At 44.6% G+C, this 144,179-nt stretch overlaps 1 protein-coding gene across 2 annotated transcripts; it reads right to left on the bottom strand.

Annotated features, from left to right (window-relative positions):
- Positions 1–26,480: 26,480 nt before the first annotated feature.
- Positions 26,481–77,525, bottom strand: LOC144500421 (factor VII-activating protease-like). 2 transcript variants are annotated; one of them, XM_078223280.1, is made up of 13 exons: positions 77,389–77,525; positions 64,362–64,502; positions 63,849–63,989; positions 62,156–62,263; positions 57,393–57,509; positions 54,904–55,023; positions 53,219–53,390; positions 52,228–52,322; positions 39,618–39,846; positions 35,824–35,960; positions 32,858–32,983; positions 28,097–28,242; positions 26,481–26,774 (listed from the first exon to the last, which is right to left on the bottom strand). In XM_078223280.1, exons 2-13 carry the CDS (start codon positions 64,429–64,431, stop codon positions 26,619–26,621), a joined length of 1,617 nt encoding a protein of 538 aa, XP_078079406.1. In that variant the 5' UTR covers positions 64,432–64,502; positions 77,389–77,525; the 3' UTR covers positions 26,481–26,618. The 2 variants fall into 2 exon arrangements, with proteins under 2 accessions (XP_078079406.1, XP_078079407.1); XM_078223281.1 differs by lacking the exon at positions 63,849–63,989.
- Positions 77,526–144,179: the final 66,654 nt, after the last annotated feature.

Here is a 144,179-nt window from a genome sequence, read left to right on the forward strand (position 1 = left end):
CAGGAGGACTGGAGAATCCCACTGGTGTAATTGGCCTGAGAACCCTGCCCTAAGTGATTTATTGAACATTTTTTCTTTTGACTTTGCTTCATTTTTCTTCCATTATCTTTCCATTATCGGGACTCACCTGATGAAGGAACAGCGCTCCAAAAGCTCGTGCTACCAAATAAACCTGTTGGACTTTATGGCCTGGTGTTGAGAGACTACTTTCTGTGCCCACCCCAGTCCAACGTCGGCATCTCCACATCATTATCTTCCTGCAGTGATTACATTGACTCATATATAATACCATGGCTGAGAGTGACTCACCAGGATCTCTTCCAATTATCTACTCCAGAGGGTCATTGTAAGGCTGGGTCATGATGTAAAATGAGCCATATTAAATTGGCTGTCTGTTATGCTCCCCGGCTGAGCAATGTTAAGGTTACTCCTTTAGCTGTGTTGTAGAGTCACAGTCATAGCGGGGCAATCTTGAGCCCACGCTCTCCATCCGTGGGAATGGTGTTAGGGGCTCAAGATCCAGCGAAACTCAGAAGTTGCGAATCTCATCAGCAAGATTGCGATATCTGATTTTCGCCACCCCTCACCGACGATGTAATCAGGTTTAGGCTCACAACAGATGTGAGCCTGATTTTAGTACATCTAAATACATTTAAGTATTATTAACCAACCCCCTCGCCATATGTTGACCCCCTCGTATTTTCAAAACTTGCCGATGTGCCGTCACTTTGGTGCGGTTTACAACAAGTTCACCCAGACGTGAATCTGTCATGGGGATCCCCCTGAGAGCGTACGGTGAGTATAGTCCCCAGGGGAGAGGGACATGGCCAGGCAGTGGCCTTGCAATGCCCCTTGGCACTTCTTCCTGACACAGGTTGGCACTTCAGGTTGGCATGCTGCCAACCTGTGCCAGGGCGCAGTGCCAGGGGCAGACCCTTGTGGGAGCCCTGAGGCTTTGTGGGAATCATTCATTTGTGGTGGTGGCGGGGGGAGCAGACCTGGGAGCGGTGATGCCAGCGATGGCTGTTTGGGTGGGGTGTTGGGAGTTGGGGGGAATGTGTCCAATGCCAGGATTGTTCATTAGGAAGGGCGGGTGGCATGGCATTGACTATTGGATGGGGGGGGGGGGGATGCTGGCATTGACCATTTGGGGTGGGGGGGATTGCTAGCTTTTTGGGGGGGGTGGAGCCCCGAGACCTCTGTGGTGGTGTGGGGATAGGTTAATTTTTCCTCTGATTGGGGCACCCTTTAAAAACGGAGTCCCAATCTCGGTGCCACCGGGCGTTGCTGCCATGTTTAAGCACCGTCCCTCTACATGGCGACATGAAACATGCCCACCTGTTTCTTTGTGACTAAGTGTCATATGATCAGGAGCGAAACACACCAGTTTTCAGTCAGACCCTGACACTTTGCAATTTTTTGGTAAGATTTCGCCCATTGAGTTTTACAACACAGAAAGAGGCCCTTCGGTCCATCCTGTCTGTGCTGACTTTCAAATACCAATCTAGTCTAATCCCATTTTCCACCACTTGGTCCGTAACCTTGTATGCTATCTGCTCATGTGGATGCTTCTTAAATGTTGTGAGGGTCCCCGCCTCTGCCACCCTTTCATGCAGTGAACTCGAGATTCCCACCACCCTCTGGGTAAAAAGCTTTTTCTTGGTTTTTCTTCAAATCCCCTCTATATCTCCGACTCCTTACCTTAAATGTATGTCCCTGTTTATTGACCCCTCAACTATCTATGTTCCTCATAATTTTGTACACCTCGATGAGGTTCCCCCTCAGCCTTCTCTGCTCTAAGGAAAACAACCCCAGCCTATCCTGCCTCTCTTCATGCTTCAGCCCAGGTAACATCCTGGTGAATCTCCTCTGTACCCTTTCTAGTGCAGTCACATCTATCCTATACCGTGGTGAACAGTACTCTAGATGTGGCCTAACAAGCCTTTTATACAGTTCCATCATAACCTCCCTGCTCATACATTCTACATGGTGGCACAGTGGTTAGTACTGTTGCCTCACAGCGACAGGGACGCTGGTTCGATTCCCGGCTTGGGTCACTGTCTGTGCGGAGTCTGCACATTCTTCCCGTATCTGCGTGGGTTTCCTCCCACAATCCGAAAGGTTAGGTGGATTCACCAGCCCCATTTGCTGATGGCGGGAATGCCAATTGCCCGCTGAATCGGGTGTCAGGGCTAGAATCGGGATTTCCGTTGGGCATGAGGGCTATTCACCCGATTCACGCACCCCACCCTGCCAGCCCTGATCGGGATTCCTGCCCAATATGCAAACCCACCAATTGCAATCCAATAAGCGGGCTTGACAGCCCATTCACAGGCCCTCTGCCATTCACCCGCCTTTCCAGTGGGAAATGGACTGGGCGGGGTTTGGTTATGACCAGCTGGCATGCTGGACCCTGAGGGTCCAGTAGAGCACCACCAACACCTCCCCCCCCACCACTCAAATAACAGGCTCCCCCCCCCCCCCCCCGCCCCCCGCAACACACCACACAGGCATGAGGGTGACCTGATCCCTGAATGCCTCCCTAGTCCCCTCCCCCTAGGCCCCCCTCAGCCTCTCCCCCCTCAGATGCCTTCACCCCTCAGCGGCCAGAAGATCTGCTCATGACCTCCATCAAAATTTAAAGGGGCTCTTTGATGAGGGAAACTGGGCTCCACGACAAATTTTCTTTCCAGCATTTCCCAACCGCACAAATATCAGGACAGTTCTGATCCTTGTGTTGATGACATTGGTGCCCTGGGATCAGAATTGTGTGAAGAATGACCTTCAGAGTTTAGAATCACTGAGCATAAGGAAGCACCCATACTTTCCTGGCATCTAATATTGTTCAAAATGTGGAAAGGGGATTTTGATTTTAAAAGCATGTGCAATCCATCAGCACCATGTTTTGTTTTAAAGCCACTAAGATAGGGTCAATCATTTAGGACTGAGATGAGGAGAAACGTCTTCACTCGAAGGGTTGTAAGTCTTTGGAATTCGCTACCCCAGAGGGTCGTGGATGCTCCATCATTGAATATATTTATGACCGAGACAGGAAAATTTTGATCTCTGTGTGAATCAAGGGATATGTGGATCAGACAGTGTTGTAAGGCGTCAGGTTTAGTTTGGTAGGCCCAATTAAGGTATTCAAAGCCTTAGGTGGTTCAACAGTAAGTATTTATTTTATATGTAGAATCATAGAATCATCCAGTGCAGAAGAGGCCCTTCGGCCCATCGAGTCTGGACCAACATGTGAGAAACACCTGACCTCCCATCTAATCCCATTTACCAGCACTCAGATCTTAAGATTTTTTAGAACAATGATAGGAAGTGTTTCTAGATACTTAAAGTACTGAGAATGTTTCAGTATTGCTAATTTTCTTGAGGGTGATCCCTCACTAAGAAAGCTGTTTTAGATTTTCTGACTGGAGCTTGCCGAAACTTACACAGTGACTTTAATTGGTTCCTTACTTGGAACTGTTTTGAAGACTGTTTTGATTCATTCCTGGGCTGGAGCCATCAGCAGCAAGATCAGCATTTATTGTCCATCCTTAATTGCCCTAGAGAAAGCAGTGGTGTGCCACCACAGACCATATGGTGTAGGTGCAACTACAGTGTTGTTAGTTGGGAAGTACCAAGATTTAGTTAGAATGCTGTGTGACTTGGAGAGAGGAACTGCAGTTGTAGTGTCCCATACCTGCTGCCATTATTCTTCTAGAGGTCCCAAGTTCAGAGGATGCTGTCCAAGCAGCCTTGGCAAGCTGCTCCAGTACATTGAATAGATAGTGCACACTGCTGCCACTGTGTGCTAGTATTGGAGCGACTGACTGTCTAATAGGATGTTAATCAAAATCAAATAGGATGTTAATCAAACCCGAAATCCAGGTCTGAAGCGTTCAAGTCAGGAAACACTGACCTATACAAGAAAGCCAGATACGATCTATGGAGATCCATCAAAGATGCCAAAAGACAGTACGGACCAAGCTAGAGTCCCAGGCTAGCCACACGGACCCCCGCCAACTATGGCATGGTCTGCAAGACATAACAGGCTACAAGATGAAGGCATGTAAAATCGCCGGCTCCAACGCACCCCTCCCTGACGAGCTCAATGCATTCTATGCCCGTTTTGAGCAAGAGGTCAGCGAGAGAATGCCCTCCACCCTGGAAGCCCTGGATGAACCTGTATCGTGGGTCACCATTGCAGATGTCAGAGCAGCTTTCTTGAAGGTCAACCCACGGAAAGCAACTGGCCCGGATGGGGTACCCGAACGTGCACTCAGATCCTGCACGGATCAGCTGGCAGAGGTATTCACAGACATCTTCAACTTCTCTTTACAACAATCTGAGGTCCCTATCTGCTTCAAGAAGACGACCATCATCCCGGTACCTAAGAAAAACCAAGCAGCGTGCCTTAATGACTATCGGCCGGTGGCTCTGACATCCATCATTATGAAGTGCTTCGAAAGATTAGTCATGGCACAAATCAATTCCAGCCTCCTGGACTACCTGGATCCACTACAGTTTGCCTCCTGCCGCAACAGGTCCACAGCAGACACCATTTCCCTGGCCCTGCACTCAACCCTGGAACACCTAGATAACAAGGACACCGATGTTAGACTCCTGTTTATTGACTACAGCTCAGCCTTCAACACTATTATTCCCATGAAACCCATCTCCAAACTCCATGGCCTGGGCCTCAGCACCTCCCTCTGCAACAGGATCCTGAGCTTCCTACTTTACAGACCACAATCAGTAAGGATAGGCCACAACACCTCCTCCACGATAATCCTCAACACCGGTGCCCCACAAGGCTGTGTTCTCAGCCCCCTACTATACTCCTTTTACACCTATGACTGTGCGGCCAAAGTCCCCTCCAATTCGATTTTCAAGTTTGCTGACGACACCACCATAGTGGGTCGGATCTCAAACAATGATGAGACAGAATACAGGAATGAGATAGAGAATCTGGTGTGCTGGTGCGGCAACAATAATCTCACCCTCAATGTCAACAAAATGAAGGAGATTGTCATCGACTTTCAGGAAGCATAAAGGAGAACATGCCCCTGTCTACATCAATAGGGACGAAGTAGAAAGGGTTGAGAGCTTCAAGTTTTTAGGTGTCCAGATCACCAACAACAAGTCCTGGACCCCCCATGCCGACACCACAGTTAAGAAAGCCCACCAACGCCTCTACTTTCTCAGAAGACGAAGGAAACTTTTACAGATGCACCATAGAAAGCATTCTTTCTGGTTGTATCACAGCTTGGTATGGCTCCTGCTCTGCCCAAGACTGCAAGAAACTACAAAACGTCGTGAATGTCGTCCAAACCATCACGCAAACCAGCCTCCCATCCATTGACTCTGTCTACACTTCCCGCTGCCTCGGCAAAGCAGCGAGCATAATTAAGGACCCCACGCACCCTGGACATTCTCTCTTCCACCTTCTTCCTTCGGGAAAAAGACACAAAAGTCTGAGGTCACGTACCAACCAACTCAAGAACAGCTTCTTCCTTGCTGCTGTCAGACTTTTGGATGGACTTTGTAAGTTTTTTGGGCAACACCAATGCATATAAGGACTGTAAAACGCACATTGGCCATTTAAATGGTAGAAGTGGCCACGTTTGGCTGCAGAAACTGGCTGTTTTCTCCCAGCAGGCTCAGCCCTGCCTGCCTCCAGTCGAATTCACAAACAGTCAGCGTCCAGACGGGCCGCTGATTAGATTAACTGAATCACAAAGGGAGCAGATGACGTCACCAGACCAGACCTGCTTCGAGATTGGAAGATCAATACCAGCCACAATGTACCTGGATAAGATACAATAGATACGATAATGGGGCTATCCAGCAGTAAGGAGAAACCCATCTCCATGATGGGAAAGCAATCTGTAAGCCCCGGTAAAGTGATTAGGAACATCGATGGGCCATTCATACTGGACAAGGCAGTCTCAGCCATTTGTGATTTCAATAGGCTGTGCTATCACTGGAGCTGATAGCGATCTGGGACCATTGTTCTTGCAATTGCCGGTGGGGGCGGAGCTCACGGGACTTTTGAAATCTGAACTTTAAAAAGTGTGGCTTCACAGCCATTCTCTCTTTTCTCTTCGGATCCGCATGGCAACTCTCTCACCCTCCTGAACTGTGTTGCAGAGAGCAGTTTTCCAGCACACAGCCAGCCCAGAAGGTCAAGGTCAGCTCAACTGAGTATTTCCTAATAATTTGTGAAGTTCCCGAGGGTAACATAGCAGTGGAGGCTTTTGTGGGAATGGTGGGTGCATGAACCTTTTCATTGTATAAGATATTGCTAACACTGTTTAAAGTTAGAATATACGTTGTGCCCATTTAGTTTGGTCTCCATAGTCATAGTTATAGAGTATAAGATACCTATATGTTGTTTTCTGGTGTTGATGAGGTTTCATTTTGGTGTTTAATAAAAGATATATGATTTGAACTCGATTGGAGCCCATCTTGCTCTTTCATTTGCTCATCAGCTATCTCTGGTCATGTCACATTTTAATATCCCTTACCATAATTCCGGAGTCGAGAACCGAGGGTACTCTGGGCGATTCGAACCCGCCCACTCAGGAAAGGCTGCCAGGTAGGGGATAGGCAGCAGTTTCCTTTTCTCTCTCTGGGGAGCGCTACTCTAGTGAAGTAGGCGCAAGGTGGCCATTGTTCCATCGGCGAGAGAGAGAATCACTCGGGCATTGGTGGGGTTTGGGTAACGGAGAACCAAACCTAAAATAAGCCCACGAGTGGAGTTAAAAAGAGGGAGCCCGCTACAACTTACATTGCATTACGTTGATCTTTCTCTACACCCTAGCTATGACTGTAAAACTACATTCTGCACTCTCTCATTTCCTTCTCTATGAATGGTATGTTTTGTCTGTATAGCGTGCAAGAAGCAATACTTTTCACTGTATGTTAATACATGTGACAATAATAAATCAAATCAAATCAAATCAAATGGGCTTGATTGCCCTGGATATTGTTGAGCTTCTTGAATGTTGTTCCAGTTTTACTCATCTCAACAAGTGAAGGGTATTCCGTGACACCCCAGATTTGTGAAATGAATTTCCCAATGTGAATCCCTCTATTCCTCTGTACTGGAGAGGCCGAGATAGAGGATGACTGAATAGAACAGGCTGCATAGGAATACCTTAGAGAGAGGCATCATGGATATTTTTTGATTTATAATTGTCACATGTATTATTATACAGTGAAAAGTATTGTTTCCTGCGCACTATACAGACAAAGCATACCGTTCATGGAGAAGTAAAGGAGAGAGTGCAAAATGTAGTGTTACAGTCATGGCTAGGGTGCAGAGAAAGATCAATTTAATATGAGGTAGGTCCATTCAAAAGTCTAATGGCAGCAGGGAAGAAACTGTTCTTGAGTCAGTTGGTACGTGACCTCAGACTTTTGTATCTTTTTCCTGACGGAAGAAGTTGGAAGAGAGAACGTCTGGATGCGTGGGTCTTTGATTACGCTGGCTGCTTTTCCGAGGCAGCGGGAAGTGTAGACAGAGTCAATAGATGGGAGGCTGGTTTACTTGATCATAGAAATCATAGAAATCATAGAAACCCTACAGTGCAGAAGGAGGCCATTCGGCCCATCGAGTCTGCACCGACCACAATCCCACCCAGGCCCTACCCCCACATATTTTACCCGCTAATCCCTCTAACCTACACATCCCAGGACTCTAAGGGGCAATTTTTTAACCTGGCCAATCAACCTAACCCGCACATCTTTGGACTGTGGGAGGAAACCGGAGCACCCGGAGGAAACCCACGCAGACACGAGGAGAATGTGCAAACTCCACACAGACAGTGACCCGAGCCGGGAATCAAACCCGGGACCCTGGAGCTGTGAAGCAGCAGTGCTAACCACTGTGCTACCGTGCTGCCCTTGATGGATTGGGCTTCATTCACAACTCTTTGTAGTTTATTGTGGTGTTGGTCAGAGCAGGAGCCATACCAAGCTGTGATACAACCAGAAAGGATGCTTTCTATGGTGCATCTGTAAAGGTTAGTGAGAGAAGTAGTGGGCATGCCAAATTTCCTTAGCCTCCTGAGAAAGTAGAGGCGTTGGTGTGCTTCTTTAACTATAGCTTCGGTGTGGAGGGACCAGGTAAGGTTGTTGGTGATCTGGACACCTAAAAACTTGAGGCTCTTGACCATTTTCACCTTATCCCTGTTGATATAGACAGGGGCATGTTCTCCTCTCCGCTTCCTGAAGTCAATGACTATTTCCTTAGTTCTACTGACATTGAGGGAGAGATTATTGTCGTCGCACCAGTTCACCATGTTCTCTATCTCTTTCCTGTACGCTGTCTCACCATTGATTTTCCTACATGTCAATCTCCAGGTCATGGAGATTACAGGCTTTTTCTTGGATTTCTGTGACTGCCTTTGCCTCGAGAGATTGCACTTTCCTCTTCAGAGGCAATTAGGAAGTTGTCAGCTTCATTCTGAAGACCGGCAGCACATTTCTAGCTTTCGTCTGTAGCATTGGAAGTGACCACTGCGTTGAAATGTTTGTGCCACTGGATTCTGCCAGGAAATTTCAACTGATCTTTATCACATTATCAGACAGCAGTCCACACAAAGGAGGTCATTAATGATTTATTCAGGCAGTCTTTGCAGCCGGAGACAAAGAGAGAAAATAGTTATTCTATAGCTGCTACAAGTGCAAGGAATATTCGATAGATTAGGTGTGACTTTGAATGTCCCACATAATAACCCCCACTCAATTTAATTAATAGGAATGGCTTTCACTCAACAGCCTAGTGTGCAATGTCAGCCACCTGATCACACATGTTAACGTCTCTGATCCAGGAAGCTGCCATGATTCGTTTTATTGTGATAATCTCACCACACCAGCCATGGTGACACAGATTCAAGTATCAAGATGATTGTTTAGTGATCAGAGATATTTCCTGCAGCCATGACTTCTGCTTCAAGTCGTAAGGAGAAGAGCAAACATAATGAGGCCCCCGGGATTGCCAGCATTCTAATAGAGCAGACCAGAGGCATTTTGAAGTCTGGTTTTAGGTGCCGTCCAGTCTAGCAGTCTCTGTAGATTGCTGCATCCTACATGACATAATGCAAAAGAGGCACAACTTCCTAAAGCTCAAGGGAACAATGGCGATAATGAAGGAATCTCTTCATTGCCACACAGAAAGGAGGAGGGTCCACAGGAAGGGAAGGAGGCTGAGCCAGAGAGCCAGCAGCCCGCAGCCAGAGAAAGAAAGCCGTGACTGGTAGCCGAGTGCTTTCAGTAAATAAAATCTGTGAAACAAAATTAAATTTCTCCCTGCACATCCTGCCAACCCAACTGCCACAAAGAAAGAGAGCTACTTTCCCAAAGGCTTCTGTACTTTGCCTAGATGACTCAGGAGTCACAATCTCACATGTAACCAGTTCAAGCTCACTACATAGTCACAGAAATGTCTATTTGAAATCTGTTTGACCAAACAATTTTCACTTTCCACAACAAAAGTTAATAAAAGCTTCCAATCACTTCACACACACTATCGTTTTAGTACTGCATTGGTCCTCTGTGCCAATTATCTTACTTGTTTAAGGATATCATCTCACGCTTCCACAAGTTGCTTCCTGCCTGATGTGAGGTTGAGTTTAGATGGAAAGATCCTTGTGGAGCTCCCAAAGACTGGAAATGTTGTTGCAGGGAAACTGCTGTTGTTGAGGGAACTGCTTTTGATCGCCAGTTTCTCACATCATCAGTGAGGGCCAGGCTTGGGTCTGAAACTCCCTCAGGTACGGCATTTCAGGGGGTTTTAACACTCAAAAATGTCACCCTCATGAAGGACAGTAACATGTCGTCTATATGGATTTCAGTAAGGCATTTGACAAAGTCCCACATGGCAGGTTGGTTAAGAAGGTTAAGGCTCATGGGATACAAGGAGAAGTGGCTTGATGGGTGGAGAACTGGCTTGGCCATAGGAGACAGAGGGTAGTGGTCGAAGGGTCTTTTCCGGCTGGAGGTCTGTGACCAGTGGTGTTCCGCAGGGCTCTGTACTGGGACCTCTGCTATTTGTGATATATATAAATGATTTGGAAGAAGGTGTAACTGGTGTAATCAGCAAGTTTGCGGATGACACGAAGATGGCTGGAATTGCGGATAGCGAAGAGCATTGTCGGGCAATACAGCAGGATATAGATAGGCTGGAAAACTGGGCGGAGAGGTGGCAGATGGAATTTAATCCGGATAAATGCGAAGTGATGCATTTTGGAAGAAATAATGTCGGGAGGAGTTATACAATAAATGGCAGAGTCATCAGGAGTATAGAAACACAGAGGGACCTAGGTGTGCAAGTCCACAAATCCTTGAAGGTGGCAACGCAGGTGGAGAAGGTGGTGAAGAAGGCATATGGTATGCTTGCCTTTATAGGACAGGGTATAGAGTATAAAAGCTGGAGTCTGATGATGCAGCTGTATAGAACGCTGGTTAGGCCACATTTGGAGTACTGCGTCCAGTTCTGGTCGCCGCACTACCAGAAGGACGTGGAGGCATTGGAGAGAGTGCAGAGAAGGTTTACCAGGATGTTGCCTGGTATGGAGGGTCTTAGCTATGAGGAGAGATTGGGTAGACTGGGGTTGTTCTCCTTGGAAAGACGGAGAATGAGGGGAGATCTAATAGAGGTATACAAGATTATGAAGGGTATAGATAGGGTGAACAGTGGGAAGCTTTTTCCCAGGTCGGAGGTGACGATCACGAGGGGTCACGGGCTCAAGCTGAGAGGGGCGAAGTATAACTCAGACATCAGAGGGACGTTTTTTACACAGAGGGTGGTGGGGGCCTGGAATGCGCTGCCAAGTAGGGTGGTGGAGGCAGGCACGCTGACATCGTTTAAGACTTACCTGGATAGTCACATGAGCAGCCTGGGAATGGAGGGATACAAACGATTGGTCTAGTTGGACCAAGGAGTGGCACAGGCTTGGAGGGCCGAAGGGCCTGTTTCCTGTGCTGTACTGTTCTTTGTTCTTTGTTCTTTGTCAGGATTCAGGTAGCTATCAGTGTAGAACTCCAAAGATGTGTGGGTTAGGTTATTCCCCTTTCCTCCTCAAATATTGCCATGAGGCATGGTGGCACAGTGGTCAGCACTGTTGCCTCACAGCACCAGGGACCCGGGTTCAATTCCGGCCTTGGGTCACTGTCTGTGTTGAGTTTTCATGTTCTCCCTGTGTCTGCATGGGTTTCCTCCGGGTGCTCCAGTTTCTTCCCACAGTCCAAAGATGTGCATGCTTGGTTGATTGGCTATGCTAAATTGCCCCTTAGTGTCAGAGGGACTAACAGTGTAAATACATGGGGTTATGAGCATAGGGCCTGGGTGGGATTGTTGTCAGTACAGGCTTGATGGCCGAAAGGCCTCCTTCTGCACTGTAGCGATTCTGTGATTCTGTGACTCAGATATGCTGCTGGTTGGTGTCAATACAGACTGAATAGTCTGGAAGCTCTCTGAAACTGTGCCCAGGTGATGGATCTCCCAGTGCACTGTGTACACTGCGCCTATGCAATGGCACCCCTACAGCTCAGCAGCAGGCTTCCCAGTGTGAATGGCCTCTGCGCACTCCCCCTACTGGCAGGAATCACATTTTGCCTCTTTTTTTCCTAAGTGCCATATGATTACAAATGGGAGCTCGCCCAAAGAATGGTTGCAATTGTCTCCTTTTTTCACATTCATTCGGCACTTAGAATATTTTTGCTAAGATCACTCCTTTGGGCAAATTTGACAAAGCAATCTTACGGCACTTAGTGCAAAAAAAGAGCCAGGATGCAACTCTCGCCAGCAGGGGGTAGTGTGGCCTGGAGCCTCAGTTTGCTTGTGAAGCCAGCTGCTGAGCACTAGGGCACCATTTCACAGGCACCCAATCTCCCAGTGTACTGGGAGATCTCCTGACGCACCCCCCCTCCAAACGCCACAACAGACATTGTGACCCTTCCCAATCATATCGCAACCCCCCCTCCCCCCCCCCCCCCCCGCCAGGACATCACCCCTACTGCAGAGTTCCCTCCCTCCCTTCGTGATCACGGATGGCCCCCCCATGCATAGTTCCCTCCCTCCCCGATTGCTGATTGCCTCCCATGCAGATCTCCCCTTTTGCTCCAATCGTCCCCCCCGGTAGAGATCCTCCCTAGCCCCCCTACCACAACTTGCACCACTGGGCAAGCCATCTCCTCCTCCCCCCGCCCCCCCCCCCCCCCCCCCCGCTCCCCCGCACCTCCAACCCTCTCCCCGCTGATCTGGGCAGCAAAGTTCGCCTCCGTTTTCATCCCTGCAGAATTCCCCATTTGTCTACTCCCCGATGTCATGGCTCCATCCTATGGCCCCATCTCAGTCTGGCTCTGCCTCCATAGTGGCTTTGCCCCCTTGGTGCCTGGTGGCTAGTGCCAGGGTTCCAGATGGGCACTGCCAGGCTGCCACTGCCTCATGGGTACTGCCGGCCCTACACCCAACCAATGACTTCACTGGCTACCTATCTCCCAGCGAGCCCATCGTGTCTGGTGCACGTTGATGGAGACCATACATGAGTCTTGGCAGGGAGAACCTCGGCCAGTGAGCAGGTAAAGATAAATGAGTCTAGACGATAGCATCTGACAGTTGTTAATGAAATGCTAAGCCGATTTCGTCATGAAACAGTGCTGGTAACACAGTGAGAGGCAGAAAACCGGGAACAACCCTGATTTTTTTGCTTCCCGCCAGATTTTACCACCTCGCCTCGCCAAGGGTCTGGCAGGACTAGGTCATAAGATTGTGGCCTACATGACAAATGAGTGGGAAAATGGAGAGAATGTTGGTGTTTTTTTGGTGAGCTACGAGTCGCAATCTTACGGCACTCAGTGCAAAAAAAAGCCTCGATGCGATACTCGGCAGTAGCGGGGCTGAAGCCTAAGCTTTCCAGTGAAGCCGGTCGCGGAGAGCTTGGGCCACCAGTGTGCAGTGAACTGGGAAACCTCCTACCACCCCCCCCTGCCCCACCCGCCACACGGTCATCGCCCCACTCCCTGCCTATTGCTCCCTGTGCCAATCCCTCCACCCACCCCACCACCACCCCAACGCCTTGCTGGCCACTCCTAGTGCCAATCCCCACCAGCCGATTGCTCCCTGTGCTGACCCCTCTCCTCCACCCCTACTGACCACTCCCAGTACTGGTCCCCGCCAGCCGATCGCTCCCTGTGTCCCCCCACTTCCCACACCCTTCCACTGACCACTCCTAGTGCTGCTCCCTCCCTCCTTTAAAATGCTACTTTAAATATGCTAATTGGCCTCACGTCCTTTCTGGGTGCGATCCAGTTTGCACCGTTAGAAAAGGACTGGGACGATTGGAAACTGACGTCAGCCGTGAAACCGATATTTAGGCCCGCATGCTATTTTCCGGGAGCAGCGTGATTTGCGCCATGCGCGGCGAGGGGGAAAATTGCCCCCGGCATGTTTCATCTCGGTCTCCTATACCCTCTCCTGTTTGTCTGTCTGTGACCTGACAAGCTTCCTTCTTTTATGCTGGGGAAATTTCTGTAGGGCCTTCTCCAACTGTAATTTCTCCTGGCCTCACACAAGACAGTAAAGAACTATCCGCCTTTCTCAGTTCCCTTTCAGAAATTGTTTTTACCTGGCGGAGAGCCCAAGCATTGTCCCCACTCAGTCCACAGATAAAATCGCTGTCAGGAGCCAATGACATAACTGGAGCTCAATTAGCAACCTGGAATTATGAGCCCATTGGTTTCCAGCGGATTGTTTAGAGACCAGTCCAGAGCCATCCATTAAAATCAAAAATGTCAGGCTTTGGGCAAGCAACCCAAGACATTTTAACTGCCCACCTGCATGGCTTCAAATCTACCTGGGCAAGTAGAATTAAAATCTGCTGGTCTTTCCACAATCGTAATGGAATTTTTGGACCACCATTTGAAATTATTCATTCAAAATTAGTGGCCCAAGCATCATTATTGTAGATGAGAGGGACACAATATGTATACTGTTGTATGTTGCACTTAGATAGTCCAGTAGATAATCCATTGTGAGGCTTAGGAAAAGAAACTGCAGTACAAATTCCCATTTCATTTGGAATCAAGTCATTTGGCCCACCTGTCCATGAATCAGCAGACTCTGCAATGACTGCATTGCATTTTAAAAATTCATTTACAAGATGTGGGCATCGCTGGTTAGGTCAGCATTTATTGCCCTTGAAAAGGTGGTGGTGAGCTGCCTTCTTGAATCGCTGCAGTCCATGTGATGAAGGTGCATCCTCAGTGCCGTTAGTGAGGGAATTCCAGGATTTTGACCCAGCAACGATGAAGGAACAACGATATATTTCCAAGTCAGGCAGATGAGTGACTTGGAGGGGGGACCTCCAGTTGTTGGTGTTCCCATGTATCTGCTTCTCTTGTCCTTCTAGATAGTCGTGGTTGTGGGCTTGTAAGGTGCTGCCAAAGGAACCTTGTTGAATGAGTTTAGGTCCCTGTGTTCTGTCAGTATAGTGTATTGCATTGTCATATCAACAATTATTTGGACAAAGTCCTTATCTTGTCAACTTTCTTCCAAACTACTAAACTTAGAAAAAACTATTTGTTCACCTGGATAATCAGAATTCAGGGCTATAATTGAAACAAAGTGAACTACCTTGTGCCAGAAAAACTGTAAAAGTTGTCTTTAAATGAGTACATAGTGTATGAAGCTGCAACTAGACTACAGCTTCTTGTCTCAGCCTCAGACCTGTGTAACGTTATGTATGGATAAGACTGACTGCATGTCAGTGAGGGTTACACTAAGTGACAAAAGAGTTATCTCTCAATTGGCGAAGGAATGGATCCTGGATTTGTTAACATTGGGAGATTGGAAGAATTGACTTTTTTTTAGAATGTTGTAAGTTGTTTTATTCAGAATGTTGTTGATTGTTTTAGGATACTGTGGATAGTCTCTACTGCTGAAACTATAGGTGGCACGGTGGCACAGTGGTTAGCACTGCTGCCTTACAACGCCAGGGACCCGGGTTCAATTTTGAGCTTGGATCACTGTCTGTGCAGAGTCTGCATGTTCTCCCCGTGTCTGCGTGGGTTTCCTCCATGTGCTCTGGTTTCCTTCCACAGTCCGAAAGACATGCTGGTTTAGACATGCCAAAATTCTCCCTCAGTCTACCCGAACAGGTGTCGGAGTGTGGCGACTCGGGGAGTTTCAAAGTAACTTTATTGCAGTGTGAATGCAAACCTATTTGTGATACTAATAAATAAATAAGTTGGATTTTGTCACAACTTTCAAAGTGTGAGCAGAATTTTCAGAGCAGGTTGTTGAATGTGAAATGACCTGAAGCTTCCTCAGTGAGGTGGAAGCTGATAAAATATTTATTCTTCAGCTTTGTACTTACAGAGCATCAACTAGGCAGGGAAAAGCCTCAAGAAGTTTCTGCATGTTTGCAATAAAGAAGCAACAGTTATTAACTCAATTCAATTGTTTTTTTGTTACCTCTCCCACTGAAGGTGGGTGGGCGTAATGGTTTCACCACTGTTATTCTGCAATAATATCTCAAAAACTAATGGATGGATTATAACGAAACTTGGTAAACAGGTGGGGCATGGCCCAAGGAAGAATCCCAGAATTTTTTAAAAGATATGTTAACATTTGGAGATAGGGCAAAATAACACTTTGATCAACAATTTATTGCAAAACAATGACAACAAATTGCCTGAAAAGTCACATGCATTTGCACTAGCAAATTTATTGATTTTATTGGTAAATGTTCCTGATTGAGATCGTTCTCTGGATCCTAAGATCATTTATATACATGTGGTTAATAACCCTTGAGTTAACACAGTGTGGCGGAGGTACTGGGCGTCCTCTCCACTTGTTAGAATCTGTTTTTCACCTCAATGAATTTTCTTCCCCTGTTAATTTTCCTGATTTGTAGATTCTGAAGACGTTTGTTTGCCTGCGTCCCAGGCGAAGACGTGTCTATCTCAACCTGACCCCTGTGATGTTCCATGTATTCTGTAACTCTATGCTGTAAATGGTAAAGGTTTGAGAATACAAACCTACTGGATGTTCCATCATTTTAGAACATAGAACATAGAAAAAAATACAGCACAAACAGGCCCTTCGGCCCACAAGTTGCGCCGGTCATGTCCCTACCTAGGCTTATATATAGGCTTACCTATAACCCTCAATCCTATTAAGTTCCATGTACTCATCCAGAAGTCTCTTAAAAGACCCTATTGAGTTTGCCTCCACCACCACTGACGGCAGCCGATTCCACTCACCCACCACCCTCTCAGTGAAAAACTTACCCCTGACATCTCCTCTGTACCTACTCCCCAGCACCTTAAACCTGTGTCCTCTCATAGCAGCCATTTCCACCCTGGGAAAAAGCCTCAGAAAATCCACCCCATCTATACCTTTCAACATCTTGTACACCTCTATCAGGCCACCTCTCATCCTTCGTCTCTCCAAGGAGAAAAGACCGAGCTCCCTCAAACTATCCTCATAAGGCATGCCAACCAATCCAGGCAACATCCTTGTAAATCTTCTCTGCACCCTTTCAATAATTTCCACATCCCTCCTGTAATGGGGCAACCAGAACTGAGCAAGTACTCTAAGTGGGGTCTGACGAGGGTCTTATAAAGCTGCATCATTATCTCCCGACTCCTCAACTCAATCCCTCGATTGATGAAGGCCAGCACACCATACGCCTTCTTAACCACCTCCTCTACCTGTGAGGCCGATTTAAGAGTCCTATGGACCCGGACCCCAAGGTCCTTCTGATCCTCTACACTGCTAAGAGTCTTACCCTTGATATTATACTCCTTCATCCCATTTGACCTGCCAAAATGGACCACTACACATTTATCCGGGTTGAAGTCCATCTGCCACTTCTCCGCCCAGTCTTGCATCCTATCTATGTCACGCTGCAGCTTCTGACATCTCTCCAAACTATCCACAACACCACCAACCTTCGTGTCGTCGGCAAACTTACCAACCCATCCCTCCACTTCCTCATCCAGGTCATTTATGAAAATGACAAACAGCAAGGGTCCCAGAACAGATCCCTGGGGCACTCCACTGGTGACCAACCTCCATTCAGAAAAAGACCCATCAACAACCAATTTCTGCCTTCTACAGGCAAGCCAGTTCTGAATCCACAAGGCAAAAGCCCCTTGGATCCCATGCCCTCTCACTTTCTCGAGAAGTCTTGCATGGGGGACCTTATCGAATGCCTTGCTGAAGTCCATGTAAAGCACATCTACCGCTTTTCCTTCGTCAATGTGTTTAGTCACATTTTCAAAGAACTCCACCAGGCTCGTAAGGCACGATCTGCCTTTGACAAAGCCGTGCTGACTATTTTTGAGCATACTAAACTTCTCTAAATGTTCATAAATCCTGTCCCTCAGGATCTTCTCCATCAACTTACCAACCACTGAGGTTAGACTCACCGGTCGGTAGTTTCCTGGGCTATCCCTATTCCCTTTCTTGAATATAGGAACCACATCTGCAATCCTCCAATCCTCCGGAAACTCTCCCGTCTCCATCGATGACGCAAAGATCATCGCCAGAGGCTCTGCAATCTCTTCCCTCGCCTCCCACAGTAACCTGGGGTACATCCCATCCGGTCCCGGTGACTTGTCTAACTTGATGCTATTCAAAATTTCCAACACATCCTCTTAATGTCCACATACTCAATCTTTTCAGTCCACCTCAATCCTGTAGTACAACCACCCAGGTCTTTTTCCACCGTGAATACCGAGGTAAAATATTCATTAAGCACCTCTGCTATTTCTTCCGGTTCTGTACAGACTTTCTCACCTTCACATTTTATAGGTCCTATTCCTTCACATCTCATCCTTTTACTCTTCACATATTTATAGAACACCTTAGGGTTCTCCTTAATCTTACATGCCAAGGCCTTCTCATGACCCCTTCTGGCTCTTCTAATTTCTTTCTTAAGTCCCTTCCTACAAGCTGTATACTCATCTAGATCCCTATCATCGCCTAGCTCTCTGAACCTTTTGTACGCTTTCCTTTTCTTTTTGACTAGGTTCAGCGCAGCTTTCGTGCACCACGGTTCCCGTAACCTACCAAAACCTCCCTGTCTCATCAGAGCATTGTCATGCAGAACTCCAGACAAACATTCCTTGAAAATCTGCCACCTTACTTTGGTACTTTTCCTCGAGAATACCTCCTTCCAATTTACGCCTCTAATCTCCTGCTTGATGGCTTCATATTTCCCCTTACTCCAGATAAACACTTTCCTAGCTTGCCTGATCCTATCTCTTTCCAATGCTAGCGTAAAGGAGATAGAGTTATGATCACTATCCCCAAGATGCTCCCCCACTGAGAGATCCGACATCTGTCCAGGCTCATTAGCCAGTACCAGATCGAGTACAGCCTCTCCTCTTGTAGGCTTATCCACATGCTGTGTCAGGAAACCCTCCTGAACACACCTAACAAACTCCTCCCCATCCAAACCCCTTACCCTAGGGATATTCCAATCGATGTTTGGGAAATTAAAGTCTCCCATCACGACAACCCTGTTATTACTACATCTCTCCAGGATCTGTTTCCCTATCTGCTCCTCAACATCCCTGTTACTATTAGGTGGCTTGTAGAAAACACCCAGCAAAGTTATCGAACCCTTCCCGCTCTGAACTTCCACCCACAGAGACTCCGTAAACAATCCCTCCATGGCTTCCACCTTCTCTACAGCTGTGACACTATCCCTGATCAGCAGTGCCACCCCCTCCCTCTTTTGCCTCCCTCTCTGTCCTTTCTGAAACATCTCAAACCCAGCACCTGAAGTATCCAGTCCTGTCCCTGTCCCCAAGTCTCCGTAATGGCCACCACATCACACTCGCAAGCATCGATCCACACTCTAAGCTCATCCACTTTATTCACTACACTCCTGGCGTTAAAATAGACACATCCCAAACCTTTGGTCTGAGCTCTCCCCTTCTCAATCACCCGTCTATTCTCCCTCTTACACTGTGTACAATCCTTCTCTATTTGCGGGCTAACCTCCTCGCTCTCAGTCACCTCATCACTATTCCCTCTCCCCAACCTTTCTAGTTTAAAGTCTCCCCAGTAGCCTTAGCCAACCTTCCTGCCAGGATATTAGTCCCCCTGGGATTCAAGTGCCACCCGTCTTTTTTGGACAGGTCACACCTGCCCCTAAAGAGGTCCCAATGATCCAGGAACCTGAATCCCTGCCCCCTGCTCCAGTCCCTCAGCCACGCATTCATCCTCCACCTCACTCCATTCCTGCTCTCACTTTCCCGTGGCACAGGCAGCAATCCTGAGATTACTACCTTTGCGTTCCTCCTTCCCAACTGTCTACCTCACTCCCTATATTCTCTTTTCATGACCCCTTCCCTCTTCCTACCTATGTCAGCGGTACCAATATGTACCACGACCTCTGGCTCCTCTCTCTCCCACCTCAGGATATCTGGGACGCGATCAGAGACATCCCGGATCCCGGCACCAGGGAGGCAGACCACCATCCGAGACTCCCGTATGTCTCCGCAAAAACGCCTGTCCGACCCCCTTACTGTTGAGTCCCCGATTAATACTGCCTTCCTCCTCCTATCCTTAGCCCTCTGAGTTGCGGGGCCGGACCCTGCTCCAGAGACACGGCCACTGCTGCTTCCCCCAGGTGGGCTGTCCCCCCCCAGCAGTACTCAGACAGGAGTACTTATTGTGAAGGGGCACATCCACCGGGGTGCTCTCTATCATAAAGTTATTCTATCATAACTTTATGAATGCTGTGCTTCTTTCAGCCACTATATAAATTGCTACATATGTGGCCCTGAGACATGTCTTTTCACCTTGTCACGTGCTAGGATGTGTCAATATTTGACTTTACTTGTGTCCTTTGCTCAGGATTAATTGCAGTTAATATTTCTACAGCATTTTAACTAGCATTAAATAAACAGCAGATCAATAAAGATTAAAGTACCACTCGACAAGGGCGGCACGGTAGCACAGTGGTTAGAGTGGCACGGTAGCACAGTGGTTAGAGTGGCACGGTAGCACAGTGGTTAGGGCGGCACGGTAGCACAGTGGTTAGCACTGCTGCTTCACAGCTCCAGGGTCCCGGGTTCGATTCCCGGCTCGGGTCACTGTCTGTGTGGAGTTTGCACATTCTCCTCGTGTCTGTGTGGGTTTCCTCCGGGTGCTCCGGTTTCCTCCCACAGTCCAAAGATGTGCGGGTTAGGTTGATTGGCCAGGTTAAAAATTGCCCCTGAGATGCATAGGTTAGAGGGATTAGTGGGTAAAAATATGGGTGGGATTGTGGCTGGTGCAGACTCGATGGGCCGAATGGCCTCCTTCTGCACTGTAGGGTTTCTATGACATAAATCATAGAATCCCTACAGTAGGAGGCCATTCGGCCCATCGAGTCTGTACTGACCACAATCGCACCCAGCCCCTATTCCCGCAACCCCGCACAGTTACCCTGCTAATCCCCCTGACGCTCAGGTCAATTTTAGCATGGCCAATCAACCTAACCCGCACATTTTCGGACTGTGGGAGGAAACCGGAGCACCCGGAGGAAACCCACACAGATACGGGGAGAAAGTGCAAACTCCACACAGACAGTGACCCAAGGTCGGAATTGAAACTAGGTCTCTGGTGCTGTGAGGCAGCAGTGCTCACCACTGTACCACCGTGTCATCCAAGAAATCTATCTAAAGAATTCCATTAACTGCTGTTCAGACACAGACCATAACAGCTGAGAAACCTGGAGGTGCTCTGCTTATTTTTTCAGGTGTAAACTTGCCACCCATGCATTCAGTAGGAGGCTGGAGTACACACACTCTTATGTAGGTGCGCTGCCCACCACATTATCAATGCAGTGAAAGTCAGCACCTGGAACATTGAGGGGAGGGTGTTTCCAGCCCTGCTTACTCCAAAACTGGAAAGCCTTGCCTGAGTCAATGGACCTTTGCATGGTCCGCACCACCCCCCCGCCACCCCCCCCCCCCCCACCCCCCCCACACCTGCTACGATTCCCATGGCGGGTGGGACGGGAAAATTTACCCCAGATTCTTTGCGAAACACGTTCAGGAAAACATGGTTCATGGCCGAACCTCAAGTCCTTCAAGGGGCCACTGGAGGCTGCCACCAAAAAGATAAATTAAAAAAAACTGAACTTCGAGGATAGCAAATGTGGTCCTGTTATTTAAGAAGGGTAGCAAGGATAACCCGGGTAATTATAGGCCAGTGAGCTTGACGTCCGTAGTAGGGAAATTGTTGGAGAAGATTCTTAGAGATAGGATCTATATACATTTAGAACTGAATAGTCTCATTAGCGATAGACAACATGGTTTTGTACGAGGGAGGTCATGCCTCACAAATTTGGTTGAGTTTTTTGAGGAGGTGACAAAAATGATTGATGAGGGAAGGACCGTGGATGTCATCTACATGGATTTTAGTAAAGCATTAGACAAGGTCCCTCATGGCAGGCTGGTGCAAAAGGTTAAATCTCACAGGATCAAAGGTGAACTAACTAGATGGGTACAGAACTGGCTTGGCCACAGAAGACAGAGGGTAGCAGTGGCGGGGTCTTTTTCTGATTGGAGGTCTGTGACTAGTGGTGTTCCGCAGGGCTCTGTACTGGGACCTCTGCTGTTTGTGATATATATAAATGATTTGGAAGAAGATGTAGCTGGTCTGATTAGTAAGTTTGCGGATGACACAAAGATTGCTGGAGTTGTGGATAGTGATGAACATTGTCAGAGAATACAGCAGGATATAGATAGGCTGGATAATTGGGCGGAGAAATGGCAGATGGAATTTAATCCAGATAAATGCGAAGTGATGCATTTTGGTAGATCTAATGCAGGGGGGAGCTATACAATAAATGGCAGAACCATCAGGAGTATAGACACACAGAGGGATCTGGGTGTGCAAGTCCACATATCCTTAAAGGTGGCAGTACAGGTGGAAAAGGTGGTGAAGAAGGCATATGGCATGCTTGCCTTTATTGGACGGGGCATAGAGTATAAAATTTGGCATATGATGTTGCAGTTATATAGAACGTTGGTTAGGCCACATTTGGAATACTGCGTCCAGTTCTGGTCGCCACACTACCAGAAGGATGTGGAGGCTTTGGAGAGAGTGCAGAAAAGGTTTACCAGGATGTTGCCTGGTATGGAGGGTATGAGCTATGAGGTGAGATTGAGTAAACTAGGGTTGTTCTCCCTGGAAAGACGGAAGTTGAGGGGCGACCTAGTAGAAGTTCATAAAATTATGAAGGGCATAGATAGGGTGGACAGTTGGAAGCTTTTTCCCAGGTCAGAAATGGCAAACACAAGGGGTCACAAGTTCAAGGTAAGGGGGGCAACGTTCAATACAGATATGCGGGGGACGTATTTTACACAGAGGGTGGTGGGGGCCTGGAATGCACTACCAAGCAAGGTGGTTGAGGCAGTCACGCTAGGATCATTTAAGACTTATCTAGATAGCCACATGAACAGACTGGGAATAGAGGGATACAAACGGATGGTCTAGTTAGGAAAACATGATCGGTGCAGGCTTGGAGGGCCGAAGGGCCTGTTCCTGTGCTGTATTGTTCTTTGTTTCTTTTTGTAACATGGAGCCAGGAATAACAGGAATGCTGTAGACCATTGCTGGCCACCACAAGGCCACATCCCTACTGCCCCTTTCATCTCTGATCATTTCCCCCATCTCCTGTTCATACCCACTTCCTCCCCATCAGTTCCCTATCTCTCCTCGGGCCTCCCCATCCCCCCTCCACCCCCACCCCACCGCCCCCGCCCCCCCCCCCCCTCCCCCGACCCCTACCCCCACCGCCCGAGGTTACTGCAGCTCAATGTTAAAATTCTCTTCATCGGCAAGCTCCTGGGGGCAGGGGAGGCGGGAGCAGGTGACAGGGAGGCTGGACTTCATGATAAAGCTGTTATTTCTTCAGCAGAGTGGGTTTGCACCATTCTTGCATTAGTTTTATCAAATGTTGTAGCAACCAAGTTGGCTGTGGTTTCCAGAGGTTGTGCAACATCTGCTGCAGTGCACAAAGCTAGCACGGCATTTAAGAATACCACATTGCCCTAATGAAAAGGAAGGGCCATGGAGCTACTACCCATGGATTGGCAAAAATCCCCGGGAGGAGCAGGGGTAATGTTAAACATCACTGCAAATGAGCCTTAGGACTTTACAGTGGGTCTCTACAGTGGAATTAGAGCAGTGGTTCCCAAACTTTTTTCACTGGGCCGCACTTTCGGAATAAAAATTAGCTCGCGCCGCACCGAATTTTTTATTGATAAGAAATACATTCAAAAACAAAAAAAAAACAACTCCTAGCAGTGCTTGATTCATAACATAGAACACAACTACTTTAATCTTCCCGCCACACTTGCCATCCTCTCTCACCGCACCAGTGTGGCGCGCGCACCCTTTGGGAACCACTGAATTAGAGTATTTAGTACCAAAGATGCAGGGAAGTCTAGAAAACAGTAAGATGGAAAAACTTACAATGATTAACATAAATAGAAAAAATGTATTGGATAAACTGAGGGGATTGTGAACAAGTGAATCGTCTGGGATTGAGAAAGAAATATATACACATTAAAACATGCATAGCCATTCCATGTTTCTGTTTACCATTCATGTGAACAAATGGTTCTAGTTCCATTAACCCATTCTGTTTCCATATTCTTTCAAATCTTTTTCCTTCACCCATAAATCTAATCTATGAACATTGAAATTCTTTCTGGTTTCTTTCTGGTTGTATCACAGCTTGGTATGTCTCCTGCTCTGCCCAAGATCGCAAGGAACTACAAAAGATCGTGAATGTAGCCCAATCCATGGTGCAAACCAGCCTCCCATCCATTGACTCTGTCTACACTTCCCGCTGCCTCGGAAAAGCAGCCAACATAATTAAGGACCCCACGCACCCCGGATATTCTCTTTTCCGTCGGGAAAAAGATACAAAAGTCTGAGGCCACGTACCAACCGACTCAAGAACAGCTTCTTCCCTGCTGTTGTCAGACTTTTGAATGGGCCTACCTCGCATTAAGTTGATCTTACTCTACACCCTAGCTATGACTGTAACACTACATTCTGCACTCTCTCGTTTCCTTCTCTATGAATGGTATGCTTTGTCTGTATAGCAAGAAACAATACTTTTCACTGTGTGTTAATACATGTGACAATAATAAATCAAATCAAATCAATAAGCCTTGATATTCACAAGAATGGAGTTTTGGGGCGGGGATGGGAGGAGTATGGTTGGCAAACTCAGAAGGTCAAACTTACCTGAAAGCCATTGATTTTTATGATTGGATTCCCACCCTGATTGACGGAATGTCTGTCTGTCTTCAAAAGCTCCAGAACAGGCTGCAGCTGAGAATTGCATGGTTGTTTGAATGGAGATTGTAGTTTGGGACTTTGGGGTGGGGGAGGGGAGGAGAGGGTGATTGAGGTCGGGGAAAGTGGTTCAGGCATAGCTGATGCAGCCAGCACTGATTCCAGCAGGGTCCAAAGCTGGGTGGGCTTGGAGAAGATTGTGAGGGGTCAAAGGGAGTTTGAAGGAGGTTTGGAGATGTCGGGTTTCTATGGGAGATCTTGGAGGTACTTGACTTTTCTACCCGGGGAAAGAGCACCTGACTATCTACTCTGTCCATGCCACTCAATCTTGTAGACCTCTATCAGGTCACCCCTCAATCTCCGTTGTTCCAGTGAGAACAAACCGAGTTTATCCAACCTCTCCTCATAGTTAATGGCCTCCAGACCAGGCAACATCCTGGTGAACCTCTTCTATACCCTCTCCAAAGCATCCACATCCTTCTGGTAGTGTGGCAACCAGAATTGTACACAATATTCTAAATGAGGCCTAACTAAGGTTCTGTACAGCTGGAGCATGACCCACCAATTTTTATATTCAATGCCCTGATCAATGAAGGTAAGAATGCAGTATGCTTTCTTGACTACCTTATCCACCCACGTTGCCACTTTCAGTGATCGGTGGACATGTACGCCCAGATCACTGTCATTATTTCTCAGGGTTCTACCATTTACTATATAATTCCTACAAGCATTGAACTTTCCAAAATGGATTATCTCACACTTGTCTGGATTAAACTCCATTTGCCATTTCTCCGCCCAAGTCTCCAACCGATCTATATCTTGCTGTATCCTCTGACAATCCTCTTCACTATCTGCAACTCCACCAATTTTTGTGTCGTCTGAGAACTTACTAATCAGACCAGCTACATTTTCCTCCAAATCATTTATATATACTATGAACAACAAAGGTCCTAGAACTGATCCCTGTTGAACACTGCTAGTCACAGCCTTCCATTCAGAAGAGCATCCCTCTACAGCTACCCTCTGTCTTCTATGGCCAAGCCAGTTCTTGGGTGCTCTGGCTTCCTCCCACAGTCTGAAAGATGTGTTGGTTAGGTGCATTGGCCGTGCTAAATTCTCCCTCAGTGTGCCGAAAGAGGCTCCGGACTGTGGCGACTAGAGGATTTTCACAGTAACTTCACTGCAGTGTTAATGTAAGTCTACTTGTGACACTAATAAATAAACTTAAACTATTATTCATCACTGATTCCTACTGACATCTTAGGAATAGCAATACACAGTTTGTCATGAGTCAATGGTCCTCATGTTCCTCATGTTGGACTCCACCAGTACATGTGCAGTGGAACGGATTTTGCCCATTTCTAATAATGCAGAATCCTGTGGGGATAGAGGAATCTGCATGGCAATGTGAACATATCACATCAGTAAGGTTATTTCAGTGACACCATCCAGATACTGTTAGTCAGAAAGCAGAATTGCTCCATGATGTTCTGGTAAGAAGATGCCCGCCTGTCTCCGTCAATAAACTTTTCTTAATCTTCTTTCTCCAATGAAGCAAGTACCTCTTTGGAAGGTAACCAGAGTGTTCTTGTGCTGGAAAGGTTTTGGGGCCTCTGTAAAGATGGAATGAAGAATTCACACCAATTTTTGTGCGTAAAATTGGTGAAACTTCTGCATACTCTCCCAATACTCCCTTGATATGGGATTGAGGGTGGCAGATTAGCTACGCATCCCCATAAATAATCAATGCAAATGGGGCAGATGCCCAGCAGAATGAAGCTCTGTTTCCACCTGTACAAAAACTATGGGTGCAATCTTACCGGCTGTTCACGCCCCACTTCTGCTGCAGCAAGGATGGAGAATTTGGCACCCAGCCAAATCTCCGTTTATTGCAGTGGGACCAGAAAATCGAGCCAGCCTGAACAGCTGTAAGATTCCGGCCTCTGTATTCTGCCTTCATGGAACCCAAGAGCTTTGGAGTCAAGATTTATAGAAATAGTCACAAGAGCTCAGAACGCATATGTACAATCCTTGTACATACTGATAAGTTGAGTTACTTCAACATGATCACTCATTTGGGAAAAGAGCTACTTTGAAGCAAGTCATAGACCAATATCAGATGTCGAATGAAGAAAACAAATTGAATCAGTGGTGTGCAATATTATTTTTATGTAAATTCCAAACAACTGTCTTTTATCCATGGAGGAAAATGAGGAAATCAAAGCAGAATCGATATAGTACAAGCTAAACTTTAAACAAAAGCATATAATTATGATTTTGGTTTACACCAGTGAATCTATTGAATATATGTTCTTATCCAGTCAAGGAATTTGGTAACATTAACATAAATGCCAGGTTTATTTTTCTTCCCACATCCGTGTCCCCAGCTGATGACTCCATAGAGATAGTGCTTTCCGTTTTTCATACAAGACAGTGGTCCTCCGGAATCACCCTGTTCACAAGAATTGTTATAACGTTAGTTCAACCGATTCAGCAGCTTGTTAATACTTTTCCCAAAGTCATATTTCCCTGAATTTATGGATTATAGGTTTAATTTTTAAGAGCCAAATTTCATGACCCTTGACCTGAAGGGACGTCCATTTTGCCAGGGACATGAAGGGGTAGAAATTGCCTGCGGAGGGCAGAGCTGGGCAGAAGGAAATGAACAATTGTTTGGTGTCCCAGTTAGGAGTACCGAGAAAACATTGTGCTCTGGTCTATCACTGGATTCCTACTAGCCAGATGGCACCTGTGGGTCATGAGTGCGAGTCAAAGGGGAATATGACAGCGCAGGAGGAGGCCATTCAGCCCATCGTACCTGCACCGGCTCTCCAAATGATCACTTTCTGCCCTCCTTCTGCCCATAATCCTGCACATTCTTCTTTTTTAGTCAACAGTCTAATTCCTGTTTGAACATTTCGATTGAACCTGCCTCTTAATATACTCTCAAGCAAAACAAAGGTCCAGCTTGGTAAAGGACTGCCTGAGAAATGTGGCAGTTTTACGAAGCTGTACCTTTGTTCTGCCATTCACATATTTTGATCACTTAATAGACCCTTCCAGCACCTTCTCAGCCTTCTGCATGCTCATTTACATTCCCTTTGTCCCATTCCACCTCCCCTCCCTACCCTCATAGTATAAATCTCTGCTGACTCTCCTTCCTCTCAGCTCTGACAAAGGGTCATCCAGACTCGAAACGTTGGCTCTGTTCTCTCTCCACAGATGCTGTCAGACCTGTTGAGATTTTCCAGCATTTTTCTATTTTTGTTTCAGATTTCAGCATCCACAGTAATTTGCGTTTACAATTATAAACACTTGGGTGAGGTACCAGGAGGTGGCAGGCAGATCCATGGTAGCATGCCCGAGGAGGAGGGTGTTCTTGTCAGAAGAGAAACAGATAGCAGAAAATGTTAAAGGAAGGAAATACATGGTTCTCATTCCCTATTATTTCTCTCAGAGTTCTGTCTATATTCATCTATCTACTATGGTGGCTGATCAGCGTGGAGACCAGATGATGTCTTCAGTGCACCAGGTTTCCTCACAAGTTGGTACCCTGACAGAAAAAACACTTTAGGAAGATACTTTTGATCAATGTCTATAATTCCTTGAAAAATGAGATGATGTTAAAAATAGGGAATATCCTGGTTTGCAAAGGGCACGATCGATGGGACATCTAGCTTACAAACACCTCATTGGCGATACAAGTTTTAAATGTTGCGGTAACTGAACTTGCAAGAATGCTGGTGAATTACAGATAAATGCACTCTGACAAACCTGGCATGCATCTGCCGAATCTTTTTCCAAATATCCGGCACACACCATGGTGTCGTCCAACAAATTTCCATAAACTTCTGGTTTCCTGCAGAGATTCTTGTTCAACAGTTTCACCTTGGCACCCTTCAACTGATTTTCAAACCGCCCTGAAATAGAATGCGAAAGGTTAAACGTAACTCTCTGTTACAGCAAAACAACAGAGGTCAGCTTTGGTGCCATCCTATTGGAGCGTCACTGAGAATCGTTTGACACCAAAATCTACAGGGTATCACATTTTGGGGCAATTTTAACTTCAGGCCACAGATGCTGGATCAATCGCTGATTGTACACTTGGCCTGAGTTACCTATCTGTTGAAAGAAAGTCAAGTGTGATATTTAATCAGTGGGTGACCCAGTGTATATACAATATTAGCAAAAGTTAACATGACCTCTTCAAATTTAATAGTATATTTTTAAAGCTTCAGTTATGGCAAAAATCCAACTGCTTTAAATACATATTTCACAAACCTTTTCAATCTGTCCAATTGTGCTGTAATTACTGAAACTCTCTTTTGGAGCTAAACATTAATCTGGGAGTGGAATCTTTTCAGTGTCTCCAACTGGTCCTAACTCCTGTTGGAAGCAAAAATGTGAAAATAGCGCGTTGATCATCTCCCCAAGCATTCCTGTCTCCAGGTGATATTCCCAGAGATATGGTCAATTTGGCAGCAGCAGCCTACCTCACAGTGGAGGGTAGTCAATTAAGGGACAAATTGGGAGTCAGTTCCTGATGCCAAGCTCTTTGAGGCATTGGATCAGTTCCCTACTGAGGCCGGAACCCGGCAAGTACCTGGAACCTGTTTCCCGGTGGTAAACCAGGGGAGTTACTTATGCCTGTTCCCAGTAATCTCATCAGCTGTGGCCATATGCACCCCACTTGCAGTGCTCCCATTCCACAATGGTGGTCTGACATCTGTCACCAGTCTTTATTTTTCAATTCTCAGAAGGTTTCAGAGGGTGCCTCGGCACTTCAGCAACCAGCCATCCAGAGTCTTGGACCCTCTTAATTAGCTGCCACCGGTAGGATTGTGACACCATGTGACCAGTCGGCACCAGCAGGGTCTAGACTCGCTTTTGATACTGACTGCAGAAAAATTTCAATGCTGGTAACATTCTGCCTGAGGTTTAGATTGTAAACTCTGGTGCATCTGAAAGGTTTCATCGAATCATAGAATCCCTACAGTTCAGAAGGAGGCCATTCGAGCCTGCACCAACAACAATCCCACCCAGGTCCTATCCCCCTAACCCCACATATTTACCCTGAAAACCCCCCTGACACGAAGGGGCAATTTAGCATGGCCAATCAACCTAACCTGCACATCTTTGGACTGTGAGAGGAAACCGGAGCACCCGGAGGAAACCCAGACAGATCCAGGGAGAATGTTCAAACTCTACACAGATAATTATCCGAGGACGGAATTGAACCCGGGTTTCTGGTACTGTGAGCACAGTAAGAAGTCTCACAACACCAGTTTAAAGTCCAACAGGTTTATTTGGAATCACGAGCTTTCGGAGCGCTGCCCCTTCATCAGGTGAGTGGAGGTTAATATTGTGAGGCAGCAGTGCTAATCACTGTGCCACCGTGACTCACAGCAACATTCGAGGAAGAAAAGGGAGTTCTTCAAGAGTTCTAGCCAAAGTTCTCCCTCAACAATACCATCAAATAGAGATCACAATTATTCATTAACTGCTTGTGCGGCCTTGTCTGGTGAAAATTGGTCTCCATGTCGACCTACATAGCAGCAGTAACTGGACTTAGAAATTAAACCATTAGTTATGTATTATATCAAAAATGTTTCCAATCAAATATGGGTTTAAACCACAGGATATGTTTTTAAAAAGCCTGACAACAGAATTTTTAAGTGGCCTAAACAGCATTTAGTAACATGGCTAAACATTTACACAACTTCACCTTCCAAATTACAGAGCTGTCAGAAAGGAGACAACTGCTTGGTATTGGTCACCAAGACAATCAGCTTCAATGACTGTGAATGGCCTGTCCCCTGAACTGACTGTGAATAGCCTGTCCCCTGAACCGACTGTGAATGGCCTATCCCCTGAACTGACTGTGAATGGCCTGTCCCCTGAACTGACTGTGAATGGCCTGTCCCCTGAATTGACTGTGAATGGCCTATCCCCTGAACTGACTGTGAATGGCCTGTCCCCTGAACTGACTGTGAATGGCCTATCCCCTGAACTGACTGTGAATGGCCTGTCCCCTGAACTGCTTGAACAGACATCATTTGTTTATTCAGGTGAGTGCAGACCAATCAACTAAACACTCAATAACTTTGGACAACTGATCCTGACTGAGCGGGGACTCCAACAGACCATTTATTCCAATCAATGGACCCTGGCTGAGTAGAATTCTCCCAGCGCAGCAGGCCAGGGAGACATCAGAGGAGGCCGTTTAGCAGACTCCCCGCTGGGCACCACGGCCTCTGCGCAGAGCTGATTTAAATGTTTAAATTCTAATTTTCCTACCATTAGTGGGCCTGGCACTGATGTTTCTGAGCCCGCTAGCCTCTTCCTCCTTGCCAGGAGTGGTTCACTCCAGCGGGGTTTACAACAGCTCTCCACGAACGGGGAGCTAACGACCCAACCTTGATGGAGTGAAGAGAGGCCATGGAGGGCCCCCAGGAAGTCGGGGTTAAATGGGGGTTGCCCCTTGGGCATTGCCAGCCTGGCCCATTGGCCCTGCCCAAGGGGTAAAGTGGCAATGCCCAGGAGGCACCTTGGCACTGCCCATCGGGCATCGGGCAGTGCCAAGGGGATGAGCCCCAGATAGGGTGGGGTCTATTGGGTGCAGGGCCTATGAGGGGAGATCATTGGGGGTGGGGGGGGGGGTCACGCTGCCACTCTGCAATTGGGATTGTGGTTAGAGGGAAGGAAGGGGCTGATCGGGGCTGGCCATCGAGGTGGGGTGGGACGGGGCCGGGGTCAGATCTGCCAGAGGGGTTGGGGGGGGGGGGGTCGGGGAGATCGGGGCTGACGAGGGGGGGGGAACATCTGGAGATGTATGGGAGGCCAGAGATTGGGGGGTGGTTGGGTCGCACGGCCAGCGATGTGAGGTCGCTGTGCTGGCCAGCGACCAGGAGGCCAGCAGTGCGGGACCACTGTGCATGCACCAATCTCAACGCTGACAGATCAGCGCCTGCACAGTGATCCGCTCAGTGCTATGCTGCTGGCCTCTCCAGCGGGAATAGGCCCTGCCCACTGATTTTTCAGCGTGAATCTCCCTGAGGCACTCTGCAGGGCTCAGAGTGTGGGAAATTCATTTTGAAAATCCCGCTAAAATAACCAATGGGAGTTACTCCAGTTTTTACGCAAACTCGGCGCTTAGAATTTTTTTGGAAGCATCCCAGCCATTGCTTTTCCAGAGACAAACAGATGATGAGCGGGTAACAGCAAGAAGAGAACTCAGTGCTCCCTCTCTCTCTGTCCCCAGTCATTCTGAAAGTGTGTGCCCTTCCTGTATCTGACCAGCTAAACACCACAGGTAGCATCTTCAATGTAAATCAAACAGCTGCTAGCTTCAGGGGGGAAAAACACAGATCATCCATCAATACTTCAAATTGTCTCGATGCAGAATCCAGGAAAAATCATCAAATGAGCCCTGAAGCTATCTGGCTTACAGGATCCGTACGTGATTGACTCTCCTTGAGGCTGCCAAGGCTGCTGCCCCTCTGCTTCCTTCATAGGAATGGCAGCCCTGGCAGATGCTGCCCTGGGTGCCGGTGACCACTGAAGTGGGTTCACCCCGGTGACCCCTGAAGCGGGTTCACCCCAGCGACCACTGGAGTGGGTTCATCCTGGTGACCCCTGAAGCGGGTTCACCCCAGCGACCACTGAAGTGGGTTCACCCCGGTGACCCCTGAAGCGGGTTCACCCCAGCGACCACTGAAGTGGGTTCACCCCGGTGACCCCTGAAGCGGGTTCACCCCAGCGACAACTGAAGTGGGTTCACCCCGGTGACCCCTGAAGCGGGTTCGCCCCGACGACCACTGAAGTGGGTTCACCCCGGTGACCCCTGAAGCGGGTTCGCCCTGGCGACCACTGGAGTGGGGTCATCCTGGTGACCCCTGAAGCAGGTTCACCCCGGTGACCCCTGAAGCGGGTTTATCCCGGTGACCCCTGAAGCGGGTTTGTCCCCAGCTCTCCATTTCCTGAGCTCCTGTCAGCAGCACGAAGTCCAGCCATTATCTTTCAGCTCGACAAGAGGATTGAGCTCCTGGAATTTAAAAAAAATGACCAAATCTCGAAAATTCTACCTGGGGCTCAGATCGAGCCAATTATGTTCTGACTCTGATTGGCACCGATGATTACTGTTAAATGTTGATACTGGGTGTAAATGGGAAATACAATCATCCGGTAGCACTGTTAAACTTGGCTAAAAAGATGGCACCGGACCGTGGCGACTTCTTGTGAGCTGTCCCCAGCGTACCCTTTAATTCCATCTTTCACTCCCGTTCTGTGCTTTTAAAACGGATTCCTATCATATATTAAGCTGCTCTTTCTCTTCACCCTATCTGTGATTGTAACATTATATTCCGCACCCTCTCCTTTCCTTCGCCCCTATGTACTCTATGAACGGTATGTTTTGACTGTTTCACGTGCAAGAAACAATATTTTTCACTGTGTACATGTGACAATAATAAATCAAATCAAAATATGAAAAGGTGACAGTTCTTGCTGGGAGATCAAAGGAAAGTAATACAATACCGAATTCATTCTTGCCCCATCCAGTTATTTTACACAGAGTACCAGGACGAAAGTCATTTTCTGCCAGACTTATTGTTTGAATATGATCGCTTTGTTGGGCACAGTGGTCTTTCAGTTTTAGTAAAGCTGGAAGGAATAAAGAATTCACTTAGTATCAGAGGTTAACAGAAATATTGGCCACAATTCACCCGAATTGGCTCGAAGTGCTGACACCGGCGGGTAACCTGGAGTGCTCCCCGTTGCCGTTAGCAATGCCTGTCAGGTGGGATCCACCCACCTGTTCGATGCAAATGTCTGCATTGCGGGAAACATGCCGGCCTGCTGGCATTTCAGAGATCGGGGTGCCATTTCTAAAGGGCGCCCTGATCTCAGCATTCACACATAGGCCCCATTCCGCAACACAAGGGAAAAGGTGACCCCCCCCCCCTCCCTCCTCGCTGACCAGGGGAGCACCCCCAGCCCCTCAGCATGCAGGAAATCCCCCCTCCCACCACCACCAAGAGGATGGGTCACTATTCTCCCCTACACCACGTAGAACATAGAACATAGAACATAGAACATTACAGCGCAGAACAGGCCCTTCGGCCCACGATGTTGCACCGACCAGTTAAAAAAAAAAACTGTGACCCTCCAACCTAAACCAATTTCTTTTCGTCCATGAACCTATCTACGGATCTCTTAAACGCCCCCAAACTAGGCGCATTTACTACTGATGCTGGCAGGGCATTCCAATCCCTCACCACCCTCTGGGTAAAGAACCTACCCCTGACATCGGTTCTATAACTACCCCCCCTCAATTTAAAGCCATGCCCCCTCGTGCTGGATTTCTCCATCAGAGGAAAAAGGCTATCACTATCCACCCTATCTAAACCTCTAATCATCTTATATGTTTCAATAAGATCCCCTCTTAGCCGCCGCCTTTCCAGCGAAAACAATCCCAAATCCCTCAGCCTCTCCTCATAGGATCTCCCCTCCATACCAGGCAACATCCTGGTAAACCTCCTCTGCACCCTCTCCAAAGCCTCCACATCCTTCCTGTAATGTGGGGACCAGAACTGCACACAGTACTCCAAGTGCGGCCGCACCAGAGTTGTGTACAGTTGCAACATAACGCTACGACTCCTAAATTCAATCCCCCTACCAATAAACGCCAAGACACCATATGCCTTCTTAACAACCTTATCTACTTGATTCCCAACTTTCAGGGATCTATGCACACATACACCTAGATCCCTCTGCTCCTCCACACTATTCAAAGTCCTCCCGTTAGCCCTATACTCAACACATCTGTTATTCCTACCAAAGTGAATTACCTCACACTTCTCCGCATTAAACTCCATCCGCCACCTCTCGGCCCAACTTTGCAACCTGTCTAAGTCTTCCTGCAAACTACGACACCCTTCCTCACTGTCTACCACACCACCGACTTTGGTGTCATCAGCAAATTTGCTAATCCACCCAACTATACCCTCATCCAGATCATTAATAAATATTACAAACAGCAGTGGCCCCAAAACAGATCCCTGAGGTACACCACTTGTAACCGCACTCCATGATGAATATTTACTATCAACCACCACCCTCTGTTTCCTATCCGCTAGCCAATTCCTGATCCAATTTCCTAGATCACCCCCAATCCCATACATCTGCATTTTCTGCAGAAGCCTACCATGGTGAACGTAGGTATGAGGGTGGCCCAAACATCCCCACAAGACAAAGACTCCTATTTAAGGCCACCTCATACCCTACTCCCTTCAGGACCCCCTCCAGTCCCCCAAGCCTAACTCCCAGGCCCCCCCTGCCCCTGGCACCCTTGCGCTGAAACCCTGCCAGTGATACTCTCCGATCTGGTGGACTCCCAGGGGGTCAAGAAGGGAAGTGGAGTGCCCATGTGCTCCCCCTGCTGCTGCCAAGCTGCAAAGAGAGGGTCCCCCAAGGGACCTGTGCATTGAGGGGGGGGGGGATTGGGCTGGGGGCAAGAGGTTGATCTTGGGACTCTCCCCCTGGATGGGGGTCTTGTGGCTGGACTGCCCCTTCTAGCCCTGGGAAACCTGAAGATCACTTTTGATTTCAGGCAGCTCTCTGATCAAAATCCTCGCTCATGTCTGTACTGTGAAAACTTTGAAGTGGCCTGCTCAATCTAATCTCCATACCCTCTGAACACCTGGGAGGTTTCCAAATCACAGCAACACTCTGTTGTGCAGAAGGGATTCCCCTTTCTCTCTCTAAGAAGCTTCAGGTGTGTGAAGACCCCTTTGAAGTCCTCTGACCCCTTTAACTGGGCAGGGGTGGGGGGTGGGGGGGGGGGGGAGGGGGGAGAGAGAGGTGGAATTCCCTTCCCCACAGCTCATTCAATTACTGGGTCCAGTACCTTGAACTGGCCTTTGATTGTCAACTTAATGGTTTTTATACAGCATGCTGGAGGTTTGTTTAGTGATTTTTCCCTTCACTGTTGACTGCATCTGAAGCAACCCCCCCCCCCCCCCCGCTGCCCTTGTTCTGCTTGACAGCTGCAGGCAACCGCAAAGCAGCTGAGTGCTTTTACTTCTTCGGTGACCCTCCCTCTGCAGCCTGGCAGCAGCAGAGGGGCACATGGGCACTGCACTTACCTCCTTGACCCCACCCAGGGATTCACCACGCTAGTTCCACAAATGTCAGGCCCATCACCAAAGTCCACCCCAGTGAATTGGGCTTCCAGCCCTCTGATGGATTACAAATCAGTGGATTTGCATCATTTTCAGCTTCCTGCGCCATCTGGGCAGGAATCTGATCACAGCTGGCGGTGCGAGCTGGGTGAACGGCAACGCATTTGCCACCTGGCGGGAATCCTGTTTTACCCCCGGCACCTGATTCAGCGAAATGTCGGGATTCCCGCCAGTGGCGAAGGAGGCCGGTGAATCCACCCAATATTTTTTATTCAGACAGAAATAAAGATTATTTCCTCAAATAAGTAACATGATACTTACCAATATCATTGTAAAGTGTATCATTCACTACTTTATAGGATTTATGGACAATAATCCTTTCAACTTCAAAGGTTACCCCTTCTTTCCTGCGGATATAAGTCCTACCAAGTGCAACCTTCAACATTGATTCTGTAATGCTTTAAAAAGAAGCACATTAATTCGAGAAAATGCCAGTTTATCATTTAATATAAATCCCATCCTACATCATTACATGGAAATAGACAACTCATAATATTTGGTTGGATAAACGTAGCTTTAATTCTATCACGTTTGCTGTGATCACATGTACTGACTGATGCTAAATATTCAAGAGAAGCCCTTATCACTCGTCAGTCGAAGAAAATATAGCCCAGTGCATTAGCTGGTAGTGTATGAAAAATATTCTCTGCTTTTTGAAAGCCAATGCCTCGAAATTGCGATATAAAAGTATCAGGAAATGGGTCTAACGCAGTTGCAGCATTTGGTGTTATTCCATTGTTGGGAGCTTTGCGCTGAAGCCAAACATCCAAAACTCGGATCTTGTCATCCTGACATGATTTGCATCCAAATTGAATGACTGCAAAGATAGCCCTTAATACTCTGAAGCTAACTGTACAATTCTGCATTGTCGGCAATTTTGAATCATCTATAAAAGCCCTTGATGCAGTTTTGGACTTGTGCTGATAGCTAACCTAATATGGAAACTTGGGAACAGCTCAAATTTAAAGCAATGTGCCAAATCACAGGGAACAAAAATATGCAGGTAGATTGTACATCCTGCAACATAAATGATTGGGGAATTTGTGTGTAAGGTAAGTGTGTTGGATGTGATTTTTTTCTTCTAGCAAAATTAAAATGCACTGTTTCACATTCTCAACTAACACTTGCAGAGTACTTCAGGGTCCGAAAGATGTGCAGGTTAGGTGCATTGGCCATGCTAAATTCTCCCTCAGTGTACCTGAACAGGCACCGGAGTGTGGCGACTAGGGAATTTTTACATTAACTTCATTGCAGTGTAAATGTAAGCCTACTTGTGACACTAATAAGTAAACTTTGGACTTTAAGAAATAACATGGAAACATAGAAGATAGGAGCAGGAAGAGGCCATTTGGCCCTTCAAGCTGGCTCCGCCAATCATCACGATCATGGCTGATCGTCCAACTCAATAACCTAATCCTGTTTTCTCCCCATAACCTTTGATTCCACTCGCCTCGAGTTATATCCAGCCGCCTCTTGAATACATTCAATGTTTTGGCATCAACTACTTCCTGTGGTAATGAATTCCACAGGCTCACCACTCTTTGGATGAAGAAATGTCTCTTCATCTCCATCCTAAATGGTCTATCTTGTATTATAATATGAAGGTATTGTAGTCATCAATCAATTCCTCTTTGAAGGCAGCCTGGGTAAGATACCAATCACTGGTCCATATACACTCCTTCTGTATAATTACCGAGTATCATCTGCAGAAATTTCAGCCAGTCCATTAAAATAGTTGCTCCCACACTGGTGCACAGAGGCTTCCAATAGCTTTGAACTCAAGAGATCCTGTTGGTAGTAACTGGACCAGGAACCCTACAGGTAATCTTGGGGCCAGACCTGAGTTTGAGCATCCAGTTTGTTGATCTGTGGGTATCAGAATCTTCAGTTGGGTGCTTCTGATTTGGATAAGGCTAAATTTCTTTGCGCTTTCCAAAAAATTGGCAGTGACAAATGTTTTGTATGTATTTAGTGAAGGACTGTGCAAGAAGACCCACAAAGTAGACCTCATAATTTAAACACTGGGAAACTCTTTATTACAGGTGTGCACTATTAATAGTCAAATCCTAGACTGCTTAACCAGGTTCCACTTTGGGAGGAGCCACTTTCGGCCCCCTCCCAGCACACATATATCACAACAAACTCCTGTCACCATTTACAGTGTTCATCAGAGAACCCTGTCCTACTTTTGGTCCCTCATTGGCTTGGGACTCACCTGCAGTTGGCTGTGAAGATGTTACTGCAGTGGAGTATATTTTTCTTCCAATGGTGTCAGAGGCACATTGCTGTGCATTATCCACCACTTGCTGCTCAAAGCAAACTCAGAAGGTATTGATTTTTATTACTGTATAAGTTCCAGCAGGACATCATTCCCTTGTCCATACCGAATGGCAAAGTGTGCCCATGCTGGCCCTTTGGTGGAGCCAGCCAATTAATCCTACTCTTCCTGAAATGAAGGTATGCTGCACCAAGTGGTCCATTGGAAGGTTATCTCCATTTATAGTGGACCAATGTCTTGTATGAAAAAGTGTATGTTTACCCAACACATCATCTGATGCCACTGATTGTTTTGCTCATGTGCCCTCAGATGCCAAAGAACAAGGAGGTTATGGTTTTAAAATTCAGCCACATAAGGGGCAGCCATTTTGGGGCCTTTAACTGGCCTACTAAGCTTTCAATATGGTGGGCAGGAAACAGGTGAACATTTCCTCCTGGACTTGAAGATGTGCCAACATCCATATTTGCAAAGGAAAAAACATTGGTATCAAAGGCCTCGACCTGCAACAGGCCTGAGGCATTCGTATATACAAATATGAGCCTAGAGTTTGTTTCAGTCTTCCATTTCAAAAAATTAGTTTGCCCAAAGGTGATACCTCCCTCTGCCAGTGAAATTCCAAAAGAACAAATGTTGGGATTACCCACAACAAAGATTGTATGTCTTTCGAAATTATTTACCCGACTGTGGAGCCAGAATCAGTATCAATCCTCAACCACTCCCCTTCAACACCCAAACTGATTGCCACTGCTTCCTCTGAACCTGTCTCAGATCAGTCCCCTCCCACCAAATTCCTATTTCTCAATACCCTCTTCTCCTGGTCTCTCAAAGTCCTGGATTCACTTACCAAAGGGTCACTGTGAAGTTACTGCAGTTAGTGTCCTCTTTCCAGGTGGGCGACCCCCGCCACATGGGCTGCATTAAAGTGAGCTCTGAGGCCTCTAATATCATGCCTCACCGCATGGCAGTGAACTCTGCACCCCTTCCTGCACTCAAAGACATTCAAATTTCAACTTTAATCCGTGTAGCTTGCATTTGGGTTTTAAAAGTGGAAGCTCTTCAGTGTAAACAGTAGCATCCTTCTTCAGTGCACTTTCCTCCACTTTGACACATTGGGCTATCACACCTCTTCTTTCACTTCTCCAATGTCACTCAGCTCACACTCCTCAACAACTAACCATCCTTTCATATATTCAATCCTCTCTCTGGAAAAAAATGGCACCGAATGTCCACCAAAGGTAGACAACCAGAGGAGGTAGCCCCACTTCAAAGGTCTCATGTCTTAAGAGGAGAAGGCGATGGAATTGATGGGGGGCTATGACGTTGTTGCTGTCGGTTAGGGAATATCTGCATTATCACCAGCATTCCAATGAAACAGTTCCACAATCCCTTACCCTCTACCCTATTTCTTTGACCCTATTTAGCTTCTACTCTCATTCCCTGCAGGACCAGGAAGAAGGTGAGGAGGAGCACGATTATGAAAAGGGTGAAACAAGGACCAATCATTTCCATTGACAGGATGGCTGTTAATCGTTTTCCATCCCCCGCCTGATAGCACGACCTGAGAAATATCGGAGGTCAGAGTGAAAGCTTAGGCCTTAGGCTTTATATAAGATTGTTGTTGAGGGATTATGAAAATAATACGATCACAACTTGACACTTTCCAGTCTTTCTCAGACAGGCATTTGGATAGTCTTCCCATTGCTGGGCTTTGAGTAAGCTGGTATGTGCCTTAGACCTTGGACCTTCTGCAACCAATTCAATAAAATGAAGGACATACCCATCAGAAACACAATGTGCTGCTGTTAGGATCCAACATGGATGGATTAAAGATCCTCCACACAGGTGTCTTCTCCTCATCTGGATGGATGCTTGCCAAGGGTTTTCTTCAATCATTGTCTTCTCACCTTGGTGTATTCTAAGCAGTGGTGGATCATTATTCCTGGCATTTACTTGAATTACGGCATCTTCACACTCAGACTCTTTATCAGAAACCTGGTCTTCAGAAACTGCAACAGATTAAAAAGTTCAAACTGGCATCCGTGCAAAAGCAACAAGACTGTGGAGTTGATTGGAATCAATGGGAGCAAACACACGTTAAATTAATTCTAATTATTCACCAGTCCAATTTTCAAGCACGTGTTTTCTGCATAATTCATATTATTCAATTAAAATCATCAGATGATTCAACGTTCTTTAGCAGAAACAAACCACATTAAATTAGCAGAAGGGAAGAATGGAAAAGATACAGCTGTAAGTTGTACAGCTCCGGATATCAGACACGGTGATCGCAATGCATGACTCCTATTAAAAGTGATACAGATAGGACGCAAATTTTGAGCCACCTTATAATCATAATGGTCACGGTGCGAAACTCAGCATTAAACATGTTGCACGGGGAGCCAGCTTGTGAACAGCTAGCACCACTTAAAGCTAGCCTGTGCTACTTAAAGCAGACTGCAACTCATAAACAGGTGACACTGTCCAGCTGGAGCAGAAGCTGAAACTTGTTAAAGATAATTTAATATTGGGGCTTGTTAGAATATAGAACAGTCCAGCACAGAACAGGCCCTTCGGCCCACGATGTTGTGCCGAGAATTGTCCCTTGTTATTCTTGTAAAAGAAGAATGGAAGACTGGGAAGAAGTTAGAAGGATGGCAGGACAGACCAGGCATGCTCCAAGGTTCTTAAATGACATTTTCTGTACACTACCCCATCTTAGACCTCAACTGTGTTCTCTGCAGAAAAATGCTATCACCCCCTCCAGAGAGCTGGTACACACACAATCTTTCCACATTCTGAGGAAAAAATGAAGCAAGATCTATTTCCTGCCAAAAGGGGGAGGGAGTGGGGCCTAAGCTTGCTAAAAGCCAGCAGCTTACAGCAGAGGGCTCTATTGCGCATGTGCAGATCTCTCTGTTCTGTAGAACAGAAAGATTTGTCACTACCTCCCCCCAGCTATCGCTGTGCTCCGTGGCCAAATTCCCTCTCTGCGCAAGGGCCTGCCGGTCCCCATCCCTTGCATGCATTGGCCGGTCACCCCCTGAACATGCCAGCTGAGCACCCCCACCTTCCGCATGGACTGGCCAATTGCCATTTGCAGATTGTGCAGCACCTCCCCCCCCAATCTTGGTTGCAATGTGTGCAGCACTCCCCTTAGCCCCCACCCCTCAGGCTCTGCCCCCTGCCAGTAGGCCCTGCCCCCTGGTCCCTTCCCCTTTGCACTGGTGGGCACTGCCAGTGTGCCAGGCTGGCACTGTCAGGGTGTCCAGTGGGCTGTGCCAGGCTGGCATTGCCAGAGTGCCAAGTTGGAACTACGCAAGGGGCACCCCCTTTGTCCGTGACCTCCCAAGGGGGCTTAATGGCCTCTGGTCCCAGTGGCAAGACCATTACGATAGGTCCCTATTGATGGGGACCATACATGATCCTCACCGGTGAGGACCTTCACTGGCGAGGCCACTATGGCAAGTGAGCCCTGATGGTTGCATCCTGGGCTCACCTATAATATTTCAGTTCAATTTTACATTGAATTTAGACATTCTCGCTAGATATACAGTGCTGATAAGATTGCAGGAGGCGAGAAATCGGGTACAAATCCCATTTTCCGTCTCTCTCGCGACATAACTGGCTCGTCCCACACATCAGTCAGCGGAGCGAGTTGGCGAGATCACCCCATTGTGTCCAGTCCTCCATGGAGGAGTCAAATGTGTCTATTCGCCCAAAGAGAAGCATTCTGGTGAACTTTTTCTTCAGGTTGCGATTAAAACAGGATACTCACAGGCGTCGGGCCAGAGGCAGTTTCAGGATAATCCCATCCGCATCGCCGGATGTAATGATCACCTTCACAGACTTTGTTAGTGAAGATGAAAGCTGGTTATTAATAAGAATTGCACAGCAGCCACCTGTGCTGCCGCCAGCTCTCAAAATGTCACTGACTAGGAGCCTTTCTCAGCATGGGGCGATTCCATGCTCTGAATCCTGATTGGTCACCCAGGCCAGATAACCTTTATTCTGCTGTGTTGCCAATCACCACATGCAGTTTTCCCCAGTGCACGTCAGCAGCCTTCCACTCACCATGGACAGTATTGCACTGGAACATTAGGACAAACAAAGGTAGTAAGGAAATACACAAGGTTGAATAAAGTATAGGATTTTTATGGGTTATTGAATGTTTTGTTGGTAAAAGTTGGCATGGAATGATGGTTTTGTGATTGTTTAAATTTCAGGATTGTGGGTCAAAGGATGTTGCACCAGTCAGTGAGAGAGGAATTGTAAGGTGTGTGATTGGTGAACAATGGGGAACTGGAATTTTATTCACAGGAAACTGGAGTCAAATGATATGCCCAGAATTTGGATGTGGTGGCTTCCTCCTCCTCTGGCCTTCTGGGATTATCCAATCCATGATGGCAAAAGTTGTGCCCTTACAACCTCCAGTTAGTGAAGCATCGCCAGGATACCTGCTCCGGCGAGTACTGGAGAGCTGCTCGAGAATGGCTGAGCCAAAGAACCATTGAACATTTTAAGTCTATCCTCTCTGGAATTTAGAAGAATGAGGGGAGATCAAATTGAGGTGTACAAGATGATAAAAAGTATGGATAAAGTAGACATGGAGTGGATGGTTCCTCTTGTGGGGCATTCTAGGATGAGAGGTCATAGTCTTAGGATAAGGGGTCGCAAATTTAAAACAGAGTTGAGGAGAAGCGACTTCTCCCAAAGGGTTGTGAATCTGTGGAATTCGCTACCCCAAAGTGCGGTGGATGCTGGGACAGTGAGTAAATTTAAGGAGGAGTTAGACAGATTCTTAATTAGTAATGGGTTGAAGGATTATGGGGAGAAGGCAGGAAAATGGGGATGAGGAGCATATTAACCATGATCGAATGGCGGAGTGGACTCGATGGACTGAATGGCTTAATTCTGCTCCTATATCTTATGAGCTTATGAACATTGCCTCAATATCCCAATCGACATCTCAGTGATGATCCTTGGTGGCAGCATGGTTCCCATTATGGGAATGCTGACCACATGTAATTGGTTTCTGGACGGAAGTCAGATGTAAGTTGGATAGGTCTTGTCACTAAGCAGCCATCTTCTAGTTTGATGCAGTGGTTAAAAAATTACGTGCGTGCGGATTGACATAGGATAACTGCCATCAGTATGGCAAGTGTTCGCAAGCATGGTGTGCTGTGCTTGGTCACACACCAGCTGTATATTAAGTGAATGGTAACTTTTGCATTTTTGTACATCTCAGCATTTACATGTGACACCCACAAAGCCACATATATGCAGTCAATGGAATCCTGATATCCTGAAAAAGCCACATGCATGCTCTTCCTAGCATTGGAAGCCTCTGTCATTTCCTATCTGCACCAATAGATGTTCAAGTATAAGAGGTAAACTGTATTGCTCATTCCATTCTGGAAGGATCTCCACATGTAGTCCTTGGAGACCACTGTCACTTCCATGGCCATTTGCAGGGCTGTTTTGGGACCAGTGACCATAATTCTATTAGTTTTAAGATAGCAATGGAGAATGATAGGTCTGGCCCAAAAGTTAAAATTCTAAATTGGAGCAAGGTCAATTTTGATGGTCTCAGGCAGGAACTTTCAACAGTTAATTGGGGGAGTCTGTGGGAAGGCAAAAGGACGTCTGGTAAGTGGGAGGCTTTCAAAAGTGTGTTAACCAGGGTTCAGAATAAGCACATTCCTCTTAGAGTGAAGGGCAAGGCTGGTAGAAGTAGGGAACCCTGGATGACTCAGGATATTGAAGCCCTGGTCAAGAAGAAGAAAGAGGCACATGACATGCATCGGCAGCTGGGATCAAGTGGATCCCTTGAAGAGTATAGGGGGTGTAGGAGTAGAGTTAAGAGAGAAATCAGGAGGGCAAAAAGTGGACACGGGATTGTTTTGGCAGATAAGGCAAAGGAGAATCCAAAGAGCTTCTAAAGGGCAAAAGATTAACAAGGGAGAGAATAGGGCCTCTTAAGGATCAACAAAGTTATCTATGTTCGGATCCACAAGAGAAGGGTGAGATCCTAAATGAATATTTCTCATCAGTATTTACTGTTGAGAAAAGCATGGATGTTAGGGAACTTGGGGAAATAAATAGCGAAATCTTGCTTGAGGAGTGTACATATAACAGAGAAGAAAGTGCTGGAAGTCTTAAAGCGCAGAAAGGTAGATAAATCCCCGGGACCTGATGAAGTGTATCCCCCGACGTTGTGGGAGGCTAGGGAGGAAATTGCGGGTCCCCTAGCAGAGGTATTTGAATCATCAATAGTCACAGGAAAGGTGCCTGAAGATTGGAGGGTGGCAAACGTTGTGCCTTTGTTTAAAAAAGGGCTGCAGAGAAAAGCCTGGGAATTATAGGCTGGTGAGCCTCACATCTGTAGTGGGTAAGTTGTTAGAAGGTATTTTGAGAGACAAGATCTACAGGTATTTAGAGACGCAAGGCCTGATTAGGGACAGTCAGCATGGTTTCTCATAAATCTGATTGATTTTTTTGAAGAGGTAACCAAGAAGGTAGATGAGGGCAGTGCAGTTGATGTTGTCTACATGGACTTTAGCAAAGCCTTTGACAAGGTACCGCATGGTATGTCATTGCACAAGGTTAAATCTCACGGGATCCAGAGTGAGATAGCCAATTGGAAACAAAATTGGCTTGATGACAGAAGCCAGAGGATGGTTGTAGAAGGTTGTTTTTCAAATCGAGGCCTGTGACCAATGGTGTGCCTCAGGGATCAGTGCTGGGTTCACTGTTATTTGTCATTTATATTAATGACGTGGATGAGAATATAGGAGGTATGGTCAGTAAGTTTGCAGATGACACCAAGATTGATGGCATAGTGGACAGTGAAGAAGGTTATCTAGGATTGCAACGGGATCTTGATCAATTGAGCCAGTGGGCTGATGAATGGCAGATGGAATTTAATTTAGATAAATGCGAGGTGATGCATTTGGGTAGATTGAACCAGGACTTACTTAGTTAATGGTAGTGCGTTGGGGGGAGTTACAGAACAAAGAGACCTAGGGGTACAGGTTCATAGCTCATTGAACGTGGAGTCACAGGTGGACAGAGTGGTGAAGAAAGCATTCAGCATGCTTGGTTTCATCGGTCAGAACATTGAATACAGGAGTTGGGACGTCTTGTTGAAGTTGTACAAGATATTGGTAAGGCCACACTGGAATACTGTGTACAGTTCTGGTCACCCTATTATAGAAAGAATATTATTAAACTAGAAAGAGTGCAGAAAAGATTTACTAGGATGCTACCAGGACTTGATGGTTTGAGATATAAGGAGAGGCTGGATAGACTGGGACTATTTTCTCTGGAACATAGGAGGCTGAGGGATGATCTTATAGAGGTCTATAAAATAATGAGGGGCATAGATAGTCAATATCTGTTCTTAAAGGCAGGGGAGTCTAAAACTAGAGGGCATAAGTTTAAGGTGAGAGGGGAGAGATACAAAAGTGTCCAGAGGGGCAATTTTTTCACACAGAGGGTGGTGAGTATCTGGAACAAGCTGCCAGAAGTAGCAGTAGAGGCGGGTACAATTTTGTCTTTTAAAAAGCATTTAGACAGTTACATGGGTAAGATGGGTATAGAGGGATATGGGCCAAACGTGGGCAATTGGGACTAGCTTAGGGGTTTAAAAAAAAAGGGTGGCATTGACAAGTTGGGCCAAAGGGCCTGTTTCCATGCTGTAAACCTCTATGACTCTATGTTCTTACAGCAGGTCTGGTTCCAGGAGATGGCATGTCCTTTGTGAACCTCAGCCATCAAAAACACTGCTTCTGGCAGAGATAGAGGTAGGAGGAGTGCTCCTGAAAGACTCTGTAAAGACCTCCTGCTCTTCCCCCTCCTCTTCCTCCCTCTGTGAACAATTTACCTTCTTTTCTGCCTCTGCACCATCTCCCTCTTTTGATTCTGCAGCCCATTGGAGGCAGTTAATTCTTGCATGACTGGGGGAAAGGGGTGTGCTCAGAGTCCTTACGTTCACACCAAAGCCTTCCCTGTCTATTGACTCACTCCCTGAAGACGTTCCCAAATGTTACCAATCCTTCAAACACCCAGCACTTCCAGAAACTCAAACATAGCTAGTTGAAAATAATAAGCAACAAATTGGAGAATTATGCCTTCAAATAGTGTTGGTGGGGAATCTCTCGTGCTGCTGAAAAGAGGGTATTAGCTGGACTGGAGAGATCCAAAATGGAAAGTGCAAATCAGTGTTAAGATCTGCCTACTTCCAGCACCCACATAACACCTGCATTAACATCCTCACCAAGACTACATGGGTGTGCCAGAAGTGGACCAAAGTGGCACTGACGAAATTTCTGTACTAACCCAGCGCCAGTAGCATTGAAACTGAGGAAACGATGGGGCTGAATATTGCAGCCGGTAGCTCTTAGCATATCTTGGTTCTTTCTCCCAGTTACACAAAGGTTTCAACAGGCTGTGGGAACAAGCTATCACAAAGTACAGCTGGACTGGTTTGAACTGGTCAAAGTCTGAGGAAAATGGTTGCAGTAATGGATCAATCTGCCTGAAGCTTGTAAAGTCAAACACTTCCTGTTGTACTCCCAAGTATAATTAATCTGTCTGAAACTCTTATATGTTGTCAGCAGTTCAAGCATATCCACAGCAAATGACAAAGAAATACTGAAGTGTTCCCATTAAGCAAAAGAATCAGGAACAACATCCAGTGGGAACATCCATCAGGAAAGTCAAAGGTTCATGAGCTGCAAGTGGAATCCTATTCAAACACGGGATTTAAGTGTCAAACAAAACTAAGTGAGGTGGAATTTGCTCTTCCAGTTGTTTATTTTTTCATGGCCAAAGAATAGCCAAGTTGGAAAAGGCATAGGGAACACTGTCATGTCAGGATTAGCAGATAGTCAAAATTAGACAAGTAAACACTTTGATTTATTGCAGGGTGAATAAAGGAAAGGATTTCTCATTCACCCCAACAGAAAATGTAATTAAAAAGCCTGACACAGTAATGGGAAATTTCGATGGGCACCTCACCATCAAAGCAAGTTAATTTACTGAGACCACAACAAGCCACAGCATCTGTAGATCCAATCAAACCAACAGACAGAGAAGTGTAACATTTCCTGCACAGGCAGTAATGATTATAGGTTGGATAATTGTGGCATATGGCAGGGAACGCTGCCCAGCAGTTAATGCTAAAAATGTGGGAGAAACTGAGCATTTCACCAATTCATCTTTTCTAAGCGAAGGATGCTTTACACCAAAAGATCCAGAAAGCAATGATCATCAAGAGGAAGAGTGTCCAAATGAATTTTGCATGAACACTCTGTTAGACCAGCAAAAGATAAAGATAGTTCAGTTGGTCACTAACACTGAATTCAACAAGTTCAACTCTGGTGAACAAAATTCCTGCCAGAATTGGGACTGAAACAAGAAAGTACTCAAAGACAAACCATCAGTGGCACCACCTACTAAAGGAGCATTGCTCTTCAAGCACAAAGTAAGATGGAGAAAAGGAACTGGCCGTAACCTGCCAAGGAGAAGTGGACATTGTGAAACTTCCAGGGGTGAACTGTGATATTAACGTGACTCTGAGTAACTTACCTTAAGGGTGGTATCACTTTCATCGCTTGACTGAGAATGTGGATGGGCAGATCATCCAACCGTTAAAGAAACAGCCCATTCATTTTACCAGAATTTACAAGTGAATAACTGGTAAGTAATCCACTTTAAGGACCACAAATGCTTTGATCATACAAATACACCCCAGGCTTGAAACACGTAAACCATTATATTTCTTCAAGTTCATTTTCTGGGGATACCAGTGTAAGAAATAATGCGCCGAGTATCAGCTAGCTATTGTAGGAAGGTGTTGTCTGTATGTCAAGTTATGTCACACCTCTATTGCTTAAACCGAAGGTTAAATGAATGTTCTAGGGAATAATGCTCATCAGAGGTACAATCTTCTTATCCCAAGTATGTTAATGATTCCAAATTCCCAATTGGAATTCTTAGTGACTGTCTAATATTGATAGTCTCTATTTGTGCTCTTCCCCACAAGAGGGAATATTTTCCGTATCCCCTCTCTCAAAGCCTTTTATAATTTTAAAGACCTCTATCGGCCTCACCTCTCAGGCTCCTTTCTTCAAGAGGAAAGAGACACACCTGTCATTCTTCAACCTTTCCTGATATATACACCTACATCTTTCTGATATCTTCACCTCAAATATTTTCTACACACCCTCCTGTGGTGATTGTAGTGATCGTCCCCTTAAGGGAAACACAGCAGAAGAGGGTCACTTGGATTGAAGGGGGAAGCAGGGTGGAGTCCTCTCTTAGGCAGAAGACAGCCTGAAGGCATGTGGCAGACATATAGGGACTGGGGCAGCCAGTGGGCTGTTCCAGGGTGGTGAGTGAGGTTGAGAGTCTCTGTGCCAGATTTTCCTGGTCAATAAATACCCTTTGTGTTCCTGACGAAGCCTGTAGTGTGCGTCATTACATTGGCGACAAGGATAAGATGGATTATGAGGACACTGGCTGTGGCCCAAGACGTGTGAGATGTTGAGATATTGCCAGACCCAGAGGAACAGATGCAGAGGAATCCTGAATTGGCTGGTGTAGTCAGAAGAGTGTGGAAAGAAACAGGGGAAAATAACTCTTAGAAGCTAACGCTGTGACTTTGATTTTAAAAATTGGAACGTAAGTTAAAAAGTCAGAGTTGCTGCAAGGTTTATATTTAAACAAAGGAGAGCACAGAGAGCAGTGTTTATAGTGTCGGGGGTGGGATGAGAGGGGGTGAAGGAGGGCGTCGCTGGGCAGCAATTGCTACACTACACAGAGAGGTTCTGAGGCTTCGAGAAGAGAAGTGCACAACCTGCTAAAAAGGAAAAGATGTTGAGAAGTTTTAAAAATAACAGTCCCAAATGGACATCTGCTGGTGAAATTGAAGCAATGGGCACATCAAAAGAAGGGAAAAACAGACGCTCCAGGCGGCTAAAAGAAAAAAGGTTGCAGAGAGGGCTGAGAAAGTTTTCCATCAGTCAGAAGGAGAGATTTTGGAGGGTTAGGAGAGATGTTTAAAAGTTTAAGAAAAGGTTCAAAGAAGGACATGTCAGCTTCATGCCAAAACCTCAAAACGCGGGAAATATACAGAGGGAGAACTGTAGCTGTGGATTTCTTTTTTAAGTTGGCAGTCTTAAAGCGGTAACACATTTGAAGAGGTAATGCCTTTAAATTTGTATTACATTTAATGTGGCAATGTATTTAAAGGAGCAACCACAAGAAGGAACAGAGGGCAATGGACAAGGAAATTGGAGAAGGCCCCACATGGACAGCAACTCTCAAAAAAGGTCCATAAGCAATGCAAGGCCTCAGAGGATGCAATAAGACCTCAGGGAAGAGGCAATGGAAGACCCCAGAAGGGGGCACTGAAAGACCCCAGGGGGACAATGAAAGGCCACAAAAGGAGAGCAACAATGATCCCAGAAGGAGGGCATCAAAAAACACTACATGACCAAATAAAGGACAATGAGAGAATTGAAAACTTGAAACAAGTCAATACTTGCACATCTTTGGAATGTGGGAGGAAACCAAAGCACCCGGAGGAAACCCATGCAGATACGGGGAGAATGTGTAAGCTCCACACATTCACCCGAGGCCAGAAGTGAACTCAGGTCCCTGGTGCTGTGAGGCAGCAATGCTAGCCACTGTGCCGTCGTATCGTCTCTATAAAGACAAACACTCAGAGTTGATCTCTCCATCTAACTGATCGCTGAAAGGCCCCAGAGAGAATTGAACTTGTAATCCTCGTTTCACCTTGCACTCATCAGAACACTTTGCAAGAATACCAGTTAACGAGAAAAACAACAATTTATATGTATGGGAAGAAAGTGCTGATTGGTTGGCAAGTGGACTCTGATTGTTAGAGGCATTGCCATGGAGAATACACCAGTTGATGGTGGCTGACAGTTAAGTGACAGTTAGATGTTCTATTCTCTGCTTTAGTAGGGATTTTATTTTTTCTACCACCAATGTTAAGCTGACTGACCTATAATTCCCAAGCCATGTTCTGTCCCCCTTCATAAATATAGGAATGACATTAGCTATACTCCTGTCTTCTGACACTGCACCCTTTTCTAATGAATTATTAAATATGTATAGTAATGGCTCTGCTATCTCTTCCCTAGATTCTTTTAAAATTCATCCAGACCAGTGGTTTTATCCTCTTAGAGTTTGTTTAACATATTCAATACATCCCTTTATTATTTTAAATGCATTTATCTCATCATTCAATGTCATAGCTACCTGTTCCATTTCCCTGGTTAACATTGAAGCAAATAATTATTTAATAATACCTGTGCTATTATCCTATCTCGCTCTTCATGGTCCTATTCTCATCACAATCTTCCTTTCTTCCTGACCTGCCTGTAAAATACTTTATCATTTTGTTTTATGTTCCTTGATAAGGGGTTCCTTTTGCCTACTTGTTTTTTTTTTACTTGTCTGCTAATTGTTTTGTATTCTCTTTCACCATGCACTCCTCCGCTTTCTATATGGTTCATATATTCCACTTTCCTAACCCTCTAAATTTCCCATGTGGCTTCAACTGTTGTGGGCAGGGTCAGAGGGGATGGAGGGCAGGAGTGGAGGGGGGGAGTGGTGAGGTGGGGGGTCGGGGAGGGAAGAAAGTTAAATTCCTGGGCTTGTGGGGAGAAGCTTGAGTTGCTGGGAGGGGAAGTCTCAGTTGCTGAGGGTTATGGTGGGGGATATTGTGTACTGGGCAATTTACTAGGCCGTAGTCGGAACTCAAAGAACGTACAAACTGGTGGTTTGCTGTAACTCCACAGGGAGGTTTATTCATTAGCTGTGCACTCCCTCAGGCTTAATACAAGACTGAGGACAAGATTTTACAGCCTCGCTCAAGCGAGACTGGAAAATCCTGCCTGAGGACAACAAACATTCCCATTGTCTGCCCCTCGCCTGCTCCAGCTGCGTGGCAGGCAGGGCAGTAGAATCCCGGCGTGAATCTGAAACCTACAAACCTGACTGATGATGTCACCAGTGCTCACGTGACTCAAAGGGACACTGTCCCAATATAATATACACCAACTATAATACATAACAAGGGGATGCTTCAGCTGCCAGTGGAGAGTAACCTTAAGTTGCTGGGGGAGGGAAAACTTCAGTCACTGGGGGTGGGGAAACTTCACTTGCTGGGGGTGGGGAAACTTCACTTGCTGGGGGGGGAGACTTCAGTCGCTGGGGGAGGAGAAACTTTATTGCTGTGGAAAGGAAGCTTCAGACTCTGGGGGAGGGGAGCTTAAATTACTGAGGGTGGGGGGAACTTTCAGTTGGTGGAGGAGGGAGGATTCAGTTTCCAGGGAGAGGGAGGGTCCCGTTGCTGGGGAGGGGAGGGTCCAATTGCAGAAGGTTTTTGCAGGTCAGGCTGGGGAGGAGAGGTTTTTGTTGTTGAAGGGGGAGGGGCTTCAGTTGTTGAAAGGATGGGGGTGGGTGAGGGGCTTTAGTTCTCTACTGGAGAAGATGAGAGAACATAGAACATAGAAACATAGAAAAACTACAGCACAAAACAGGCCCTTCGGCCCCACAAGTTGTGCCGAACATATCCCTACCTTCTAGGCCTACCTATAAACCTCCATCCTATTAAGTCCCATGTACTCATCCAGGAGTCTCTTAAAAGACCCTATTATAGAACAGGAGTTGAGCATTTGATAAATTGATGAAAAGGCGGATTTCTCAAAAAAAGAAGTGATTGCCAACCTTGTCACAGGTTTGTTTACAGCAGAAATCTGTCCTCAGCGAGTTGTCCAATAGGCCACACCCACCACCAAAAAAGAAAAGGGCATTTAAAGGCACCTCACAACTATCAGGAATTAGTTTGAACGCCATGGCAACAATTGCTGCCTTGAAGCTCGCAACTCTAAAATCTTGCCTCTGACCCCAGATGGATCAAGACCCAGAGTTTGGGAAGTCCTGGCCTTTCCTGTACTTTCACTCCTCTTGTCTGTTCTAGGTCATTTCTCAATATTGGATGCTATAGCGAATCTCCTTTGGTTGTGTTTTTTACATATTGGATTAGGAAGGAGACACATTTTACGATCTCCATCTCTTATCCCCTTTTTCCTGTTTCTTTCATCCAATTAATGTCAGGGTGGTTGAAATCTTCCATGATTATTATTCTATGTTTTTACTCAATTCTTTAATTTGTCTGCATATTTCTTCCACCTCTCTTGAACTATTTGTGGTCTGACCACTTCATCTATTAGTGTGATGAATGTTTTTGCTATTGCTATTAATATCTAACATGGAATATGACTGGTCCAATCTGTGTTTCTCTCATGCTGAAACAGTTCTGCACACATTACAATGCAGTGAAAAGTACTTACTCTGTGAGCAACAGGCAACAGCGCAAAAATCGAACTTTGGTCTTCCAGTTGCATCCTGAATGAAGCACCAGGGTTGCTCATCATTTCCGTAATTCCTGAGTAGAAATAAAATTAAATAAAGAGCCCATTTACCTTGGAAAGTACTTGTGGCATCACTGTAGCAGTTTTCTAAGCAGAGTGGAACAGCAGAGATTTAACCAGCTCTATAAAAGTAAATATTGCGGATGCTGGAATCTATAGAAGGGTTATACAGACTTGAAACGTTAACTCTGTTTCTCTCACCACAAATGCTGCCAGACCCGCTGAGGTTCTAGAATAGATAAAGGGGGAACCATTAGGCGTAGTGTACTTGGGCCTGGATTTCCACTCCTAAGGCAGGCGTCCAGAGTCAGGAAATCTTTCAGATCACTGTACCCGCCTCAGGTAAAGTGCCCTGAGTGGTGAGGTCTTCACTCCAGGGTGGGGGAGGGGGTGAGGGGGGGGGGGGGGGGTGAGCATTAATTGACTTAAGGCCCTCAACAACAGGCTCCAGGTTGAGGAGGCCAACCATGACTCCCCCTCCTACTCGAAAATTTCAAACAGGTCAGGCGTGGGCAGGTAGGTGGCGGGAAGATCACCCCCTGGATTTGTTGAGCCCTGCCATCATACAAACCAATTGGCAGGGAAGGGTTAAATCTAGCCCCACGGTGTGAAGTTTGAAGTAATCTCACCAGAACACCAGGACCTAGTGTAGCTTAGAAAGGATGGCATGCTTTGCGAAGAAGGCAATGACTGCATTATTTCAGATGACGTGAAGCCTGTGGAATCTTGAGAGAACATCTCAGAGGATGTTAATTATATTTTGTGTGCAATCCTTAATGTCTCTTTCTTTTAAATCCCACATAGAATGTATATAAATGTCTGTACGTAGTCAGAAATTTGAATGCAGTGAAAAGCAATATGCGATCTCATCTAAATCTCATAATCTAACACAGGATGAATGCTTATTTACCGACAGTAGTTATGTTCTTTAATACCATGTGTATCATGACGTTGCATCTGAAGAATCATACGTGGTGACAGGAGTAAATGAGAATTCCAGTACAGACACCTCTGTCCTGTTTTGGTTTGACTCACATGACCTTGGTATGTAGCACCATTTCCTGTGTAACAGTCATCCTTTCCTGCATGAAATAGATTATGCATTTTTCACACGTTATATTGAAATGTAACATGGGCTCTGGGTTTCACCAATTAAATTGTTAAGTTCCTTTGCATAAGAAGTGGTGTCATTTCTGGCATAGTTGCATTTATTAAGTGTAGTGTGCAGCTAAGGCTCCAGGAAACTTCAACATAAAAGCACAACCTGTGAAAGGACTGAAATCTTCTCAAGGGCAGTTGGGGTAGGTTCAGAAGAGGAAGGCTTTGAATTTCGGAAACCCAAGGTATACCCCACCCATAATCAGACATAAGCCGGCTGTGTTGCCCAGACACCATGACTTGTCGATGAACTTTCCACACAAAAATCTGTAAGCACTTCTAGGAGATGGGGCGGCATGGTAGCACAGTGGTTAGCACTGCTGCCTCACAGCACCAGGGACCAGGTTCAATTCTGGCCTCAGGTGACTGTCTGTGTGGGGAATGCATGTCCTCCCCATGTCGGCGTGGGTTTCCTCCGGGTGCTCCGGTTTCCTCCCACAGTCCAAAGATGTGCAGGTTAGGTGGATTCGTAAGGTAAATATGTGGGGTTACAGGGATAGGCCGGGAGAGAGGGCCTGGTTAAGATATTCTGTTAGAGAGTCGGTGCGGATTCGATGGGCCAAATGGCCTCTTTGTGGAAAACAGCAGGAAGTACAGACTGATTGTTGTTTCCAGGCAGTAAGTCGTCCAGGAGTGCTACCATAAGCATTCAATATCACCTCCCTCACCGCAGGGATAGCCCAACAATGGTGGAAGAGTTTGACCAGGTAAGGCCCGAAACATTCTTTCTTCCCTGGCCACTCTGGCTGCTCCTTGCTGATGTTACGCCTCATGGTCCCAAAAATATCTCTGCATTTCAACAGTTAAATCACCATCCCCCTGCCGCCGCTCTCCCCACCCCAACCCCATCCCAACCCCATCATAGTAACACTTTGGCTCAACTCTATTTGAGACCCTCCAGATTTGGAGATGCTTTTCAGTGCCAGAACAGCACCTACAACTTGCTGCCAGTGTGGGCACCAGGTCTGGCCTTCCAATGTCATAGGCATCTTGGCAGGGACTTTGGGAGGGAGGTAAGTGCTCTCTCTGCCATGTACCCGATGTCTGCTCAATTTAAAAATCGATCCTGCCCCCATCCTCCAAATCACCACAATCCCAGTCCTTAGACAATAGCGCACATATCCATTTTAAAGAAAAACACACCATATATATTATGGAGGAAGATCTCCACAAGCATGTGCATTATATTTCCACAAGCATGTGTGTTATAGATTGCAGGAATTTTAGATAGGAATCTGTTTTTCCCTCACCCCCAGTGTTCTCCGTTCAAAAGTATGAAAGCTCCATAAGAGCAACAGCTAAAAGCAGCTCAGCAACAGCGAAGCTCAACATTTTCCAGCCGCAGACTAAAGCGAGCTGCACCTGGCAGGCCAGATTCGAAACCCTCCCTCGGAAGCACTTCCAAACATTCATTGTGAAACTCAAAAGCAATCTCACCTATTTCACACCTCTCTCCTCGAAATAGTTCCGGACAGGTACACGTGAATAACGTGCTCCCGTTTGTGGGCACGCATGTTCCTCCGTTAAGGCACGGGTTGGGGTCACAAGCAGCAGTTGCTGATAAAACAAAGCAGTGGAAAATAAAACGGTCCTTCCTGCCTAAAACCGCAATGAATACCAAAATCTTTCATCTCATGAATTGCGCATCGAGGCAAATTATAATATTTTTCTTCCGCTGTAAAATCAGAGGACCTCAATGTATATTTTTAAGCAGCTTTAGACAGGCTCAATCATTCACTGGCCCACTTGGATATTGCATCAGGTGGATCTTAGTATTAAAGGGTGGACTCAGTGTCCCATCTCAGGGAGACCAGGGAGAGATCAGCCATGATCTGATTGAATAGTGGAGTAGGCTTGAAGGGCTGAATTTGCCTACTTCTGCTCCTAATTCCTATCTTCCTATATCCTCAATCTCTATTTGCTGACCACCCAAATTTCAGACACTAAACCGATATCTGTTTGTTGAATTACTCCCCTCTTGTCTCTTTCTTAATTGATATTGATTACATTGGGCAAGCCAGCTCTTTAACTTTAAAACCCTACCCAACCTAATTCCTTAGGAATGGGTTGGGAAGGTGCTGCCAAAGGAGCCTTGGTGAGTTCCTTATCAATAGCACACACTGCTGCCACAGTACGATGGTGGAGAGAGTGGACTTAAAAGGTGATGAATGGTGTGCTAATTAAGCTATGGTGAAAGTAAGACTTACATTTATATAATACCTTTCATGACCACCAGATGTCTTAGGGTGCTTCAATGAAGTACTTTTGAAGTACCGTCATTATTGTTATGTAGCGTAATGTAGGAATTGAGACAGCAAGCTGACACAAACAGCAATGTGATAATGACCACATTCCCAGATTTTGTGATGTTGATTGAGGTTTAAAGGTTATCCTGGAAACTGGGGTTAACTCCACTGCTCTTCATCAAAATAACGTCCGAGGATTTTTTTCTATATCCAGCTTAGAGGGTCTTGGTTTAACACCTCATTCAAAACATGGCACCTCCAAGGGTGCAGCACTCCTTCAGTGCTGCATTGGAGTGTCCGTCTCGATTTTTGTGCTCACATTTTGAAGTGGGTCTCAAACTCACAGGCCTGAGTCTTCACACAGAGGCTCTCCATCTTTGTGAAATGCAGGCTCGAATCTGAAAGTCCTGCTCCTGAATCCAGCCCCCACGTTTTGCGCAGCAGTGGGGCAATGACACTTTAACAACATCTTAACATGAACAGCTGCTTTCATGATCCATGAATGCCCAAAGTTCAAAGTGTCACTGCCCCTGCCCCCCACCCCCTCCCAGTGGAAGGAAGATCGGAATTCCCAGGACACTTTCTCAGGTGTAAGGTTCACGGAACCAGGAATTTTCCCGATTCTGCGTTCTAGACCCAGAAATGAAAATTCAGGCCATAACCGTGTTACTCTGATGTGTGTGCTCCAGACTGAGCCATGACTGACTCCATGTCACGTTTCTTGAGAATTGCCTGAACTGAGCTCATCTAAGTGGAAGCTGATCATAGATCATAGAATCATAGAATCCCTCCAGTACAGAAGGAGGCCATTCGGCCCATCAAGTCAGTACTGACCACAATCCCACCCAGGCCCTTTTCCCGTAACCCCCATGCATTTACCCTGTTAATCCCTCTGAGACTAGGGTCAATTTAGCATGGCCAATCAACCTAACCCGCACATTTTCGGACTGTGGGAGGAAACCGGAGCACCCGGAGGAAACCCACGCAAACACAGGGGGAACGTGCAAACCCCACACAGACAGTGACCCGAGGCCGGAATTGAACCTGGGTCCGTAGCACTGTGAGGCAGCAATGCTAACCACTGTGCCACCGTGCCGCCCTATGTTCCGTCACATTTCTAACTTGTACCTTGTAGATGGTTGGAAGAATTTGCGGAATGAGGAGGTGAGTTGAGGATATATAGTGCGGATGTGGAACTGTTGTGGTCAAGCACTTGAAGCCGCATCTCTCCTAGGCTTCTGCAATATTAGCCTCCACCCCTCGATCCATGCTGCTGAGATGAATAATGGCAGCAAGTGCATGGGAACGCCACTACCTGCAAGTTCCCTACCAAGTCACACACCATCCTGACTTGGGAATATTCTGTTGCACCTCCATTGTTGTTGAGTCGAGGGCAATTGGGAATGTGTAAACAATGTTGACCAAATTCAATGTCATTGAATTTTAAAAATCTCTCTCAATGATACAACTATCCTGGTCTCACAGTGACACTGAATTGTTGCTATTTTGTGCTTGACAGATGGATGCAGGAGATCAGAATTGTAATTAAAGACACATATTTTATAAATATATATTTTTTTACATACATATTCAGAAAAGTACCTTTATTTTAGGTAATGAAATAGAGATTAAACACACTAGCTATTTTTTGGTCAGGCAAAATGAATCAAAGACGCTTACCATTAGTGCATGTTGGTGGCTGATAAGGATGTCTGCATTTACATTTATAATAAGGAGGTACAATTGTGATTAGGCAGTCTCCATGGCTGCATGGGTTGTTCTTACAAGGGTTATTCTCTGTAATAGAATGAATTAAACATGCAGATAATTGTCTTTTGCTTAAACAGGACTATCTGAACCTATATTTTCATCCATGCAATTAATCCAACCAAGTCAAACTATTTTAAGGCATTCATTTTGTTGCGTGCGTTTAGCTGCTTCTATTCGAAACAAAACTACCAGTTATCCAAAATGATACAAATCTAAAAGCGGACAACAATAAGAGGAGTTAATTTGTATGGAAATCAGGATTGTATGGAAAAAACTCAATTTTTAGTTGAATGGAGACTATAGCTATTACATTCAACTCAGCATTATAACCTGTGAGGTTTCATAATAAGACCAATGCACCTAATTAAGACACTGGCCCAGGCATTCCTCAGTTCATAGTCCCAGCAGATATGCTAAAGTTGTACCTGACAGTGCTCTCCAACACTGTCCCTGTCAGAACAACACTGTCAGAATATGAGGAATCGAAGGGGACATCATGGAATAGGTAGGCACATGGAATGGTCACACTTCTTCCACATCTCCACTAAACCCATCTCCATGTAGACTGAAAAGTCTTATGCTTTCAGGGGGGCAGTTGTTGCTTAGTCTCCCTTGCAACCTCAACCTTGATCTTTTCAGTTCTCCAAGCGAGAAGACAATCTACGACATAACCACAAAAAATACTGCTCTTTTGGGGTTCAGGGTGCCCTTTAATTTTAAACCCACCTCTGAAGTCCAGTTATGCCCTTGAGCTGGTTGATTTGCCCTGCCTATGCAGCATGGTATGTTGGATCCACTCTTACCTGAGGAGTGGAAATTACTGGTGCAGGTTCCCCAGGCTGGGTCTACAAAATAGGGTTGGAAACCTGACATCCAGATGTATTCCGTGCCCCGATCCCACACCTGTATCACTCCTGCGACGCTATTCTGAACGTAAATGTGTTGATGGGGCAAGAGCTGAGGACCAGATCAGGGATGCAGAGTGCTTCCTGGAGGTAGCTCTCAGAAAAGGCAGGCAGCGGCTATGTTGGGGGCCGCCACTGCCTTCCCGAGGAGAGCAGGCAGCCAGGAGGGTAAAGACTGTGCAAGGTGACCATAGATGTCAAGTCAAGGTACAATGCTTGATTGGGCGTTTGTTGATTGTTCAAATTTCCCAAAAAAACACGTAGACAAATGTCCTTTACACCCACAGCAGCCCTGACAGCTATGTGCTATTACCCACCAGGCAGTTTGGCCTCATCTGGGAAAAATGATTAAAAATTCAATTCTGTTCCAGGTAGGTCCTTTATCGAGCTTCTTAAAGAGCTTAAGGGACCCTTAATGAGTGAAAGCAGCAGGATCCAGCGCAGCCTTCGCAGAATGGATTTGACATATCCAGCCTGCACCTGTTCCCACCCCTGTTCCCTCATCCCTACCATACTTTCTCATTAAGAAGTCTCACAACACCAGGTTAAAGTCCAACGGGTTTATTTGGAATCACAAGCTTTCGGAGTGCTGCTCCTTCATCAGGTGAGTCACACTTTCTCATGACCATCATTAACCTTGTGGGGAATGGATAAGAGGTTCAGAACCTCATCAGGTAGCCATGAAACTCCCAGGAATGACAGAGACCTGACCCAATCTGCTTTGCTTTAGACACACACTCGCCCTATGATGTCAGAAACCTTGACATCTGCCAGTCATCGGGAATTGTGCTGAGGTCAAAACAATTTTTCTTTTCTAAAACTGCCCTCATCTTTGGTAGATCAAGGGTCCATTCTTGACTTAGACCTCCTCCCCCCCACACTGCCGTCCCCCTCCTCCCCCACCCCGCCACCCAGTCTGGATGTTGCTATTGTCCACCAGACTTATATTAGGTCTCATTTGGGTCAGGGAAGTGGGAAGGCCCTGGCCCATCCCTTAGTGTCACCTGCTTTTTAAGGTGCAGACAGAGCTTCCTTTCGTACAAGATCAAACAGGAACTCCCCGCTTTGGTTGAGGCCTACTTGTGTCTCAGTCTATTTCTGAGCCATTCTGCTGAGCTCCTGCTGAAATTACTGTAGAAGTCTGCCAAAATGTTCAATTTTGACCCCATTGTCCAAATGAAGTGATCCATGTGGAAGAAAAACATAATCTAAAAACCTACCAGGAGACTATTTTGCAAAATACAAAGATGAGTGGGAAAGCGAATTGCGTGGAGGATGCGGAAAGTCTGCAAGGAGATTTGGATAGGCTAAGTGAGTGGGCGAGGATCTGGCAGATGGAGTATAACGTTGACAAGTGTGAGGTTATCCACTTTGGAAGGAATAATAGTAAAATGGATTATTATTTAAATGGTGAAAAATTACAACATGCTACTGTGCAGAGGGACCTGGGGGTCCTTGTGCATGAATCGCAAAAACTCAGTTTGCCGGTGCAGCAGGTGATCAAGAAGGCAAATGGAATGTTGGCCTTTATCGCGAAGGGGATGGAGTATAAAAGCAGGGAGGTCTTGCTGCAATTGTACAAGGTACTGGTGAGGCCGCAACTAGAGTACTGTGTGCAATTTTGGTCCCCTTATTTGCGGAAGGATATATTGGCCTTGGAGGGAGTACATAGAAGGTTCACCAGGTTGATACCGGAGATGAGGGGGTTAGCTTATGAGGAGAGATTGAGTAGATTGGGCCTGTACTCGTTGGAGTTTAGAAGGTTGAGGGGAGATCTTATAGAGACATATAAGATAACGAAGGGGCTAGACAGGGTAGAGGCAGAGAGATTCTTTCCACTTAGAAAGGGAACAAGAACTAGAGGACACAGCCTCAAAATAAGGGGGAGTCAGTTTAGAACAGAGTTGAGGAGGAACTTCTTCTCTCAGAGGGTAGTGAATCTCTGGAATTCTTTGCCCGATGAAGCACTGGAGGCTACCTCGTTAAGTATGTTTAAGTCAGAGGTAGATAGATTTCTGATCAATAAGGGAATTAAGGGTTATGGGGAGCGGGCGGGTAAGTGGAACTAAACCACTATCAGGTCAGCCATGATCTTATTGAATGGCGGGGCAGGCTCGAGGGGCTAGATGGCCTACTCCTGCTCCTATTTCTTATGTTCTTATGCAAAATAAAGGCCTTATTGTTTACAATTGAACAGCAGTTTTATTTGGATGGAATAAGCTCTCAGTAGAAGGGATATATTTAATTGCTTTTATATAAATAACATCTGAACTTTTATCAACTTACTTTACTTAGGATAATCATTTAATGGCAGCCTTTTCCAATGATTAGATAAGACCATAAGACCATAAGACATAGGAGTAGAATTTGGCCACTCGGCCCATCGAGTCTGCTCTGCCATTCAATCATGGCTGATATTTTTCTCATCCCCATTCTCCTGCCTTTTCCCCATAACCCCTGATTCCCTTATTAATCAAGAACCTATTTATCTCTCTCTTGAAGACACTCAATGACCTTCTGCGGCAAAGAGTTCCACAGATTCACCATTCTCTGGCTGAAGAAATTCCTCCTCATCTCTGTTTTAATGGATCGTTCCTTTAGCCTGAGCTAAAGATGTACTTTCCTAGCTCAATTCTGATAACTTCTAAGGTCTGTAACGTATAGGTCAGTATGCAATGTGTATTAAATTTTTCATCTTTTTTATTCTTCACCTAGCACCTATATTTTCAGCAACTGTGAAATGAAAATTACTCAATGAGAAATTTAAAGAAGTTTGCTGATGACATCACCATAGTGGGTCAGATCTTAAACAATGATGAGTCAGAGTGCAGGAAAGACATAGAAAATCTGGTGAACAGGTGTGACGACAATAATCTCTCCCTCAATATCAACAAAACGAAGGAGATAGTCATCGACTTCAGGAAGCATAATGGAGGACATGTCCCGGTCTACATCAATAGGAGCAAAGTGGAAATGGTGAGAACTTCAAGTTTCTAGCTGTCCAGATCGCCACCAACCTGTCTTGGTCCCTCCCTGCCGGCGCTATAGTTAAGAAAGTCCACCAATGCCTCTACTTTCTCAGGAAGTTAATGCTCGCTACGACTCTCACCAACTTTTACAGAGGCACCATTGGAAACATTCTTTCTGGTTGTATCACAGCTTGGTATGGCTCCTGCTCTGTCCAAGACCGCAAAAAACTACAAAGGATTGTGAACAAAGCCCAGTCCATCACACCAACCAGCCTCCCATCCATTGACTCTGTGTACACTTCCCGCTGCCTCGGAAAAGCAGCCAGCATAATCAAGGACTCCACGTGCCCCAGACATACTTTCTTCCACCTTCTTCCGTCGGGAAAAAGATACAAATGTCTGAGGACAATTACCAACCAACTCAAGAACAGCTTCTTCCCTGCTACCATCAGACTTTTGAATGGACCTACCTCGTATTAACTTGATCTTTCTCTACACCCTAGCTTTGACTATAACACTACATTCTGCACTCTCTCCTTTCTTTCTCTATGTACAGTATGCTTTGTCTGCATAGTATGCAAGAAACAATACTTTTCACTATATACTAATACATGTGACAATAAAAAATCAATTCAAATCAAATTCAAATGAAAAAAATGCTTGTGAATCATTAGTGAGGCAATTAGGATGATTCATTTCTTCCAATAAGATTACTAAAATTGTAATCTGTAGTTTCAATGGCTATGTGTATAAGCAAGAATGTATATTGTGGCGCCAAAATTAGAAACTTGCTGGTTACCTATCTCACAATCGGTTCCATTGTACAGTATAGGGCAATGACAGTTGTAGCCACTCTCTGTCAGGTTGCAGGTTCCTCGATTTGTGCAAGGATTTGGATTGCAGTTGTCTGAAAAGATCATAAAGCAATTATTTTAATGTGTTATCCCAAAATATACTGCAAGATTAACCTTAATTAATGTATAATTATGACATTTTAGGATTCTTTTGCACCAGTCTGATGACCATTCCCCTGGGAAGTCCATTTCCCCCTTTGATGTGAGACGATACTATTTTCTATACAATATAATTGCAGAGATATATATTTATGTAATTTAGACATATTTCAATGCCGGTAATGAAGGAATGGTGTGTTGACTTGAAATTTTAATAGAATTCTAGTTCAACATTATCCTTCTTTTAATATCCTATCTACCATTTTCCTGCTACTTGCTGAATTTGTCTATTTTTGTTACTGCATGTTTGTCTGTTTTTTACCAGGAATACTTAACCTATATCTGAATTTTTCAATGTAACTTACACTGCAATTCAGCCTTCGGGCTGTGAATGTTTCTTAAATAAAATATAGCTATCCCTCATTTTCTGTTGTCATGTGCACTTAAAATTCCACATTCTAAACAAAAATGTGCAAGACAAAAATCACTTGCCCACCCTGATCTGTAACTTTACATTAGAAACCTATGGGCTAAACCTAACTTGGCCCAAAAATCCGCTAGCCAACTTATTAATTCTTACCAGTTTACTCTTTTTCACTCACCTCTTGCTCACCATTTCCCACTCACTGCCTTGCACTGAAGGTTGAGTGGGGGCGGGGGGGGGGGCGATATTGTGGATGGGAAGAGGGACTGAGGGGGACAGGAGAGAGAACTGACAAGCCAAGCGGCAGGTAGTTTTAAAATAGGACTGAGTGTGTCCGGTAACTATGCTAAAATTAAACTTCCCTAACTTACGAAACAGGCTGAAACGGAAACACAACATTAGAATGTGCTTTAAACTGGGAATATGGTGGCAGTGGGCAGCATGATGGCACAGTAGTTAGCACTGCTGCCTCACAGCGCCAGGGACCCAGGTTCGATTCCCAGCTTGGGTCACCGTCTGTGCGGAATCTACACGTTCTCCATGTGTCTGTGTGGGTTTCCTCTGGGTGCTCCAGTTTCCTCCCACAGTCCAAAAGACGTGTGGTTAGGTGCATTGGTCATGCTAAATTCTCCCTCAGCGTACCTGAACAGGTGCCAGAGTGTGGGGTTTTATTGCCAATTGTGCATTTCCAGACTTTCTTGGAGACTGTAAAAACTAAGCTGGACACCAACTGCTATCTTTTGAAATATTTTGAACGGTTTTTAAAAAGATTTACTAAGACAACTGTATGGTAAAGGTAAAGTCCCCATTGTCCCAAATGACCATAGGCTGCTCTTCCCTTTGAGGGGGAGTGCTGACTGGTGGTGATTTAACCTGAAGATCGTCACATCTCAGGTGGAGCCTTCATGAGTGACTTTAGCCAGCTCATGTCTGAACAAACTGGTTTCCAATTAAGTGGTCAGGTTAACACGCGCAGAATATGAACATGCGTTTCACGATTTTAACATTTTCGCAAGATTCATCCGTTCAACCTGCCCGTGTTCTAACATTGGTGACAGTGCCAACCAGTGTGAACTAATTCTGTGGCTTGAAAATTCAGCGTTGAAATCACTTACCCATCTCGTAATTATAGTAGACAGCTTCATCACTGATATCTTTATCATCGATGTCGAGCTCAGCACTCACATTTTCAGAGTCAATTTCATCATTCACTATCTCGCTGTCGGTTTCATTGTTCAAGTCAGAGCATTGGTGAACTGTTGAGAATGGTTGGCAAGTGCAGTCATTTGGAAAGGATTGGGTTTGCAATTCCTGCAACCATCAAACAATAATGGCTCCAAACGGCCTTCCTGAGATACAATGCAGGTTTAAATGGGGCACAATGGATGGGGGCCAGGATATTTAGTTGGACCTGGAAATACCAGGGACCGGATTTTCAAATGTCTTGTGGGGTTGGGACCCACTGAGGATGTGATTTCAAAACACACGCAGATTATGACCATGCATTTCACGATTTTAACATTTTCACAAGATTCATCCATTCAACCTGCCATGTTCTAACATTGGTGACAGTGCAACCAATGTGAATTAATTCTGTGGCCTGAAAATGTGGCATTAACATCACTTACCCATCTCGTAATTATTGTTGGCAGTTTCATCACTGATATCTATATCATCGATGTCGAGCTCAGCACTCATATTTTCAGAGTCAATTTCATCCCTCGCAATCTCGCTGTCGGTTTCATTGTTCAAGTCAGAGCATTGGTGAACTGTTGAGAATGGTTGGCAAGTGCAGTCATTTGGAAAGGATTGGGTTTGCAATTCCTGCAACCATCAAACAATAATGGCTCCAAACGGCCTTCCTGAGATACAATGCAGGTTTCAATGGGGCACAAGGGATGGGGGCCAGGATATTTAGTTGGACCTGGAAATGCCAGGGACTGGATTTTCAAATGTCTTGTGGGGTTGGGACCCACTGAGGATGTGATTTCAAAGGTGCACTATGGAGGTCATCTCAGGACATGATTGTCTCTGGGACAGTTTGCGATTTCCCCAGGGCCAGTGGGGAGATAACAAACCTGCAATGGCACCAAGTAACAACCCAGCCCTGAAGAGAAAAACAGTTTGGACTAGTATTCTTATTTCCCCATTTTACCGGTGTTCCATTTTAAAGTATAAAAGACCAATTCACACCAATATGCTAACTCAAAGAGTTTTAAAAATGCAGTGGTTGAATAATTCTAAAATGTAAGCTGCAGTTTTGAGTAAACCTTCCTGCCTAAAGAGGATGGGACCTAGCTGGCTGAGGTGATTCATGAAGGGAAGTACTCGTGATTCCTAACTTGAAACATCAGCAATACTTATAATATGTAAAAGATCAATAATGAATTTAACATGGTGGTTCTCAATTCAGTCCACAGCTGGGCAGGAAAAATAAATTGTTTATTTATTAGTGTCACAAGTAGGCTTACATTAACAATGCGATGAAGTTGCTGTGAAAATCCCCGAGTCACCACACTGCGGCGCCTGTTCGGGTAGACCGAGGGAGAATTTATCATGGTCAATTCACCTAACCTGCACATCTTTGGACTGTGGGAGGAAACCGGAGCGCCCGGAGGAAACCCACGCAGGCACGGGGAGAATGTGCAAACTCCACACAGGCAGTGACCCAAGCCAGGAATCAAACCCAGGTCTCTGATGCTGTGAGGCAGCTATGCTAACCACTGTGCTCCCATGCTGCCTCAAGGAAATCTTCACAAAATGTTTGGGAAATACTTGTAAAAAATTGAGCTCAAGATATTTAAACTGCCTCAGTAAGCAGGACTAAAAGGTTGTCTTCCTGAATCCAGTGACTAATTCTTTGGGAGATAAAGGATATGTACAGTTAAGCACAGAAGAGATAGAGAATCTGGTGAACTGGTGCGATGACAATAATCTCTCCCTCAATGTCAGGAAAACGAAGGAGACAGTCATCGACTTCAGGAAGAATAGTGGAGAACATGCCCCTGTTTACATCAATGAGGGTGAAGTGGAAATGGTCGAGAGCTTCAAGTTTCTAGGTGCCCAGATCACCAACAACTTATCCTAGTGCCTCTCTCATGCCAACACCAAAGTTAAGAAAGCCCACCAATGCCTCTACTTTCTCAGGAGGCTAAGGAAATTTGGCATTCTGCTATGACTCTCACCAAACTTTACAGATGCACCATAGAAAGCATTCTTTCTGGTTGCATCACAACTTCATTTGGCTCCTGCTGTGTCCAAGACCACAAGAAACCACAAATGGTCGTGAACGAAGCCCAGTCCATCACTCAAACCCGCCTCCCATCCATTGATTCTGTCTACACTTCCCACTGCCTCAGAAAAGCAGCCAACATAATCAAGGACCCCACTCACCCCAGACATACTCTCTTCTACCTTCTTCCATCAGGAAAATATACAAAAGTCTGAGGTCACGAACCAACTGACTCAAGAACAGCTTCGTTCCTGCCGTCATCAGACTTTTGAATGGACCTACCTCACATTAAGTTGATCTTTCTCTACACCCTAGCTATAACTAAAACACCACATTCTGCATCTTCTGCTTTCTTTCTCTATGTACGGTATGCTTTGTCTGTATAGCACGCAAGAAATAATATTTTTTACTGTGTACTAATACATGTGACAATAACAATTCAAATCAAATCAACATAGAAGACAAGGAGATTATATCTCAACTTGTGTGGTTGGACAACGATGCTGGATGGAGCCTAACACGCAAAATAAGCTGAACAAGAAGAAGGTGGTGTTTACACATGATACACTATCCAGTTAAATGGCAGCTGATATATGATCTGTTTGGAACCATAAATCACTACCTGGACACTAATGTGTTAATCTCTGCTGTGAGACAATGAAAGGTTAGCTGTAACCAATTGTTGTCAAACTCGAATCCGTTGAATTTTGACGAGGGCAAGGTTTATTTTGTCTAATCGTTCTAGATTATTGCCTGCCTTATTTCAATGCTATTCTATGCACTGATATCCCATCACTGTGTAGAAAAGTAAGCTACCTCAAAATTCTTGGATAAACAGCTTTGCTTGTCTGAAGAGTAGCTGATACATGAGAAAAACAAAATCGCAAAAGCAAATCTAGCCTATTGATACATTTTTTTGAGTAATAATAGTGTTGCCATTGTTTCAGTCTGATTTTCTGATACTCCCTCCCAATATTGAATGGTATATTTCTTAAGCTAAACATCATCTGAAGAATTTACTAATATACACTGTATCCTGGTTTCTTCCTATTTACACACAACTGGCCTTGCCCACAGGGCGGATTAATTATCAGTTGGAGTTTCTGCTAATTGTATCTTTTGCAAACCTTCAAAGAGACTGCATAAATTAAGGTGGATCTTTTGGGTGCAAGGACATGAAGGTTTTGAAAGATTTTGAATGTTTTTCTTTAGTTTACAAAAGATCCCAATCTTTTGCATATTTCTGAATTTTTGCATATTTTTTAGAAGTCAATTTCAGTAACTTAAATTCACAGGAGGTGAACTGACTAATTCAAAATGCTTATTTTTTGTGATAAACCCACAGGAGCTACGTTAGTCAAACGTTTAGCAATTTGACCCTTAAATATATCAAGGAATATTTTGAAGCAAGTAAGTAGAAGAAGGCCATCTTAACAGAGTAAAGATTGATGGAATATGGCTTTGACAGAATTCTCAATTTTGGAATTTAGCGAGTGAGGGAATTCGGCACAGTGGGGGAAGAGGAGCTGTTGGGGTCTTTTACAAGAACAAGAGTTGTCCAAGTGAGGGAGCAAGAAGCAGTGAGACCTGAAAACTTTCATTAGGGGTAAGCACGTAAGTGATTGGTCTGTATGTTTTAAGGTTCATTTTTTCTCTAAACTGTGGCAGTAGTTTAAATTAGGACTGGTGTCCTAATTTAATAATTTCTGTATTAAATTTATAACTTACCTTGTTAAACTACTTAATATGACTACAAATTATCAATGAGTGGTATTTCTAAACTTCAAACCTGAAATAGTTTAAACAAAATATAAGAAATCCAATGCACCCCTCCTGATGAGCTCAATGCATCCGACGCCCGTTTTGAGCAAGAGGTCAGCGAGAGCATGCCCTCCACCCTGGAAGCCCTGGATGAATTAGACGAGCCTTCCTGAAAGTATCTGACAATTAATCCGCACAAAGGGCTTTATGAGTACACTCGCCTGTCCTTCAGGATCTCATCTGCATTTGCATTTTTCAATGCGTCATGGAGAACACACTCCAAGGGTTACCTCAGTTAGTGGTGGAAAAGTATGCTTAATCTATCCCTCGCTCAGAGCAAAGTCCGATACTCATGGAATTTACACCATAGTCATGCTGGGATTTCAAAGATGAAAATACTAGCCAGGAGCTATGTGTGGTGGCCTGGCCCTGACACAGACATTACTGACTTGGTTCAACAGTTCAGGTCATGCTAGGTGATTGCCAGCATCAAGCCCCAAATGGAGGTCAACCTCACTCTAGCCTCTCCAAGTGATGAAAATGTGGACTCTGACATGGGACCGGAATTCACTACCATCCCCATTAAAGCAAGGCCTCAAGAGCAGCCAGAGACAGTGGCTTTGTGGCACTCCCTCTGGAAGCCAAAGTCTCCCATCAGCTTTGCGCCCCTGATCCAGTCCTGCCTCCAGCTGACCCCAGACCGATCGCTAAGCAGCGGAGAAGACCCTCCAGTGGTGGGGGTGTGGGTGAAGAAACAGACTGGAGGAGGGAGAGATGTTATGATGGCCACAGGGGATCATCAATAGATCTCCCCATGGATCTCATAGAATCTGAGCTACCCTATTAAGCGAGTGGACGCTCACCTAATGAGCAACCGGTGGGGGGAGCGGGGGGGTGGGGGGGGGGTGTGTGGTTTAAAATCGCCTGATTCCACTCAGGCCGGCAGTTGATGACTCACTGATCTGCACTCTATAACCATTGAACAGGACTCAACTACCATTGTAAATGGACCAGTGACCGGTGATGGAAACCTGGTTTCGGTAAGATTGTTACAATGTGCTTGTACAAGAAATGGAGAACGTTAGCATGCAGGAACAACAAGCAGTTATAAAGGAAAGTGACCCGCTGGCCTTTATTGCAAAGGGATCAGAGTGCAGGAATAAAGAAGTCTTGTTAAAATTGTACAGGACTTTGGTGAGACAATGTGCAGTTCTGGTCTGGTCTCCATATTTAAGAAGGGATACACTTGCATTGGAAACGGTGCAGTGAAGGTTCACTAGTAAGAAGTCTCACACCAGGTTAAAGTCCAACAGTTTATTTGGAATCAGCTTTCAGAGCACTGCTCTTTCATTAGGTGAGTGACCTGATGACCCCTGGGATAAGAGGGATTTCCTATGATGGAGCTGAGTAAAATGGGCCTAAATTCTTTGGATTTTAGAAGAATGAGAGGTGATCTCATTGAAACATACAAGATGATGAAGAGGTTTGACAAGTTGGATACTGAGAGGTTGTTTCCCCTCGCTTTTTTTTTGCTTATTTACAGGATGTAGGCATCACTGGCTAAGCCAGTATTTGTTGCCTATCCCTAATTACCCTTGGGATGATGGTGGTGAGCTGCCTTCTTGCTGCTGGGGAATCTAAAACATGGGGAGGGTGGGGCACAATCACAGGACAAGGAGTCAAACATTTAGACTGAGATGAGGAGATATTTCTCCACTCAATCAGTTGAGAATCTTTGGAATCTCTGCCTCAGACGGTTGTAGATGCTGCATTGTTGAACATGTTTAAGGTTGGGATAGACGGATGTTTGGTTTCTTGTTGAATCAAGAGATATGGTGAACAGTCAGGAAAGTGGAATTGAAGCCCAGGATCTGCCATGATTGTACTGAATGGTGGAGCAGGCTCGATAGGACATATAGACTACTCCTATTCCTATCTCATGTGTTCTTTTAGTGGCATGGTGGCACAGTGGTTAGCACTGCTGCCTCACAGTGCCAGGAACCCGAGTTCGATTCCTGGCTTGGATCATTGTGGAGTTTGCACGTTTTCCCTGTGTCTGCGTGGGTTTCCTCCGGGTGCTCCAGTTTCCTCCCACAGTCCAAAAGACGTGTTGGTTAGGTGCAATGGCCATGCTAATTTCTCCCTCCGTGTACCCAAACAGGCGCCAGAGCGTGGCGACTGGGGAATTTTCACAGTAATAAATGTAAGCCTACTTGAGACTAATAAATAAACTTTACTTTACTTGTGAGAGGGAGTGCAGAATTCTGTGGTACAGAGGGATCTGGGTGTCTTTGTATATGAATCACAAAATATTAGCATGCAGGTTCAGCAAGTAATTAGGAAGGTAAATTAAATGTTGGATTTTATTCCAAGGGGGAATATCAAAGTAGGAAAATTGTGGTGATTATGGTGATTGACCCTGACCCTGCTGTGTTGCCCTTAAAGGGACATCACCATGGAAATCTTGTTACAACTCTACAGGACATTACAACTGTAGTACTGCAGATAGTTTTGGTCTCCATATTGAAGGAGGGATATGCTTGCACAGTTTTGTAGGAAAGATTGAGCATGTTGGGCCTGTGTACACACTGAAGCTTAGAAGAGTGAGGTCATCTCATTGAAAGAAATAAGATTCTGAGGGGGCCTTGGCAGGGTGGGAGCTGAGAGAATGTTTCCCCTTGTGGGGGAATCTAGAATCAGGGGACAAAGTTTCAAGATAAGATGTCTCCCATTTAAGATGGAAAAGAGGAAGTATTTCCTCTCTCAGAGGGGAATTTATCCTTGAAATTCACTACTGCATACAGCACTGGAGACTGGTTCATTGAATATATTCAAGGCTGAGTCAGGCAGATGTTTTGATCTACATTTGAGTCAAAAGTTACGTGGGGCAAGCAGGAAAGTGGAGCAAAGGCCACAATCAAATCGACCATGATTTTGCTGAATGGCGAAGCAGACTCAAGGGACCAAATAACTGAATCCTGCTCCTATTTCTTACATTCTTATGTTAAATTTGTTTTGTAAAAGATACATTTAACACAGTGCCCGATTGCACTGCTTCAGAGCAGATTTTATTTTTGCAAACGAGTTTGACAGGTATTCTATTCCTTTGATTACGTAATTCACCATTAGCTTTGTGCATGCTGCTCTGCAGAAACGGGTTATGTTGGACATCAGTCTTCATCTCTCTGTACCACGTCCATCGCTTTTTTCAAACTATTTCACTTCCTATTTGCAATATTTTAGTTTTTTAACTTAAGTTTCATCCTTCAATTTTGCATTTTATCTAACTCATTCTACAACGTTTAGCCAAGTCCCTACATTGGAAAATGGAATTCCTTGCTTTAATTTGCAGGATGCTTGTGAATCTATAAATATAGCCGGAAAATACTGCAAGATCCGTTTAAACTTGTAAACAAAGGTTACGAGGTGAGGAGTGGGGGTGGTTGGGGATGCGGTGGTGGCCTGGGGAAGACAAAAGGGGACAATTTGCAAGGTCTGAAGGTCTGTGCAAGGAAAGAGCGCGGGGCAGGGTAGAGTGAGAGTTCATACTGGCAGGCAGGGGGGCAAAGAGGTGAATGAGGAGACAAACAATGGAAGGCAGAGGGAAGCCTGAGGGGAGGGAAGCTGGACCCTGACAAGGTTGCATGAAAAGTTCACAAACAAGGGGGTCAAAGGGATACCACATCATTTACTCAAGAGGATGGGTGAAGACTTTAAAGGTGATGAGTACAGGGCCAAGTGGGACATGGGCACCTCACAGGTGATGGGCTTGGGGAAGATGTGGTCTTCAGATTGAGGCACCCTCTCCCCTTTCCACCTGAGATAAAGAAAAGTTTATTTCTCTCTTTTCCACCCTTTCCACATCCCCTCCCGCCAACCTAAATATTGAGGCTGGCAGGAGAAGGCCTTTATGTGGCCATTAAATGATCTTGCTGCTTAATACGACTCAACTCTTCAGATTGTCATACTAATAACATTGCAACTAATGAACATTTGTACTAAATAGGTCAGAAACAGATTTTAAAGAATATTCAAACATCCTGGACAATCCCAACCTCAGTGTGTAGTGGCTTTGCCTGAGAGAGGTGACACAGTGGTTAGCATTGCTGCCTCACAGCGCCAGGGACCCAGGTTTGATTCCCGGCTTGGGTCACTGTCTGTGTGGATGTCCATGGCGGGGAGGGAGGGTGGTTTTCAATTTCACTCTCAGATCAGAGCATCCTTTAAAAACAATGCCCAAACACTGTGAAGCTGGGCTTGCCGGCGTGTTTAGGCAACGCTCCCCCCTTAGAATCAGTGCAAAACTCAGCCCTCCCAGCTTGGGTCACTGCCTGTGCGGGGTCTGCACGTTCTCCCCACATCTACGTGGGTTTCCTCTGGGTGCTCCAATTACCTCCTACAGTCTGAAAGATGTGCTGGTTAGGTGCATTGGCCATGCTAAATTCTCCCTCAGTGTACCCGAACAGGAGTGTGGCGATGAGGGGATTTTCACAGTAACTTCATTGCAGTGTGAACATAAGCTTACTTGTGACTAATAAAGTTTTTACTTTAATCCCTTTGCATTGGCAAATAAAATGCTTTAACGCTCGTGTGAAGCCCCAAAAGCAAGATTGGTTTGCCCTGAGTCTGTTTGCACACGTTAAAATCAGGTCTACATGTGGTCGAACGGACAATCCTTAAATCTGATTATTTTAGCTGCAATCTACAGGTAGACTGAAGATTTCAGCTGAAAATATCTCCACCACTATTCTTTAAATGAAGTACATTAATTTAATGACCCAACAAAGAATTACCTAATCAGCATCACAGAGCTTTAGATTTAAGAGTGGAACTTGAATCCAGGTCCCCTGATTGTGCATCCAGCAAACTGCTGCACATTTCCCAGGCCAAAACTTTTCATAACTAATTAACGATGCCAATCAGCAGTAAAGATGACAGATTGTTCTTTAAAAAAATATATTCTCTGTTACTTAATATCAGGGATAAAAATCCATCTGCAATAATTTAAAAATCCTGCAATCCTCTAGACAGTATGGGATTGATTGTCTTGGGCTTTGATCTAAACTCCTCGGCATTCTCGCTTTCAGTCTGACACTCTGGATCAGACAAATAAAAGGATTTACTAATCCGTGGCTGGATGACCTTGGGCCAGAATGATACACTTAGCACCATCTGAGATCCTTATCATTCATAGGGCAGTGTATTCTGTTGCACTAATCATAATAGAACCCTCCACCCTATGAAACCGATGTTGTGGACGCATAAAACATAAGATGCCAAAAACCCTTGCACATCATCAGCTTTCCTTTCTTAAGCTCACTCATACATGACGAACGAAAGATGTCATTTTAATTTTGGCTATCAATCATGCAGTGGGCATTTTTCATTAACAAAGTTTACTATTATTTTAGTACGATCGCATAAATGTCTGTACAGGCACTTTGGCTCTCGGGAACCCCATTCCTTTCAGATGATGTTTGCATTAAGCCTCATTGCAAATCCAGTAACAACTTTATCATTGCTTTAAATTCAAAAATGTAGAAACGTGAAAATTTGAAGAAAGCCAACAATTTTCTACACTTGTGATGTGAGATCAAATTGACCTTTCAAATTTTCACTTCATTAATATTAGAAATATAATTTTGATTGGCTTAGTTGACAAGTACAACCTCATTCTTAGTGATACAGTGACATAGAAAAGGGTTGCAATGCCTTAAATTCAATCAAAATAACTTATACAAACTGCTTTGTTACAGTTTGGGCCCAATTTTAACTCGCTCAATGTTCCTTCACTTACACAGAGTTAAAATCAAACATATTGGGCGGCATTTTACAGCCTTGCTCGTCCCGAAACCATAAAATCCCGCCCAAGGTCAATGGACCTTCCCATTGTCCGCCCCTCGCCCGCTCCGATTCCCGTGACTGGCAGGGCAGTAATGTTCCAGTGATTGTTTCAATGTGTACAGAAAAGCAACATTACTTACCAATTAATGATTGTGAAAGAGCTTGCTGCATGGGAGAAAAATAAATAAGACAGATGTTATAGTCATTTCTTTTTTCAGTTTATCCTGTAATAGGGGAAGTGGTATTCCCACTAGAGTATTAATCCAGAAACTCAGCTAATGTTCTGGGTACCCGGGTTCGAATCCCACCACAGTAGCTGGTAGAATTTGAATACAACTAAAAATATCTGGAATTAAGAATCTACTGATGACTATGGAACCATTGTCGATTGTTGGAAAAACCCATCTGGTTCACTAATGTCCTTTAAGGAAAGAAATCTGCCATCCTTACCTGGACTGGCCTACAGCAATGTGGTCGACTCTCAACTGCCCTTGGGAAACTAGGGATGGGCAATAAATGCTGGCCGGCCAGCGACACCCATGTCCCACAAATAAATAATAAAATTTTACTTGGGGTCACCACAATGCTTAATGATCATCTCCATCTCCTCTTGTCAGTCCCCATTCTTCTGGCAATCCTGTTGTGTTTAAATCTCTCAACACCACATTTTTCCACCTGGTGTTCAGCCTTGCTATTCTATGTAATGCTAATGTTATATTAATATTATCCTCCATTTTAATTTCTTACAGCAATACAGAGCACCAAGTCTTAAATGCAAAAAATTAGAAATATGAGTCAATCAGATGAACTTGCAGGACATGGATTTTTACAAATATTTATGTTCCTTCCATATCTTTGTCAATTTAACTTCCTGTACACCTTTTCAGATTAAACTGAAGGAAGGATTAATAATAAGGTGTTTTGTCCATGCAAACACAGAGAACTCCATGTGCATCTGAACTTGATAAGTTCAGTTGAGGTAGACATCCATTTTTCACACAATAAAAATACTTGAAAAGAATGGAATGCAATTTAGAACACAGAGGAAGAGGACATGATAGAGTAAAGAATAAGTTAAGACATGTGATCTACTAAGCTTAGTTCTTACCTAGGCTGTAAGCCCTCTGCTGACTACTACCAAACTTACTTCACCTTCTGATGCAGTCGAAGAATTAGAAACATAAGACACAACGCTTTCATTCAGTCCCATGAGGCTGTTTCACCAATCGATCAGATTATAGTGGGATTTAACCTCATTTACCTATCTTCCATCCAGATCACTTGATATTCTTACCCACTTAAAAGTGGCAGAGTTGAAACTTTGGCAAGCTACCTCCTCCTTTGGCACTGAGTTCAGCCAGCAACACCTCTAGACATAGACTGGAAAATCTGAAGGCCTTTACACTAAGTCCACAGAATCATAGAATCCTGCAGTACAGAAGGAGACCATTTGGCCTGATGAGTCTGCACCGACCACAATCCCACCCAGGCCCTATCCCCGTAACCCTGCGCATTTACCCTAGCTAGTCTCCCTGACACTGAGGGGCAATTTAGCATGGCCAATCCACCTAAGCCGCATGTCTTTGGAATTGGGAGGAAACCAGAGCACCCGGAGGAAACCCACGCAGATAGGGGGAGAATGTGCAAACTCCACACAGACAGTGACCCGAGCCGGGAGTTGAACCTGGGTCCCTGGTGCTGTGAGGCAGCAGTGCTAACCACTGTGCCACCGTAACGCCCATTCATGAGCAAGAACATGGCAGATGGAAAATAATGTGAAAAAATGTGTAGCTATTCATTTTGGTATGGAAAAACAGAAATGCAGAGTACGTCTTCAATGATTGGAAAGTGCTGATGTCCATAAATCACTGAAAGCTAACACGCAGGTACAGCAAGCAATTAGGGAGCCAAATGATATATTAGCATTTATTACAAGAGAATTTGAGCACAGGAGTAAGGAAATAATGCTCCAGTTGTATAGAACCTTGGTGAAACCGCCCCTGGAATACTGTGTGGGTTTGGTCTCCTTACCCAAGGAAGGATAAACCTACCAGAGACAGAGTGCAACAAAGGTTCACCAGACTGATCGCTGGGATGGTGCGGGTGTCCGATGAGGAGAGATTGAGGAGGCTGGACCTGTATTTTCTAGCAATTAGAAGAATGAGAAATTATCTAATTGAAACATAAAAAGATCTTACAGGGCGAGACAGGATAGGTGCAGGAAGGACGTTTCACCTGACTGGGGGGCCTCGAACCAGGGGATGCAGTCTCATAATGTGCAGGCAATTTAGCACTGAGATGAGAAGCAATTTCTTCACTCAGAGAGTAATGAATCTTTGGGATTCTCTACCCCAGAGAGCTGTGGAGGTTCAGTCACTGAGCATCTTCAAGGCAGACATCAATAGGTTTTGAGATATTCAAGATATTATTGGCTCTGGGGATATATAGGAAAATGGTGCTGAGGTAGAAGATCAGCCATGATCTGGTTAATGGTGGAGCAGGCTCGAGGGGCCAAGTGGCCTATTCCTGCTGCTATTTCCTATGTTCCTCTGTTCCACCTGCTTCTGCTTCAGGAATTGCTGCTGCTCAGAAAGGAGGCGCTCCTTTAATCAGCTGCATCCTTTCAAAGATTGCAGCAGACTCCCTGGACATGAACTGGCAAGGGTTGTTCATTATTATCCTCTGAGGGATGCCGTGTGTGGCAAAGTGTCTCTTGCGTTTCATTATGACTGTCTTACTCTTCATGCCTGGCAGGTGGTCAAGTTCAAACCACCCGGAATACGTGACGACAAAGACTAAAATGTTGTTCACCATTCCATTCCAACATGTCAGCCACCTTAAATGACCATCAGAAGTCAGGGACCTCATGTAGGTGCAGTGGTTCTTTGGCTTGATGCGGCCTGAGTGCATTGCATGGTGTACATCCGGATACTTCCCTCTCCGTGTAAGCATACATGGAGGGCCAGTATAATGATTCCTTTGCCCTATATCTGGTTGCTTCCATTTGTGGGTGCCCTTGTTGGAGTTGTTGGGTGTAGTTCCTCTGGAGAGAGGTGGGGATGTCAAATCATTGGCCACGCATTTCAGTCGATCCTGTAAGTCAGTTCATCTCTGACGGCAAAGAATGTACGCAGCTCATGGGAAGCTCCCTTGAGGACCCAGGCCAGCTTTTCATGATGACATTGTGAAGTTATCTGCTTGTGGTATCCGCCTAAAGGGCATCTTTGAGTTCCTGGATTCCACAAGAGGAAAGAACTTCTAGGGTCATGATGTTAGTGCACTGGCTAGGAGGGCTCTGGAAAGGGAATCAGCCAAGTACAGCCCCATACCAGGCTTGAAGGCAACTGGGTCGATGCATATCCTGACCCTGCCATCTTTCTTTACTGCAGCTACCATTGCTGAAACCCACACTGTGGACTGCTGCTCCCACTCTGCCCGCGCTCCGGGGACAGCGCCTGCACTCCTGACACATGACCCCTTAAGTTACCACGTCACCATGTGACCCCTGTATACAAGCAGGCCATCAAATTCTTAAATACGTCTCTTGAGGTATTACCGGCTGAAGTCGGTGCTGGGGGGGTGCAGACTGCACAGTCTTAATTCTGCTGCAGATGTTCTAGTTTTCAAAACAAATGCTCCTTTAAAAAGAATGATCCCAAACAAAATAAATAATTTCAATAACGATTGTGGTCTTATTGACCTAAACTGAATTTAACTAAATTAATTATATCTAAATTCATAATGTCGATTTTAACATACTCTAACATCTTAACCAGAAAAGATTTGAAAAATGGGGAGGACAGTCCAATTACTTCAACATAATTATTTGGATAATATACTTACAGTCAGTGAAACTATTGCCAAGCAGGTTAGAAGCATACCAACAGAAAACCTGGCTAGAAGCTTCGCCATTGTGGGTAATGTTAACAGCACATGAACGCTCTGTAAGTGGTCACATCTACAGTCAATCAATGGTTCAAACCTTTTGCAAAGATCAAAGTCAAAGTGGACAGAAGTTTTCAATTAACTATTATTCAAATAAAAATGATCTGAATGTATACAGTTCTTGGGAAAACAGGCAGGGGTTACTTCTTGTTTAAAGAAGAGAAGGCTCTGAGGTGACCTGATATAAATCTTTAAAATTATGAATGCTTTCGAAGGTGAGATGTGCCAAGAATGTTTTCACTTAATCTGGAAGAAAGGGTCATGATTACAACTTACAAGTTTCTAAGTGTCCAGATCAACAACAGTCTGTCCTGGTTCCTCCATGTGGAAGCTATAGTTAAGAAAGCCCACCTACGCTTCTACTTTCTCAGGAGACTAAGGAAATTTGGCATGTCCACAACAACTCTTACCAATTTTTACAGATGCACTGTAGAAAACATTGTTTTTGGTTGTATCACAGCTTGGTATGGCTCCTGCTCTGACCAAGACCCCAAAAAGCTGCAAAGGGTTGTGAATGTAGCCCAGTCCGTCATGCAAACCAGCCTCCCATCCATTGACACTGTCTACAGTTTCTGCTGCCTTGGAAAAGAAGGCAGCATAATCAAGGAGCCTACCCACCCTGGGCTAACTTTCTTCCACCTTCTTCCATCGGGAAAATGTCTGAGATCACCTGCCAAACGACTCAAGAACAGCTTCTTCCTTGCTGCCATCAGACTTTTGAATGGACCTATCTCATATTAAGCTGATCTTTTTCTACATCCTAGCCATGACTGTAACACGACATTCTGCACCTCCTCCTTTCCCTCTCAGATGTATACTCTATGTACAGTACGCTTTGTCTGTAAAGCATGCAAGAAACAATACTTTTCACTGTATTCCACTGCATGCGACAATAATTAATCAAATATTAATAAATCCAATACAGGATAAAAAGGGAATTCACCACTGCTCCCCCTGACTGAAAAGTCTGTGCTCAGCCCACTCACCTGAAACCTGGCTCTCCCGCAGCAATGTTCCTCTGGGAGCTCCCTCAATTTGTTGCCCGACTACCCTATGGCTCGAGAAGCATCAGGATTAAGTAGATTTTGGGAGCGCAGGTAGTCCCCAGTGAAGCGGTCCCAAACTTTAGGCCCACCCAGGGATTTTAGATGGACCTGCTTGACAATCCCTAGTGAAGGGAATGGAGTGGGAGGCTTCAAGGCTGTTGTGGCATCAACATCTTGCTGAATAACTGCCCATGCCATGGATGAGGAAGCCAGGCTGACTTACCAGTGTTGGATAAGTTCTTCGAGGACTTTTAGGGTAAGGGAGTGCTTGTTTGCATGGAGATGTGTGGAAGGGCACAGCAATGAATTAAAGATATCATGATCAGAGGCAGGGAAGGAGAATTAACAAAGTCCAAAAATATGAAAAATGTTCATCCATGCATAATCCCCACAACCCATGGTGACTCCACAGGAGTAGCACAGCAGCTGGTAAATTAAACCAGGAAATGTGAGGCCTACAAGATGGATGTAAGGTAATTAGCACTCAACACTTTGTAGACTTCCTAACAGCTGCATCGTGCTTCAGAATAAGGCAAAAGTGGCTGTTTAATATTTTATTGCTACATTTTCCTTAAAGTGCTTGAAGACATTTTAACACAATACAGTTGTATTACAGGGTCTATTCTGATTAACTGATGTTGCAGATCTGTCCTGTGGCAGACTGAAAGGACCCAGTCACATAAAAATTGAAGCTGATTATGATCTTGAGTGTCACTGGCAGTACAACCCCTGCGACTGAGTTTGTTTGCAGGACTGATTGGAACAGATGGTTCAACTCTGTTCTTTGCTCTCTGCTGAATCTTGACTTGCAGAATCAACAGACAAATGGGCGCAGCTCAGTCTTACCCCACTGGGTAATGGGAATGGCAGTCAGGGCTGCATGGAACAGGACAGGGTGGCAGAAAGCTGGCAAACCCAGTGGTCAACTTTGTCAGGGACAGGAAGGTTGGGCCTCGATAACATGGCCTTTTCATATTGCCAGTTGTGAAGAATCTAAAGGAAACTTCCCTCTAACCCTACCAGCAAAAGGGATTTGAATATAGACTTGAAAGCAAAAAACAAAAGTGCAGAAAGAGCACCTGTTGGATAGCTCTTTAAAAGAGATGGTGCAGCCATGATGGCCAGAATTTCACCGTCCTGCCCGCCATGGGAATGAGAGCAGGTGAGGGGAAGGAACACCATCGAAAGGTCCGTTGTCCTCAGGCGGGATTTTCCAGTTTCGGGGCGAGCGAGGCCGGAAAATCCCGCCTGATGAGTCAAATGGCCTCCTTCAGAGTGTTCATAGAATCCCTAAAGTGTAGAAGGAGGCCATTCAGCCCATTGAGCATAGACCAACAAAAATCCCACCCAGGCCCTATCCCTTTAACCCCATGTATTTACCCTGCTAGTCCCCCTGACACTAAGGAGCAATTTAGCATGGCCAATCAAGCTAACCCACCCATTTTAGGACTGTGGGAGGAAACTGGAGCAACCGGAGAAAACCCACACAGAGATGGGGAGAACGTGCAAACTCCCCACAGACAGTCACCCGTAATTGAACCCAGGTCCCTGGAGCTGTGAGGCAGTAGTGCTAACCACTGTACCACCGTTCTGCCATTGATTTCCACGATGCTATCTAGACGACTTTCCCAAAGAGATTATATCAACAGTGCCCATGTTTAAAGTAACTGGATTCGAGCAGCAGAATGCCATATTTTTTACACACCAAACCAAACTCCACAAGAAGTCAGCTGGCATTTTTAAAATACTTAGCCACTCAAAAATATGCATTAATTGTGGGGTTACAATTGAATAGCAATATATAATTAAGGTGAAAAGATAATAAAATTTGAATAAAGCAAATTAAGATTTGAGAGTCTTAAATTAATTGCCTTATTTGCAAATAAGTTTTAGTTTTAGAAACAATGCATCTAATGTAATATAGAACCAGTTTTAATTATCCTTTTCAATTATTCACAAAGCTATGTTCCAACAATTGGTTGCAATACTTGTTGAGCAAACACGCCTGCATGTTCAGTGCATCCCAGTTATCAGGCGACATTGCTGTTAGCCACTTACTGATAATTAAAATTATTTTCTGAAAGCGAATGATATGTAATTAATTAGGTTGTGCTCGCCTGTTCATTCTGCTGCAAACCTTTGCAGACTGCTCCACATTTAATCATTACAATTTTGTGCAAATGAAGCAATTCCTGGCTCCAGGCGAAAAGAGTTCCTGAAATCAAAATCTCAGCGGGGGAGAAGGAAGGAAGATGCATCAGCACCAGCCCATCTTGGAGCGAGACAAATCCATAATGGTTGTTTGTGACTCCTTCTCAATTGGTCAGCTCTTTCAGATAGAACCCAGCAATCCTCGCTGTGCAGGCTGCAAAAACACACTTGGCCCCTTGCCCGATTTGCATCTACAGCTGATCAGTCATTCCGAATTGCACACAATGCTTGGGTGAACTTAATTTGCTGACTAGGCTGCCAAACGCAGGGCTGAATAGAAACGAAACGTCAGGGGTGAAGAAATGGCAAGACCCGGCTCTGCCCACTTTAGTCACCAACTAATCATCACCCGGCACCAACGGTGGGACTCGACAGCTCTCTCCTGGTGTTTTAAAACGAACGGTGATCGCTTGCCTGAGAGGGGATGAATTACATTATGGCTTGTATTATTTTAATGGATCCCATGAAGGGCTATGCTAACCCGACCCTTTGTTTTTGCTTGCCATGTTCCATTTTACAAAAATGCATTTTTATCTTTAATATTTTCCAGCAAAGCAGAGCGAAACCTCCAGCCGTAATGGATTGCACATTAATCCACCCATAGGATGCTGGTTTCCAGCCAATGTAGAGACAGTAGGGGAAAATTCCAGCCTGCAGTAAAAATGTAGCTCGCATTTATTAGCCAAGCTCGCTGCTCAATGGCCCGATGCTGAAGCATTCCGTGCCCACATGGCCAGGACTTCAACAACTTTCAGGTTTGGGCTGATAATTGGCTATTTATATTTGTGCCAGACCATGATTATGTCCAGCAAGAAAGAGCCTGAACCCCCTCCCCATAACATTCAAGGACACTCGGGTGATTGAATCCCCCACTTCTCACATTCTGGAGAGGAGGGTCACAATCGAACAGAAATTTAACTGGGTCAACCACAGGTCAAAACGTAGAAACATAGAAACTTGAAGCAGGAGTAGGCCATTTGGCCCTTCGAGCCTGCCCTGCCATCTATTTTGATCATGGCTGCTCTTCGAATTCAATATCCCGATTCCCTCTTCCTCCCATATCTCTTGATCTCTTTAGCCCCCAGAGCTATATCTAATCTCTTCTTGAAAAAAGGTTTTGGCCTCAACTACTTTCTGTGGTAGTGAATTCCACACATTCACTGCTTTCTGGGTGAAGAAATTTCTCCTCACCTCAGTTCTACAAGGTTTACCCCTTATCCTCAAACTATGACCCCTAATTCAGGACTCCCCCATCATTGGGAACATTCTTTCTGAATCTATCAGTCTAACCCTGTTAGAATTTTACAAATTTCTATGGGATCCCCTCTCACTCTTCTAAACTCCAGTGAATATAATCCTAACCGACTTAGTGTCTCCTGATATGACAGATCTGCCATCCCAGGAATCAGCCTGGTAAACCTTCATTGTACTCCTTCTATAGCAAGGACATCCTTCCTCAGATAAGGACACCAAAACTGCACATAATACTCCAGATGTGGCCTCACCAATGCCCGAGACAATTTCAGCAAAACATCCCTGTCCTCAAATCCTCTTGCTATGAAAGCCAACATACCATTTGCCTTCTTTACTGTCAATTTACACCCATTCAAGTAATAATCTGTCTTCCTATTATTGTTGCCAAAGTGGATAACCTCACATTTACCCATATTATACTGCATCTGCCTTGCAGATGCCCATACACTCAGTCTGTCCAAATCACACTGCATCCTCTTCACAGCTCACCCTCCTACCCAACTTTGTGTCATCTGCAAATTTGGAGATAATACATTCAATTCCCTCTTCCAAATCGTTAATATATAATGTGAACAGTTGGGGTCCTAGCACAGATCCCTACGGAACCCCTCTCGTCACTGACTGCTAATCATAAAAAGACCCATTTATGCCAAATCTTTGCTTCCTATCTGCTAACCAGCTTTCTATCCATCTCAAGACATTGCCTGAAATCCTATGTACTTTAACTTTACAGACTAGTCTGTTATGTGAGACCTTGTCGAAAGCCTTCTGAAAGTCTAAATAAATCACATCCACTGGTTCTCCTCCAGTCAATTCTATTAGTTACATCCTCAAAAACCTCCAATAGATCCGTCAAGCATGATTTCCTTTTTCGGGCTGTTCTGCAGTGAGTGATGCACTTCCTGATTTTCCAAAGTCTTGCCATCACCTCCAGTCACAGGTCCGGAGTGTGACGGAATACCTTCCATTTACTTGGGTGAATGCAGCTCCAACAACACTCAAGGAGCTTGGCACCATCCAGAAAAAAAGTGACCCACTTGATTGGTGCCCCATCCCCCACCTTAAACATTCACTTCCTCCTGCACCGCCACACAGTGGCTAGTGTGTACCATCTAGGTGTGAACCTCAGCAGCCTGCCAAGACTCCTTGGGCTCTAACCTCCTAAACTCACCACTGCTCCTAGTTAGACAGATAAGATGGGCAGGTGCATGAGAACAGCACAGTCTGCAAATTCCCCTCAAAGTGACACACTATCTTGACTTGGAAATATATCATCGGTTCTTCACTACTGTTGTGTCTAAATCCTGGACACCTAACAGCACTATAAGCATACCCAGACCACATAGGCTGCAGTGGCTGATGTGGAGAATCATAGAATCCCTACAGTGCAGAAGGAGGCCATTTTGCCCATTGAGCCTGCACTGACCACAATCCCACCCTGGCCCGATCCCCATAACCCCACATATTTACCCTGTAAATCACCCTGACACTAAGGGTCAATTTAGCATGACCAATCAACCTAACCCGCACATCTTTGGACTGTGGGAGGAAACCGGGGCATCTGGAGGAAACCCACGCAGACACGGGGAGAATGTGCAAATTCCACACAGACAGTGACCTGAGGCCGGAATCGAACCCGGGTCCTTGGAGCTGTGAGGTCGCAGTGCTAACCAGTGGTTTAAGGAGACTCACTGTCACCATCTAGGCAATTAGGGATAGGCAATAAGGGCAGATGTGGGACTCCCAGCCATCACTGCAGAGGAAGTTTGCCTTTCTTCAACCCTGATGTGGAGATGTTGGCATTGGACTAGGGTGGGCACAGTAAGAAGTCTCACAACACCAGGTTAAAGTCCAACAGGTTTATTTGGAATCGCGAGCTTTCGCAGTGTTGCTCCTTCCTCAGGTGAGTGTTTCTTCAACCCAGTCAACCCAGTATGTGCTGCAATCCAAATACATAAACATATATTTGCAAGCTGGCCTCCAGATGATACTTTCTTGAACAATTATCTCAAGTCCTATAGTTTTATCAACTTTGCAATCAATATCTCACTTGGGAGGGTGATAGGAATATATCAGGCAGCTTGTGACTGGCCAGCAAACCTGATGTCTGAGGTGTTGTAATCCAGTGCAACATGCCAAATTCCATTTTCAAAAGCTCAAATGCCTCACAGCAGAGATTTAGCAGAAAGATAGCCCATTTGTAAATCAGTCCGGGGACTGCATTTTGCTTGTCTCCCCACCAGACATGTTTTTAATTCAGGGCAGCCCACCCATCATATTTAAATAGATACTCAAGGATCAATTAGGCTTGTTACCAAGTCAGTTGATCCTGACAATATGCTGCCCATGCCATCAAACTTTTGACATGGGCAGTCAGGCAGGAGGGTGCAGCACGATTTTTAAAAATAATTTCATCAGAGGGCAGGAAGGAAGTGGGGGGTCTAATCTTTGGAGGCTGCATTTTGCGGCTTGGGGGTTTGCTCCCCTCAGATAGAATCCCCCCTCCGTTCTTCCTACCTGCCTGCAGCCTTTATTCGATCACACATTCTGTGAGGGAATGCTGCATTATCAGAGATGTCATTCTCTAGACAGTATGTCAACCAAAGCCCTATCTGCTGTTGAAGTGGGTGTTAAAGATTTTATGGCGCTGGTGATGACTGCCATCAAAACCAGATTAACTAGTCATCCATCTAATTGTTGATTGTGTCACCTTTCCACACAAAAAAAGACTTGTCCATATAACGTTCCATATAGCGTTGGTCGGTCACTGCAAGTTAAAGCAGTTACCTGTATGATGAAGCATTTCGAAATGTTTCTAAGACCTGGGGTAAGGTGTAACATATATCTGAATCTTCAGTGTTGACATTATTTGATATCTTGGAATACTTGGCATACAAAACAATCAATCAAGGGCACAGAAAGGGCAAGAGGCAGACTGCAGCTTTGCCTTCCGAAATGTGGTTAACTGCTTTGTATCAACATGATTCAAGGTCAATGGTTGCTGCCCTCAGTGTGTCTAGTTGAAGTGCAGGGAATACCTGACCCTGTATTGTCTTGTGACGCATGTTGGTGAAAAAAAATTATTTAGTCGTGCAAGTATCAGCAATCAAATAAAGTGCAACTAATAGATGTAACAATGTTAAATTGCTCTATATCTGTTCCTCTGTTTTGATTTTTCATGTGCAATTATTTGCCTGTCCTTATTTCCTTTGCTATTATTTTTCTGTTGGTCTATCAAACCATGTTACCACCGAACCTTCATATGTCTGAACCACCAACTAGTAGAAAGAATATAAATCAACCAAGTGACTTTTGCTCAAAGACATGTCTAATTTATAATTGATCATGGGAACACAGAAATACAGATTATCTGACAGAAACCACACATTCACATTTAGGACCTTTTGCATTCCCTTGATCAAATATCTAATAATACTTTTTTATATCATTTAAAGGAATCAGTAATTTTCATATGAGAGCAACATACCCTTTACTTGCAATTAAATATATATAACAAATCCCGGACTCATTGTGGTGGCATTGCCTTTAGCTGTTACTACTTCAAAAAGAATCCAAAAATCAGCTGGGGATCTTCAATAAGAAGACCATTAAGTTCGATTTACTGAATTGCATTTAATAATAATACAACCTTTCCAAAAATCTATTACAGGAAATGTTTTTGACAAAGCAATGACAAGTTAGTGAAAAAAGAGAGGAAAAAAATAATGAGCCAGTAGTCATTCAGAGAGGAAGCTTTTTTTTGGTTGCAACACAATATATATTTAAAAAATCAGATTTTGAAGACAAAATAATAGAATAACGTGAAGCCCATTGTTCTGCAGGGGTATCTCTGTGATTGATTGACTGAGCATTTTGTCTTCACTCTGTCAACAAAGATCAAAAGGAAGCAATACACTTGCCCAAAGCAAATATCAGGCAAATAAATTCCCCCTAGACTAATGTCCTCATTTGGGATTCAGGTTGGAAAATAATTTCTTGAAATGTGCACATTAGTTATGCATTTTCCATTACTTCATCTTTAACTCTGCATATTCTGCATTGATTTTTTTTGTCTATGCAGACATCAGGTACCCACCCATGATCCCTTGTTCTCTACAACAATAGTATCATCTGCCTTAAAATTTTCTCCTTAAATCCTCTGGTGACCACCTACTTTACATTGACATGTATATCTGAATTCATTAGGCAATTCATAAAGTGCATCATTAATGCAGAAGAGGACTCGCCTCACAGAAGCCTGTACCCGCTATATGTGGTTATTCCAGTCTGATGATTCACACTGACTCCACTGACAATGTGCATCCTGCAATAAGCATGTAAATCGGCTGTAATATGCAGGATAGCCTAAAGACAATGAAAAATACTTTCATATTGGAGTTGGAGAAATGCTAAGTTTGATGCAGCATTAAGAATCTTGTTAGACAGGGTCAACGTATCCCACAGATGCACGTAGCCACAACATCTAGTTTCACAAATCTTACATAAGGCCCATCTTCAAAATGGCACATCCTCGGATGCGACCGGATGTGGATTGTAATCAGCAATCTTCCTCCTCCATCCCAACAATTTTCCAACAGACCTGGAATACAGAACCTGGGAACAGACGGAAAGGAAGATGGCACACTAGAAGTAATCTGTCAAGGACTCAGTGGAAGTATTTTCACATTGATAGCCCAAAGATAGTTTCCTGCAAAGACCTGCCTGCTCCACACCAAGTCCTCACACATTCTTTCTGCCAGTTATTTGAAGCCGATGTACTCCTACAGCTCAGAAAATGGGGGGGTGGGACTAATTGGTAGCTCTTTCAGGGAGCTAGCACAGACAGAATGGGCAAAATGGCTTATTTCTAAGCAGAATGATTCTCTGGAAGCAATGATAGAAAACAACTTGGGATGAGTTTGACTGTCACCTCAGTGCCCTTTGATATTCCGGTGGCCTTTCTGAGGGCAGGTGTATTTTAACCTGATTTAAACAATGGAACACACCCTGTGCTTGCCCTGTAATTGAACCTTGAGTTTCAGTGCCACTTATTAGACTTTTGTGTCCAGTATTCGGAGACTAGTGGGGGATACCCCAAGGAAACAATTGAAGAGGAGCTGGACGGCAAGACTATACACCGGCCCCATTAATGTAATACATAATTATTATGGCTTAAAAATGTTCATCAAACCACTTTTTTGTTCCTCACAAGGCCCATTGCTGGAACTGTATGTTGCCATTCTGATAAACCTCTTCTGTTCTACCTCTTTTAGGAAGGCCTCAAGGCCATCCCCACACCCCCACTTCTTGCCTTCAAACTACTGTGCAACCTCAAACAGACCATTGTTCGCAGCAAACTACCCAGCCTTCAGGAGAATAGTGACTATGACACCACACAACCCTGCCACAGTAACCTCTGCAAGACGTGCCGGATCATCGACACAGATGCCATCATCTCATGTGAGAACACCATCCACCAGGTACACGGTACATACTCATAGACTTAACTAACATTGTTTACCTGATACGCTGCAGGAAAGGATGTCTCGAGGCATGGTACATCGGCGAGACCATGCAGACACTATGACAACGGATGAATGGACACCGCTCGACAATCACCAGGCAGGAGTGTTCCCTTCCAGTCGAGGAACACTTCAGCAGTCAAGGGCATTCAGCTTCTGATCTTCGAGTAAGCGTTCTCCAAAGCGGCCTTCAAGACACATGACAACGCAGCATTGCCGAATAGAAACTGATAGCCAAGTTCCGCACACATGAGGACGGCCTCAACTGGAATCTTGGGTTCATGTCACACTACCTGTAACCCCCACCATTTGGCCTGGGCTTGCAAAATCTCACTAACTGTCCTGCTTGAGACAATTCACACCTCTTTAACCTGTGCTTAACTCTCTCTCCACTCACATTGTCTGTACCTGTGAAGACTTGATTACCTGTTAGGACTTGCATTCCAACCATTATCTTGCAATTGAGTCTGTGACTATATATGCCCTGTTTGTGAACCCAACTCTCCACTCACCTGATGGAGTAGTGCTCCGAAAGCTCATGCTTTCCAAATAAGCCTGTTGGACTTTAACCTGGTATTGTGAGATTTCTCACTGTGCATACCCTTCTTATGTTATTCCTCTCTTGTTGATCATAAAAGCTTAGTGGTATTATTGACTATTTTGTCCAGCATATGTCGTTTCTCTTCCCAATTGTGTTTGCACTATGAACACTTGACTTGAACTAATTCTTAAGCATTTACAATCACCTTTTCTACACAAACACAAACCAAAGAAAAAGAATGGCAGAACTTTAATGAAATAGAGGCGTAGGCAAACAAGAAGGTGAATGTAATTCAGTGTATGCTGCTCCTGTGGACTAACGCAGGCAAATGGTTGAACAATATTTTAAATTTCACTGTTTAGATATTTAAATGACTTAACCAACTATTTAGAAGCATTTCAAAAATGGCACACAAGGCACATGGATTAGAATTTGTAAATATAAGGCAAAAAACAGTCTGTAAACCTAATCTGTTATATATTTTGTCTTATCTGCTTTGTTCGCCGAGTAATGTCGATAGCAGTTACTGGGGGAGAAATGCTTAGAAAACCTACAATCTTTGTGACTTTATAATGGAATTCTGAAATCCCAGATCATAATCCTTAACTCAGATTTGGAGAGAAATGTACAGTCTGCAAGAACCGATGCTCTCAGATGTAGACAAAAAAAACAGAATAATGATTTTAAGTATGTTTTTTTGATAAGCACATTATAATCAAGCAGCTCGTGATAAAAGCATTCCAACTTTTCTGATAGATTGATGTAATGATGCAGCACATCATGAACAGCATGTAGGTTTGTTTTTCGAAAGATGTCTCTTGTTAAGGATTTTAAATGAACTTCCTGTCATGGATGGTGAAAATTCTCACTGAATGGGTGTACGTGGCAAATGCATTAAAATGCTTGCCCAGTGATTATAACATTTCGAAGACTGAAGGCAACAGATCAGGATAAGATTTAAGCGATGTAAATCCAATTATTTTTTATAATACTCTACATACTCCTGAATGGAAAGGGAAGTACTTTATGAAATCTAAAAAGTTGTGGTCACCTCGTCAGTCATAATTACAAAGGTAGCCATGATGTGGAGATGCCGGCGTTGGACTGGGGTGGGCACAGTAAGAAGTCTCACAACGCCAGGCTAAAGTCCAACAGGTTTATTTGGTATCACGAGCTTTCGGAGCGCTGCCCCTTCATCAGGTGAGTGAAGAGTTGGGTTCACAAACAGGGCATATACAAACACAAACTCAATTACAAGACAATGGCTGGAATGCGAATCTTAACAAGTAATCAAGTCTTTACAGGTGCAGACAACGCGAGTGGATAGAGGATTAAGCACAGATTAAAGAGGTGTGAATTGTCTCAAGCCAGGACAGTTACTAAAACTTTGCAAACCCAGGCAAATCATGGGAGTTACTGGTGGTGTGACATGAACCCAAAATCCCGGTTGTGGCCGCCCTCATGCATGCGGAACTTGGCTATCAGTTTTTGCTCTGCGACTCTGCGTTGTTGTATGTCATGAAGGCCGCCTTGGAGAATGCTTACCCGAAGATCAGAGGCTGAATGCCATTGATTGCTGAAGTGTTCCCCAACAGGGAGGGAACACTCCTGCCTGGTGATTGTTGAGCAATGTCCATTCATCCGTTGTCAAAGCGACCTTGGAGAACGTTTACCCGAAGATCAGAAGTTGAATGCCATTGACCGGTGGACAGAGTACCCTTCGTCGTCCAGTACTTCCCTGGAGCGGAAAAGCTATGACATCATCTTCGGACCTTTCAAAATGTCATCGATGAAGACGAACATCTCGCCAAGGCCACCCCCACACCCCCACTACTTTCCTTCAAACAACCGCACAACCTCAAACAGACCACTGTTTGCAGCAAACTTCCCAGCCTTCAGGAGAACAGTGACCACGACACCGCACAACCCTGCCACAGCAACCTCTGCAAGACGTGCCGGATCATCGACACGGATGCCATCATCTCACGTGAGGACACCATCCAGCAGGTATAGAGTACATACTCTTGCTACTCGGCCAACGTTGTCCACGTGATACGCTGCTGGAAAGGATGGCCCGAGGCATGGTACATCGGCGAGACCATGCTGACGCTATGACAACGGATGAATGGACATCACTCGACAATCACCTGGCAGGAGTATTCCCTTCCTGTCGTGGACACTTTAGCAGTCAAGGGCATTCAGCCTCTGATCTTCGGGTAAGCGTTCTCCAAGGCAGCCTTCAACATACACAATGCAGAGTCGCTGAGCAGAAACTGATAGCCAAGCTCTGCACGCATGAGGACGGCCTCAACCGGGATCTTGGGTTCATGTCACACTACCTGTAACCCCTATCATTTGGCCTGGGCTTGCAAAATCTGACTAACTGTCCCGGCTTGAGACAATTCACACCTCTTTAACCTGTGTTTAACCCTCTCTCCACTCACATTGTCTGCACCCATAAAGATTTGATTACCTGTTAAGACTCACATTCCAACCATTATCTTGTCATTGAGTCTGTGTCTATATATGCCCTGTTTGTGAACCCAACTCTTCACTCACCTGGTGAAGGGGCAGCGCTCCAAAAGCTCGTGCTACCAAATAAACCTGTTGGACTTTAACCTGATGTTGTGAGACTTCTTACGATAATCACAAAGGTTGAGGTTATCATGCTGGAATTGAGGATTTGGTGGATCCGACATCAGTGCTTTATGGGATGGTAAATCTGCCGTGAAAAAAATCTGCAGTGAAACTACGATCTACTCAGGTTCCCTCTTTGACATAATCACCATGGTAATTAGAATCCCTACAGTGCAGAAGGAGGCCATTGGGCCCATCAAGCCTGCACTGACAACAATTCCACCCAGGCCCTATCTCAGTAACCCCACATATTTACCCTGCTAATCTCCTGACACTAAGGGGCAATTTAGCATGGTCAATCAATCCCTAACCTGCACATCTTTGGAGTGTGGGAGGAAACCGGAGCACCCGGAGGAAACCCACACAGACACGGGGAGAATGTGCAAACTCCACACAGACAGCCACCCGAGGCTGGAATTGAACCTGGGTCCCTGGCACTGTGAAGCAGCAGTGCTAACCACTGTGCCACCATGCCACCCATGATTTCTTATAGGATCAGAGAGATCAAATAATGAAGTAGGGTTGCAGGGGAACAATCCAAAGCATTATTTCAAACACAATTTTCAACATTAACCAGTGTTGTGTTCAGTTTTTTTTTCACAGTTGCAGCAATGGCTATTGAGAGTAGAAGAAAGAATAGTCAGTCCTCTGAGTCCCAAGGGGTAAAGTTCTAAATTACCAAATATAAAGATCCTTTAGAGAGTTCCCTTGCAATGTGCTTTTGTGGCTGTCCCATTAATTGCTGGCATTGTGATCTACTGAATCTAACTTTCTGGTTGATAGTAAATCTATAGGATTTTTCAGGGTGGAGTTACAGTTAGATATTGTTTGAAAAAAGACTTCTACAACACATCTCATGGTAAATTAATGTATTAAATTGGTGGCAATAACTGGTGGAAAATGGGAACAAAGTTCACAGAGAACAACAGATCTTAGTGAAGCAGAAACAAATGAGATGAGAATGTCTTATATTTCACGTATATAACAAAGAAAGGGCAATAATTCAATGGTCTTTAGAAGCTAAAGCAATTATCCTTCTACTGTCCCACCAATATCATAACTGTATCCTAAAAATGCTGATGAGGTGCATATTTTTATTTCAACAAGCCAATTGAAATGTCCATGAATTGAACAGATATTCCAGTACTAACCGAACTACTCTGCACAATGGTCTGGATCTTCCATGAAACAGCCATCATCAGCAGATTGCCAGTGAGTGGGTGTGATGAGTAGATGAACTAGTAGATGAGGTAAATGGCTAAGTGGGAGGGTGGCAGATGGATGAGGGGGGGTTGGGTCAAGGTGAGTGATTTGGAGGCCAGGCCTGAAGTTAACCAGGAGTTAGAGTAGGATTTTTCTGTCTAACATTTCCTGGGTAACTATCCAGTTAAGTACTGAGGAACTTCCATGCAGAGGAGCAGGGGAGTTCATTGGAAGATCAAACTTCTCAGGCAATTCCCATGTCGTGACTTCTGTAAGGGACCAACTCACATCTTGAGTCGAACCTCTGGGTGTTTATCTGTGTAACATTCTGGTGATAAAGGACAGCCTCTTTCTTGTTCCATTACTCAGTCTTAAGCACTCTGTTCAAAGGCAGGTTCTTGGCTCATTGTACGCTTTGTCAGTTTACCATTGCCTTCCACTCTCAGGGGCAGGTCAAGGAGACAGGTGCCACATCTACTTCAGTTGAAGCAGGAATGTGCTGTTGGCATTAATTTGAACCGCATGCTAGCCATCTATCCAACTGAGCTAACCAGCTCCCTCTTTCTTGTGACTCCTGATTATTACCATGAAGTCAGGATTCAATATCTCTGGAGGCCACTGCTAGTTCTGTGACTTACCACCAAATCCAAATGATGAACCTGGGGAAATATTTTAAAAGTGGATCCTCCCAAAACTCAGAGAACAATTCTTTAACAAGAACAAATAAGAAAAAAATGGTTTTAACAATTTCATAATTTGTTTAAGCAATATCTCTTTATTCCTGTGTTCGACATTTAAAATACATTTTTAATTACTGGAAATAAGCATTTTGCTTTTCCTCGTTATTTATTTATCAAGCATAAAATGATATTAACATCATTTATAAAAATGCTCTTAGTTCTTGTATAATTTTAAATGGTTATTTTACTGGATGATTTTCATAATTTCAATACCTTTGATTTGATTTATTATTGCCACATATATTAGTATACAGTGAAAAGTATTGTTTCTTGGGCGCTATACAGACAAAGCATACCATTCATGGAGAAGGAAACGAGAGAGTGCAGAATGTAGTGTTACAGTCATAGCAAGGGTGCAGAGAAAGATCAACTTAATGCGAGGTAGGTCCATTCAAAAGTCTGATGGCAGCAGGGAAGAAGCTGTTCTTGAGTCGGTTGGTACGTGACCTCAGACTTTTGTATCTTTTTCCCAACGGAAGAAGGTGGAAGGGAGAATGTCCAGGGTGCATGGGGTCCTTAATTATGCTGGCTGCTTTTCTGAGGCAGCGGGAAATGTACACAGAGTCAACAGATGGGAGGCTGGTTTGTGTGATGGATTGGGCTACATTCACGACCTTTTGTAGTTTCTTGCAGTCTTGTGCAGAGCAGGAGCCATACCAAGCTGTGATACAACTGGAAAGAATGCTTTCTATGGTGCATCTGTAAAAGTTGGTGAGAGTCATAGTTGACATGCCAAATTTCCATAGTTTCCTGAGAAAGTAGAGGTGTTGGTGAGATTTCTTAACTATATTGTCAGCATGGGAGAACCAGGACATGTTGTTGGCGATTTGGACACCTAAAATCTTGAAGCTGTCAGCCATTTCTACTTCATCCCTGTTGATGTAGACAGGGACATGTTCTCCACTATGCTTCCTGAAGTCGATGACTATCTCCTTCATTTTGTTGACATTGAGGGAGAGATTATTGTCGCCGCATCAGTTCACCAGATTCTCTGTCTCATTCCTGTACTCTGTTCATCATTGTTTGAGATCTGACCCACAAAGGAGCTGTAAAGAGGCAGACTTCCCAAAGACCTCGATATAGTTCAAATAACTAGGGAACTGGGACATACAAAATGTGTGAAGAAGACTGAAGTTAAGAAAACCAAGACCAAAGTATTGTTCAGGAGAATTCAAGGGGAAAAGTGAACAAAGTGTTCTGAGTTAAAGCGACAGTTACAGTAATCAGATTTAAAGTGGGAAAGCAGGCTACAGAAGAAAATCAAAAGTTTGTTGCCATCTTAATTGATAGGGAATCAATAGCTAAAGCAATTGGGAACAGTTGTACGAGTCAAGACAAAAAAATCCTAAAGGGGAGTTCTAAAACTTGGACACTGGATTCATTGTCAACAGTGGAGCAGAAGCCTTGTTTAAGAGAGTTATTTGGAAAATGTGGACAGGATTTCAGAATGCAAACCGTTGATGGAAAGCTTTAATGTGAAAAAAACATTTTTTGGGAGTGGATTTGGAAACTTTCATGTGAAACATTTGGGGGGGATTCTGAAGAGAAATCCATAGACATTCACTTGGGTTCAGAGTGGAGTGTGTGTATTTGACCACAGCCAATCTGTGTGCTTAAAGGGCCTGTTACTGACATCACTGTAGCTTAAGATGTACCTTGCAAACCATGCCATTCTTAAAATCTGTGTGTACCTTTTAAACAAAGGGGTGATGAAGGAATATGGTATCATAATCCCATTTTTTCATGTTTAATCATTTTTGTTTGTTGTTACAACTATTAACAGTCCTGTGACTGTTAACAGTTAACAACTGTTAACAACTATCAACAACCCTGTGACCCTCCACATTTTTTTTTAAGTACAAGTTACGATCTTTTGAGGGTTCCATTCTGGAATCTCCCTGTCCAGTTATAACATTGACTGAGATCATAACAACATCAATCCATGAAATCATCTTGCAGTGTGACACCAGTTGGAGCAACCCTAATGTTGCAAGGATAAACTGAATGACACTATGCTCAGTTCGAGATGGAGTGCCTGTCTATTGTCTTTGTGTGTGAGCATTTTCATCAATATCTGCCTGGGAGAGACAAAGTAACAGTGGAGCCTGACCACAAGCCACTTCAGAGCATTTTTCTGAAACATTACTCTCTGCCTCAAAGCAGCTGTAAAGAATGTTACTTGAGTGGCACGGTGGCACAATGGTTAGCACTTGTTAGAGAAAGTCAGAAAACCCTGGGATTTAAAAACTAATAAAATTACTAAACAGGGGAAATTAGCTTAGAATAGGGACCATAATGTGCCTTATACTTATTTTATACAAGGTACTACTTGCATTGACACACGCATAACTACTGCTTAGGAATTAAAACATGTGTTTTAGATTTAAAGAGGTACTTTTTAAATGTATTGTGCACCTTGGTCAAGATGCAAACCACCCTGAAGCATAATGGGTAGAACATTGAACCAGACAGGCCACATTCCATGGGAGCAATAAGCCACAGAATACAGTCATGTTATCAGAGAGGGTCAAGGAGAATGTACATTATCATACTTTAGACAGTGAACAGACGTATTCACAAATGTGAATAGAAATATTCACAATGTATATAAAGTATTCAATTCTTACAGATAATGAAGCAGAATGAGACAGTGGGAACTTCACCTTTTCAACCCTGTGGATTACGGAGGGAAAGCAACTTTTGAACTTAACGGATATACATAATGAGGTTGCTTAGTAACAGTGAGTAGAAACTTCCAGGTCCTGTAGACCATTGATTCCTAATTGTGCTGGAAGGTAATATGCAATTGGCCAAAGTAAATAATGCGTATCAACATGATTGGAGTATCTAGTTCAGATGACAGGGTAGGTGGGAGAATTGAAGTTTCAAAAATATATAACCGTTTTGACACTGCATTTTAACTTCAGAAAGGAGTTGGATTGCTCAGCTGCCTTTCTCCCAGCACGTGGTGGTCAATAAAAAATGTCATTAACCAGCATACCGTCTTTCGCAAGGCTTTGTATTTAGCTGTTCAGCTCAATATTTAACACCAGAGAAAAAAACCCTACTGCCTCACAGTGACAGAAACCTGGGTTTGATTCTAGTCTTGGGTGACTGTCTGTGTGGAGTTCGCACGTTTTCCCTTGACTACTTGGTTTCCTCTGGGTGCTCCGGTTTCCTCCAAAAGTCCAAAGATGTGCAACTTAGATGGATTGGCCATGCGAAATTGGCCTGCAGTGTCCAAAGATGTGTAGTTCCATGAATTAGTCATGGTAAATGGTAAATAGTCATGGAACTAGGCTAGGGCCTGGGTGGGATTGTTGTAGTTACATGCTCGATGGGACAAGTGGCCTCCTTCTGCACTGTAGGAATTCTAAACATGCACAGTTTTATAGAGATAGGGTGGAGGGGAGGCTCTGGATGGGACACTCTTACAGAGAGTCAGTGCAGACTCATTGACCCAAATGGGCTCTTTCTGCATTGTAGAGATTTTATAATTCATTTATAGAGATATGGGACTATCTGGGATTATAGAGATATAGTCAGTGGGACTAGGCAAAAAATGGTTCGGCACAGACAAGAAGGGCCAAAAGGCCTGTTTCTGAGCTGTAATTTTCTATGGTTCTATGGTTCTATATCATCTAGATGTGACCTACAAGCAAGGGAAATGGATGTAGACTGCAGACATGCTGTCAAGAACAGCATTGAAGAAAGTTGAGGATGCTACAACAGAATATGAAATCTTCCAGATTCAACGTGAAGCAGCAGCTTAACATAATCTGGAAGCCATCAGTCCAGCAGAAATATTGGGGTAAGCTTTCCAGTCCTGCTCACTATGGGAATTGTCGTGGACAATTTAATGGACCATTGAAAGGCTTATTGTCCTTGGTTAGGATTTTCTGGTGCCAGGATGGGTGGAACTGGGAAATCCCACTCAATGAATCTTACAGTCCCTTTTTCAAATCAAGTGAATCACCCAACAAGATGTAACTCTACAAATGCTACTAGAAGTAATAAAAAAAGGATTGCCTGAGTGTGTCAAGAACACACTTGTGGTCACAAGGACATATTGGGTGTACAGAAATAATTGAAATGGCATCTTGTACAAAGAAAGTAGTTACATCCCATAGGAGAGGAGCAATGCTGAAGTGCATCCATGCAAGCTAACAAGAAATTGAATGGAGTCTGAGGAAGGCAAGAGAAATGTTCTACTAGCCAAACATGAGCAATGAAATTAAGACCACATTGGCCAGTGCAGTGTATGTAACAAATGCTAAGCTAAGCAAGCTAGAGCACTGCTGATGATGCGTGACATCCCAGACAGATCATGGATTAAGCATGGATTGGGCATCTTCAGCCTAGCAGGAACTGATTATCTTATTATTGTTGACTGCTATTCTGATTACTGGGAGATAGACCAGCTGACTTCAATGATGGCAGAAAAATTGGAGAATGCCTGAAAGCACCCATCAGTCGTTACAGCATTCCAGACATTGTGATGAGTGACAGTGGCCTTTGGTTCATGAATTCAGCTGGTTCACAAAGGATTGGGAAATTCAACACTGCACATCATAGCCAAATAAATCATCAAGAAATCAAACAAATCTAGCAGACAAGGCAATCCTCGAGTGGAGAAACACACCGATTGAAGGCATGGAAAGTAGTCCAGTACAAAGATTAATGTCATGCTGTATGCAAGCTACTCTTCCAAAGCAAAAAAGCAACTGAAATGCGAAACAGTTGCAGGAGTGAGTGAAAGAAACAAGGTCAAATGACAGAAAGCCAAATTTCAGTTTCACAATGTCTGTATCTTTAAGACTTGATTAGCTGTAAAGATTCGCATTCTAATCAGTATTCTGTAACTTGATTTTGTGTCTCTGTGTGCCTTATTTGTGAGCAGATATCCACTCCATCTGATGAAGGAGCAGCGCTCCGAAAGCTAATGGCATTTGCTAACAAATAAACCTGTTGGACTTTAACCTGGTGTTGTTAAAACTCTTACCGTGTTTACCCCAGTCCAACGCCGGCATCTCCACATCATGACTACGTTGGAGAAACAGTCAGGGCACATACCTTAAACACTCTCAACCAGAGCCAGCCCTTGTGGAAACTTGAGACATGCATAGAGAAATTGTCACCTTGGTCGTGTGCAGTGGAAATGAATGATCCAATACACTAGCACAACCACAGGCATATACAAACAACTAACAAAGGTGTTCCTTCACCGCTGTTGTTTGGTCAAGAATAAGAGCCCTCACCAGCTGTACTGAACACAGAACTACTATCAATTCCAGAGGGCCATGTGTCCCCAATAACCACAAAGGAACAACAACAGTTACCATGATAACAAGGCACAGTGGCACAGTGGTTAGCACTGCTGCCTCACAGCGCCAGGGACCTGGGTTCAATTCCGGCCTTGGGTCACTGTCTGTGTGGAGCTTGCATGTTTTCCCTGCATCTGCGTGGGTTTCCTCCGCGTGCTCCGGTTTCCTCCCACAGTCCAAAGATGTGCAGATTAGGTTGATTGGCCATGCTAAATTAACCCGAGTGTCAGGGTACTGGCAGGTAAATATGTGGGAGTACGGGAATAGGGCCTGGGTGGGATTGTGATCGGTGCAGACTCGATGGGCCGAATGGCCTCCTTCTGCACTGTAGGGATTCTATTCTATGAAGTGCCATGGGAACAACATTCTCTGGATAAGGAACAACACTCAGATGAAGAGCCAATGAGAGTGCGCGCACTTACCATTAAGTGACCTGCATGATTACGGATGGGATTTTCCCTGCAACCCGCCGCGAAACGGCAGCCCACCATTGGCCAGTGGCGGGATCTTCTGGTTCCGCTGTTGTAAATGGGGTTTCCAATTGAATGCACACCTCGCTGCCATGAAACCCACAGTGGAGGTGTGCCAAGAGCAGGACTGGAAGATCCCGCTGGCGTGAACTGCAGGAAAGTGCTGACCCATGCATGCAATGCAGGGACAGAGACTGACTAGTAGAACAAATGTTTGTTAATGTATACAAATGTGTCTTATGTTCATTTGGAAATGGGGGATGTTTGGATCTTATGTTTGCCATGAAAATGTTGTTAATTCAGTTTTGAAATGCAACATTACCCCCCTCCTATCTGGCTTGCTGTAGCCTTGTGACCACTGCCATGAGGGAATCTCTGTAAGCTAACATCTTATAATCAGTTCAATAAAGACTTGCAATGAGAAAGCACTGAGAGGTTCAGCTGACTTGATAAATGAAACACCCCAGAGTTGTCTCCACAAATTTCCTCCCACTGTCTCACGATAATTCCCACAGTGAGCAGGACTGGAAAGCTTACCCCAATGTTTCTGCTGGACTGATCGCTTCCAGATTATGTTAAGCTGCTGCTTCACGTTGAATCTGGAAGATTTCATACTCAGTTGTAGCATCCTCAAATTTCTTCAATGCTGTTCTTGACAGCATGTCTTCACCAATCCCTGATGGAATTTCCTTGCATATCTCCCACACAGCACATTTTCAGTTGTCCTTTCCTCTCTATGCATATCTCTGTCTTCTCCTCTGTAACTGCTAACAAGGTGCTCAGGTTACCTGAATTGTACAGTGTTGAATGTCACTCTCACCTGATACCTATTTCCACAACACTGGTTCTGATAACATTGAGACAAGCAATTGTAAAAAAACACTTCAGGCACAACATACAAAGAGGTATAAGTTAAATAGCTTGAACAAGTGGTTAACTAAATAAAGTCCCACTTATTTTAAATGCTTTCTTTTTCATTTTCACAACGGACTTTCAAGCAAAGATTCAACTCCACAACAGTGCCTCTCGGGCGTTTTGCGAAGATCAAGGAGGCGATCTTATGAAAAAATTCTAAATCCAGAATGAGTGTGAAAATGAAAGAGTTTTAGATACATTTTTTTGGTGAATCCACTTAGTGCATGAAAAATCCTGAAATCGGATTTCCGCCTGTACAAAGAGTGGGTGGGGCTTAAATCGCCAGAAAGCTGGCTGATAGCAGCAGAGGGCACAATTGTGCATGTGCAGGTCTCTGCTCTGAGCAACCTGTCAACAGTCTCTGCTGCTTTCTGCTGGCCTCCATGGCCTAAATCAGGCAACCTCTCACCCATGATACCGTGGGACCCCACAGCCGATTGCAAGCTCCTCCCCACCTGACCAATTGCGCCCTCACCCTCCCGGACCAATCGACCCCCACCCCCCCACCCCACTGAATGCTATGTGGAATGGCAGCGGTGTCCCCCCCCAACCAATCACAATTCTAGAGTGCGCAGCAGTTCCCCCCCCCTCCACTGATTGGCCAACCCCCAGTAGGCCCCACGCCCTTCAGGCCCCACCCCTTTGACACTGCCCAAGGTGCACCCCCTTGCCCCCAGGGGGGGGTCTCAATGGTCTCCGGTTCTACCGGCGAGGCCATCACGTCTGGTCCCCGCTGCTGGGGACTAGCTGTGAATCTTGGCAGAAAGAACCTCCGAGGCCGCACAGGCAAGTGAGCCCGGATGATTGAGCCCAGGTTCGCTAATTTCATTTAAATTAGGTTTTACATACGTTTAAGTAATTCATTCAGCCTCACACCGGAATGGGCGCGAGGCTGATCTCACCGGATATCTGATGCCGGTAAGATCGCGAGAGGCGCGAAATCAGTCGCGATAGTAAGATCACCCCCAAAGCATCAGATCCAGCCCATGATGGGGTGCAATGCTTTATCTTGTCAGCATGGATCTTGTTTGTTTCTCTTTGGGAGAATGAAGAATTGAATTCAATTGGATTTTGAATTTGGTTTTTGAAGCAAGCAAGGAATGGATTTGGGTTTGTCCGGTCCATTCTGAGCATTGGCTTTGTAGCTTTAAGGATGGAGTAAAAAATTAAAAAAAAAATTTAGGTCCACAACACAAAGCAAAATCCTGGGATAAAGTTTATTATGAAAGATAACACTATAGACTTGATACTGGAAGTTTCTAAGTTAAAGCATTGTACAGATTTCTATATTTTGTAAATTAAAAGATTTAGTTTGCTAAAGTGCATTTTAATTTCACACAGAAAAATGACAAGGCGCGATTCTTCTGGGCTCAATTTCGATATGTTTGATGTCCTTAATATTTAAGAAAATTATTTTCATCTTCACTTATTGCAATATAGGATTGTTTTCATAGTATTTATGGTAATTGATCCAATTATCACATTGTTCTTTCTGAAAGCAATTCAAGGAATAGGAATTGTGCGGAATAATTTTGGGAACATTGATTCTGATTATAAACTGAGTGTAAGATGGAACAGTTGCAATCTGTTAACAATTGATTGATGCTTTGGGATCCATTATGGAGAAATGTTTTATGTGAGCCACACTGTGAGAGTGCAGCAGTTTCTTGTCAGTACTACTGTGATAACTGCCATGTGAGAATTCAAGCCACTCAATTAAGGGCTCAGTTGCCAAACCACAGCTTTTAACACCTTAACAAACATAAAAATTAGCCTCCTGGCCTCATAAGCAACAAATTGTCCCAACATTTACATGCGTTTTTATTTCTGGTGATGTAAAATTATCAAAATTGCTGACATATCGAAACTCATCCATTTCACGTCTCGTGGGCTTTTCTGCTGAAATGGTTCCATTATTTTCGTGTTTCGGCTTCATACTCTTCCTACACCACTGGGCTGAAAAATCAGACTTTATTGTGGTCTAGTTTTAAGTAGAGCAGATCTTTCAGCTTTTGCTGAAGAAGATTAGAATGCAGCACTTCCAGTTACTATGGAAGTGTGATCGGTGACATGCAAAGGATTGCTAAGGCTACTTAATTAGTAATGTAGACCACATCATTTAATTTGGATTGCATCATCCGACTACAAGTTTGTATCACAAAACTGGGTCTTTGTTTAAAGAAAAAAAACTTGAGTTAAAGAAACTGAAAACAGAAGTGACCCCCGTTCTCAATCGGTAATGCCACTTTCAACCAAGCATTTAGCCCAATAGTTTGCCCATTGTGATTATCAATTGGAAGCTACTGTGTATATTGTAGTTCTAGAGATTTATTCAAATTGACTGAATATGCTTTTCCCTAAAGCACATCACTCTCACGGTGGAAATGAGAGTGGTAAAGTTGTCACTGAGGCTGCTGAGTACACCCCAAGGAACAAATGTGTTGTCTTTCAACGCATACATGAAAGGGATGATTGTCTTTGAAGATTTCCTCTGAAGGATTGTTTATTTCTGCACGGATATTTTGCCGAAGAATAATTGGCTTATTGTTACAATTTACTCGACCGATAACAATGCTTCATGAGGACAAAATAAACACAGGATAGACACCCTGCTGTCCACGCGTCATTGACAGCAATGGTGTTCATAGGACTCCGTGCATGCCTGAGTTGGCGTGAAATGCATTGCTGCTGTAGCTAATTAAAGGATTGCAGCAGTTGGAAGGAAAAGGTGATTCTGTGAGGCAGCCTTTGGCCCAGATTTCGCTGGGGCCTTGCACCATTGCAATGGTACCTCGACATCTGTGGGACTTTTGAGTTGTGCAAAAGAAAGACAATGTTACGGATTAATTCACTTGCTCACTCACTTAAACAAGGTGCGTCGTTACTTGCGCCTTGCCATATTTTTCTGGGACTTTGGTGCTGCTTCATCTGGCTGCAAACAGTTAGAGAACAGTTATCATAGCTCCACTCCCCAAGAAACGACAATCACGATTCTGCTGGATCATCATCAGTTTGCTGTTGCTTAAATGACTCTGTACGTAAGATGTGAAGTGTCCATAAGCAGGGCAGTTGCCTTGGTTTGATAGGAATTATTCACTAACTTGGGCTCCTCTGACAAGCATTGAGGATTGCCTTCATATTAAAACAAAAACACGCGACTGCTGCTGGACACTTACAATTGGCAGAGTTCATTCACGAACAGCTTTGTGTCTCTGACATTCACACCACCTCTTGAGTCCTGGGGAATCCGGTGAGCTGAAAGAATTTCAGTGGTCCCATCCTGGGATTTCCCTTTAGGAAACTGACGAAGCTGATTGCCCTGTTGAACAAAGTGTCAAAGATCTGTTTGATGTATCTGCTCACTGCTGATTGAGACGCGTCATAGATGTCCCACCCCAGAGGGGGCTGAAAGGAGGTGTATATCTAGAAGCAGAGGTCAACTGTGAGCTCGACTGCTACTGGGTCAACATTATCTGATGTTACTTTGCAACAGGCTGCAGGATTCCGACAGCCTCCTTGATGAAACATAGCCCGAGGAGTTCATTTTCATTGATCCGTCTCAGGAAAATGTATCTGGATCTGTGAAACTGCGTCATAGTTGGTGCAAGTGAATCGCTCTGTCGTGCCTCGAGAGGCATTCCTCTGGCACCTCCAAAATACTCAAAATGTAGAGCATTATTAAAAGATGTACAATGCTCACAGTTTTGCATTCAACGGTCAAAATTGGAGTAGTCCACTGTTAAGGTGGCTGCAATATTAGAACATGACTGGGCTTCACTGACCTCTTATGTAGGTAGAGTATTCACACTGCAGGGGCAGGGTTTTCCTCATGAACTTCAGAAACGGGGGTCAGAAGCACTCAGCATTTGGGGAACAATTAGCCACCGTCATTTTCCCTGAATTGGCCAATTATTGATCAGAGGGCTGGATAGGCATCCAATCTAGGATGATGGGTGGACTCTCGAAGCTGAAGAAGGATCAATAGGAAGCCCTCCTGCATTGAAGGAACAACAGGCTGCCTTTTCATGTAAGAGAGAGAGAGGTTTCCCCAAAATGGAGATGTCCTCACTTCAGGTTTTTAAACATTAAAATTAAAAATGTCTTCGGCTGGGCAGCCTCACGGAAGCTGAATTGTTCCCTGATGCTTCCAACCGTAGGGCTTTAACAAGCTGAGTTGGCGGCGCCACCAATAGAGGTGGCCACAGGAAGAAGGAAAGAAGAAGGAAAGCACCGTTCTGGGGTCTTGTCAATCGGTGGGGGTAGGGGGGTGACCCTACATTGTTGGCACAGCTGCAGGAATGGCTCTTGCCACCAGCCCTTCATGGGACAGGCTGCCCCATCAGGAGGATCGCATCACCCCCTCCCAAGCAACCCTGCAGGGAGGCTGCCATGTTTTATTGACTGGCTACCTTGTGGCAGAGGGCTCCCCCTCTACCAGCAGCACTTCCCGCATCCCTCACCACCACCTCTATCATCGCCTACATTTCCATTAATTGGCCACTTAAGAGCCTCAATTGGCCGCTATGCTGGAAGGCCATCGTCAACCTCCCCACTCCTGACTGAATCACAGGGAGTTGAGAAGGTAATGAGCACTCCACTCCCACCTCCCGTCCTGACTCTGTGACTTGCCCCCACCTCTCATGTGAGCCAAATTAAATTTCATTCCTCGTATGCACAAAATCACAGTGTTATGTTGGCCTCATTGATATGCAGTCTATAGACCTAGGGGTCATGTGAGAATCATCGAATCATAGAATCCCTACAGTACAGAAAGAGGCCATTGAGTCTGCACTGACAACAATCCCACCCAAGCCCTATCCCCGTAACCCCACATATTTACCCCACTAATCCCTCTAACCTACGCATCCCAGGACACTAAGGGGCAATTTAGCATGACCAATCCACCAACCCACACATCTTTGTATTGTGGGAGGAAACCGGAGTACCCAGAGGAAACGCACACAGACATGGGGAGAACGTGCAGATTTCACACAGACAGTGACCCAAGCCAGGAATTGAACCCTCATCCCTGGCGCTTTGAGGCAACAGTGCTAACCACTATGCCATCGTGCCACTGTGAATGCTATGACGCAACTACAAAAGAGATCTTGTGGCGGGAGCGTGGGTGTTAGTTATCACTGGGAGTGCGAGCAGACCACATTTGGTTTATGCAGCTTTTGAACTCAGGAATAAACTACATTTGTTTCAAGTCCTTGTTGGCAGTGATTGAGGAAACTCAGAATATTCTACATGGTGTCAGACGCTGGGGGCAAGGACATTGACCCACTCATCTTTGTTGAAAATACTGCAGATGGTTGGGAAACGTTGCAGAAGGAGAGGCCTATTTACTGCAGTGCTGCACTCTCTGACATGTCGAAAAAGGCTTATCCCCTGTTAAACCTCATGGACCCCGAGGCCATCTCAAAATTTAAGTTATTTGTTTTCCAAACAGATGAGGAAAAAATAGACCACAAAATAATCCTGAAAAAGTTTGAGAACAACTATCTCCTGGTAAAAAACAGTCCTTGATAGACATGTGTTCAATTCAATGAACCAAAAAGTAGATGAATCAATACAATCTTATACAACCACCCTAAAAATATTGGCAGAGAAATGTGCACTCGGAACCCTCACTGAAGACCTAATCAGGGATCGGGTAGTTTGCGGAATGGAAACTGATTTAGTCCGCAAGCAGCTGCTGCGAGAAGAAGGCACAACTTCACAAGCAGCCGTCAATATCTGCACGTTAAAGGAACAACCTGAGAATTGAAGCAGAGATTTGAGGTGGGAAACCGAGGTATTTGCAGTCCAGGGGATGGTGTCCTGCTCCAATTGAAGTGGCCAGCACTCACCGAATGGAAAAGCTTGTTGTGCATATGGTAAAAGATGTAACAAATGAACCACTTTGCTGAATGCCGCAGATCCAAACCACAGCAGCCTTCCTCTGCCATCAGCAACATTGCAACGGCTCAACCCTCCAGGGGTAGGAGCATCAGCAAGGTGAATGAATTGGAGTTCAGCCAAAGCAGTGAAGCTCCAGAGCCTCCAACAACAGTCTATTGCGATAGTGCTGACAACGTCACAGGAAAGGGTGAGATCGTCACCACTCTCAACATAAGTAGCAGTAACACTTAAGACTTAAGGGTCGGGATTTTCCGATTTCATTCACCCAGCCAATGCTGCCAGTGAGAACAGAGAGTTTGGTGCTCAGCCAAAACTGCAGTGGCACCCAGAGAATCTCAGCCATGGGCGAGTTTGGAGAATCCCAGCCAAGGATCATGTATTACCCAGCCAAAAGTTTACCTGAAATAGACCCATATGCAGCACCAGGTCCCAGCACCCAGACACACCTCGTGGTTTATGGCAGACAGGGAAGCAACAGCCTAGTGGTATTATCGCTAGACTATTATTCCAGAAACTCAGCTAATGTCCTGGGGATCCGAGTTTGAATCCTGCCACGGCAGATGGTGGAATTTGAATTCAATAATAAAAAGATCTAGAATTAAAAGTCTGCCGATGACCGTAAAACCATTGTCGATTGTCGGAAAAACCCATCTGGTTCACTAATGTCCTTTAGGGAAGGAAATCTGCCATCCCTTATCCAGTCTGGTCTACATATGACTCCAGAGCCACAGCAATATGGTTGACTCTCAACTGCTCTCGGGCAACTAGTGATGGGCAATAAATGCTGGTCAGCCAGTGACGCCCCATGTCCAACGTATGAATAAAAAATGACAGACAATCCACACCAATGTTGTGGAATCCCCCCACTGCACACAAGGAAATTTAAAGTTCCATATAGTTAGCCAGAACGTAACGATACTACTAGGTCTCTGGGATGGCATTGCGTTGGGGCTCATTCAACTTGGTCCAGAAGTGCATCCTCTACAACTCCAAGCCCCAGAGATGACAGCATGTAGAGATCTCTTTAACTGTGAATCATAGGTAAGCTACCATTTACGTACCACATGAGACGAGATGATTCACTACCACCAACATTCTGTGCTCCGAGAAGCCAGTAGCCTCACCGGATGACAGCACTGGGTGTCATAACTCCTATAGACGAGGCCATGGAATGGGTTTCAGCATCGGTGGCCGTAGTAAAGAGCAATAGCACAGGCAGGATATGTACTGGCCCAGTGCACTTGAACAAAGCACTGCTCAGACCTCAGCACCCTATGAAGAGAACGGAACTGCAGACATGCCAAATGCCAAGATGTTCATGATGAGAAATACAGGTTCTGGCAGATCCCACCAGATGAGGTATCCTCATAGAGTGGCACAGTAGCTAGCATTGCTGCCTCAAAGTGCCAGGGACCCAGGTTTAATTCCAGCCTTGGGTCACTGTCTGTGTGGAGTCTGTACATTCTCCCCATGTCTGTGTGGGTTTCCTCTGGGTGCTCTGGTTCCCTCCCACAGTCCAAAAATGTGTGGGTTAGGCGGATTGGCCATTGCAAATGTGTGGGATTACAGGTATAGGGTGGAGGAGAGGACCTGTGTAAGATTCTCTGTCAGAGTGTCAGTGTAGACATGATGGGCTGAATGGCCTACTTCTGCACTGTAGGGATTCTTTGAAAACTAACCACATTCATGTCTCTGATAGACATGTACCATTTTCTTTGTATGCCCTGTGCGATTTCCATGGACAGTGAGGATTTTCAGTGCTGCATGGAGCAACTCTTTGCAGGCCAGCCTTGTGAGATTATTGATAATGACATCCCTGTTTGGGGTTCTACTATGCAAGAATATGATGCACCTTTTTGTCTTTTCTGTGACAGAACCAGGACCATCCAATTAAAGCTGAACCCTATGAAATGCAGGTTCAGGATCAGCCAGGTTCCTTATGTGGACCATTGACTCACAGCCAACGGTGTAACATTCGATCCAGACAAGACAAGGGCTATATGATGATGGTCATTCCCGTGGATAAGCATGCTTTATAGCGCTTTCTTGGTATGATCAATTATCTTTCCAAGTTTATCCTGTGTTGTAGTGAGGTCACCAGGCCGCTTCATCAACTTCTCCATGTCGAATGGTGCTGGCAAGTACACCACATAGTGGTCTTCAACAGACTCAAACACTCACAGCCCCAACGGTGCTGCAATACTCCCAAGTTCAAGCACCCATCCTTATATCAGCAGACACTCCCCAGTACGGACTTGGTGCAGTCTGCATCCTGAATAGCAGACCAAGGGCCCTCACTGACACTGACAGTGGAATTTTCCCGTACCACCCACCAGGGGAACCGCAGTGGATGAGGGACACAGACCGTGCAAAGGTCCGTTGACCTCGGGTGAGATGTTCCGGCCTTGGGGTGAGCGCGGCCGGAAAATCCTGTCCTGAGACTCACTATGTGCAGATCGAAAAGGAACTTCTTGTTTTAGTCTTAACCTGTCAGAAATTTCATGATTTCATATATAGTCACCCTGTAACGGTTGAACCAGACCACTAGCCACTCATAACTATTTTAAAGAAGCCTCTCCACACGGCCTCTGCACAGCTGCAACGCACGATGCTAAAGTTGCAATGCTACAACCTCAGCATCGCCCACAAACATGGCAAGGAGCTGTAATGGCTGATGCCCTTTCCAGAGCTTTCGTACACCACCGTGGACCAGGCAGATCATGGGGAAGACAGACATTATGGCAATAGAGGTGCTGTCCTCTCATTGAATTGAGGAACACAAACAGGCCTTAGAGATGGACACCACGTGCAGGCAACTGCACAAGGTCATCATGAGGGTCTGGCCAAAATCCTCAAGGGTGCTTCCCCACGAGCTCCACACATTCTTCGCCAGAGATGAGCTGACCATACAGGGTGGACTGATACTATGCGGCTAGTGATTAGTTACCCGTACTGCCCTCCAGAGGTACCACACACAACAACTGAACCACGGCCATCCCCTGTTGGAAGCACCAGATTCAGGACCAAGAAATCACTGTACCGGCTCTCCGTGTATGCAGACATGGAAAGGGAAATCTCCAGATGTGCACCATGCAATGTACTCGAGCTGCATCAAGCAAAGGAACCGTTGTATTTACACGAGGTCCCGGACCTCCCATGGCCATTCACAACAGCTGACATCTTCGAGTGGAATGATAAACAACATTTAGTCTTCGTCAATTTGTATTCCAGGTGGTTTGAACTCGACTACCTGCTAAACATGACGAGTAAAACACTCATCATCGAGAACAAGAGACACTTCACCACACACGGCATCCCAGCATCCCACAGAGACTCATGACAGACAACACTCGCATATTCATCTCTGCTGAATTGTGTAACTTTGCTCACATATAGGACTTAGAGCAGACCCCCGACCCATAATCCTGCACATTTACCATGGCAAATCCACCTAACCCGCACATCCTTGGGCTGTGGGAAGAAACCGGAGCACCTGGAGGAAACCCACACAGACACGGGGAGAATGTGCAAACTCCACACAGTCAGTGACTCGAGGCCGGAATCGAACCCGGGTCCCTAGTGCTGTGAGGCAGCAGTGCTAACCACTGTGCCACCGTGCCACTTCATGTACACAATCGCCATAACCTTCTGCAAGCAGCACCAACAGGTAGCACAGTACTTCAGTCATCCAGCCTATGGCACCAGCTCCCTGCACCAGCAGACATGTACACTCCTACAGAGGCCAATGTAGCGAATCCTCCACCTGACAAACACACAGATGAAATATCCCCTGTTAGACAGTGAAGACACTGACCACAGAAACACTACACCACCACCAATCGGTGTAATCACATGCTTAGGGCTCCTGAGCAGCAAGATTCCAGGACTTACTTACCACTTATCCTAGAACTCACTTTGGAGTTTCAGTACTTCTTTCCAACAGAAAAGTGGGGGGCGGGGAGTGGTGAGAAGGAGACCCAATGGGCTTTATATTAGTTACTACAGCTTAATCTGTGCCTTTCTCTCTCTCTATATATATATATATATATGTTAATAGTTATGCATTGTCAGTTTGTGTAATGGTATGTCACACACAATGGTCTATACATAAATTCCTATTGCACACACTGCACTGTTACACCTCATGCCCCTGCTTATCACAATTAAACGGGAAAGAGGTAGACCGAGTGGTCATGTGAGAAGGTGTTGAGTGCATGAATTATCCCCAGGAGTGTGGGCAGGGCACAAGTACTGTATAGAACAGTAGAATGTATGTAGTTGTTGAGCTCAGGATTAAACTACCTTTGTGAGAAGTGCTTGTTGTTGGTGATTTAGGGAACCCACAAATTTCTACATGGCCCACCCACAAACCAGTAGGGGCTTCCATGGCTTAACAGGGTGGAAAAGATTGCCGGGGATTCAGTCCATCCGGTTTTCAGCTTGATAACAAGGTTATGCCCAAAGTTCCGGCAACACCAATCCGAAAATCTAACCTTGTACGTCACTAAGAAATCATTCAAGTGTTGAAACCTCTAAAACATGGGTGAGATTACATAAGAGGGCCTCAGGCCTAGTTCCTTCAGGCAGTAGATCCAGCAGTACTTCACTCGTATTTTTCCCTTCTGGTAGGAGTCACAACAAAAGCAGCAACAGTAGCTATTATTCTTTTACAGCTGAGACATGAGGCATTTGTCAGTATTTCAGACCTTGGCACAGATATTAATGAGCATGAGCCTGAATTGCAATCAACAGCTAGGGTCAGGCTGGAAGTGACTGCCAGTTTCTCTGTTAATTCAACTGACAAATTAACTGCCTGGTTCCCAAAAGCTGAACGACTCAAGTTACAGATTCCAGGCTGGACTATGTGATTTTGGAAATTACCAATTGTCAGCACATCAATCCGCTGGAGTTGGGCAACCCTTCCTGTCCTGCAGTTTTGATATGGGCGCCAAGCAAAGGCAATCATTTAAATCCACGGGAAAAGACATTGAAGCAACATTCTCTAACCATGCTTTGGCCTCCACTAAATGTTCTCATGCTTCTTATTTTATCATGAACCATTTGGCCTCTAGCCTAATCCAATGTATATTAGTACAAATTCCTTTGTAGCGCTGACAAAGTACTTTAGTTTAACTCACTGTTTGACATAAGTAGAGCAGACATTACATATATTATCAATCTAAAGAATGTGAACAGTGGGAAAAGGATTCATTTCCCAGCACCTTACTATATACCTGGGATCTGGAAGAGAACATTTTTGAGGCGGAATACCAGAGCAATAAATCTCTCAAAGATGGAGAGATTTGCTGCTTTTGTTGCAATACCTACCGTAAGGGGCAAGCTGGCCTAAGCCCAAAACTGGATAGTCCAACAACTGTGCAAAAGTGTGATACTTGTTTCAATAAGTTTATTCTGGACCACAAACGAGGAGACAGAAGATAGCATTGTTTTCTGGCAAAGCAGGGAATAATTGGGTACAAATTAATTTATTATAAAATTATAATCCATTTATATTTACCTTGCCATACTCAAAATAATTCCAAATGTAAAAAGATTTGGATTTGAAAGAGGGTGGGGACTTGTCTGGAACAAGCTGCCAGAGATAGTGGCGGAGGCGGGTACAATTTTGTCTTTTAAAAAGCATTTAGACAGTTACATGGGTAAGATGGGTAAAGAGGGATACGTGCCAAATGCGGGCAATTGGGACTAGATTAGTGGTTAAAAAGGAAAAGGGCGGCATGGACAAGTTGGGCCGAAGAGCCTGTTTCCATGCTGTAAACCTCTATGACTCTATGACTCATTGTAAAGAGATTTTTAACATTGCTCAAAGCCAGCAGTAAAAGGACAGTACATCTGCTTGGATCTTTGCTGATTGTTAAATATTGTACGCCTCTATTTTTCTCAAACTCATTGATCATTTTAGAAGCAAGTGAGCCACAGCTGTGAGGTATCTGATAATTTATTATGTTTCCGAATTCTTGATCCTTGTACAGGCAAATATTTTGAGTTATTATCTGACAACTTTACTGTTAAATTAAATTCTAACGGTACAGGATATGTGTCAGTTTCCTCCTTAACCATACGAGTTATTTCCAAAGGCTTTCTTTATATTGTGTGAGTATGGGAGACTGACACATACATATTGTGAAAGTCCACTTTAACAGAGCGACAATGCCTTAAAAAGAGCATTGTTTTTACAACTGTAGCTACTGTGGTACGGATGAATTTATTCTGCAGCTTAAACAATACATTTGTGCTCAATATAAAAATCCCATTTTAATGTAATTAGTGATTATGATTTATGATTTGTTGTCACTAGAGGGCACCATGTGTATCAGACTTGTCAATGCTGTTGATATTATTTATCTGTGTACATGTTGTACAGGCAGGGCGAGATTTAGAATCTAATTGAGTGATTTAACCCACTCACGCATATAATAGCCTGCAACTAAATAAGGTTACTATCGCAACACTCCTAAATTGTTCCATTGCTACCTTTCTTACAATTACAGAATGGACTCCTCATATGTCAAATATCTGACGATAAAAACTAAAGCTTGAAAATGACGGTAAGTGATATTCTGATGGGAAAGTTCAATGCATCTGAATCAATTCCCTTTGCTACTTTAACAAAGTTCTTTTAAATGAACAGAGAATGAAATGTGATATGTGCGTGTTAAACATTTGTACAAATTTTTTAAAAACTTGCATTAAGATAGCACCTTTCACAACCGCAGAATGTCCCAAAACATTTTATCATCAGTGAAGTACCTTTGAAAGGTGGTCGCTGTTATAACCTAGGAAATGCTTCATTCGTAATAATTCTCAATGGATCTGACAATGTTACATTACTGGAGTTTTTTTTCCCCATTGGGGTAATGCCCCGTTCTAGAGGTTTGAGCACAAGACTAGGCTGACATTCTAGTGCAGTACTGAGTAGGCGCTACACTACCCTTCTTTCAATTAAGACATAAAAGTGAGGCCCCATCTCCCCTCTCAAGCAGAAATAAAAAATCCCCTTGTTTGGCCAACATTTGTTGCTAAACCAACATCACTAATATAGGTGATTAATCTGTGGTGGCACAGTGGTTAGCACTGCTGCCTCACAGCGCCAGGGACCCAGGTTCAATTCCAGCTGTGACTGTGCAGCGTCTGCACACTCTCTGTATCTGCGTGGGTTTCCTCCGGGTGCTCCAGTTTCCTCCCATAGTCCAAAGATGTGACGATTAGGTTGATTGGCCATGCCAAATTACCTCTTAGTGTCCTAAGATGTGTAGGTTAGGGGGATTAGCAGATAAATACTTAGAGTTACACAAATAGGGCCTGGGTACGATGCTCTGTCAGAATCGGTGCAGACTCGATGGGCCAAAAGGCCTCTGCACTGTAGGGATTCTATGATCTGGAATTTTATCAAACTATCAAGTTATGCCAAATTTTATATTGAAATTTATGCAGCATACATTGAAATTTCCTAAGAATCATTCAAGAACTTTTGCCCTTAAGCATCATGCCATACTTGGACTGTTGTTTTCAGCACAAGTTTTCAGGACATTCTGGGTCTGTGATCTGCTTACTAATCTCATTGCTGTTTGGGGAAACTTGCTGACTATAAATTGCCTGTCGCATTTCCTTACATGACAACAGTCACTACATTTCAAAACAGTACTTTGTGGCTGCGATGCACTTTGGAGCATTCCGAGGAGTGGAAAGAATGATATAAATAGAAATCCATATTGCTTCTTTCTGTACCACAAACACATCCAGATACACGTAAATGAGTTATACTGCATCCAGACTCTGGTATTCAACATTCTTCTCTGATTGGCATTTACTTTTCATTTTACAGAGCTTAAGGAAATAATTCTTCCAAACTAAGCTTGACATCTTATTTATTAATAAAAGACATTATTATAAATAGAAACAGGGAACCTAGTTATCCATTTAATCCGTGGCAGATTTGGACATTTCCCCACATCATTTTTCTGTATAGTAATCAATTATCATCTATTGAGTTACCGATAACAAGGCTCCACAATCCCACCCATGTCTAGACTTGTCCCTCAAGCTTGGCACGGTGGCACAATGGTTAGCACTGCTGCCTCACAGCTCCAGGGACCCAGGTTCCATTCCAGCCTCGGGTGACTGTCTGTGTGGAATTTGCACATTTTCCTCATGTCTGCGTGGCTTTCCTTCGGGTGCTCTGGTTTCCTCGCACAGTCCAAGGATGTGTAGGTTAATTTAATTGCTAAATTGCCCCTTAGTGTCCCAAGATGTGCAGGTTAGATGATTTAGCCATGATAAATGTGTGGGGTTACAGGGATAGGGTATGGGAGATGGTCTGAGTAGGATATTCTCAGAGAGTCAGTGCAGGCCTGATGGCCAAATGGCCTCTTCTGCACTGTAGGGGTTCTATGATTCTATTATAGTAACAGAAAACAGTAGATACCTGCGCACCTCCCCCCCCCAACCACCCCACACCCCTTAACTCTATTTACTTCATGAGACCTTCATACTCAAAAATGGGCAGCCTTTACTAATGGTCATCAACAACTTGCATTTGTATAGCATCCTTAATGTAGTAAAATGTCCCAATGTGCTTCACAGAGATATTAGCAAACAAAATTTTATATCAAGCCTCATAAACATAGGCAAACAAAATCTTGGTCAAGTGATAGTTTTGAGGAACATCTTAAAATCTACGAGAAAGGCGAAGAGTTGAGGGCACGGGGAATCGAAAGCATGTCTGTCAGAGATGAAATGATGGAAAACACTGATATGGAAGAGACCAGAATTGGACTATCAGTGATTATGTAAATCTAGAGGATTCAGGTACATCTTTTGATACAGTAAGCTTTGCTACCATTGTCAATTTACTCATTACATTGAGCAGTTTTGATGAATCCCAAAAAATATTTTCCACATCTTTAATTCATAGCATCCAGCAGCAAGGTTTGTTTAGATCTGATGACGCACTGATGGCATAGTGGTTAGCACTGCTGCCTCACAGCACCAGGGACCCGGGTTTGATTCACGGCTTGGGTCACTGTGTGTGCAGAGTCTGCATGTTCTCCCTGTGTCTGCGTGGGTTTCCTCCGGGCTCCGGTTTCCTTCCACAGTCCAAAGATGTGCGGGTTAGGTTGATTGGCTATGCTAAATTGCCACTTAATGTCAGGGGGACCAGCAGGGTAAATACGTGGAGCTACAGGGATAGGGGCTCGGTGGGATTGTGATTGGTGCAGACTCGATGGGCTAAATGACCTCCTTCTGCGATATAGGGATTCTATTCTATGGATTTTATGACCGGGGTAATGTTTCTCTTTATAGTTCCCCATTAAGCAGCTCGACTGAGAAGTGAATTCCACATTGTGGTCAGTGGCCTGATATATCCACTATGGTTTTGACTTTGCTGTGTAGACGTTACCCAGAGCATTAGCACTATGTCCCAAAGAATACCACACTTACGTACTTCACAGAAAGAGCATTATTTTCATGATAGCATTCTTTAAATTGATGGTAGCTCTGAATCTTGTATATCTAGAGATGTTGAAAAGATATTTCGATAGACTCGAATAAATGGCAAATGGGTTAATAGAGCAAATGCAATTTAAAAAGAAATGATTTGATCTCAGAGGATGAAGAATGAATGATAAGGCACATACTATGCTCATTATAATGATGTCACTTCCAAGTGATGTAATGATGGTGTTGCATAACAGTATTGTCTCCTAATTTATTCTACCTCTTCGCTGCACTTGATGAACCCAGAATTTAAAGTGAATAATGCAGCACTCTGTTCGATTTCATTTTCTTTGGGCTCTGGGGTCTTTTTTAAAATGATTGCAGATTTGGAATAAATCAAGTTCGACACAATCTGCTCTGGCTGGTGTACTTAAGATGGCCGGCACCTGTTTATGCATGGGAATAAACATTAGGATTAAAAGCACCTGCAGAGCATTGAACTGCAATTACTTTATTATAGTGGGTGACAAGTTGAACAAAAGTTTATTCAAAGGTTGGTTAACTGCCATAATTAAAAGCAGAACACCTGGACAGCCTGTGCACAATCAAACTTGCCAGTCCAAATGCATTTTAAAATGCAGTGAAGTAAATAGAAAGACCACCCCAGTGATAGGAATGCTGACATTTCTGTGATAGGAGACAAAGCAACAGCTCACTTCCCATTTGTTACACCCCCCATTCCTGAAGCAGTGGTTGGGTTTGTGGTTAACCTACACAGGCTCTAATTAAATCTATGGAAAAAGAAAATTGCACAACATTCCATTCACATACTCTGACATCATTTAACCATTCTCATGCCATTTGAGAGAAAGCAAGCCTTTTGTCATGGAATATCTAAACTGCTCCTTCAAACGTCAAATACAAATGTTTCTCATGAAGGTTACTACTTGTCCTTTCAAGTAGCATTTTTGCCATCTTACCTTGAAACAAAAAATTGTGCCCTGCCTTGCTGCAATGTGGAACATTTTACTTCAATATAATCAAAGTTGTACACAGAGCGGGAAAATCTCTCTTTATTTGTAGCTGTCTCTATATTACCTAACAAGCTGGAGCAATGCCAACATCTGCTGAGGTCTAAGTGGCACCACAGTACCCTCGGATGACATGGGTGGAAGCTAAGCGCACAGCCCAAACTTCTCATCTACAGCATCGAACACCTTTTAATCTTTGTTGGTTCAGAACAGGAACGACTTTCCAAAAGCAGGGTGAAATACCAAAAATGGGAGAGGTTGGGGGTGGGTGGGAGGGGCAGGGAATGAATGCTCGAATTCACGTACAGTGAGCGTCACTCCATTCTGCTTTGTTTTCCTGCAGGTTTCTTCCCCTCATGGTTGTGAGCTATGGCAGTCTGTCCATACTACTTAATTTAAGCTTCAATCACAATGGTCTGTTGTCCAGTATAATGCTATTTTATTGGAGGCTGGCGGTTTCGAGTTCATTGCCTGGTTTTAGACATAAACGGCTCCGAAGACTATGTGCTGGTAACATGGAAAATAGTTTGCATGAATGAATGAATGGATCACAAAGAAAAGTTTCCCTCTCAGAGCAGAATTTAATCCATGGCACACCGTTCCCACTGGCAGAACGGAAGTGGGCGCCACTTCTGCTTTCATGTCAAGATGCCTCCTGGACTTGCAGAATCTCACTGGCTGTCCTGTCTGGAGACAATACACATTTCTTTAACCTGTGCCTAATGCTCCCTCCACTCACACTATCTTTAAGACTTGATTCGCATTCTAATCAGTATTCTGTAACTTGATTTTGTGTCTCTGTGTGCCTTGTTTGTGAGCAGATTGCCACTCCATCTGACGAAGGAGCAGCGCTCCGAAAGCTAATGGCATTTGCTACCAAATAAACCTGTTGGACTTTAACCTGGTGTTGTTAAAACTCTTACTGTGTTCATGTCAAGAGCCAGAGCCCACACGATTCATATGAAAGATGTGTAATTACATAGTGAGGAGGGCTTCAATTGGAGGACCCCGCCGTCAATCTGGGCAGAGGTTTTGAAAAACATAGGAAGCCGCGAATTCTGAAAGATATATGAGTCATGAGCACTCCCTGGAAAAGGTACGCAGACCTGCATGATGTGGCCACAGACGACTTAGACGTTCAGGAGAGGAATCCCTTGTGGTTCATATGTGTCGCTGACTTTTTCCCAGGGAGCACTAATGGTAACATGAGTGTAGTCAGTTACCCCTTGCACTTAGGGAAACGAGTGATGCCCACAAAGCCCATTGCCCTTGCCACCTACCTATCATCGTCTGTACTCAACCTGATGAACTCACTTTCATGATGGAAGAGGGCATTGATCATCTCCATGAGGTACCGTACCTGTGTGTGGCAGCCTGTGAAATGCCACCTGCAGAGCCCTGGAAGCACCTGCTAGCGGGAAAGTTGAGTGCTGCAGTCACTTTGAGAGCAAAGGCTCTCTGCCAAATCCGTGTGGTTTCAAGTCCTGCTGCAGGATCTAGCAAATACTGGTGACTGCTTCCCAGGATGGTAATACAAAATATTCATAATGTAATTTACCAGTCCCACCTGAGTGATTGGTGAATTTGTGTTGGAAGGATAGGAAACACAACAGCCTGACCCTTGAATTGCAACCCTTGACCCTCCATCCTCCTCCTGTCATCTTGCACTTTGTCCCCATTTCTTTGTCTCTTCGAACATCACTGTGTGTTTCCTCTCTGCAACTCTTGAACCTCCCCCCATCACCCTGGACTCTGTCATCATGGAAGTGGGCACTCCACCTCTCCCCCTGAGCCTATTCCCATCCCCAACGAGATTCCTGCTCTAATCCTAGGCTATCTCCCACCCTGTCATCTTAGATCTCACGACCAACCCTCAGAGATCTTTTAATATCCCTACCTGCCCACTGTGGACGTAGGAATTAGGCGCAGATGTAGGCAAATTCAACTCTTCACGTCTGCTCCACCATTCAATCAGTTCATGGCTGATCTCTCCCTGCTTTCAAATCCACCTCCCAGCCTGTTCCCCATATTCTCTTTTCCCTTTTTATATTAGAAATATATCTATCTCCTTGTTGAAACCATTCAACAATTCAGACTCCACCACGCTATGAGGCAGTGAGTTCCACAAATTCACCACCCTCTGCGAGAAGATCATCGTCACCTCAGTGTTAAATATATCACCTCACAACCTATACCTGTGACCCCTTGTTCTAGATTTCCCTATAAAAGGAAATATTTGATCTACATTTACTTTATCAATCCTTTTTAAAATTTTATATACCTCAATCTGATCCCCTCTCGCCCTACTAAACTCCAGTGAGTATAATCCCAAACTGTTTCATCTCTCCTCTTATGTTAATCCTTTCATCCCCGGAGTCAATCTGGTGATCTTCCTCTGAACTGTCACCTGCCAATGTCACCGCATCCTTCCTCAAATAAAGAGACCAAAACTGGACACAATACTCCAGATGTGGTCTCGCCAACACCCTGTACAATTGCAACACTTCTCTATACTCCAATCCCTTTAAAATAAGTGCCAACATTCTATTTGCCCAGTTAATGGAAAATACACGCTGGTGCAATGAATAACAAACAGGCCGCTGATTGGCTACCTGTTCACTTCCTGCCGCTGGTGTGGGGCAGTTCCACCCCTCACTTGTCCTGTGTATCAACTTCTCGGAGGCGAAATTGATCTTCAGTGGCAGTGTGAAAGGAGCCGTTGGCAAGTCGGAAGATCATTTTATATCCTGCCTGCTTCCCTCTTCCATTGATTTCAATGGAGAGGAAACCTCCCTGGATAATTTAGTTAAAATATTGTGAACGTTTTGATGATGCAAAGATCTGTAAAAGAGAATGACGGTAAGATAATGTGAAGGGTTAATCACTGACATTACCAGCAAATGGAAGCTGGCACTTTGATACAGCTGGTTTCAAAATAACCCCTGCAGTGTGTGTGTGTGGAGGAGACAAGAGGTGAGCACACTTGCTTTGTTGTCTGATTGTGCTTTTAATATTTCGATTTGTTAAAACTAAGGAGACACCTACAGGTTTTCAATCAGCAATTATTACAAGAGCAAGATTTACCTATGTTTCAGATCCATCTTGGTTTGAGTGAATCAGTTTCCTTCTATTGCGGATGGCTTGTTAGAAGTCCCAATTCAACATGATTTCAATTCCAAATAGATCAGAGCACAGCCGCACACTTGACTTAAAGCAGAACTGTCTCCTATTTGAATTTCAAAAAATATTTTCATTTAATCCTTACTGTGAGGCACTGAATCGCTTCACATTCCATTCTATCACCTTCGCTTTTCTCCTTCCCCACCTCCTCCCATTCCCTGGCTCGGCTACTTGCTTAAACGTCCTTTACCTCTCTCAATCTTTTCCCGGTTCTGATGAGAGGCCATTGGCCTGCAAAGTTAACACTGTTTCTCTCTCCACAGATTCTGCTGGACCTGCTGAGTATTTTCAACACTTTCTGGTTGTCATTCCTGAATCCCTCCTATTTTATTTTTCCGGTTATACACTCCTTCGCTTTATGAAGTCTCCCAGAGACTTGCAAGCGACAGTGAATGGAGGATAAAAATGAGATTTTGGCCTCTTCCCAGACTTTTAATTGGTTTGGCGATGTTCATCAATTGACCACTGGAAGGCGCACAAGAGTTGCCGAGTGATAGCTAATCTGCCATTTATTCCTCCCCACTGTCAGAGAGTTCTTGATCTCTATTCATTGTTGCTTTCTGACTGTGATGTAGCCGAGATTGCAACATAGCCAGCCTAGAAGGCTATAGATGCAAAACAATAAACCAGTGTTTAAGTATTCAAAAATCCCTTCATTAAAATGTATATTCTGTGCCACTTTTCTGCTTGTAAAGTGACTTTAAGGAGGCTTTAGCTATTACCCCCACCCCCCACGCAAGACTTGAGAGCATGCTTCCTTGTTCTTTCCCTATAATGCTCTGAAACTGGTTAACCAGCATGACGTGAGTGTGGTTTGGGTGAGTCTTCTTATGATACCCCACGGGCACATTGCCTGGCCTGCACTGAAGACCTCCCACAGCAAGATGGCCATAGCTGAGAACTCAGCACAGAGAGTATTCCTGCCTGGACTGCAGATAACAAATCACAATGGCACTTAATTAGCTTGTGTTTAATCACTCAAAAAACAACGACAAGGACTTGAATTTACATAGTGCCATTGATTACCACACACTGGACATCTCAAAGTTTTTTACAGCCAATTGAGTACTTTTGTAGTGTAGGCACACAGCAAACTCCCACAAAACACAATCTGATAATGTCCAGATAATTTGTTTTGTGATTTCAGGATAAATATTCCAAAGTTAACTCCCCTGTTCTTCTTCAAAATGTTGCCATGGGGTGTTTATGTCCACCTGAGTGAGTAAATGGAGCCCTCAGTTTATTATTTCATCCAGAAATTGCCCCCTCTGACAGTGCGGCATTCCCTCAGTACTGCAATGCCTTGATTTTTATGCTTTGATGTCCAAAAACGGGATCTGAACCGACAATCTTCCGACTCAGCGGCAGGGGTTATCAACTGAAACACGGGTTGACGCGAAACAGCAAATGTGAAATTAACTAAGTTCGCCAAATATGTTTCTGCTCCTTTAAGAATTCTACTGTCTACTCCACGGGAAGAGGGGTTGGGGGGAATGATCAGAGTGTACTGTGCAGTTCCATTCTGAACAGACAGGAAACTATGCTGGGGTCGTTACCATACACTAACATAGCAAACTGAAGCTCTCATACACAATATTGTAGGCTGCATGAATCAGTAAAACAGCTGGCCACTGTAACAACCACTCAACTTCCAGCCTCTGACATGTACATTCTGCGAGACCTAGTCACCTATTGATGATTAGAGCCTAACGGAAACTTAAGCTTTAGTCAACTGTACAGTAATGTGTCTCATAATTCAGTACGCTCCAAATATAACTAAACCCTTCTTTATTAACTTCTACCTCACTGTGCAGATGGGATTTCAGGGAGCGTCCCGACTTTGATTCACCTGATTCATAGATCTGACACATTCCGCTGTGGAAGAACTTTCTCAGTTATCACTCAATGTTACACCGGAATTGGATTCTGAATCATAACAATAATCTTAACAGGGGCAAATCCTGGGGTAAATTGATTGTGTGAATCCTATTTGTGAGCAATCTATAAAAGAGCATATTAATCAAACTAGAAGAAATTTCATTTGAGCACTGTAGAATTTTACCCAGAAAAATGAACCTTTTTCTTAATATTTTCAAATTGCTTTACTATGTTTTGTTTTCCTCCAGAAGTAACTGGGTTCTGTTTTATTTTCTCTCTTTCTCTATAGCAACAAAATAATAAGCTTGACCTAAACATCGAATTGAAGGATTGTATTGTCAGAGGCATTTCCCCTTTCACACCATTTCCCCATGAGGGCGGCACGGTAGCACAGTGGTTAGCACTGCTGCTTCACAGCTCCAGGGTCCCGGGTTTGATTCCCGGCTCGGGTCACTGTCTGTGTGGAGTTTGCACATTCTCCTCGTGTTTGCGTGGGTTTCCTCCGGGTGCTCCGGTTTCCTCCCACAGTCCAAAGATGTGCGGGTTAGGTTGATTGGCCAGGTTAAAAATTGCCCCTTAGAGTCCTGGGATGCGTAGGTTAGAGGGATTAGCGGGTAAATATGTGGGGGTAGGACCTGGGTGGGATTGTGGTTGGTGCAGACTCAATGGGCCGAATGGCCTCCTTCTGCACTGTAGGGTTTCTATGAGTTGATCGTTTTTGGGGCTTTTGCGCTTCCTGAGATGTGCAAATGCTGGTGTTTAACCCAGATGCATTAGAATCATTTGCAAGGGAAGGTAATAGTGGCCAACTGCAAAGGCTGAAAACATTAAGGATCGGGAGTGAAAGAAAACAGGTCAGGCCAGCCTGAAGTCATTTCTCTGCAATGTGGCCTCTTGAGGAATTTGCATTAAATTGTCCAAGAACCACTCAAAGGTTGACGCTGCACAGGAATATGTTCCTGAACGTGGAAAGAAAACAGCGCTGTGAAAACATTTTTTTTCTGCAGGAAACTGTGAAGCCTCAGCACAGACCATTTACAGAAATAACAAGCTCTGAAAAAGCTGCGTTGAGTCAGAAATGTTTTGAAATTCACCCCCTAATTAGTCCCAAGGCAGGGTGAAGTGCAATTGCTGCAATTGATTCAAGTGACACCCATAACAGCCCATTATCAAACCTAATCTGTATGCTTGCCTGCACATGTACAAATTGCACAGACCCATACATCGGTGATAACTCTGTATTAGGATGAATGGCCACAGAATGCAGCTCCATCGCACCCATATTTACAGCGCTACAGGTGTTGCTTCACATCCAAGATGGCGTCAAGCGCTCATTTCTGGTGTAGGTCACTATTTTGGATCGGTAGGTCACGACAGCAATAGAAGTGCCAAATATGTAGAGCATCGGGATCATGCCACTCAGTGTGTAATGCTGATTTGATGGCAGATGAACCATTTTTGACCTCAATGTCCCAACATAACCTCACGCAATTGAATACCTATTTAGCAACAGGCAGGAATCCCTACCAGGGCTATTTAAAGGGATCATCAGCCACACCCAGGTTAGTTAGATTTCTACTGGCTTCTGTTGAGTTAGCAGAAATGTTTGGAGGTTTGTACTGTCATAGAAAGTCTTTGAGCAGTAACCTGGCACATGGTGAATTCCTTGATCCTCACTTCAAGCGTTCTGCTCCAACCGCTTACTCCCAGTCATGAGTGCTATAGTTTCTATCCCTCTAGGCCTGCTGCACACAGAGAGAGTGAACAGAGGTGACACAAAGGAGGACAAGCTGCTTAAAGGGGGAGGAGGAGGAGGGACCTAAGCAGGGAGCAAGTCTCTTCCTCCAATCCCAGTTGGGGACAGTGTGCTAAGTGCCTGCATTTCACAAAAGACGTGCTCACTGAAATCTGCCAAGGATTTTGGCAGACCTGTAACCTCAGAGCAGGACGAGGACAGTATCGCCTGCTGTTGTACATGTGACCATGGCCATGCACATATTTGCATTGAGCTCCTTCCAAATTGGCGCAGGGTATATCTCCAATATTCCACAGTTCACTTTCCGCTGTTATATAGGGGAGATGACTGTTATTCCAGAGAGGGGAATGCATTGTCTTCTCTCTTTCTAGAGACAAGCCGGCAAAGTGGCTTCACCAGGAGTTCAGGCTTCCTCGTGGTGCAGGGTATCACTGATTGTACACATGTTACTTTGTGGTTGCTGGATCTAAAGACAGAGATCTACGCCAACCATAAAGGATTCCTCAACATGCTGGTGGTGTGTGACTATACTCAGCGCATCATGGAGGTCAACGGCTGGTATCCTGGTGACAGAAAAGATACACTGACTGGCAGGCAGCCTTGTAGGGCAATCTTGCATAGTTCTGAGCCCAGAAGGCCTAGCTTTCAACCAGACCATCTTAGCATGGGCACCGCCAGTCTGGACTCGCTGGTTGATGAGCAGCGTAAGGGCACTGGCAGAGCGGCAGGGTTGAGAAGGTTTCCCTTGTGCAGACTATGGTTCACAACATCACTGAGGTGCTGTGAACTCTTTGAAAAGTTGGCCTGACTCCATGAAAAGGGCTAGGGGATGCCTATCCCCACAATGGAGCTGGTCAGGTTGGGACCTGAACCAGCTTGCACCCTTAAAAGGCAGTCCCGAAAATTGGAAAGTCCAAAAATGGGGTGGGGAATCTTGGGACCAGGACCACTCACATTTTTGCAGGGTTCCCGAGTCATCCCGACTCAGGGAAACTTCAGGCCATTAAACTACTTTCAGGCTGCAAATAGATCCTTGGTGCTTGATTCTGGATATTGATCTCCGTGGCTCCCATTGCTTTCTCAGAGTTAGTCTGGAATGCCTCCAGACCTCCTGTGGATCAAGGATCTGTCTCCTCCAGTTTACCTCCTGCACCAAGGCTTCCATTGCTGCAGGAGAGAATCTTGGAGCACACGTTCTCTCATTTGGTGCCTTCCTTTGATTTGATTTTTGATTTGATTTATTATTGTCACATAAATTGGGAAACAAGAAAAGTATTGTTTCTTGCGAACTATGCAGACAAAACATACCGTTCATAGAGTACATCGGGGAGAAAGAAAGGAAAGGGAGATAAATATAGTGTTATAGTCATAGCTAGGGTATAGAGAAAGATCAGCTTAATATATGATAAGTTCATTCAAAAGTCTGATGGCAGTAGGGAAGAAGCTGTTCTTGAGTCGGTTGGTACGTGATCTCAGACTTTTGTACCTTTTTCCCAACAAAAGAAGATGGAAGAGAGTATGTCAGGGGTGTATGGGATCCTTGATTATGCTAGCTACTTTTCTGAGGGAGAGGAAAGTGTAGATTGAGTAAATGGATGGGAGGCTACATCCACGACCCTTTGTAGTTTCTGGCGGTCTTTTCCCTGTGTCTTTTCCAGGTTAAAGTAGCTTACAGGGTGACTTTCAGCCCTTGCTCTAGGCAAAAGACACCTCACCTTTAAAGGTGTAGACTAACTTTAAGCAGTGCAGGTTAACCTGAACTCATGCTAGCCTCTTGTAATATTGTGTTCCCTGCTCAGACGCGTAGCCACTCAGCAGCACACACTCACACTGGCTGCACGGTGCAATCATTTAATCATGAGCAGGCTGCAGGAGGCTGGTACCCAACCTGGGTCAGAAGCAAGCAGCCTGGGCTAATGGCGTATTGTAATCCCGCCCGCACCACTTTTTAGACCATTATTAATCTTGTTCTCCATTACTCTGCTACGACTGTTGAAACCTATGGATTCGGTTTCTGCTTAATGAGAAGTTCCATACTGGGCAATGTTTTGTTGAAAATATATCTACCATGGGTCGGTGTTCTGCTCAGCTAGATCAGGTTTGTTAAAATATTAAGAGTCGTCTTCCAATGCTACCACTTGGGAGTCTTGCTGTGGTGGATCACAGTGTAGTGTAACTGCAGTGCTGGCTGAAGTCTAAGGTTCATTTCAAATATCCTGTACTCCTTACTGCAATTGATTACCCCACACTGAACAAGGCAACCCTTTCAATCTTTCCTCCCTCCACTCTCTCGCCTGCCCCCCCCCCCCCCCCCCCCCCCCCCCTGCACTCCCCCATCGGGTGGCCAACACTTCAGGCTTGGCCTGGCATCTGCAGGAACATTCAATTCCAGGACACTGCTGTGACTGGGTCATTAAAAAAGTATTCTTTTTTTCATTTTCTTTGAATAACTCTGTTTATTAGTTCTAAAAATATCAGAGATTGGATGAAATAGAAGCTATTTGTCTGACTGTCAAATTATTATTGGGAAACAGAGAGCCTTTTTTGCATTCCAATTGGTGGGGGAAGATAATGGGAGCGATTTTATGGCCTTACTTGTCCCAAAACCGTAAAATCCTGCCCGAGGTCAACGGACATTCCCATTGTCCACCCCTCGCCCGCTCTGATTCCCGTGGCGGGCGGGGCAGGAAAATTCCAGCCAATGAGTCTTCAGGATGAGCATGTCGGCTGCAGCTTAGGGGTGTGGAGCAGTTGGAGGCAGGAAGTCATGTGGGTGAACATCCAGGAACCCATTCAAGCAGAGTGCCAACTCCATTGCTTACTGACCTGCAGAGCAACGTAACAGGTATCGGGAGCACAAGAGGCATTCCTGACATCCTGGGGTGAATTTTCCCATTCCGCCTGCCACGGGAATCATAGCAGACAAGGGGTGGACCATGGAAAGGTCCATTGACCTCGGGTGGGATTTTTCAGTTTTGGGACAAATGCGGCCAGAAAATACCGCCCCCTGATTTGATAAAGTATTGAACACTTGCTGTCATTTCTGGCAGAAAATTCTAGAAATGTCAACAAAGAGAAGGGACCTGACAGATTAGCTCCCCTACATAACTCTCACCCTCAAAATGGGCAGAAAAATGAAGAAAACATGGAACATTATATGGATCCATCATCCATGGATTATAATTTACTAAATGGGGGAGGCAGTGGTGTAGTGGTATTGTCACTAGATTAGTAACCAGAGTAACGCTCTGGGGACCTGAGCTTGAATCCCTCCATGGCAGATGGTGAAATGTGAATTCGATAAAAATCTGGAATTAAAAGTCTAACTATGATCATGTCATTAGGGTTCATTAATCCTTGAGGGGAAGGAAATCTGCTGTCCTTACCTGGTCTGACCTATGTGTAACTCCAGATCCACAGCAATGTGATTGACTCTTACTTCCCCTCAGGGATGGGCAATATATGCTGACCCAGCCAGAAACACCCACATCCCATGAACATATAACAAAAATCTTTCTTTTTAATTTATTACAAGGTTTCACAGAATAATCTAAGAGCTCTTATGGCTTAGTAGGTAACACTTCTGGCTGGTTACACCTTATGCCCATGAAAGGTGCACTCAAGATGTGGTTCAAACAGGTTGATAATCAGCCTGCTAATCTTACTGCTGTTCCCCGGAAGGGAATAAGTCTGTGTGAAGTTACCAAAAATAAACAGACAGAACAATCTTATTGAAATAATGTAAATGATATCTCTCAGATCTCAGAAATTCTCTGTCCTGAATCTCAATGAAATCATCACTTCTCCTCTTATCAGCAATTGTCAGTGTTTTAATTGTTATTGAGTGAATAACTGGTCAGACTATAGGCTCAGTCAGGGACTGTCAGAGACAGAGAAGCACGGATTCTGCTGGCTAAGTCACAGAGGAGAATTTGTGACAAAATTGCACTGTTTTCTTTTCATTACACCTACTGTAAACTGGCATAATAAAAGTGTCAGCGTTGGTTTGTTGGTACTCTTGCCTGATGGCTATCGTTTCAAGTGCCGCATCAGAGTCTTGAACACATAATCTAGGTTGGCATTTCAGATAATACTGAGGGGATGCTGCACTGTCAAAAGTGTCGTCCTTTAGCTGCAAGGCGGTCTGGTCCCACAGTTGGATTTAAAAGTTCCACAATGTTTTCAGCAAAGAACAGGCGAGTCCTCCCAGAGTTCTGATCAATATTTATCCCGTAACCAACACCAAAAGAAATAAGGTGACCCAGTTGTTCAATGTCAGTGTTAAACATCAGTAATATACTGATTATATATAGTATACATATATAATCATTGGTAGAGAATTTTGAATAAGTATTGTAGATTTAAAATGTATTTTCAAATGTCTTGTAAGCTTTGGCCAAGATGCAGCCTGCCCCAAAGCATAATGGGAAATGAGCAGACTAGACATTCTTTGGAAACAATAAGGTACAGGATATATTCTCTGTTATCAGTAGGAGACCCAAGAGCTGCAACCTACCAAGGTTTTAAAATGAATAGAGGCATTTAGCTTCTAGCTGCAGTGAATAGAAGTATTCAGCTTCTAGTGATAAGGGGTAGCTAGCAGACAGAGGGCATGACTCCCTCTCCATTCCCCTGGTTTACAGGTGGTTAGGGTGATCCTTGAACCTGCTGGATTTGCGTAGGTAAGGTTACTAAGCAATGGGGGGAAGAACGTCCGGGTCCGGTTGACCAATGAATTCCCAATTCTGCTAGAAGGTAGAATGCTATTGGCCAAGGTTAATAATGTGTATTAATGTAGCGGGATCATCCAGTTTGGATGACAGATTGGGCGGGAGAAACAAACCTTTGAAAAAGTACATCTGTTTTACACATGTACTGTAACACCGGAGAGAAGTTAGAATCTTCCGGCTATCTCTCTCCCAGTGCATATTGGTCAATAAAGAACGTTTTTAACTGCATACTGTCTTTTGTGAGTCTTTGTATTAGCTGAGTTCAGCTCAGAACATAGCACCAGAGGTAAGTGTCCCGGAAAATCCCCTTACACATGGGACCTTGCTGAGGAAGAAAAGTGGCTGCTTTTTTCTCCTAAGTGAACAATACACTTCAAAGTTACCCTACCTGGTTGTGAAGCACTTTAGAAACATAGAAAATAGAAGCAGGAGTAGGCTATTCAGCCCTTCGAGCCTGCTCCACCATTCATTTTGATTATGGCCGATCATCAAATTTCAATGTCCCGATCGCGCCTTCCCCCCATATCCCTTGATACCTTTAGCCCCAGGAGCTATTGCAAGAGATATCCTCAGACCAGAAAAGATGTTATAGAAATGCAATTTACTCCTCTCTTTGTAATAGTAAAACAGAAAATATTAATAGGAGTTTCTTAATCGAGATTGTTAATTATGCAACTAAACTTGTCAGTCAGAATTCAAATCCCTGTGACTATCTCATTGAGCCCTCTGACCGTGCATTCTGAATTTGAAAATGACAATAGAGTTGCGTTTATGAAGGACTTTATCATATCCTCAATCATTACTACAATCAATTATTTATTTTCAAAGTGAGGTCACTATTATGGAGATTAGTTTTGAATGGTCTTGATAAAACCTCTTCACTGCAAATGGAAAGAAAAGTTGCAAACCATACATACTCAGAACCCCTGTCCCTTTTTTTATTCAAACTTGTTCTTTGCGCTGTTTTGAAAACTCATTTCTACATACATAGCCTGATATTTGTCTTTCTGACAGAAACGAGTCATTGGACCACATGCACAGCTCCAAACTTACAGACATAGCCTCAAACAGACTGTTATTATCAATGGGGTTAGTTATACTGGAATTTTTGTATTGAAGGAATGTGGTATTTCATCCCACAGTAATGCAGAACTAAAATGCAACTGAGGGATGAAATTGTCAAATCACATTATGTCAGGTGTGTGTCACACTTTGCCTCTTCTCAATTGCCTCTTCTCAAAAAGTGTTTAAATCCAATCTCACTTCACAGTCTCCTACTTCAACCCCCTTCTTCCTCAGGAGCTCAACACTGTTGAATTTCATGTTACCCCCTCTGTCTTTCCTGTTTCCCGGCAACCCTTTAAATGGTTTGGCATCATCATTCAATCACAAATTAACTCACTTCAGCTTCTCATTTATCCTGTTTAAACTTGATGTTGTTGTGCATTACCAACCTTGGACTTTACATTGAAGTCTCAGTTTAATATCTTGTGCAATCCTAGGAAACAATCCAACAATTACTTCAGCTTCACACTGATAAATCTATACCCGGTTCTAAAGTAGAATTTACAACCTTAAAATATAGGAACAAGTGTAGGTGATGCGCGTTATCACACACGAGGCTTGAGATGCTCAAGGAAATAAAGGCTTTTATTTACTATTACAACGAAGCTACCATGTATAGTACACGATCCCAGACTGAGGGGTCCCAGACAGAGCAGTGACCTTTATACCTCTCCCAGGAAGCGGAGCCCGACTGGGATGTACCATAATAACTATAATACAGGTGTAACAGCCCAACCCTAAACCCAACAGCAACAAGTAGAACAACCCATCCCTAACCCCAACAGCAACATATATACATACTCGTAGTACTGGCCAGACCCTGGCTCAGTACTACCTAGTGGGAACCAACGATGGTTCACCACATTCACCCCTCCTTTGAAGACAAAGGCCGGCGGGGTACAAAAAAAACAGAATAATTTGTCATCAGTCTATAAGTTCAGACGGTCAGGGGGACCGCACCGTCGTTGTGACCTCCTCAACACCGGTGATGACACCGGAGTAGGCACTCGCGGTGGCGTTCTCCCCAAGGCGATGTCCAACGGTTCCTCCACAGTCTCACGGGCCGGCTGACCCCGAGGTGATGATAAGTCAAGAGGGAATCTCGAGTACTCATCAATGATGTTGAGGAAGTACACATTCCGATCTGTCGAGGGAAGGGGGCCCTTAAAGTCGACACTCAGTCTTTCGAAGGGACGAGTGGCCTTGACTAGTTGTGCCCGGTCAGGTCGGTAAAAGTGCGGTTTGCATTCCGCGCATACCCGACAACTTCTCGTTATGGACCTGACATCCTCCACCGAGTAGGGCAGTTTGCGGGCTTTTACGAAGTGGTAGAGCCGAGTGACCCCAGGATGGCACAGGTCATTATGGAGAGCCTGCAAACGGTCCTCCTGTATACTGGCGCATGTTCCACGCGACAGGGCATCCGAGGGCTCGTTGAGTTTCCCTGGACGATACATGATGTCGTAATTATAGGTGGAGAGTTCGATTCTCCACCTCAAGATCTTGTCGTTCTTGATCTTGTCCCTCAGTGTGTTATTGAACATGAACGCCATGGACCGCTGGTCTGTGATCAGGGTGAACCGTTTTCCCGCCAAGTAATGGCGCCAATGCCTGACGGCCTCCACAATGGCCTGGGCCTCCTTTTCCACCGCTGAATGTCGAATTTCGGGGCCTTGGAGGGTGTGGGAAAAAAAGGCGACGGGCCTGCCCGCCTGGTTAAGTGTGGCGGCCAGGGCGAAATCAGATGCATCGCTCTCCACCTGAAAGGGGATGGACTCATCAACAGCGTGCATCGTGGCTTTCGCGATGTCGTTTTTTAGTTTATCAAAGGCCAACCGAGCCTCCGGTGTTAGGGGAAAAGAGGTGGACCTGATGAGTGGACGGGCTTTGTCCGCATAATTGGGAACCCACTGTGCATAGTAAGAGAAGAAGCCTAAGCATCTTCTCAGTGCTTTTGCGCTAGTGGGCAGGGGAAGTTCAAGGAGGGGACGCATACGGTCTGGATCAGGGCCAATGACCCCGTTTTCCACCACGTATCCGAGGATGGCTAACTGGCGCGTACAAAATACACACTTCTCCCTGTTGTAGGTCAGATTCAGGCGAGATGCAGTGCGTAGGAACTTAAGGAGATTTGTGTCGTGGTCCTGCTGGTCATGGCCGCAGATGGTGACTTTATCCAGGTACGGGAAGGTAGCCCGCAGTCCGTTATGGTCAACCATTCGGTCCATGATGGAAGACCGAGACCCCATTGGTGACACCAAAAGGAACCCTGAGAAAGTGATACAAGCGACCATCCGCCTCAAAAGCCGTGTATTGTCGGTCCTCTGGGCGAATGGGGAGTTGGTGGTAGGCAGACTTGAGGTCTATGGTGGAGAACACCTGGTACTGCGCAATCTGGTTGACCATGTCAGATATGCGCGGGAGGGGATACGCATCCAGCTGCGTGTATCTATTAATCGTCTGACTATAGTCAATGACCATCCGGGGTTTGTTCCCACTCTTGACCACCACGACCTGCGCTCTCCATGGACTAGCGCTAGATTGTATGATCCCTTCCTTGAGGAGCCGCTGAACTTCAGATCGAATGAAGATCCGATCCTCAGCGCTGTAACGCCTACTCTTAGTCGCGATGGGCTTGCAGCCTGGCACAAGATTCTGGAACAGGGAGGGTGTGGTAATCTTCACCATGGGGCGGCATGGTGGCACAGTGGTTAGCACTGCTGCCTCACAGGGTCAGGGACCTGGGTTCGATTCCCGGCTTGGGTCACTGTTTGTTTAAGGGCGGCACGGTAGCACAGTGGTTAGCACTGCTGCTTCACAGCTCCAGGGTCCTGGGTTCGATTCCCGGCTCTGGTCACTGTCTGTGTGGAGTTTGCACATTCTCCTCGTGTCTGCGTGGGTTTCCTCCGGGTGCTCCGGTTTCCTCCCACAGTCCAAAGATGTGCGGGTTAGGTTGATTGGCCAGGTTAAAAAAAAAATTGCCCCTTAGAGTCCTGAGATGCGTAGGTTAGAGGGATTAGCGGGTAAAATATGTGGGGGTAGGGCCTGGGTGGGATTGTGGTCGGTGCAGACTCGATGGGCCGAATGGCCTCCTTCTGCACTGTAGGGTTTCTATTCTATTCTATTCAGCATCGAGAGGCTACAGGCGGGGCGCGTTGGGCAATTTGGAAGCTGCTGTTCTCCCACTGAAAGCGGAGGGAGTGGCCCACCGTACTGTAGGGTTACACTCTTCAAGTGGACCATGAAATTTAGTCCGAGGAGTATTGGCGCGCAAAGGTGTGGTAACACCAGGAGCTTGAAGCGCTCGTAAACTGTGCCCTGCACCGTTAAATTTACCACGCAACTCCCTAGCACGGTGACAGACCGGGACCTTGATGCCATCGAAATAGTCTGTTTGACAGGTTGGATCTGGAGGCCACACCGCTTCACAGCGTCTGGGTGAATAAAACTCTCAGTGCTCCCGCTGTCAAACAGACAATAAATCAAGTGTTTGTTTACCTGAATGTCCATCATAGACTTGTCGAGTCTGTGAGGCTTGGCCTGGTCCAGGATGATCGACGCCACCGTTGGTTTGTGAGCGCCACTGCAGGCAGCTGAGATAGATGAAGACGACCCCTGCTGGTCGTTCACGGTCGGTGCCGACCAATATGGCTGCTCCCATAGGTCGCACGTGGGTAATGGCGCCAAAATCAGCAACCCCTGGTGGTCGCGCATCTCTTGCGACTCCGTCGACTGTAATGGCGGCGTCCTGGCCTCGCACGTGGACGAAACCCTCGACGATGCCAACGACGAAGAACCGGGCTCCGGGGAGTCGCAGGCCGCACTGCTGTTCCTGGAAGTAAGTTTGGATCGGCATACCTTCGAATAGTGCCCCTTCTTACCGCTTTAGCGGGACACCGCTGCCGAGTGTGCTTCACTCCCCCACAGAAGTAACACCGCGGGCCGCCCGGAGCTGCTGCCGTCGTCAGGCCCGAGTGTGGGCACGCCATCACGCAGCTTTTCGAACCCGAGTGACGAGGAGGGATCAGCGACTGCTCCTGCCACGTTGTCTCCACGTGGTCTTCGGGATACAATACTAGGCTTTTGGAGGCTGTCTCCAACATATCCGCTAGTTTTATCGACTTAGTGAGATCAAGATTACCTTGCTCCAACAGTCTGAGTCGGATATAAGATGATCCGATTCCCGCCACCAACGCATCTCGAGCGAGGTCGTTCATGTTCTGGTCTGCCGACACTGCTTTGCAGTTACAGCCCCTGGCTAGCTGTCGGAGCTCGTTCGCGTACTCTTCCGTCGTTTCGCCGGGCTGCCGTCGTCGAGTGGCTAAGAGGTATCGAGCATGCATCTTGTTTGGCAGTTTAATGTAGCGCTTCTTAAGAAGCTCGAGGGCCCTTGTGTAGTCGGTGGCTGCACAGATCGCGAGATATACGGTGTTGCTTACCCTCGCGTGGAGGACCCGGAGTCTGTCGTCGTCTGTGGTGACCGCTGCGGAGGCTGCAAGGTAGTCCTCAAAACATTTCAACCAGTGGTTGAAGGTGTTAGAGGCGCCCGCCGCACGTGGATCCAGTGTAAGACGTTCCGGTTTTAACATTTGCTCCATACTCTCTGTATCGTTTTCCTTTTTTTAACGACGAGAGTTTAATTAATAGTAAATAAAATTGATGCGCGTTATCACACACGAGGCTTGAGATGCTCAAAGAAATAAAGGCTTTTATTTATGATTACAACGAAGCTACCATGTATAGTACACGATCCCAGACTGAGGGGTCCCAGACAGAGCAGTGACCTTTATACCTCTCCCAGGAGGCGGAGCCCGACTGGGATGTACCATAATAACTATAATACAGGTGTAACAGCCCAACCCTAACCCCAACAGCAACAAGTAGAACAACCCATCCCTAACCCCAACAGCAACATATACACATACTTGTAGTACTGGCCAGACCCTGGCTCAGTACTATCTAGTGGGAACCAACGATGGTTCACCACAGTAGGCCATTTGTGTAGCTTGCTTTGCCATATTGTGGCTTTGCATTTCTAATCTCAATTCCCTGTCCTTGCTCCATATTCCTCAGTACCCTTGCTTATATTTCCCTTTAGGCCTCAATTGACTTTGACCTTATGGGCAGTGCGCTCTTTACGTTCTCTCAACCTTTTTGTATGAAGACATTGTTCCTGGATTCACCTTAACCAACGGTGTATAAACTGTATTCTTTTATTCGCTAAATAGAGGGAGAAATTTTCATTTTTAATTCCTTCCATTATTCACGCACTTTGACCTCCTCCTTATCAGGAAAAAGAGCTCTGATTTGCCCAGTGTTTCATCATAATTCAGTCCTTCCTTCCCGGGTCCCACCCTGGTTAACCTTTATGGATTTCTTTCTAAGGTCTTCACAAACTGGAGTGTCCAAAACTGACCACGGAATTCCAAAGAATGAATGTCATAATTTCTTGTGTTTCTATGCTATGCTATCTGCTCAACATCTCATTCATTTTCTTAAAAAATCCATTTTGTATTGTATTTACGAGCCAGCTTTTAATGTGATTTGTGCACCTAGACACCTCAATTGCTTTGTTGTGTACTGCCTCGTACTTTAAGTTAAATTGTCATCATACGTGCTTAATCTGCTGGTCATGATCTCCTTTCTTCTCCATGATTCACTTAACCTCTCAGTTTGGTATTAAATGAAACATTGATATATTTTTCTAATTCCAAATCCAAGTCATTTAGGTAGAAGGAATCATTTTCAGGCATTTCCCACTTCTGGCAGGCAAAATTCCTGAGTGGGAGCATGATGTCTGAGGATTATTGCCACATGGTGAAAAGCTGGGAGCCCGCAGCAATCCCAGGGAACACCACCAGTTTCATATATCTGTCACGAGGTCGGCAAATCTACGCACAACAAATTTGGTTGAAGACTTCATGCAAAATCTTCTCAAATTTGTATCTTCCATTCTTTGTTTCACTCTCTCCGTCGCCTCAGTAACAGCACTGTGGGTGTTCCTACAGCACATACGCTACAGCGGTTCAAAAAGGCAGCTCACCACCACCTTCTTCCAGGGCAATTAAGGATGGGCAATAAATGCTGGCCTAGCCAGCGATGGCCATATCCCATGAACGGATGCATTAAAAATTATATTATTCCACCAAAATACTCTTTAGAATTCAGTGAGGTCTTCTTTAAGACCTTCCCAGCATTTATAAAAAACCACCAGGGCTGTCAGCACTCCATTGACCTTAAACATGTAACCATCATTCAGAATAGATTGCACCTCTGTTTGCAGCATTATATAAAAAGCTCCATGTTGCCTCAGCATAGAGCAGTAAACTCATAGCAGATTTATCCAACACTTCAAAAAGTAATTCATTGTGTAAACTACTTTCAGACATTTTGACATAAAAGGCAATATATAAATGTGAGTGTCATAATGAAACCCGTATTGATATCAAACCAGTGCTCGCAGTGTGAAAAAGCTATTACATACCCAAATTTCACAAGTAGATGAAAGCAATGGCTTCTGAGGTAAGAGACAATAATTGATTGTTTTGGTTAATTGCAGTACATCCCATAATTACAACTCACAATTAATCATCTGAATAAATAGAATAATGAATTGCACAGGTGGAGTTATAAAACAATTCAAAGTGGTTGTGGTAACATAGCAAACAATGAGGATAAAGATCAAATCCCAGGACTGTATTACTGTCTTTAAATCCAAACAGAAAATTGATATTTCTCTAAATTTAGCAGAAACTTCCTGGTGTATTGAAGTTGTGAATTACAATGATACAAGTGTTATGCAGAGAAATGCTTTGCATTAGCATCATAGAATTATAGAACAGGTACAACACAGAAGAAGGCCATTCAGCCCATCATATCTATGCTAGCTTTATACAAGAGAAACTCACTGAATCTGACTCTCCTGCCTTTTCAAGCAGCTTGTCAACTCTTTTCCCTTCAGCTGATTATTCACTTTTTTCTTTTGAAGGACCCGAATGAATCTGCATCCAGGCAGCGGATCCCAAATCCTCACCACTCGCTGCATAAAAAAGTTTTACCTCATGTCATTGTTGCTTTTATTTCTCCGTCACCTTAAATCCTCTGGTTCTCAATCCTTCTGCCAACAGCAGCAGTCTCTCCATATCCACCGTGCCTAGACCACTCATGGTTTTGAACACTTCTGTGGAATCTCCTCTCAATTGTTTTTCCTACAAAGACAACAGTTCCAGCTTCTCCAACTTGTCCACATTAGTGAAGTTCCTCATCTCTGGAAACATTCTTGAGAATCTTTCCTGCACCCTCTTTAATGCTTTCATATGCAGTGTGATCCCACTCCAGCTGAGGCAAAACCTGTGTTTTATACAAGTTTATAGAATCATAGAATCCCTACAATGCAGAAGGAAGCTATTCTGCCCATTCGGTCTGCACCGGCTCTCTCTCACAGAGTACCATACTCAGGCCATTTCTCCCACCCTATTCCAGTAGCCCCACACATTTACCCTGCTAATCCATCTAACCTACACATCTTCAGACACTAAGGGGCAATTTAGCATGGCCAATCCATCTAAACTGCAAATCTTTGGACTGTGGGAGGAAACCAGAGCACCTGGAGGAAATCCACGCAGATAAGGGGAGAACATGTAAACTTCACACAGACAGTTACCCAAGGCCAGAATTGAACCCGGGTCCCTGGCACTGTGAGGCAGCAGTGCTAACCACTTTCATACCTTCCTTGTTTTTGTACTCTATTCCCCCATTTATAAAACTCAGGATCTTGTATGCTTTATTCACCACTTCCTCAAGCTGTTCTGTCACCTTCAAGGACTATTACATATATACCTCGAGGTCCCTCTGCTTCTGTATCCCCTTTTGAATTATACTTTTTTATTTGATATTGCATCTCCTTGTTCTTCCTAATAAAATTAATCATTTCACACTTCTCTGCATTAAATTTCATCTGCCACTTGTCTGCCCAGTGCACCAACCTCCTTTTGATGTTTATCACTATCCTCCCCGTAGTTCACAATAATTCCAAGTCTTGTGTCATCCACAAGTCTTGAAATTTTGTTTTGTCTTGGTTATGAACATATGTCATATATTCTTTTATTTTGTTATTTGTACATTAATTGTGTTTAATTATACGCAGGTAGTGAGCATTAATTGGGACTCACTTGTGCCCCTGTATTAAACAGATTGAAACGGTGGTGGTTGGAGTTGGGAGGCATATGCTTGCAATGTTTAACTCTATAAATAAATGCTTATAAAAGTATGCACAGGTCATCTCCATTCTATCTTTCACCAACTGTTTCTGGAATATAACAATACTGCATCACATTACAAAGCTGCCTGAGATGGCCGATGCTAGCAAAGGCAAGGTGATCATTATTTTGTCATTGCATTGTATAAATGCCTCCAACCGCTATTTTTGCTAATACAATTATTGTGTTTTCAATGGAGCAAAATATAAAATCATTAAATGATCCATTCATTTAACTGCACGGGCACAGAGTGAAGTCTAGCTCCCATTCCACTTTATGCAAGAAAGCAGAGTAACCATCACTTCTATTCACATTGTGAGAAGTCTCACAACACCAGGTTAAAGTCCAACAGGTTTATTTGGAATCACGAGCTTTCGGAGCAATGTCTATTCACATTGACACTGGTAGTTGTCATGCAGCATTACATATGCAACACAACTTACTACAAGTAAGGGGGGGGGAGGGTGCTTTATTAATACAGCATAAATCCTGTCCTTTGAACCATCCGAGTTTTTGTGTACATCTGGCAATTTGTCATTCCTCAAACAGCTAGTTTGTCAGCTGGTGGAGGGATTATAGTACTGGTTGCGATTTGGCTCTGACCCACATCTCATGGACATCCCACAGGGGCTTCCCGGTGCTTAGATCCAGGGACTATGCTGGCCCTGGTGGAGCCTAACATTTTTGCCCACGCTGTTATCAAACTGGCTTCATGCAATTATTGTCCCACGACCATGATTCTTTGTTGAAGCACATCAATGGATAGTTGGCCTTCCAGGATTTGAAATTCTCTGGCAGAGCAGTGTCATGTATTGAGCACTGTTTTCTTTGATGACATTAAAGTGACATTTTACCTTTCTTTGATTGACCTAAAACAAATCACAATTACCCCTTATCTTACACATGCACATTTTGTTCTGTGTACATTTTCACCTTGTGAAATATTCCAGTTTATTCTGAGGCTCCATATGAATTGGTGGGGGGTGGGGGAAGAGGTGGGGGAGGACAGCAGCTTTTAGTCATATTTACCATAAATTAAACTACTATAATAGTTATGGTGGGGTGGACATCCACAAGATGCAATATGGACTTGATCCTTCATATTTTTAAAATGTACAGCTGGAGGGAGCTCACAAAAGTAAACCCTGACAGGAATTGTGACAGATTTATGTGTTCTTCAAGAGTATAATTGCCAAGTCTTTATGTCGGGTTTAAAGGCATTTAGCATACCTTTGGGTAAACTGCGATGAGTTATTAATGAACACAGGTGTTAAACCAGATCAGTGTTTAATAGGTTAGCATGTACTGCTGGGAGAAGGTACAGTCTGGCTGTTGTGTTGATTTTGTCAGTGCGAGCTAAATAGCTGTCTTATTAATATAACCGTTACTATTAGTGTTACTAATTGCTATTCTCTCCACATAGCATTTTTGCATAGATATAAATGAGGCAAGCAGTCAAAAAATAATAAACTTAGTATATATTCAAAACCCAAATGCTGTAAATTATAATTTTAAGATGCAGGGGAGACAGTGTTGCAGTGGTATTGATGCCAGACTAGTAATCCAGAGACCCCAGGGCAGATGGTAAAATTTGAATTCAACAACAATCTGGAATTAAAAGTCTAATGATGACCATTAAACCACTGTTGATTGTCCTAAAAACCCATCTGGTTCCCTAATGTCCTTTAGGGAAGGAAATCTGCCGTCCTTATCTGGTCTGGCCTACTGGTGACTCCAGATCCACAGCAATGTTGTTGATTCGTAAATGCCCTCGTGGATGGGCAATAAATGTTGGCCCAGCCAGCGATGCCCACATCCCATGGACGAATAAAAAAATTCAACCAATTAGATGCCATCCTATTAAATTGCCCAACTATTAATGACACAGACTGTTGATGCTGGAGATCGGAACTAAAAACAAATATCTCTGGGAATACTCAGCAGGTCAGGCAGCAGTTGTGGAGAGAGAAATGGGGTTAACCGCTTCAGGCCAATGCCCTTTCGTCAGAATATATGACACTGTAGTTTCTCTACATGTAACGGCTAGAACATGTCAGTCGTAGCTTAAAAATGCATTCAGAGACATTCCAAACAATCTTTGTTCTGATACTGATTCTTAATAAGATAAAGATCTATAACGTTTTAGGTGGTCCATGCATAATGTTACAAAATAGCTGTTTGTCTTTGATGTCAAGCAGAATGCTAAGTGAAATGGTGCAGAGAATGGCATGTTAATTATATGTCTGGGATCTAAAATCAAATGTAATTATTTCACAGTTTGTCTTTTGCAAGAAAAATGTGAAAGATGTGTGTGAACACAACATCAATTCTCTATTCCTGTAAGCAGCTTTGGAAGGAAGAGATGTACAGTATCTTACTTGGGGGAAAAAAAATTGCTTTGCAATTGTTGCCTACCTGCGGGTAATTCAACTTGCTCTTTAAGTCATTAAATATTTCAGTGAATGTATGAGAGAATGTGGCATGTGGTCGACCTCCTTCCATGGCCATTGAATGAAGCTCCCACAGACAGAATGTAAATGCTCGGCTCAACTGAAGCCAGATGTTTCCTGTACCTGCGGTGTCCACAGCAGAAACACAAGCCTTCCAGTCAGGGACACTGAATCCCAAGTACGGCCGTCTGTTCGCTATTTAAGCTCCCGTCAGCCAGTGAAAAAGATCCCACTAACAGGGCTGAGACCTGGGGAGCTGCAGCAAGAGGAAGGGAGCAGGCAGCAAAGTTCACTTCTCCAAATCATTTATCCTTTCTGTAGCAATTCCCTGATGTGTTTCTGTGATCACTATCAAACAGGTGGCGGGAGAAAGCTGTAGTGCTGCTTCTCAGAAAATAAAAGCTGAAGGCAGGCTGGGCCACAGTGCTCTGCCTGACGGTTCTTTCCTTTTCTGTTGTGTGTGTGTGCTTGTGTGTGAGTCTGTGTGTGTGTCTGTGTCTGTGTTTGTGTGTGTGTGTGTGTGTGTATTTGTATGTATGTGCATGAGTCCATGTGTGTTTGTGTGGGTGGGTGGGTGTGAATCTGTGTGTGTATTTGTGCGCGTGTCTGTGTGTGTGTGTCTATGTGTATGTGCGTACGCAAGTGTGCGTGTGTGTGCAATGCACTGCTATTCATTCAGAGTAACACTGGCTGCATTATTAACCATTAATCTAACAACTATATAAATGTATCTTGGGGTTTTATATTTATGAGCAACTAATGCGCCACTGTGCCGAATGATATTTATACAACTAAAACGAAAACAGGTTAGAATGTTGGCCCCAACTGGCACCTCTCAATAAAGCTCGAATGGCAAGATTGTATATGATGTTATATTTGCCTACCTGGTAAGTGAGAAGGAAGGCGAAAGGTCACAAATTCTATGTAGATAAGCACGCAAGTGATATTTTTGTGTTCAATTCCCCTAGCCTCCACTTGGTGAATTGCTTGCTTAGTTCTTGCTACCGAGAGATCTTGGTTGTTAAATCAAGGAGACCAGCACTGAGCTTGGAAGTCTTGACTTGAGCTTCTCTATTGCCTTCATGCTGCTTAGTCAAGGATGTCCAAGGTCAAAACTGGGCAGCTATTGCAGATTTTGGGCCCTCTGTTCGGCTTGATTTTGCAATGAGCCACATGGTTTCTTTCCGTGCTTTTATGACTCTATGATCCTTTATAGTAGACACCATCATGTCCCGCAAGCACAGAAATTATGTTGCAATGTTAACCACAGTATGAGAACAGTTGATAAACTGCCTCATTGGAAACAGTAAATAAAGACTTGGAAAGCCTCAAATTGATTAGGGAGAATCATTGTGGAGCTCGATGATGGACAGAACCCTTTTCAGGGTGAAAAGTATTTTTTCTATTTAAAGCTGTTCAGGACGCCCATAAATTGTTTCCATTGCCATTTGGGCCAATAACTGGATGATGCCGATTTGATATAATTGACAAGAGAATCAGAAGGAGATGGGGGTGTTATTTTTTAACGTGGCATGTTGTTATAATTTGGTGGAAACATGTCACTTTAATATAAAGAACCCTGTCACCATGATTTGGTATGAGATCAGTTACAGTGCCAGACTGGTGAAAGTACCACTCTGCTATGATTCTGGATGTGCAATGACCTAACTGGAATCTCCAGGCTTAATTCTCACCACAGTGAGATTGTTCGAATGTGCAACACAGATTGCGGAATGATCTGATTCAAAACATTGCTGAAGCTGATTGGACAAAAAAGAGTGTAAAAGTTGAACAAAAGAATGGCGTTATGCAAGATGGCCCACATTGGGTCAAAGAAAGGACACAGGCTGGATGGGCCAAATGGCCTTAATTTCCATACTGTTGCATTCTACAATTCTGTTGAAACATTCTTACCATGTTGAAGAGCCAACTTTCTCCCATAAATATTCAGGCCACAATCACATTAATATACATGAAAGATAACAACACCACCCCCCTGCTCATCTTATAAGTGCTCAATGCTGACTGCTAAATACCAGCTCGAACAACTAGTCCATACCTAGCAGTAGCCTCTCATATAATAATATTACACCCCAATTCAATCGCATCACTCTAACAGCAAGCATCTTGTCCTAATAATCTCTCTGAATGCAGAAAAGGTACTTGGCTTGGTGAAATGAGATTCCCTGCTCACTATACTCAGATGAACTGATTCTGCCTACATGTTCAGGAAATGGGTCAAAATTCTACACTCAAGCCATGGGGCATCCACGTTTACCCTGCCCGCAAATGATCTCAACCCTCATGCATTTCTCTCCAACAAAAGATCCTTGCACAAGGAAGCCCATTTTTTCCATGTCTCCTTGATTTAACAACCAAGATCTCTCGGTAGCAAGAACTAAGCAAGCAATTCACCAAGTGGAGGCTAGGGGAATTGAACACAAAAATATCACTTGCGTGCTTATCTACATAGAATTTGTTAGATAATCATACACCAAGCCTTTAAGTACCATGTGCATTCAGGCTTGTCAAATAGGTATGTAATTGAAAATTTAATGCAATTTTTATTTATAGCAGCCTTTATGTTTGCTGGCAAAGCATGCAACATAAACCACAACAGTAATGCATCACACCACATTCCATCATTGGGTTACAATAGTTACAGGTTATAATAATTACCTTTATTGTGGCAGCATCGGCAGTCTTTGTCCTGTGGGTGAATAATCACAGTTATGTACACATCCATGTTGTTATAAATTCACAGTCTGTGGAATTCCACTGTTAGGAGAATAGTTGCAATTTGTTCTCAGGTCTCTTTGTTTGTCAATGCTTTCCTAAACTCTCTTATGTCATATCGCTCAACCTGTGGGTTGACAGTCAATGGACCAAATGGCCTCCTTCTGCAGGGATTCTGTGATTCTTCTATGAGGAGGACATTTTGCCCAGTGAGCCTGCACCGACAACAATCCCATCCAGGCCCGATTTCCGTAACCCCATATATTTACCCTTCTAACCCCCCTGACACTAAGGAGCAATTTATCATGGCCAGTCAACCTAAACCGCACATCCTTGGACTGTGGGAGGAAACCGGAGCAGCCGGAGGAAACCCACACAGACACAGGGAGAACGTGCAAACTCCACACAGGCGGTGACCAATTATTGTTTTGCAGTTGTGTGTAATGTTTCAAACAGATGGTTTATGAGTAAATGAATGACAAATAAAATGTGATCCTGATTAGAAGGTTATGGGAATGTTGTGGGTGGAGAAACAAGTAGGGTGTGCCTTTGCAATACAGCATGAGACAGCCAGACATGTAGGTGACAGGTTCCCAAGAATAAATAGTAACCATGACTTATGCTGAGTAGCTCTGGATTTCTCTTTTTGTTCATAGGATGTGAGCATCTCTGGTTAGGTCACCATGTATTGCCCATCTTTAATTGCCCTTGAGAATGATGGAATAGTAATTGACTGCAGGAGGAATGTGCTTTGTGCTAGGGTTAACTAGTCCTTACTGATACAAATCAGAAGGATACCAGAATGTTCATTTGGCAAAAGGAAACCATTTCCTCGGATATGGCATCCTTTCGTCATGTAATAAAGATACAAAGAGAAGGGATGTGTAGGTAACTGTGATTATTCATCCACAGGACAAAGACTGTCGATGCTGCCACAATAAAGGTAACTATTATAACCTGTAAGTAACTATTGTAACCCAATGATGGAATGTGGTGTGATGCATTACTGTTATGGTTTATGTTGCATGCTTTGCTAGCAAACATAAAGGCTGCTATAAATAAAAATTGCATTGATTTTTCAATTACATACCTATTTGACAAGCCTGAATGCACATGATATTTAAAGGCTTGGTGTATGATTATCTAACAAATTCTATGTAGATAAGCACGCAAGTGATATTTCTGTGTTCAATTCCCCTAGCCTCCACTTGGTGAATTGCTTGCTTAGTTCTTGCTACCGAGAGATCTTGGTTGTTAAATCATGGAAAAAATGGGCCTCCTTGTGCAAGGGTCTTTTGTTGGAGGGAAAAGGAAGAAAGCTGAAATCATTTGCGGGCAGATGCCCCATGGCTTGAGTGTAGAATTTTGACCCATTTCCTGAACATGAAGGCAGAATCAGTTCATCTGAGTATAGTGAGCAGGGAATCTCATTTCACCAAGCCAGGTACCTCTTCTGCATTCAGGGAGATTATTAGGACAAGATGCTTGCTGTTAGAGTGGTGCGATTGAATTGGGGTGTAATATTATAACATGAGAGGCTACTGCTAGGTATGGATTAGTTGTTCTGGCTGGTATTTAGCAGTCAGCATTGAGCATTCATAAGATGAGCAGGGGAATGGTGTTGTTATCTTTCAAGTATATTAATGTGATTGTGGCCTGAATGTTTATGGGAGAAAGTTGGCTTTTCAACATGGTAGGAATGTTTCAACAGAATTGTAGAATGCAACAGTATGGAAATTAAGGCCATTTGGCCCATCCAGCCTGTGTCCTTTCTTTGACCCAATGTGAGCCAACTTGCATAATGCCATTCTTTTGCTCAACTTTTACACCCTTTGTTGTCCAATCAGTTTCAGCAATGGTTTGAATCAGATCATTCCGCAATCTGTGTTGCACATTCGAACAATCTCACTGTGGTGAGAATTAAGCCTGGAGATTCCAGTTAGGCCATTGCACATCCAGAATCATAGCAGAGTGGTACTTTCACCAGTCTGTCCCTGTACTGATCTCATACCAAAACAACATTGTCCCAAAATTGTTCATCCTGTTCAAAACCCTACACAACACAGTCACTGCTGTCTGCAAAAAAAAAGCAAACTCTTAAGCTTAAACCAGATACTACATATTTTATAATCCTCCCATTTGCTAAACGAGTCCAATCACCCATTCAATTCCATCTAAAACACAGTTAAATGGACAATTTTTGTTTTGACGTGCCTCCTAAGAGAATGTAAGACCTCTGGAACTTATCTAAAATGTTCAGAGGAATCTTGCATTCAATAGTAATATATTCTCCCTCTTTGTTATTAAAATGGCTATAACTAAAAACGGGTTGCAAAAGCACGATCGTGGATTGT

The sequence above is a fragment of the Mustelus asterias genome, chromosome 11, assembly GCF_964213995.1.
Source record: "Mustelus asterias chromosome 11, sMusAst1.hap1.1, whole genome shotgun sequence".
In the NCBI taxonomy this organism is placed as follows: domain Eukaryota; kingdom Metazoa; phylum Chordata; class Chondrichthyes; order Carcharhiniformes; family Triakidae; genus Mustelus; species Mustelus asterias.

What these genes read in the sequence shown, in the direction of transcription:
- LOC144500421 (XM_078223280.1), bottom strand. Translation starts at nt 64,431, where the DNA reads ATGAGTGCTGAGCTCGACATCGATGATATAGATATCAGTGATGAAACT. An exon ending in AGGAGAGAGGTGTGAAATAG is followed by an intron (nt 53,391 to 54,903) that starts GTGAGATTGCTT and finishes TATTTCATGCAG; the next exon opens with GAAAGGATGACTGTTACACA. An exon ending in TGTTGCCTGTTGCTCACAGA is followed by an intron (nt 39,847 to 52,227) that starts GTAAGTACTTTT and finishes AATCTGTTGCAG; the next exon opens with TTTCTGAAGACCAGGTTTCT.